General features: G+C 48.5%; 5 protein-coding genes and 1 long non-coding RNA gene across 6 annotated transcripts in view; 2 read left to right on the top strand and 4 right to left on the bottom strand.

Moving 5' to 3' along the window:
* Nucleotides 1-785: 785 nt before the first annotated feature.
* Nucleotides 786-7,871, bottom strand: PKMYT1 (protein kinase, membrane associated tyrosine/threonine 1). Its single transcript, XM_056864765.1, has 7 exons — nucleotides 7,503-7,871; nucleotides 5,041-5,531; nucleotides 4,780-4,886; nucleotides 4,390-4,562; nucleotides 3,235-3,494; nucleotides 1,389-1,487; nucleotides 786-1,053 (listed from the first exon to the last, which is right to left on the bottom strand). Exons 1-7 carry the CDS (start codon nucleotides 7,869-7,871, stop codon nucleotides 786-788), a joined length of 1,767 nt encoding a protein of 588 aa, XP_056720743.1.
* Nucleotides 7,872-22,687: 14,816 nt separating this feature from the next.
* LOC130490960 (uncharacterized) lies at nucleotides 22,688-27,072 on the bottom strand. Its single transcript, XR_008933842.1, has 3 exons — nucleotides 27,003-27,072; nucleotides 25,317-25,370; nucleotides 22,688-22,752 (listed from the first exon to the last, which is right to left on the bottom strand). It is a non-coding gene; the product is annotated as an uncharacterized LOC130490960 (long non-coding RNA).
* Nucleotides 27,073-27,274: 202 nt separating this feature from the next.
* On the bottom strand, nucleotides 27,275-76,299 carry GREP1 (glycine rich extracellular protein 1). The gene is made up of 14 exons (XM_056864285.1): nucleotides 76,176-76,299; nucleotides 41,918-41,971; nucleotides 41,184-41,231; nucleotides 40,232-40,279; nucleotides 39,284-39,313; nucleotides 38,305-38,343; nucleotides 36,782-36,826; nucleotides 35,929-35,961; nucleotides 34,295-34,342; nucleotides 33,891-33,956; nucleotides 30,812-30,874; nucleotides 29,344-29,412; nucleotides 28,636-28,719; nucleotides 27,275-27,465 (listed from the first exon to the last, which is right to left on the bottom strand). Exons 1-14 carry the CDS (start codon nucleotides 76,297-76,299, stop codon nucleotides 27,275-27,277), a joined length of 942 nt encoding a protein of 313 aa, XP_056720263.1.
* A 361-nt stretch (nucleotides 76,300-76,660) lies between these two features.
* On the top strand, nucleotides 76,661-77,341 carry LOC130490955 (claudin-9-like). Its single transcript, XM_056864770.1, has one exon. The coding sequence runs from the start codon at nucleotides 76,678-76,680 to the stop codon at nucleotides 77,335-77,337; it is 660 nt and encodes a 219-aa protein (XP_056720748.1). The 5' UTR covers nucleotides 76,661-76,677; the 3' UTR covers nucleotides 77,338-77,341.
* Nucleotides 77,342-88,778: 11,437 nt separating this feature from the next.
* LOC130490956 (claudin-4-like) lies at nucleotides 88,779-89,430 on the bottom strand. The gene has a single exon (XM_056864771.1). The coding sequence runs from the start codon at nucleotides 89,421-89,423 to the stop codon at nucleotides 88,779-88,781; it is 645 nt and encodes a 214-aa protein (XP_056720749.1). The 5' UTR covers nucleotides 89,424-89,430.
* Nucleotides 89,431-123,285: 33,855 nt separating this feature from the next.
* Nucleotides 123,286-141,400, top strand: part of SRRM2 (serine/arginine repetitive matrix 2) — a 25,013-nt gene continuing 6,898 nt past the window's right edge. The window contains exons 1-16 of the mRNA XM_056864286.1: nucleotides 123,286-123,317; nucleotides 125,168-125,443; nucleotides 126,467-126,571; nucleotides 126,731-126,910; nucleotides 131,135-131,212; nucleotides 131,427-131,489; nucleotides 131,891-131,917; nucleotides 132,261-132,311; nucleotides 132,418-132,507; nucleotides 132,610-132,805; nucleotides 132,940-135,939; nucleotides 136,275-136,444; nucleotides 136,743-137,894; nucleotides 138,769-139,029; nucleotides 140,574-140,699; nucleotides 140,840-140,956. Coding sequence (XP_056720264.1) covers nucleotides 125,205-125,443; nucleotides 126,467-126,571; nucleotides 126,731-126,910; nucleotides 131,135-131,212; nucleotides 131,427-131,489; nucleotides 131,891-131,917; nucleotides 132,261-132,311; nucleotides 132,418-132,507; nucleotides 132,610-132,805; nucleotides 132,940-135,939; nucleotides 136,275-136,444; nucleotides 136,743-137,894; nucleotides 138,769-139,029; nucleotides 140,574-140,699; nucleotides 140,840-140,956 — 5,855 coding nt within the window. The 5' untranslated portion in view covers nucleotides 123,286-123,317; nucleotides 125,168-125,204. The remainder of the gene's footprint in view (nucleotides 123,318-125,167; nucleotides 125,444-126,466; nucleotides 126,572-126,730; nucleotides 126,911-131,134; nucleotides 131,213-131,426; nucleotides 131,490-131,890; nucleotides 131,918-132,260; nucleotides 132,312-132,417; nucleotides 132,508-132,609; nucleotides 132,806-132,939; nucleotides 135,940-136,274; nucleotides 136,445-136,742; nucleotides 137,895-138,768; nucleotides 139,030-140,573; nucleotides 140,700-140,839; nucleotides 140,957-141,400) is intronic.

A 141,400-nucleotide genomic window follows, 5' to 3' on the forward strand; every position in this document is an offset into this window, starting at 1 on the left:
GCCTAGGATTGTACTGTAAACTGAAAAGACATTTGGGATGAATCTGATTGGGGACAGTCATAATTCGGTATCAAGATTAGGGACATTCTCTCCTTCCGAAGGCTGAAATAGATAATCCACTTTAATTGCAACATATTGCAGGTAATGGGGAGACCCAGAACACTGGTCTGTAGTGAGAGTAGGAAGCTGTAGCTGGATGAGATGTGGCCAGGTTTTCAGGCTATCAACTCAATCCAAACAAGTGAGGTTTCTCTTTGCTTTGAATAACCGTCTCTCAGTATTTTGGCCAAGGTTCAATGGGTTGCAATCAGAGAAGCAGCACACTGTTTTATGGTCATTTCAACATGCTTTTATTATCAAGTCTTAGAGCGGACACTTTCGTAAAACCCCAGCATGAAAGAGGTAGTTTACAGCCCCCATTTCCCACAGCAGGCAATACATTCCTGCCTCACAAGCCCCCAAGCAGAAGGGACAGACAGCTTAAAAATTACACAGATGTGTTATCCCTCATCCCTTCATAAAAGCAAACCCTTTTCCCTCAAATGACCTGACAGCACATCCTATTCTCCACTGCCTGGGGTAGGGTGCCTATGTGATCTCAACCCCCTGAAGGTAAGAAACTGCACAGTTGCAGCAACGTGCAGGTAAGCATCCCTGAAGGGCCTGCCTTTCCTTTTACTAGACTGAGCTCGATGCTGTGCGTATCCACCTGAGGGAAGGCCCTCCTTTGTTCAGCCCACAGGAGTGCGCTAAGCAAACCATTCAGGAATGAAACGAAGTTCCCATCAACTATGGCACTTCTGCTCAGCCGTCACAGAGTCCTCGAACATGCTGAGCAGGTTTTTTGGCTCAAAAGCGGAATACTGATTCGAGCACTGGGAAACCACGGCTTCCCACTGGTCTCTCTGCTCCTTGCCACCTTCTTCCTTGTCATCAAAAGCTAGGGTGCGGCGCAGGCCGCTCACAGGCAGCAAGTCTGATGAAGCGGGGCTGCCGCTGGGGGACTCCTGGCTGATGCGGCTGAGATTGGGACTCCCTTGGAGGGCCAGAGACCTAGGGCAGACGCAACAAAAGGCAAGCCATGAAACCTGGTGTTGATTAGCTCCTACCGCAATCGCCGAGTCTTTAGCATCAAGGGGGCCAACCTCCCCAGCCCAATTTCACAGCCAGAGGAAGCCTGGCACCACCTCAAAGATCAGGACATCAGGTCCTATGCAGTATTGGAGAGGAGGACACATTCCCGTGAGGATAAATGAGCCCAGTGCTACAGCGACAGCCTGAGTCATCAACAAGTCCGGGCACAGCTTTCCATCTTCCGTTTGCCTGCAGAGATGTGGGAAAGAATCCAGGAGGTCTTTTGCAATCTCCCCAGTACCCAAAAAGCTCACCTGTTTTTTCCATCACCGGTCTGCTGTGGTGAGGGGTGTCGCGGAGTAGAGGTGCTTCCCACACTGGGGCATATGTTCAGCGCTGGGGAGCTCGGCAGCCTGCAAGAGAAGCAGCCACTGTCAAATCCGATCTCTCGAGACAGAAGTAGGATGAAGAAGGTGGAGAATCTAGGCTAGCTTTCGATATTAGAACTATTTATGCACGCACAAACACACATCCTGCCCTCCCTCGACTATGGGAAGCAGGCCAGATGCTTGCTCCCCTCTTCTCACACACTTACACCTGCATAAACAGGAATGATCCTTAAGAATAACTATTGAGTCATTTTGATCACCCACATTAAGAACATAAGAAAGGCTCTGCTGGATCAGACCAAGGCCCATCAAGTCCAGCAGTCTGCTCACACAGTGGCCAACCAGGTGCCTCTAGGAAGCCACAAACAAGACGACTGCAGCAGCACCATCCTGCCCGTGTTCCACCGCACCCAAAATAATAGGCATGCTCCTCTGATACTAGAGAGAACAGGTATGCAGCATGACCAGCATCCATTCCAATTAATAGCCATGAATACCCCTTCCCTCCATGAACATGTCCACTCCCCTCTTAAAGCCCTCCAAGCTGGCAGCCATCACCACATCCTGGGGCAGGGAGTTCCACAATTTAACTATGCATTGTGTGAAAAAATACTTTTATCTGTTTTCATTCTAGGAGAAGGAATTCAGGCACAGAGAAGAGTGATTTGACCAAGCAGGGGACTTGATTCAAACCTTGGGGAGCAAAAAGAGTGGAGCTCTCATTCTGCTCGTTTTTAAACACCATTTCAACATAGGTACACACACACACAGCATTTTTTTAAAAAAACTTCTTCCAATATAATGACGCTATATCCTATAAGAACAGATTAAAACCAGAAGGAGCCTAATATAGGTTAAAGACAATTTCAGGTACAGGAATTTAGTTAACCCACTTCCAAATGGTTTAAAATGCAGAGTGGGTCTTCAGTGACACACACAAAAAGTTGTTTAGAATTCAGTGCTGTGTCCACACATCGTTGTACATGGCACTACAGTAGTCACTCGACACTGGACTTTCCTTTGTGGATAAACAATCTAGGAGGGAATGATTCCATGGTATGCAGCCAGGGACAGAAATTCTGGAACAAAATGGTCACATGAGCAAAACACACTGCTGCTATTATAGCAAAGTCGATGAGTGCCATAAACTGCGATCAGGAAGAATGGGTACCCAACTCTTCTCTTGGGCTTCAGAGATTGTCACGGCTAGATCTAGGGGAGGATATTAGATAACATGCTAAGGGATGAAGAATTTCCCCAAAGCAGAGTGGGCTGAAGGGTAATTTTGCTTCACATTATATCAGGCATCAGATCTGGAAATAATCCTCCCCAAGACAGACAAGACTGGCTAGTGGTCCTGGGGTGTGTTAAGAAGAGCAGCTGGTTTTTATAGGCTGACTTTCTCTACCACTTAAGGGAGACTCAAACCGGCTTACGATCACCTTCCCTTCCCCTCAACAGACACCCTGTGAGGTAGGTGGGGCTGAGAGAGCTCTAACAGAACTGTAACTTTTCCAAGGTCACCCAGCTGGCTCTGTGTGTAGGAGTGGGGAAACAAATCCAATTCACCAGATTAGCCTCCGCCACCCATGTGGAGAAGTGGGGAATCAAACCCCGTTCTCCAGATCAGAATCCACCGCTCCAAACCACCACTCCAAACCACTACACCACGCTGGCTCTCAGTAGGCATGTTAGATTTCCCAAGCAAAGTGACAGCTCACATCAGCTATCTGGATATCATCTGTCCCGCTTAAGAGTCTACCCCACTTACTTGTCAGCAGGCCGCAGCTCCACAGGACAAGTATGGTTGAGACGTCCAGATGCCTCCGTGAGCTCAAAGACATCCTCACCAAGGCTCTCATCATCCTCATCTCTCTCTTCGCCCCAGTCGCTGGAGAGGCTGCTGTCTTCCAGGGGGAAGGGGAAGGGCGAGTGGGGAGGTGTGACGGGAACATCCTGATGCCAAAACAGTAGCCAGTGAGCTGGGCTGCACACAGTCCCCCAGAGCCACTGCACAAACCTGACGAGGGCCTGGGAAGGGAGGAAACACAACACAGTCCTGAGGAAAGAAGCAACAGGTGGAGTAGAGCAAATGGCCCTGAGTTACAAGTGAAGGCTCACAATGAGGCCTCTAGTAGCTGGGGGGGGGGAGGGGGCAGGGGCGGCTCTAATACCACACAGCGAGCTGGTATGAATCATGGCATTTCTTGGCGGGAGAAACTACCCAAAAGAACGAACTCCAAGATGGCAAGAAGAATATGATAAATGGAGGCATTCATGCTCAGCAACACCAGGATTAGAGGAGCATGCCTAATATATTAAGTGCTGTGGAATACAGGCAGGATAAGGCTGCTGCCTTATCTTGTTTGTGGGCTTCCTAGAGGCATCTGGTTGGCCACTGTGTGAACAGGCAACTGGACTTGATGGGCCTTGGTCTGATCCAGCATGGCTTTTCTTATGTTCTTAACACAAAGTGGTTCAGTGTTCAGTTCACAAAACAAGGGTGTTTTAACTTTCAGGATGGAACCTTTAGCTGGGATAACTGAGGCGGCTGCAAGGCAATGGCCCAGTTCTAGGAAGAAGATGACTTAGAAGAACAAAGCCTGCTGAGGGAAAATCAGCATGGCTTCTGCACAGGGAAGTCCTGCCTCACCAACCTTCTTTGAGAAAGTGAACAAGCATGGAAACAATAGTGGCCCAGTAGACATGATATACTTGGACTTTCAAAAGCTTTTGTCAAGGTACCTCACCAAACCCTCCTGAATAAACTTACCGGTAGCAGTCATAGGATAAGCGCACAGGTTGCCTTATGGATTTAAAATTGGTTAAATGACAGCATGTTCTTATGGTAGTGCTATATGGACAATGCTCTTCTCAAGAGCTGTGAGTTCATATTGCAGCTGTCTCTGGAAAGGCCCATGCTCACCTGGCATATGGAAACCCCTTGCTGGATCCCGGATTGCACCAGCAGCGTCAGCTTCCGCCGCCTCTCGGCCTTCTGCATGAGGGGAGAACTGAGCAGCGCCTCCACCGAGGGCCGGAGCTGATGGCTGGGCTCCAACATGGCTGTGAGGAGAGTCTGCAGCTCACCAGAGAGACCTGGGAAGGGCAGGAACGGTCAGCTGCCTTACCCAGCTTTTTCTCAAAAAAAAAAAAAAAAAAAAAAACACAGCTGTGTCCTTCATTCATAACCACTTATCTCCCTAGACCATTCTGGCTTCCGAAGCCGCTTGTCAGTCGACCCCCCTTCGTGAGCAGACTGGCAGCAGGGTCTCTACAGAGGCACACATGACACACATCCCTTGCCCCCACTCACCTGCTGTGAACTCAGGGGGCAGGTAGCCCTGTCGCAGCTGCTGCCAAGCTTCCCCTCCGTTGGGGAGCTCCATGTTACAGGCAATCTCCAAAATGGTCATGCCGAGGCTGAGGGGACAGAAACACCCTGATCAAAAAACAACAGTGTTACAGATCTCCAAACGCAAGCTGAATTTGGAGGCAGGGGAGCAAAGGCAAACAAGCAAGAGGCTGATAGTTTTCATAGAGAATTTAGGGACCTCCCTCCCGTCTCAGCCAGTACCTGAAGACGTCAGCAGCCTTGGTGTACTCTCCTCGCAGCAGCTCAGGGGCCATGTAGCGAGGGTCCCCTTCTTGGGCATCGTTCAGATCCCCAGAGTCCAGCTCCAGCATCAGCCCAAAGTCGCCAAGCTTACAGACGTTGTTAGAGGAGAGGAAAATATTAGCTGGCTTGACGTCCATGTGTAAAAGGTTGCGACTGTGTAAGTGTCGCAGTCCCTGCAGCAGGTCCCAGAGGAAGGCCTGCACTTGCCATTCGGGGAGCGGACCGTGCTGTTCGCAGTGCTGCAGCAGGCTGCCTGGGCACAACTCCGTCTGGATGTAAAGCTGCCCACGCTCCTCCCAGGCCTGCACGAAGCTCACACAGTTGGGATGGTGGCCCACGCGCTCATGCTTGCGCACCTCAGCCAATTTGCGCTGCCGGTCACCTTCGCCCCGGAATGGCTCCACAGAACGCTTCACTGCGTACAACCGCCCATCCTCCTTACAGCGCACCTGTAAAAGATGGAATAGGAGAGAAAGAACTTATTTAGCTCCAGATGCTAAAAAGGCTCCAGGCCATTCTGGAAACCTCACCCTGGGATACTATCCAGGAATGCTGACACACCAGCTGGGGCTGGTAGCATGCTGGGCCAAGAAGATCCAGATTTCAAGCCAAAAAGTGATGTTTTTTAAATTTGCACAACATGTGATGAACAACTATGGAAAGCATATGCAATTTGTTCTAACTTGAAACTTGCAGAAGCCTCTATAATCAGCAAAAAGTTAAGACCATGCAACACAAACGATGGGGGGCTGAGGATGGAAGACTGTTCACTTTAGTACTCTTCTAGTTAGAGTATGCAATTTTACAGGAAGAGTGTGAAGGATGGATAACAGAAAAATAATCTTGAGTAAAAAATGAAGAGTCTTGCTGGGTACGACCAAAGGTCCATGTAAACTAAAATCATGTTAGAAGAAGAAGAGTTGGTTTTTATATGCCGACTTTCTCTGCCACTTAAGGGAGACTCAAACCGGCTTACTCACCTTCCCTTCTCCTCTCCACAGCAGACACCCTGTGAGGTAGGTGAAGCTGAGAGGCTGAGACTTGCCCAAGGTCACCCAGCTGGCTTCGCGTGTAGGAGTGGGGAAACAAATCCAGTTCACCAGATTAGCCTCCGCCACTCATGTGGAGGAGTGGGGAATCAAACCTGGTTCTCCAGATCAGACTCCACCGCTCCAAACCACCGCTCTTAACCACTACACCATGCTGGCTCCCCAGAGTGTAGTGCAATGGGAGACAATTAATGCAATGGGAGAATTAATTTTAATCCACTGTGAGACCCCTATGAGTTTCATACAGTTCATCGGGGGGGATCTGTTAAATATCATATTCTGAACACAACAGTGGGAATTCTCTCACAGCACCAACTGCCTCTTCTTGTTTGTTGCACTGTGCTTGGTGCAGCCATATTTTTCTTGCTCCAGTAATGGCCAAACAGATGTGCCCATGAAATCTACAAGTAAAGCATCAAGTCAACAGACCTCTTACATTGTTTTCTATCCAGCAACAGGCATTCAGAGGTACACTGCCTCTGAACATGGAGGTTCCCTTCAGGCATAACAGATAACAACTGTTCATAGATGCAACTAAGCATTAGCTCAGACTCAACAAGATGGCATATTGCTAAAGGGGAGAAGCCGAGAAATTGTATTTTATTCTCAGCAACATCCACCCAACCTGAGCAGTAGCTATCCAAAAGGGAGCTATTCCAGATGGGTTAAGGTACTGCCAATTAGATAATGTGTGTGTAAAGTGCTGTCAAGTCGCAGGCAACTTATGGGGTTTTCAAGGCAAGAGACAAACAGAGGTGGTTTGCCAGTGCCTTCCTCCACATAGCAACCCTGGTATTCCTTGTTGGTCTCCCATCCAAATATGAACAAGGGCTGAACCGGCTTAGCTTCTGAGATCTGGCTATAGCATGCTGCCTTCCCTCCTAATTAGATAATGCACAAAATAAATTATACAAATAGAAGGTGTGCATATTTTACGTACCGACTCACAGCTCTACCCATGGAAACCAACAGTTTTCTAAATACTACATGCATGCTTACAAACACCTCTTGGGGAGCGGCAAAAGGCTTCCAGATGCTTTCCATCCCGCAATCCCTCAAGGTAGGGGATAGTCCAGGGTTCAATCAGCCCTTACTCTCCACATCCCAATATCTACTTTTAGTGCTACATAAGAAAAGCCCTGCTGGATCAGACCAAGGCCCATCAAGTCCAGCAGTCTGTTCACACAGTGGCCAACCAGGGGCCTCTAGGAAACCCCCAAACAAGACCGCTGCAGCAGCACCATCCTGCCTGTGTTCCACAGCACCTAAGATAATAGGCATGATCATTCTCCTGCACTACTCCTCTTTAGTAGGCCCTGAAAGACATCCTTTCATGCCAAGAGACTGGTGGTGCCTCCACCACCATCTTACCTTGTACACTTCACCGAATGATCCCCGCCCCAGACGGCTCAGCTGTTGAAAGCACTGCCTGAAAAACAGCTCTTTCTTGGAAGCATCATAGGGGCGACTGTGCAGAGATGGCGGCTCCCTCTGTGCGCCATGAAAGGACACGCTGCGCGGATGGGGCTGGGTCCATGGCTGAAGCCGGTGCTCGGAAAAAACCCGGCTCACGGACAGCGTGCTCTTGTGGCGTGGCCGCGGAGGGAGGGTGAAGCTGAATGGCCGGTGGGCCTTCTTGACGGAAAAGCTGCATTCCGCTTCACGGAAGAAGGCAGGCACCGGCAGAGGAGTGTGACTCAGCTGGGACTCTGCCCCTGCACTGTCCAGAGGTACTGGCATACTGGGCTCCACCTCAGGGAAGTGCTGCAAGGAAAGAGCAGAATTTTGTTATTGGAGGTTTAGAATAATAAATCCTCAGAAATCAAAGCTAGTTGCCTCAAAACCAGCCAATGGCTTAGAATGATCATGGGCAGTGCCAATCACGCAAGGAATCGAACGTCCTGGCCCAAATAATCTCCAGGACACCCCCGCCCCTTTTGCACTGGAAGCTATGGTTGTCTCTGTCAGGCATACCTCACCTGAAACTAAAAGCCTCAAAACTGGCCGTGCCGAACAAGAAGGGAACCTCTCCAGAAGCCACCTGCAATGCTGTTTCCAGTGAGGGGCTCTGCCCCTGCTGCTCCACTCACCAACTCCATAGCTCACTGCACTCACAATATTTAACAGTAGCTTGAATGCTGAATGAGCCGTTCTGCCACTTGCCAAAAGAGCTGCAGCAATACCTCATGAAGCAACAGCAATCATCCTTTTTTTGGGGGGAGACTGTAGCAAATATTAGATTTATAACAAGCATCATACCCTACCTTGCTCCCCCCAATAGGGACTTATAGCAGCGTATTGTTCTAATCTCCTTCATTTAGCCCTCACAACAACCCTGTGAGGTAGTTCTGTCGGAGAACGTATGAGCGGCCCAAGAATACCCAGCTAGGTTCTGTGGCAGAGGTGGAATTCCAACCTGGATCTTCTAGATCCCAGTACACAAGGTTTTCTTTATTACCAAGCCTCCCCAGAAAACAATGGTCATGCTCTTAACAAGACCTCTTAGTGTTCAATTGCCATTGTGAATGGAAGGGTCAGGGCAGGGGAGAGAAAGATGGAAGGATCAAATGAGAAGTATTTTCAGGCTGGTGAATCTGTGAAAGTGCCATTTGTGAAATCACCAAGGGGCTCTTTATGTCTGGCTTCCAACTGTGACTGCATAAAAAGATTTTAACCCAGCACAAGTCCCTTATGCTCATTTGCAGCAGGAATCTTTTTCTATTTTTTGTAGATACACAATTTTAAGGCTCCTCCTACAGCCATCCTGATTCTACCCAGTACTAGAACTCCTATCTTAAGAACAGCAGTACTCTAGTGTCTCCAGTCGCCAGCCATTTGGGGAGCATCTGAGGTAAGACGCATTCCATCCATCCGCTGCAATTGTCGTAGAGCCATCAATAACAGCGATGGAGTTTCTAATGGCCTTTGTGATTCCCGATAAGACACATGACATTCAGAGGAAACTGACAAGACTGGAATCAGATCCGCTGGAGGCACTCCAAACAGAAAGCAAATAAAGCAGTCAGCAGAAAGAAGAAAAGTGGCAACAGAAAACTCCATGGGATTTTCAAAGGACATCAGAAATTCATGGCTTGCATTAGTAAGTTTCTTTGTGCACCACTGTAAAAAACAACCAGGATCTAAATATAGATAATGAATAAAACAAGACATGATCCAAAATTATTCTACCAAGAAACTCAGATAGCAATGCATAAGGAGTTGCCTCTACTTATCCTCACAAAAACTCCCTTACAACATTGGTATATGGATAAATTGGAAATTCTAACCCAAGTTAGTATTTAATTTGTACAGAACATGGACAAGGCAACTGTTCTAGATTCATTCACAAATACAACAGTACAATCACAAATACAACAGTACAATCAAGTGTGTTGCATCAGAGCCTTCAATGGATAACTTAACACAGGTTAATTATGCCTTAATGGATTTTAACTATTTATAAATGTATTTACTTCATTTGTACACAACTTTCCCCACCCCCCAATGGGGACCCAGAGTCTTATCCTTAGAACCCTATGAAGTGGGTTAGGCTGAGAGCATGGGTCTCCCAGATCCTAGTCTGGCACTCTAACCACTGTATCATGCTGTCCACACACAAACACACATGAAACTGCCTTCTACTGAATCAGACCCTTGGTCCATCAAAGTCATTAGTGTCTACTCAGGTAGGCAGCAGCTCTCCAGGATCTCAGGCAAAGGTCTTTCACATCACCTACTTGGTTCTCCTTTAACTGGAGATGCTGGGGATTGAACCTGGGACCTTCTGCATGACAAGCAGATGCTCTGCCATTGAGCCACAGCCCCTCCCCATGCTGTCTGATTGCCATCTGTTGTAAAGAATTGACAGTTCTCAGTTTTTTTAATGTTGATAGGATAATTAGAGGCTCTAATTTATATTAGATATTGTGAATAAAGACAGACAAAAGACATTAATAATAATGTTAGTATGCATGGTGGGGGGGGTGTCAGGGGATATCATTGTTGCACCTGCAACAACTCGGTGCAATCCCAGCCACAACCACAGAGCGAGAGAAATGTTATGCTTTCTGCATTTAATGTTCACCTACCGGACTTTTTTTTCTTTGCTGTAAAGTCACAGCTTGCTTATGGCAACCCCCTAGGGGTTTCAAGGCAAGAGGTGTTCAGAGGTGGTTTGCTACTGCCTGGGTAGCAATCCTGGACTTCCTTAGTGGTCTCCCATCCAGATACTAACCAGGGATGACCCTGCTTAGCTTCGGCAGTCAGGCTAGCTTGCGCTTATTGGTAGGCAAACTAAATTCTGATTCTGTCAGTAGTTCCATATACAGAACCAGAAGAGAGAACCCAGCCTTCAACATAAAGATGTAATCCTAAAACTCAGTAGCAGCCATACAAAAATTGTCCAATACAAATCAGTACTGTCTAACCAGATTTACAAGTCACTGGAATGTTGCATCTACTAGGATCAAAGGTAACCTATTTCTCTTATGATAAGGGGTGTTTTTTTTTAAGCTTGTGTAATGTATTCCCTTATAACCTTGAAACTTAACATTTTGTTTCAATGCTGTATCTTTAGTATTTCTTAACCTTATTCTGCAAGCTCAGGGTTTTTTTTTATTTAAAAAAATTACAATTAAGTAAAAAACAACAACCACAACCTGCGCTTTACATTCACATGGGAAACATACAGGAAACCTTGGGAGGCTTTGTTGTTTAATTTCAATTGTCATTCATGATTTGGACGGCTGAGAGGCAAGCTGAAAGCCAATTATTGGCTTAAAAGATTGCAAATAGAAGAAATAAACGATGGGGGAGAGCTATATTGTAAGAGACTAGCAGAACTGGGGGGTAAAGATAACGCTTCCCGGTCGCTGACGCCACCACCCCTCTTTCCCAGAAGGCACCGGGGTTGGCATGAGGCGAACAAAGCCAATAGCCCCCCCCCAAAAAAAAAAACCCCTCCATTCACCGCCACTTTTAAGGGGCAAGGCCAAGGGGCGCGTCTCACCTCTTTCCCTTTTGAGCGTCCTCTGAGCCCCCCCAAGGACGGAGCTTGGCATGAAAGAAACGCCTTGCTTCCCCCCCCCCTCTGGTAAGTCCCCGGATGTCTTCCCTCACCCGAGTCTCTCGGCAATTTCTCTTTCCTCCCTTGAAGCGCGCGCGCGCAAACCCAATGAGCTTCAACGGTCGCTCTCGCGCCAAAATTCCAAACGGCCTCGCCCACTTCCGTCTTTCACGTCACAGCAGGGCATGCGCGCGCACACACACAGAAGGAAAAAAGGGGACTGGCAGAAGGCGAACTAAAAGCGCGCGCGCCCGCCCTTTCCCCGCCCTTTCCCCGCCCTCTGTTTTTTTATTTTTTGTTGTTGTTGTAGCCAATCAGTAGCCGAGAAAGACCTGAGGAGAACTACACAGCGCCTCCCCCCCCCCCCGGTCTTGTGAGTGCTTTGTACCTTCAGGGTGATAACTGTACGGTTGTCTTCTGTGCTGTGGGTTCTGGTTCTAGCCCACAATGCAACGGGGCAACCAAAGTTAGGCCAACCGTTCACACTTCTGCCACTCTCAAACCAGTGTCTGTCTGTCTGTCTGTCTCTCTCTCTCTCTATATATATATATATATAACCCAGTTCCCAAACTTTTTGGGCCCCCTTTAGGGTTGCCAGCCTCCCAAACTTTTTGGGCCCCCTTTAGGGTTGCCAGCCTCCAGGTTAGGGTTGCCAACTGCCAGGTAGTAGCAGGAGATCTGCTAATTCAACTGATCTCCCGCTGAGATCAGTTCACCTGGAGATAAATGGCTGCTTTGGCAATTGAACTCTATGGCATTGAAATCCCTCCCCTCCCAAACCCCGCCCTCCTCAGGCTCCGCCCTAAAACTCCTGCCAGTGGCAAAGAGGGACCTGGCAACCCTATTCCAGGTACTAGCTGGAGATCTGCTATTATAACTGATGTCCAGCCGATAGAGATCAGTTCACCTGGAGAAAATGGCCCCTTTGGCAATTGGACTCTATGACACTGAAGTCCCTCCTCTGCCCAAGCCCCGCCCTCCTCAGGCTCCACCCCAAAAACCTCCCACCGGTGGTGAAGACGGACCTGGCAACCCTAGACCCCTTGGTTCCACAAACCACCCCAGCGCCTCCTACCCTATAAAAAGCATTACTCAAAATAGGGGTTTGGATGACTCACTAAAGAAGATAATAACAATAAAATTTCAAAACAGTAACAATTGATTGCACATCTATTCAAAATCAAATTAAAACTTTTTAGTTGAAATTTATTCAACAAAACTGATGAACTTGAAGCTCTTCAACGTCTGGGAAAAAATTCTGATCGTTTCCACCAAATTTGCCAGCATGGTGCCATAGCTTGATCTGTTGTAAATTAGTGAACAACATAGTTGAAGGGGCCCACCTCTAGCGCCCCCACTGCTGCCCCCTTGCCTCTCAGTGCCCCCCTAGGTAATACCACCCCCCCAGGGGGTGGTACTGCCCACTTTAGGAACCACTGCTTTAACCCAAGCATACAGAATGACTTTCCTACACTGACCACAAACACAATTTTACGTGGTTTAAAGCTTCGTGCCCCACCTTCCTCTGCTCAGGACTTCTGCGGATTATTCACCTATAAATAATATGAAAAAAGGGGGAACTGCCAGTCCTTATTGTGTGTGTGTATGTGTAAAGTGTGTAAAGTCACAGCTGACTTATGACGACCCCAGCAAGGGGCTTTCAAGGGAAGTGAGAAGCAAAGGTGGTTTGCCAGTGCCTTCCTCTGCAGAGTCTTCCTTGGTGGTCTTCTTTTCAAGTAGTGACCCTGCTTAACTTCCGAGATCTGTCGAGATCGAGCTATACCATGCCGCCTTCCCTCCCCCAGTCCTTGTTACAGATTATGAATACACAGGATGGCTAAGGGCCATTAAAGGATAAGTGTGTGCGTAAAGTGCCGTCAAGTTGCAGCTGACTTATGGTGACCCCTTATGGGGTTTTCATGGCAAGAGACTAACAGAGGTGGTTTGCCAGTGCCTTCCTCTGCACAGCAACCCTGGTATTCCTCGGTGGTCTCCCATCCAAATACTAACCAGGGCTGACTCTGCTTAGCTTCTGAGATTTGACAAGATCAGGCTAGCCTGGGCCATCCAGGTCAGGGCAAAGGATAAGTAATCGGAATTAAATGCACATGATCTTGGTCCCGAAAAGGTTTGGTTGAGGCTTTGATGTCACACACAAAATTGAACGATTGTACTCATAACTCAAATATAAATTACACTAGTCTAGTTTCATACCTACATAATACATAGTTCAGCAGTATTTACTGTAATACCCATATACAAACATTACCTTGGAAACTGGATAAAATCTGCCCAGTCAGTAACAAAATTCCAAATACAAATCAGGTCAAAGAGTACCATAGTCATTCATCACATTTGTTCCCACTTTGTTCAGAATACATCTTATTTTAAGGCGGAACGTTCCAGTATATTAAATACCTGTTTGAGCAGGGTGGAAAATCCTTTTCATGAATATAAAGTGAAGATGATGAATTGAAATGTGGATGATGAACTGAATGCTACACAACAACCGCTGATGAAGATGGGAGTTTTATTTTTATTAGACTCAGTTGACTTGTAAAACAGAATACATTTGGGGCTCTTTGATCTGTTAATTATTAAAGACTGGTTGCAGTGGAAATGGTCAGGTTTTATTAACACTTGCATGTGGGTATGATATTAAAGACATTATTAGATACTAAAGTGCATTATTAGACTGTATCAATGTATATAACTAGGAGCGCAATCCTGAGAGGGGGGCAAAAGCTATCCCTGGAGATACGCTGGCATGGCACCCTGCCATGAGCTGAGCACTGCAGCTGAGCACTAGCAGGAAAACACCAAAGACCCCCGCCAGTAAGCACTGCCAGCACAACCCTCGGTGCCAGCACAGGGAGGGGCAGGCCCAGGCAGATGGTAGGACTTAGTTGGCTACTTAAGCCACTCCAGCCTGGGAATGCCCCACAGAGCTGGTGTAAAGTGACAATGTCAACAGCAAGGGTTGACAGTTGTGGGTTGGGAAATACCTGGAGATTTTTGGGGCGGAGCCTGAGGGGGCAGGGTTTGGGGAGGGACTTCAACGTCATAGAGTCCACTTGCCAAAGTGGCCATTTTCTCCAGGGGAACTGATCTCTATCGGCTGGAGAGCAGTTGAAATAGCAGGAGACCGCCAGCTGGTACCTGGAGGATGGCAACCCTAGCTGGAGATCAGCTGTAATAGCAGGAGATCTCCAGCTAGTACCTGGAGGCTGGCAACCCTAACCATAGCACATTGGCGCCCCTGCATTGGGAAAGGCACCCCCTCCTAGTGGAGTCCTGCCCACAACCCCTGTGTAGCACAGGGAGCAAGCGAACAGCTAAAGGGTGTGTGTATGCTGCTGCTTCACGCTCACTTTAAAATACAATTGCCATGAAATACATTTAAAATAGGAGCCCCGTGGCGCAGAGTGTTAAGCTGCAGTACTGCAGTCAAAAGCTCTGCTCACGACCTGAGTTCGATCCCGACGGAAGTCGGTTTCAGGTAGCCGGCTCAAGGTTGACTCAGCCTTCCATCCTTCCGAGGTCGGTCAAATGAGTACCCAGCTTGCTGGGGGTAAAGGGAAGATGACTGGGGAAGGCAACGGCAAACCACCCCACAAACAAAGTCTGCCTAGAAAACGTCGGGATGTGACATCTCCCCATGGGTCAGGAATGACCCGGTGCTTGCACAGGGGACCTTTACCTTTACCTTTTTACATTTAAAATAATAAACTCTATGGTCAGTTTGCATATTACAAAGGTGTGTACTGGACCTCTGTGCCCCCACACACGGGAGCCCAATTAAGACTGGGGCCGTGGTACACAAGGAGAGGGGCTTCCATCCTCCGCCTCCCCAGCATAATTTCTCTGATCAGAAATAGGCCTGAATCTGCTGTTTGCCCCTTAGGGAATCTTACAGGTAATCATGGTAACACATAGGTTTACCCAACAGAGTGAATAACAACTCTCTAAAGACATTTCTAGTTAGGAAAACAGTGCAGGGATGTGGGGAGGCTCAAACACCCTCTCCGCATGCACTCCTGAGAGGCACAGAGCCCCAGTATGCGTCTTTGTAATGTCGTCTTTTGGAGTTGTACTGTCTCAAAGCACGTTAAAGTTAACGTGACTTATTTTGGCTGCAGCAGTTGAACTCAGCTACCTCTCTTGAATTTCTCAGCGGTATTTTAGTTCAGCCCTGACATGGATGGCCCAGGCTAGCCCGATCATCTCATGAGACCTCAGAACCAGGGTTAGCCCTGGTTAGCGCTTGCATGGGAGTCCACCAAGAAAGTCCAGGGTGGCTACGCAGAGGCAGGCAGTGGCAAACAACTCTTTGTTCATCTCTTACTTTGAAATCCCTAAGGGGTCACCATAAGTTAATGTGACTTGACAACACTTTAAATCCACCAGTTTGGTTCAAGGTGTAATTAATGCCCTGTTCTTCTTGACTTTCATTTAGCTGGGTAAACTAATTTGAAAGGCAATGTAGATCGGTAGTAGTGTGGCAGGATTTTGATGAAATCACAGGTTTTCTTGTTGATTTTGCATGTTTTCATGTACCGCTGAGCTCATATCAGGTTCAACAGTTGGTTAATCTGATATGTGTTATGTTTTTCGTTTATCTTTGACAGTTAATTAAAACAGTTACAGAAACCTTAGATGTATTGCTTTTTAATTGAGAGTTAAGTTTGGCTGTTTAATCTGGCCTGAAAAAGGTAATGAGCACATACCAGAAGTATTTTTAAATGCACCTGTTTGATTAGCTCATCAGTAGTGAAGAACCAAATATTTATCTAGATGATGATCACACGTTTAAGATCGAAAGATTGAGCATGAGATAAGTTTGCTGTTTTTCTGTATAAACATGATGATATCACAAGCAAATCAGATTTCTGTGGGTGCAACTCACAGACAATGCCGGTGATATTTCTCTGTGTCACCTGGGTTTTTATAAAATTCCTAAAAGCAGTTTAAGATGACAATCTGAAAACTAGTTTGCTTTAAATGTTACTTAATCAAACTTGGTTTAGAAATGCTAGGAGATTTGATATCATTGGCACTTGTTTTTTGCAGCTGCTGTAGGGTTAATTTTCCACTGGTGAAAAATGAAGCAGGCGTCCCCTAAGACAGCCCCAAAAAGGCTATGCCAGGGATCATGGGGACTTTTGGATAGTCAAAAGCCATGTGGGAGGGAGGCTGTGGTTAGTAGGGGGCCAGCTCCAGGTTGGGAAATACCTGGAGATTTTGGGGGTAGAGCCTGAGGAGGGTGGGGTTTAAAGAGGGGAGGGACTTCAATGCCATAGAGTCCAATCACCAAAGCGGCCATTTTATCCAGGGGAACTGATCTCTGTCGCCTGGAGATCAGTTGTAATAGCAGGAGATCTCCAGCCACCACCTAGAGGTTAGAATTCAAAATATGGCACTTAAACAAAAATATCCAAATCAGGACAGTCACAATGCAAAACTTGCAGTTAAAGCAATGTATTAGAACATTAGAAACAAAGCCACTTCTAACACAACAAATACAGTTAGAGCAGAGTTCCAAAACAATTACTAATATAATTTCTAAGGATATGCCGGCAACGCTCGGCGAGATTCAGTTCGTAATCTGTAGTGTGCTAAACAGTCACTTCATGCAGCACCAGGAACCAAGAGTAGAGTAGCAATGGATATCCGGTAAAATTCCATTTCGTATAGACTTTCTCAAGCCTTTTGAAAGTTCCGTGCAATATTCTGTGAAGAGATGCATAATTCCATAACAGCCCATCCGTTGTAGAGCACCAATAAATAAATAAATACATAGCAATAAATACATAGCAATAAATAGTTAAATAGTTAAAATAGGATACCATTCAGAATTTGAAGGAGTGTGCCATTTCTTCTTTCTTGGGACGACAAAAGTAAGACGCCTAATTCATTCAGTGAGCCACGTCATTAAATAGGGTCTCAGAGCAAGCGAACTCATTACCGTAATGCCCTTAAAAGTGTAGCCCAGTTATTTAAAGTGCCACGTGCAAAAAACAATTTGATAGTTATAAATAGCTGGATAAATCCATAAATGTATTTAATCCATTGGGGATGAGAGAGTTAAACATAGATAATGGGCGGTTAACATTAAGTTTACATTACGAAATTTTACCAACTGTAATAGTAAATATGTTATTTATATCGTTAGATGCCCGTGTGGTCTCCCCTATGTGGGCAAAACAAAGAGACCCATTAAAGTTCGAATCCAAGAGCACAGGTCCAGAATTCGGAACCGCAATTTAGAAGCTCCATTAACCGCCCATTATCTAGAAAAAAGGCACCTAGATTCGGAGATGCAATTCTTTGTTGTATGGCAATACAAGGGCAGGTCCTTTTCCACCGTTGATATTGATCGTCTGATGTCTCAACAAGAGTCCCGATTTATATTTATGTTTAACTCTCTCATCCCCAATGGATTAAATACATTTATGGATTTATCCAGCTATTTATAACTATCAAATTGTTTTTTGCACGTGGCACTTTAAATAACTGGGCTACACTTTTAAGGGCATTACGGTAATGAGTTCGCTTGCTCTGAGACCCTATTTAATGACGTGGCTCACTGAATGAATTAGGCGTCTTACTTTTGTCGTCCCAAGAAAGAAGAAATGGCACACTCCTTCAAATTCTGAATGGTATCCTATTTTAACTATTTAACTATTTATTGCGATGTATTTATTGCTATGTATTTATTTATTTATTGGTGCTCTACAACGGATGGGCTGTTATGGAATTATGCATCTCTTCACAGAATATTGCACGGAACTTTCAAAAGGCTTGAGAAAGTCTATACGAAATGGAATTTTACCGGATATCCATTGCTACTCTACTCTTGGTTCCTGGTGCTGCATGAAGTGACTGTTTAGCACACTACAGATTACGAACTGAATCTCGCCGAGCGTTGCCGGCATATCCTTAGAAATTATATTAGTAATTGTTTTGGAACTCTGCTCTAACTGTATTTGTTGTGTTAGAAGTGGCTTTGTTTCTAATGTTCTAATACATTGCTTTAACTGCAAGTTTTGCATTGTGACTGTCCTGATTTGGATATTTTTGTTTAAGTGCCATATTTTGAATTCTAACCTCCTGTAAGCACTTAATAGCTGTTTTTGAATACTACCACCTAGAGGTTGGCAACTTTGGTGGTAAGAGAAATTGAGCCTGAGTCAAAAAGCTGGCTGGATCTAATCCGTGCTGCTACAGCACCAAGTGGCCCTAAGACATAAATGGACATAGGATTACAGAAGCTCTTGCTAGTTATGAAGAAATCAGAAACCCTGCTGACCTAGGAAGGCTAACCCGTGCCCTGATTGGGATAGTTCACGGTCACCTCTAGACTGGATTACTGTAACTCGCTCTACGTAGGGCTGCCCTTGAGACTGACCCGAAGGCTCCAGCTGGTGCAAAACGCTGTGGCGAGGCTCCTCACGGGGTCTTCGCTGCGGCGTCATATAACACCAGTGTTAAAACAACTGCACTGGCTCCAGCTGGAGTATTGGATCAGGTTCAAGGTGCTGGTTTTGACCTTTAGAGCCTTACATGGTTTGGGACCATCGTACCTGCGGGACGCCTCTCCTGGTTTGTCCCCCAGAGAGCCTTACAATCTGTTAACAGTAATCTACTGGTGGTCCCTGGCCCAAAGAATGTGCAGCTGTCCTCAACAAGGGCCAGAGCTTTTTCGGCCCTGGCCCCAGCCTGGTGGAATAGTCTTCCTGGTAACATCAGGGCCCTGCGAGATCTTAAGGAATTCCTCAGGGCCTGTAAAACGGAGCTATTCCGCCAGGCCTATAACTGAGGTCATCTGCAAGAAGAAGATCCATTTTTACTGGCCTCCCCATCCTGCCCCACTCTTGAAATCTGTGGGGGGCTGATCTGCTGACACTTATCTGCTGTGGCACCTAGGTATAGTTATGGCCACCTGAATAGGATTTTAATGTTTACTGGGTTTTTTAAATGTTAATTTTAATGTTTACGGTTTTAAGGAAGTATTTTGGATATTTATGTTTTTAATTGTTGTTACCCACTCTGAGCCCGGTTTGCTGGGGATAAGAGCTGATTATAAATCAGAAATAAATAAATAAATAGTTTCCCCTTGTGTCTTTACCTTCACAGCTGGGTATTCTTTCAAACAGCTTCCCTGATTTTCCACATCATTAATATTTTTTGTAAACCCCACCCCGATGTCCATACTTTATTTTTGTAGCTTTCACACATATTACTGAAATCTTTCATTCTGTCATGTGCCTGGACAGGATGTTTCGGCAGCTGAAAAATAAGATTTTCGAAAAGATTTTCAGAAAATCTTAGGAATGCTGAAATAACCCCCAAAGTCTGTCTGCTTCTCTTGCTGAGAATAATAAAGGCAGAGGACAACCAGGCTCGTGGATTTTAATTTTTAATTGAAAAGACACTCCTGCCTGGGCATCCAGATACACACCAAGATATGACCCTTTGTAGATTTCCTCCAAAGAAGTGGAATCCCTTTTCTTACAAATTGGTGTGACGTACAGACACCCACCCCCATATCTATGTCTGTCTCTGACATGCTAGCAAATAAGGTCCAGACCAAGGCATGACTTTTTCCCCTCTCCTTTCAAAAATCAAAGATTTCTACAAATAAAAACACAGTAGGAAACAAGAAAGAGATGATAATTTATACTGGGAGCCATGGCTGTGTTGTCGTCATCAGAATTAGCACCAAAGGCGGCTGGGATGCCCGGATCATGTTGCAGAGAATCCTACGGAGCAAGCGACACCTTTCCCTTAGCATTTTCCAGAAGGGCAGCGTCCTGGGAAAAGAAATGGGGAAAGGATGGAGACCAGGAGAGAAGCATTGGTCAGCATCATTTCTTCTAGCCGGCTATTTACGGGAGCAGAGAGCAGAAAGGAAACATTTGCCCCGCCCACCAAACGACCAGACATGAAATAATTCAATTTTCCCTGGCAACAAACAGTGCAATCCTATGCCGAGTTACTCTAGTCTTTGACTTCAAAGGGCCGAGTCTCTGAACAAGAGCTGGGAAAAGAACACAGGGTCCGGGCAACAGGAACATTCTGTTATGTGCTCCAAAACAGCAGAAGGTATGGGTTTTGTCCTCCTCAACTGGAAAGGCCTTCGCCTGGCAGGATGGAGCCAAAGGCTTATGTATAATTCACACCAAACCCACACCAAATTTAAAGTGCTGTAACCAGCATAGCCTTCATAAGAACATAAGAGAAGCCATGCTGGATTAGACCAAGGCCCATCGAGTCCAGCAGTCTGTTCACACAGTGGCCAACCAGGTGCCTCTAGGAAGCCACAAACAAGACGACTGCAGCAGCATCCTGCCTGTGTTCCACAGCACCTGATATAATAGGCATGCTCCTCTGATGCTGGAGAGTATAGGTATGCGTCACGACTAGTATCCATTTTGACTAGTAGCTATGGGTAGCCCTCTCCTCCATGAACGTGTCCACTCCCCTCTTAAAGACTTCCAAGTTGGCAGCCATCACCACATCCTGGGGCAGGGAGTACCCCAATTTAACTATGTGTTGTGTGAAGAAATACTTCCTTTTATCTGTTTTGGATCTGTCACCCTCCAGGTTCAGCCGATGACCCCACATTCTAGTATGATGAGAGAGGGAGAAAAGCTGTCAAGGCTTCCCTCAAAGAATCCTGGGAACTACAGGCCTGTGAAGGTTCTCAGACTTCTGTCCGAGATCCTTAATCTCCTTACAGAATCCCAATTCCCAAGGTTCCCTGGGGACAGGCTACAGAGAGGCAATGAGCTGTAATGGTCAGAGGATCAGACCAGGACCAGACAAATCCAGGCCTAAATTATCCACTTGTCCATGAAGCTCATTGGAGAGACCCTGGGCCAGTCACTCTCTCAAGCTTAACCTATCCCACTGCAGGTCACTGTGAGAATAAAATAGGAAGTGTTAGATGCCCTTTTGGAGAAAGGACAGAGTAAAAAACAAACAAAAGTAATGAATCAATATATTTTGAAACTATTTAAGGAAGTGATGAAAATATAGTCACTGATTATACTGTAGAATAAGATAGTGGCTAGAAGAGGTTTTGGTTGATGTGGAAAACAGCCACAATGGTGGAGGACTGGGGAGTCCCTTTCACCCGCCTTACCTCTGTATCCATTCCCCAGAAATCCATTCATTCCATACTTTGATTCCTTCCCTCCTAAAGCAAAGGAGAAAACAAGCCTGGTGAAGCTAACTCCTAAGTAGTCAATCAATCAATCAATCAATCAACCAACCAACCTTTATTGGCATATACTCAGAAACATGACGTAAGCAGTACACAAAATTCACTGTCCGTACATTTTCGATTTAAATATGGTTTAGACTTTAGTCCTAATATTGACAACTTCCATCAAAACATCCGCCACCTTTAAAGTGACTTCAGGAATAGTATCATTCAACAAAAACCGGCATACAGAGAATTCTTGGCTAGATTTCATTTTATCAATCAAGGGTAGAATTGCTTTTTTACGAGGACCGTCATGCAGGTGACAATTTATGATTATATGCTGTAGCGTATCGTGTTGACTCAAGCCACGTACACATAATCTTTTCTCTCCTAAGTAGTCCCAGTCTGCTTCTATTATAATTTCTTTTGGTCTACAAGGTCCTTTCCTGTTGAATCCAAAGAAACAAATTCGCCCAATGCATTTGTGTCCTATTTCTTCGCCAATCCCGATACTCATAATCTGCTTTCCAACACAGAGATTTTCTATGGGTGCCATTTAAAAAAACCCCAGAGTGATACTGAAAAGCATATGACCATTTTGTGGGACTACTCACACCGTTGCTTCTAAACACTATTCTAAAGCAGTCCTAAAAATCAGAGGCAGACGGTGGCCTTTTATGCACGGGTTGTTTCCATCCTTATCACCCCACTCCAACTACTTCGGGGCTTTGTTTTCATTATGCGCGTCTTTTCCTACCCGCAGAAGTCACTTCACTCTCTCCCCTCGTTTCCCCGGAGTTTTCTGGATGTTGTTCCTGGCTGCATCCAGAAAACGCAGGGAAAATACGGGGAGAAAGCAAAGTGACTTCTAAAGGTCGGAAAAGACGTGCACAATGAAAACAAAGCCCCGAAGTAGTCGGGGGCGGGGGGGGGGAGATCGCCACGGAAACAACCCTTGCATCAAAGTCCTTTGCAAGATAGAGGGCACCCTGCTCCCACTTCACACTAGTGACCTCTTCCCCACTGCCCAAAACAAATCTGGGGTCGCCTACCGTATCCACCTAGTGCTTGCCCGGGGCCCAGCGATGTGCCGTACCCTCCTGGTGCTTGACCAGCCACGAGGGGACCGTATGCACCTGTCAGGCAGAGCGAGAGACCACGCTAAGCATAGCTCAGGCAGCCAGCCCCAGGTTGGAAAGCCCAGCCAGGCCCAGCCAGACAAAGAGACACCCAAAGGGCAGTCCAGTGCCTCCCCCGGCCATTTTTTGCACCCCAAATCTTACCTGCTCCCAAACCGTTAGTTTGGGGATCTCCACCATTCATATATCCCAGACCGTTTCCATTGCCTGCAGAGGGCAGAGAAACCAAGAAATGAAAAGGGAGGAACAAATATAACTAAAAGGAAGCCAGACCCCCCCCCCCCCACACACACACACCAAGCCCCACATTTACGGTCCTCTCCCCATTCCATCTCAGGTTTTAGGAGCGTCCAGAAGTCGTGCCACCTTTCTCCATTCGGGAGGAGGCTCTCTTGTCTGGCTTATTTGGAAAAACACCTCCACCCTAGAAGCTAAGAATGTTAATAAGAACCCTTTTTGAGAAGACCAAAGGTTCATTTAATCCACCACTCTGTTCCCTGCGGTGGCCAGCTAGGTGCTTCCAGGGAGGGGCCGTGGCTCAGTGGTAGAGCATCTGCTTGGCATTCAGAAGGTCCCAGGTTCAATCCCTGGCATCTCCAGTTAAAGGAACCAGGCAAGTAGGTGATGTGAAAGACTTCTGCTTGAGACCCTGGAGAGCCGCTGCCGGTCTCAGTAGACAATATTGACTTTGATGGACCAAGGGTCTGATTCAGTATAAGGCAGCTTCATGTGTTCATGAAGCCACAATCAAGGCTTGAAAGCTGCTGCCTTCCCCTGTTTGTTCTTGGCAACTGCCTCTGGACATGGAGGTTCCATGGCTTAATAGCAGTTGATCACTGTGAGCAGGCTTGAGCAGACAGATTTTCCTAAACAAATAAAACAAGTAGACCGCCATGAACTGGCCTGAAAGACGCTGTCCCTCACTGTATCTCGAGGGAGCAAATACAACCCATCAAGTAACGTGGTTTTTTAAAGAGGGAAATGAAACCTCCCTTGGCTCATCTGACCATGTGCTGAGAGGTTTCACTTCATCAGTGGGTGACCACCACACGAGTTGTGGTTTCAAAACTAGCTTGAGATTCGCCTCCTCCCCTTCTAAACACAAACCTTTTCTATCTCCTCCCGGTCACTGAATGTGTTTATTAGACCTTTATCTCCTGCTTTTCTCCCCAACGGGGACCCAAAGCGGCTTACAACATCCTTCTCCCCTCCTCTGCTTTATTTCCATAACAACACCCCTGTAAGACAGGTGAGGCCGAAGTTGGGCTGAGAGTGAGCAACAAGCCCAAAATCATTTGAAGCATATGAAAACACGTGAAGCTGCCTTCTACTGAATCAGACCCTTGGTCCATCAAAGGCAGTATTGTCTACTCAGACCGACAGCGGCTCTCCGGGGTCTCAGGCGGAGGTCTTTCACATTACCTACTTGCCTGGTCCCTTTTAACTGGAGATGCCGGGGATTGAACCTGGGACCTTATGCATGCCGAGCAGATGCTCTACCACTGAGCCACGGCCCCTCCATAGCAGTGTAGGGACTCCAACCTGGGTCTCCCAGATCCCCGTCTGACACTCTAACCACACTGTCTCTCTTCTCGCCATCTCGCCTTGCTGTCCTGGCAGGTTACAGGCCATAGATCAACTGCCCTGGCCCGCTTGGGTAAAACAGAAACAAAAAAACAAGGAGTCTGTTTCTACCAAGCGAGGTGCCCCAGGCTTCATATCTGCCCAACAGCTTTGACCTACGACTTGGAAGGTTTTTTTATCTATAATCATAGGTTTGTTGGGGAAGAAGAAGAGTTGTTTTTTATACCCTGCTTTTCTCTACCAGGGGTCTCAAAACCTCTCCCCACAACAGACACCTTGTGAGGCTGGTGGGGCTGAGAGAGTTTGGAGAAAGCTGTGACTAGCCCAAGGTCACCCAGCAGGCTACATGTAGAGGAGTGGGGAATCAAACCTGCTTTACCAGATTAGAGTTTGTCATTCATGTGGAAGAGTGAGGAACCAAACTCAGTTCGCCAGGTTAGAGTATGCCGCTCTTAACCACTACACCATGCTGGAAGAGGGGCTAGCTTTGTTTTTCAGGGGTTCCTTTCAATCCAGCTGTGGAGTCATGAGTTACGGTTAGGACTGCCAACTCCCTGAAGAAAAAAATGTCCTCTTCCATTAATAGAAGCTTAGTGGGATGTTATTTACCAAGTAATGCTGTTTACTTCCCTGTAATGAAAAGCTTCATCTGCCTATTTCCACATCTAGGCTCTATAAGGACTGGACATTTTTTCTTCAGCCTTGTTGGCAGCCCTACCTTCAGAAGGGAAGGGTTAAACCTCAGAGATCCTGTCAAACAGCAGCCTAGTCAATTTCATCACAGCTAGGGATGGGGAGGTAGGATAGTCTTTATTCTTAAGGAATGAAATTGACCGACTGCAGGATTGTTGCTGGCCAGCATCTATCTTGTGGCCTAGTCAATTCCACTCTTAAAAGGCTGCCCTTCCCACCTCTGCCAAGGTGAAATGGATTCGCCCAAAAGATGGTTGCTTGCCACCGGGTGGTGTAATCAATTTCATTCTTCAAAGGCTGCCCGGTGCCCGCCCCTTCTCTGCCAAGGTGAAATTGACTATGCCGGCAGCTTGTGGCTCGCTATGACCTGCTTGTCAGGAAGATGTGCAGGAAACTCTTCCAAAGATGATCTAGAGAGAAAATGCTAAGGTAGGACAAGAGAAAGGGTAAGAAGAAGGCACTAGAGCTACCCTTACCATACGGTCCTTGCTCACCCTCAGCACCCAGGCTGGTAGATTGAACACCATAGGGCAGCTGGCTGGGGTCTCCTGCGGGAAGGAAGTTTTTAGTTCCTGTTTGGCAGAGATGTGATGGTGTGCATGGAAGTGTGACCTTGTGGGTTTGTTCTCACCTGCTGCCTAGAAGCTCCATCTAGCTTTCCATTGGGACTGCTGGCTGCTGCCCCCTTATGGCTGTCCACCCCACCCTGTCCAGATTGCCGTTTTGTTTCTTTGACAGCGGCTTTATCTCAGCTGCATGACAGGCAAAAATTCAACAGGCACAGACTGGCCTTTTCTGTTGCTGTACACGATGACTGCTTAGAGGAGAAAGGGGCTGTTTTACTCACATGTACTCTCTATCACTGTCTGGTGGCCAGAACATAGGACTGCGGGCATTTAATTGCTTTGGCCGACCCCCAAAGTGTTTTTATACACCTGAGAATCAGGGACTATTGCCATTTTAGGAATTGCAGGTATCCTGAGATAACAGCCCTGATCTATACTAAAGAAGAATTCCAGTTTGGTTTCATCTCCTAGCCTTGAACTATTCTCTATATGTCTCTCTAGTTTAAAGGTCCCCTGTGCAAGCACCGGGTCATTCCTGACCCATGGGGTGATGTCACATCCCGACGTTTCCTAGGCAGACTTTGTTTGCGGTGTGGTTTGCCAGTTCCTTCCCCAGTCATCTTTACTCCCAGCAAGCTGGGTACTCATTTTACCGACCTTGGAAAGATGGAAGGCTGAGTCAACCTTGAGCCGGCTACCTGAAGCCAACTGCCGGGATCGAACTCAGGTCATGAGCAGAGCTTGGACTGCAGTTCTGCAGCTTATCACTCTGTGCCACGGGGCTCCTCATATGTCTCTCTATGGAACACCAAATCACCCAGGAAGATGTAAACACCTTTCTAATATTTATGATTGGATCAAAGAGGGGAGTAAATCAAGAGTTCCCTGCTATTGCCAAAGACTGCAATATCATTTTGCCCATTGCCCTGTTGATATATAAAATATATAGTAGAAATTAGCTCAAGGGTTATCATCTCAGGATTCACAGTTGTATATAAACATTTAGTTTAAGGGTCCTAATTCTTTGCTGTAACATCACCGTAGGGTTAACATCAGCAAATATAATAAACAGGCTGGCCCGCTCCTATGACTTTAGCAACAGCCCCTCTAAAGAAATCAGAATATGAAATTTGTTGCTAATTCCTGCAGATTAAAGGCGAAGGGGCAGGTTAAAAAGTTGGCAGCCCTGTATCAGAGGCACCAGTTAACATTTTTACATCTCTTTTTGACTGTTTTGTACCTTACCATTCTGCCGGGGGGTTAGTAAAATGAATGAGAACTTGGTGGCAGCTGGCCGTTCACCGGCCTTCACGGATCTCTTTGCTGGCTGTTTCGAAAAAACGCCAATGCAACCGTCAGTAAACAGATTTTTAACCCGGCATGCTTTGAATGAAAAGGTTTACTTCTTTTCCCTTGCTGGGTGACTTTGGGCCAGCCACTCTCCCTCAGCTCAACCTACCTCGCAAGGTTGCTGTTTACGAGGACAAAATGGCAGAAAGGAGAATGATGTAAATGCTTTTGGGTCCCCATTGGGCAGAAAGGAGAGGTATAAAACAAGTCAATAAATAAAGACCCTGCTTCCACAATGGGGGGGGGGGGCTCTCTCTCACCTACCATATTTGACTGCGGCTGGGTCTATACTGACTCCACCAGGCCCTCCAGCTTGGCCTGCATATGGGCTCTGAGGAGCGAAGGCATAATAGGAAGAGGGGAAGGGAAGGGGATATTATTAAAGCCCCCCCAATGGAGATCCCTCCATCTTCTCAGATCCAAAGCAAAAAAGACTTGGGAGATCCTGTCTTGGCTAAAAGCAGCTGGGAGCAGACGAACTGAGGTGGGGGGCACAGTTCTTAGTATGGAGGGTTAATGTTTCCACCCTGCACAATTTATCCAAGCCCACTCATTATTTCCGTGAGCTGCTGCATGCCCCCTTCGAGGGTGGGGTGGGAAAAGTACAGATACTTGTACGTGAACTGGGCAGGGGGCCGGGAGGGGGCACAGAGCAGCTGCAAGGTTCTCCTCCTCCCCCCAAGCGCTGCATCCCTTTCATCTGCTTTTCGCTCTCCCTCCCCTTCTCCTACCGGAGAACGGTTCATTCAAAATGTGAATTTACAACCCTGGGCTATGAAAACAAAATTCCCGCATGGAGGCAACCCAGATTCTGCAGCGTCCGTGTGCTATGCAAATCAAGTATATTTGCATAACCTCATTTGCATAACTGGTTCTGCTTCTTGGTAGCCACGCTGAAGAACTCAGGGTCTGGTTCTGTATAAGGCAGCTTAATGTGTTCATGATCACAGTACCTAGTTTGCCTACACATTTTCAAACCCTTCTTCACAGACTTTCCACAAGAGCTAGAGGCTTCAGCTTGTTTTCACACAGACCCTGATATTTTAATTATATTAACTATGGTTATTCATAGGAGTTTGAATCAGCTGTATTCTCTTTCCTCTTTTTTAAATTACCATTGGCATGTGTTACTTTCTCTTTTTTCCCTGTGCATTAACATAGCTCCATGACCCCTTTCAGAGTCGATTATTCATGTACTTATATGCCATGTTAATGATTAGGGGAGGGGCTGTGGCTCAGTGGTACAGCATTTGCTTTGCATGCAGAAGGTCCCAGTCACCGGTATCTCCAGTTAAAGGGACTAGGCAGGTAGGTGATGTGAAAGACCCCTGCCTGAGACCCTGGAGAGCCGCTGCCGGTCTGAGTAGACAATACTGACTTTGCTGGACCAACGGTCTGATTCAGTATAAGGCAGCTTCATGTGTCCATGTGAACCTTAGGAGAGGTGTATTAATAGTGCCCCTCTGAGCTTGTGCAGGGTGTCTTTGGGGAGGGGCTGTGGCTCAGTGGTAGAGCATCTGCTTGGCATGCGGAAGGTCCCAGGTTTAGTCCCCGGCATCTCCAGCTAAAGGGACTAGGGAGGTAGGTGATGTGAAAGACCCCTGCCTGAGACCCTGGAGAGCCACTGCGGGTCTGAGTAGACAATACTAACTTTGCTGGACCAAGGGTCTGATTCAGTATAAGGCAGCTTCGTGTGTTCATGTGATCTAAAATGACAATTTTCCTATGCGTTCATATTCGTCCTACACATTGTCATTTAGAAATATTTGATTTTTAAAGAAGAAATGAAATGCAGAATAAACAGGATGCTCGGTTCAGGTCCTGAAGTGGAATTCTTTTTCTGTTCTTGGACAGAAGGCAAACAGACTGGGCCAAACCCCTCTCCTCCCCGGCTTACCATATCTCCCGTTCCCGTAGTCTCCTGCCAGGCCGGTCGTCTCTGGCTGCTGTGGCTGTCCATTGTATGAGACCTGTCCTGCCCCTATGACAAAAACAAGAATCAGAACAAGGGCAACCAAGAGGGGCTAGCTAGGCAGGAGAGGATCCCCTATGGCAGGGGGCTTCAGCCCCTGGATTGGGACCCTTGGGAGGGCTGCAGTGCCCCACCTGTGGGGTTACAAGTCCTCTAGAACCACTTTTTTGGGGGTTGCTTTTCCTCACCGGAGCTGAATAAAACTTAAGCCCTTTGCACATGGGTTCCTTTGAAAGCTTCAGAAAAAAATTGTTTACCAGTCAAGTTATGCACAAACCCTAGGGCAAGTCGCTGTTTCCCTCAAGGAGCAGCGAGAAGAAGAGTTGGTTTTTATATGTTGATTTTCTCTTCCACTTAAGGAAGAATCAAACCGGCTCACAATCACCTTCCCTCCCCCTCCCCACAACAGACCCCTGTGAGGTAGGTGGGGCTGAGAGAGCACTAAGAGAGCTGTGACTAGCCTAAGGTCGCCCAGCTGCTTCATGTGTAGGACTGGGGAAACCAACCCAGTTCACCAGATTAGCATCCTCGGCTCACATGGAGGAGTGGGGAATCGAACCCCATTCTCCAGATCAGAGTCCACCGCTCCAAACCACCGCTCTTAACCACTACACCATGCTGGCTCTCAGTTACCTCCATATTTGGCAATGGAGGGGTCTCCAGCGGGTCCTCCTAATTGACCACCATATGGAGCTTGGGCACCTGTGGATGAGATACAACCAGAATCTCAAACACGCAGCCTTTACTTGAGAGACCTAAAGAGGCTTGAGGTATGGTTGAGAAATTGCGGTTACTCAGTGGGAATCCAGGGCACCGAAAGTATGCCCAGAGGTACTCTTTTTATCTTTATTTCGCATCTTCCAGGGGTGACTCTTAGAGGGATTGAAAATTAGTTTCGGAACTGAGCTCAGATGAGACGTGGTTTGAAACCAAGAAGGTCTCTGGTTGGATTCCTAACATATCCAGTTAAAAACTCTCAGGCAGCAGCTACTGAGAAAAGCCTTCCTGAAACCCCAGAGAGCTGCTGCCAACCAGAGCAGGCAATTCTGATGTAGATGGATCTACGATAAGACTTGGTTTAAGGAAGCAGAATATGATCTCATAGTCAAACTAAGCCTTCAGCTACTGGGAAAAGCCTTCCCTTGACCCTGGAGAGCTGCTGCCAATCAGAGCAGGCAATTCTGATGTAAAACAAACAAACACGCGAATCTGCCTTATACAGAATCAGACACTTGGTCCATCAAAGTCAGTATTTCTTCTCAGACTGGCAGTGGCTCTCCAGGGTCTTGGGCTGAGGTCTTTCACATCACCTACTTGCCTAGTGCCTTTAACTGGAGATGCCGGGGATTGAACCTGGGACCTTCTGCATGCCAAGCAGAGGCTCTTCCACTGAGCCACAGTCCCTCTCCTGATGTAGATGGATTTATGATAGGACTTGGTATAAGGAAGCAGAATATGATCACATGGTCAAGTTAAGCCTTGAAACCTATATTTCCACCCCCACACAGAGAAACTTCATTCTGAATTCAAGGCACAAAATCCCTTAAACCCTTTCACCTATTTCTAGTATAGCACAATGGACAGCGGCACACGACTTCCAACTGGGGTTGCCAACCTCCAGGTGGGGCCTGGGGTTTTCCTGGAACGGATCTCCTGGAACGGACCTCCAGATTAGAGAGCCATTCCCCTGGATGAAATGGCATCTTCAGAGAGCAGCCTGTATGGTATCACATTCCCACTGAGCTCCCTCCCCTCCCCAGATTCCACCCTCTGCAGGCACCACTCTGAAGCTCAGACGTTTCCCAAGCTAGAATTGGCAACCCACCAAGGAGTTCGTCTAGGTTCCTTGGGGATAGGGTTGCCAACCTCCAGGTACTAGCTGGAGATCTCCCGCTATTACAACTGATCTCCAGTCAATAGAGATCAGTTCACCTGGAGAAAAATGGCCACTTTGGCAATTGGACTCTATGGCATTGAGGCCCCTCCCCTCCCCTCCCAAACCCTCCCCTCCCCAGGCTCTGTCCCAAAAACCTCCCACCGTTGGTGAAGAGGGACCTGGCAGCCCTACTTGGATAAGCAATGAATAGAATCAATCTATTACCATTCCCATATCCTCCCGGCTGAAGCCCAGCACTCGGAAACCCGTTGCCTCCAGCTCCGAAGCCTGTGGGGAGAAATAAACAAAGTTCTTGGTGTTTTTCTTATGGACCAGCTGGACACCGAATCCGCCAGGGCCAAATCTGCTGCCTGCTTCCTCTGTGAAGCAGAGGTAATTCAGGTAAAGAAACGACCTCCCCATATCTCAATATGTTGGCCAACAGCTCCTCCGTGTGGATTTCTCTTTTTATTGCGGCAAATATGTGCAACTGTGGGGGTTACAGCACTTTGTATTCCCAGTGATGTATTAAGAGTTTGAAAATGTTCTAAAAAACATCGCTTTAAAAGGGTTTTTGGATACCACGGCTTATAAATGGTTGGAAGAGTCTTCATAGCTAAAGGGGCCAAACAAAGTGCGAACAGTATTTTTTATAACGTTTTCAAACTCTTAATACATTGGTGGGAATACATAGAAAGTGAGAACAGTATTTTTTATAACGTTTTCAAACTCTTAATACATCACTGGGAATACAAGTGCGGTAACCTGTGATTCCTAGCTGTATTATAACTACCCGTTGCTTTTAAAACTGCTTGCTGCTGAAGCATGCATCCACTACAATAACCTGTGTCAGTTTTGTGAAAATCATACCAGATGAGATACTGATTACATTTTCCACTTATGGAACGGGGAGGGGGGGGTGACTTTTCCCAGTTCTCCCCTACTCCTGCAGACCCCCAATTCAGAGGAGGAAGAAGAGTTGGTTTTTATATGCTGATTTTCTCTCCCCTTTTAAGGAGAATCAAACCGGCTTACAATCACCTTCCCTTTCCCTCCCCACAACAGGCACCCTGTGAGGTTGGTGGGGCTGAGAGAGATCGAAGAGAACTGTAACTAGCCCGAGGTCACCCAGCTGGCTTCATGTGGAGGAGTGAGGAAACCAACCTGGTTCACCAGATTAGCGTTCGCCGCTCATGAGGAGTGGGGAATCAAACCCGGTTCCCCAGACTAGAGTCCACCGCTTCAAGCCACCGCTCTTAACCACCGCACCACACTGTCCCTGAGGGTCTCCCGTCCCCCCAGGAACCATACTTCAGAAAGCTCAGTGGGCTGCAGTGGAAGAGTGGAGGCAGGAAAGTTCCCTTCCGCAGTCGGAAGTGCCTTTTGTTAGTGGGAAATTGAGCCGGGATGCCACCCGCAACCAAGTTTGCAGGTCAGTGGTCAGACTCTGGGAAGGTGGAGGCAGCGATACAAATCCCGTGCCACTGCAGACGAGAAGCTGCTCAATATCGAGTCAGACCGTCAGCCTGCCTAGCTCAGCATCATCAGCTTGAACAGTCTGTTGCCTGAGATGCACAGGCGATAGGGTTGCCAGGTCCCTCTTAGCCACTGGCGGGAGGCTTTTGGGGCAGAGCCTGAGGAGGGCGGGGTATAGGGAGGGGAGGGACCTCAACACCATAGAGTCCAATTGCCAAAGCGGCCATTTTCTCCAGGGGAACTGATCTCTATCGGCTGGAGATCAGTTGTAACAGTGGGAGATCTCCAGCTAGTACCTGGAGGTTAGAGCTAGAAATAACAACCAGCACGAGGCTCAATGTATAAACCAATAATAATTACAACGTAATTCAGTAACTAGGAACCCCGTGACAAAGAGTGGTAAGCTGCAGTACTGCAGTCCAAGCTCTGCTCACGACCTGAGTTTGATCCCGATGGAAGTTGGTTTCATGTAGCCGGCTTAAGGTTGACGCAGCCTTCCATCCTTCTGAGATCGGTAAAATGAGTACCCAGCTTGCTGGGGGTAAAGGGAAGATGCCTGGGGAAGGCACTGGCAAACCACACCGCAAACAAAGTCTGCCTAGGAAACGTCGGGATGTGACGTCACCCCATGGGTCAAGAATGACCTGGTGCTTGCACAGGGGACCTTTACCTTTACCTTACCTAATTCAGTAACTAGAAAACAATGTATTAAATCATTCAAACAAATACAGGCATTACCACATGCCTAACTAACTATCTAGAACTTACATACCATAAATGTAAATGCAAAATTACACAAGTCCAAAACCGCTTCCCACCATGAGTCCCGTTCCGGAAAACGGTTTCTCTCAAAGCCACTGAGTAGGACAGACCAGTAAATTTCCAACCGAGTGGAAACACAAATACTGAATTGCGGAGTGCTCTCAAAAGATGCTGAGTAAAACAGACTAATAATTATCCAGCCATATAGGAAATTTGCAAAATGGTCGGTTGAATGCAGAATCGCAGAATCTAAAGCAACCCTAACTGGCGAGTGCAATCTCATCTATGAACTGCATTTTATTTTTTTTACTTTTATCCTGCCCTCATCCCCGGCATGCGTACTACCGCTGTGCGAGGGATCCGGCTTGGAACGGCAGATGCCGGCAGCTGGCCAAAGCAGGCCATGACCTCTGTCATGAGTGACACCGGTGGCCATGTTCACATGTCACAACCAACCCCTTGCTTGCTGGTGAGAGGCCTGAGAGCGGCTCATCTGTTGCGCTCACACGATCCCTCATGTTTCCTTGCCCCCAGGCAGCATGACAAAAAACTTTGGAAAGCATTTGATCGGGCTTCCTTTGCAGAGATGCCTGAACGGGGCAGGATTTTGTTGTCCCTCCGCAAACCCTGGGATGAAACTAGGGTTGCCAGGTCCCTCTTTGCCACCGGCGGGAGGTTTTGGGGGTGGAGCCTGAGGAGGGCAGGGTTTGGGGAGAACTTTGATGCCATAGAGTCCAATTACTAAAGCGGCCATTTTCTCCAGGGGAACTGATCTCTATCGGCTGGAGATCAGTTGTAATGGCAGGAGAGCGCCAGCTACTTCCTGGAGGTTGGCAACTCTAGATGAAACCCTACCAGGTTTGTGGCAGGGCAACAGACTCCAGTCTGTCCCAGTGCCTGCCTTTTGGTGCCATGGCAAATTCAGCTTGGGCTGAAGGCCTCCCAAATTGGGTGAAGGGGGGAGCAAGAGAGGAGGGACCGTGGGACGCTGGCTGGGTCAATCCAGCCTGTGGATGGCGACTCCTGCTGGACCTGTTCAAAGGGAAATTCGGCTGGCTTCTCTCACCATTGCCATAGCCGTTCTGGAGTCCGTTGCCCAGGTAGCCGCCAGCTCCAACTCCACCTGGATAGGCTTTTGAACAAAGCAAGGGGGGACGGACAAAAAGAAAACAGAGAAAAGTCACTTCTTCTCTTCTTCGTTGCCTTTGCAAGGCCAGAAAGAAACTAAACTTGGCGGTTCCTGGAACATCTCAAGGAAGCCGGATGTAACACCAATAAAGAAGAGTGCTTTCCCTCATCAATAAGGAAACACCTCTTGCCTCGAGCCTCTGGGGTCAAGAGGTTCTAGGTCAGTAAACAGATAGATTAAACCTCCCCAGCACATCTCTTATGGCAGACTCCCTAAAGGAAAGAGACCTCCCACCCCCATCTGTTTTGTAGCCCCTGTGCTCTAACACCTTCAGCCCTTACCCTGCTGCACACCGGCTCCCGGGTAGGCGCCGGGCCCTGCCCCGTAACCTGCAGAGAAAGAAGGGGAAAAAATCATTCTCTAGGAACAAATCAGTTTGTCACTGATCTAAAGCTTAGGGGGAATAAAGATATTAGAAATATCAAATATGCAAAATCACGAAACAAACATAGAACATTAACTGAAGAAGTCATTTTCCCGAAACAAGTGTATACCCGGGAACTTGTCTATTGAACACTGTGTGTGTGTGTGTGTGTGTGTGTGTGTAAAGTGCCTTCAAGTCGCAGCCGACTTATGGCGACCCCGTTTTGGGGGTTTTCATGGCAAGAGACTAGCAGAGGTGGTTTGCCAGTGCCTTCCTCTGCATAGCAACCCTGGTATTTCTTGGTGGTCTCCCATCCAAATACTAACCAGGGCCTGTGGAATTTACAACCTGTATTTGTTGGTTAACTACATTTTATAGAACACTACCTGTGGAATTTGCAGCTTGTATTTGTTGGATAACTATATTCGGAATAATAATTTGTTACTTGAATTTGTCAAAGTTTCTCTAACTATTTTTGTATTTTGGAACTTAACCTGGTGAATTGACAACCTGTATTTTGTTTGTTTCATTTAAAGGGATGGATGATGTCAGAATTCTACAATTGTATTTAATGGTATTTTTTTATTAGAGGTACTACTGTATGCTTTTGCATATAGTGATCTAAAGCTGCCAAACGACATTGCCCAGAGCAAGGCTGGAAGGAAGAGCCTGTTAGGCTCAGGAGAGCACAAGCAACAAAGGTCTTTTATGCACGGCTGTTTCGCTCGCTGTCATCCCTCCGATGACTTCGGGTCTTTGGGCTGATTATGCATGCCCTTTCCGATTGTCAGAGGTCGCCTCGCTCCCCCCCCGTTTCCCCGCATTTTGCTCGCCTTTTCAGAGACCTGTTTTATCTTGAATTTGAAAACACGGGCAAAACGTGGGGAAAGGCAGGGGGAGAGCGAGGCGACCTCTGATGGGTGGAAATGACGTGCATAATCAACACAAAGACCTGAAGTCATCAGAGGGGTGATGGCGAGGGAAACAGCCAGGCCTAAAAGACCAAACACAGCCAATGAGGGATGATTTCAAAGTTTCCCATCCTTGCATTATTGAGTCCTAATTCTCCTGTTTTGATTTTGCTTCACCATTGTGCAAACTGGCCCTGCAGTTCGCCTGTCTTTAGGTACTGGTTGAACACAGGTCATTTTGAATGGTTTTTGACGAATGTGTGGGTACCAGTTTAATTGCTTGTCTGCCTTTGTCCCAGAGTGAAATCAGGTTCAGTCCAGATTTATGATTTACAGCTTCTGTTCCCTTCCCACCCCAGTTTTCTCTCTTGCTAGTTTATTTTATTACATGTGGATTTATAATGGTGTTGTGAAAGATGCTTGGAGCTTTAGGAAAAGTGGGATCAAATTATTTTAAAGTAATCAGCAGCACGTTATGGACTAGAAACTTGCTTTGCTTGTAAAAGAGATTCTCTGGATAATGAGTTCTGCATCAGCCTGGAACGGCATCACACACCCCTGATATAGTGCAAACAGATGGATTCCTCCAAGTGCTCATGAAAGAGCCTGCAGGAGGATTTGATGGCTGAGAAAGCTTTACCTGTTTTGGAAGGCTTGCCTCGGGCTCCAAGACCTGTGGAGGGGGAAAGAGATAGCAAGTCAGGCAGAAAGCTAGGCAGAAGGATTGTGTACTTTGCACTCAAATTAAAAGGTTCTTTTCAATCTCACCACCAGAGGCAAGCTTCGATGTTTTGATTTTCCACCCTAGAAGGAGACTCCATCTTCCAATACCTGGCATCTACACCAAAGGGCCATGCCAAAGGGCCTAAGACCCTTTGGCATCGTCCCAGCAGTGGGAACAGAGTAAAGGAAGAGCCCTACTTAGAAGCATCGAACACTCCCAGGCTAATCTGGGAGTAGAACGGATTAAAACATCTGGTTTGGAGGCAGGGTTGCTTCTGCCAGACTGTCCTTCCAAAAGGCAACGGCGTCAGTATAAGTTCTCTCACTGATGTCAGTGACGGTTCTACTTGTCTCAGCTTTGAGGTCTGAAAATGAGTAAAACCTCCTTGGAAGCACTCATTGATTAATCTGGGAGTGAAGCAAAGAACACGTCTGGACAGCATGTTACTTCTGCTAGATATTACTTCCCACAGATAGACGACTTGATAGCAATCAACAAAGATGCCTCTGAAGAAAGTAGCAATCTGTTCTTCTCATACATTTTTACCCACCCTTCCTCTAAGGAGCTCATAGAACCCGGTTCTCCCTTCTCCATTTTATTCTTTCAACAGAGGTTGGTTAGACTGAAAGTCGATGTCTGACCCCAGGACCTCCAGTAAACTTCACGGCAGTGTCAGGATTTGAACCCAGGCCTCCCAGATCCTAGTCCTAAACACTAAGAGTTATAGGGAAGAAGGAAAGGTCTGAAGGTAGTTGGGGGCTGCACTTACCTCCTAAGGGGAGGCCAACGCGGGGGTAGCCAGCTCCTCGGTAACCTGGAACACAGATTTGCCACGAATGACATCAGAATAGAAACATCACACCGATTTCTTTTAGAGAACATTGTTGGTTCAATGTGCTTTCCCCTCAAATTTCAGTTTTCAATTTGAATTGCATTTAATAAAACATCTTAAAGTTCATTTCTGATAGACTTATTTTACCAAGCTTTTGCTATTCTTAAGCATTCCAATTTTAATAATATACAGCTTTCGTTCTATTTGATATTAATTAGCTATGTGTGTGTGTGTAAAGTGGCGTCAAGTCGCAGCCGACTTATGGCGACCCCTTTTTTGGGGTTTTCATGGCAAGAGACTAACAGAGGTGGTTTTGCCAGTGCCTTCCTTTGCACAGCAACCCTGGTATTCCTTGGTGGTCTCCCATCCAAATACTAACCAGGGCTGACCCTGCTTAGCTTCTGAGATCTGACGAGATCAGGCTAGCCTGGGCCATCCAGGTCAGGGCAATTAGCTATGTACCTCTACATTTTTTTAACATTTTTAAGCATTTAAATTTTAATTGTATTTTGTACTTGTTTAACTCTATATTATTCAGTAATGTAAACTCAATTTGTTTGATGGTCTATGACTGCAAATAAAATGATGATGATCAATTTTAGATAGACAGACAGATCGATCGATCGATAGATTTTCTAAAATACAGTCATTCACCAGCATAACAATAAAAATTTTCATTTAAAAAAATTAAATTTAAAAAATACGACTATGTACTCGTACAATAGTACAATTAGCAAGCTGTTTCAGATAGCAACAATGATCTCCGTATTCTGGTAGCAATATAACAAAACGTTGCCACAGTATGGTGGGATTCTTATCTTCAAGTAGAAAATTCACCATGAAGACACTATCATGATTAGAATGGCTAGCGTATCTAGGGAACCTGGACAGCAGAGACAAGATTAGGCAATTTATGGGATCCCTATAAAAGTCACAGTTTAGGGATCAATTTTAAGATTTGAAAAAGAATTAAGTATAGCCAGAAGCCGTACAAAAGGAGGTCAATGAACCATGCAGAGAAACTGATTAGCGGGGGGACGGGAGGGACGGACGACAGACAATAAAGAGCTTTAATACTAAAGATAAACTTGGCAAATTGAATGGATTCTCTGGGATGGATCCTATGGAACCATTCCACAAACAGTGGCCCATTCCTCCGGCACAAGGAGTTCTCGGAAGAATCTCCTATCAGCGTAAGGCTCCTTCTGCTGGGGAAAAGGTCAACCAATAGCAGAATGGATCCACCGGCTCCAACTTTGTTTATTTCCAACTACGAAGTCCCACCAAATCCATAAGAATGAATGTTGGTGGGAAAGTTCTCTCAGTATTTTGGGGGAGGAGGTGAGAAATAAGGCATTATGGGGGTTTGTTGGAGACCCTTCTTGTCTACGTTTCATGCAGATCTATCAGAGACCCTGGGAAAACAGTCCTCGGTGTCCCTCCAGTGTGTTCATAGTTACCTGGCTTCTGCTTCCCAACCTGTGGATAAGCACCTAATCCTAAAAGATGATAGAAATGAGGATGCGTTATCTTTGCTTTGGCCACATCTCAGACAGCTTGGCTCCCTATTGCCAGAGCTTAACCCTTCAGAGGGGACGAAGCTCTGGTTGTAGACCATGATCTGCTCATCTGTGCCTTCACTGCCCCTGCTACTACTGGAGAAGAGGCAGGGGCTATCAAAACCAGCCTTCCGTTCATTATTGTTGCCTGTGCTACAGAAATCTGCCATCAATGACAAAAGGAGGGGCTAAGATAGTCACCCCTCCATTTTCCATCGCTGCCCCATCTGCCAATGGAAGGAATTGTGTAAGATAGCCAACCCTCCATTCTGTCACTGCCCCTGCTTCAGAAGACTTCCACCAATCAGAGAAGGAGGGACTAAAACAGCCAGTCAACCACAGGGTGGAGAGGAGGGAACAGCTGCCTGTCCCAGCACTGGATTTGTTGATATGCTGCAGCCATAAAGATCTCTGGGCACATTCACAGTCTCTTATTAATGTATCTGTCTTTCCCCTGAAAATATACTGTCTGCCTAAGTGCCATATAGGGTTGCCAGCTCCAGGTTAAGAAATACCTGGATATTTTTTTTGGGGGTGTGTGGAGCCGGAGGAGGGCGGGGTCTGGGTAAGGAAGGGACTACAATGGGTTATAATGCCATACAGTCTACCTTCCAAAGCAGCCATTTTCTCCAGGTGAACTGATCTGTCACCTGGAGATCAGTTGTAATAGCGGGAGATCTCCAACCACCACCTGGAGGTTGGCAACCCTAGTGCCGAACCCAAGGCCGAAATACCCGATCTAAAATGGGGATGCAGCGTCCGTTAAGGCAAAGGGAATCATGTCGGATGGCAGTGTATGTGTCCCTTTTAAGGATCACTTGCTCTGAATCAACTTGCAATGCTCGCACTGGGTACAAAGAAGAAAGAATGGTCATCATACCTGGTCCATAACCAGCTGGGACACCATAGCCTATGGGGAGGAAGAAAGTGTCAAAGAGAAAAGGCTCAGAATGGCAGGACAGGGGGGCTCATGGTTCAGAAAACACGGCCTGCCCCCCCCCCCCCATCTCACAAGTGCAAATAGAAACACTCTTGTACGGCCCCAGTTCTCAAAGACCTTTGCCTGTGTGTCCCCCTCATTACTTAAACTGCTGAAAGTTTTACTCTGCCTGCTGATTATTAAGCCACTGACTCAAAAGCAGGTGCTAATTGTTTTGCTTGAAGAGAGATCAGAAAGAACATAATTGTCTCGGATGCTTTATCAACCGTTCAAAAGACACTTCAAAAGTGACACGTGTGAAATGGCAGGTTGTGTGCTGCACAGTGCCTTGGGGTTCATACATGTACATGGGCCTTGGGTTGCCAGGTCCCTCTTTGCCACCAGCAGGAGGTTTTGGGGGCGGAGCCTGAGGAGGGCGGGGTTTGGGGAGGGACTTCAACGCCATAGAGTCCATTTGCCAAAGCGGCCTTTTTCTCCAGGGGAACTGATCTCTATCGGCAGGAGATCAGTCGTAATAGCAGGAGGTCTCCAGCCACTACCTGGAGGTTGGCGACCCTAACATGTGCCCCAGAGGCCAGGTGCATCCAATCCTCCCTCAGATTTAACTACTGGAGACCCTGGAGAATATCCAGGTGAGCAACACGCACTTACAAAATCATATCAAGTCATCCCTTGACAGAGCTGAGATTTGCCAAAAAGAGGTACGAGAAAGTAGGGACTGCTCCCATACAACATCTACACCTGAGAAGGTGCATCTCCATTTAAGACCCTTGGGAACTGGCCCTGAGATTGCAAGCTCTCTTGGCAGAGAACAGCCTCTCTTTGTCTTGGCTCTGGTACCACTTGAGGAAAGGAACATCCCATCCTGTTAGGACTGGCTGTGCTCACCTGGTCTGCCCATAAAGCTTGGTCCAGCCCCAAATCCATTCTGGGCTCCTGAAAGAGCAGAAAACAGGAAGGGTTAAAAGCTGGAGATGGTGTTGCACCTAAAAGACCTTTTATTCCAGCTATGTTCTTCCCACTGCCAAGGTTGGTTATGATTGGCAGGGGAAGTCCAATGTATCTAGGATGGTTTGCTTGAGAGATGCATGCGTCATCCCTATGCTGGTCTCCACCTTCTGGAATGTTCTCCTGAGGGAGGTTCACCTGGCCTATACAAGCAATCCAAAGGAGATGGTAGAATCCTCTGTACCACTCCAGAATGCAGGTGAGGGTAGGCCATTTGGGAATACTCCCCCATGTTAACAGCAAAAACAAAAAACCGCCTGCAAATTAAAAACAAGCACAAAAGCAACTAACAGGACAGAGCAACTAACAGCAACTCTGACTTGGTAGATTCCTGCACAGTGTCGTCCCTCTAGGACTTCTGTTTCTCCTAGACTCTATGGCATACCCCAGAGTCTGCCCTCTGAAATGGCCATTTCCTTTGTCGTCTGGAGATCAGCTGTAATTCCCGGAAAACTCCCTGCCCTATTTGAGATTGGTAACCTTGTATGTGCCTTAGCAGGGAGAAGGATCTTAGTCCAGCCATCTATGCCTGTGACACCTGTTTTCTGTTTATAGGGAGTTCTTTATGCAGAGAATCATTCAAAACAGTTGTTCCCACACCTGCACTATGAAGTGGTACAGTCATCCCCAGAACACCGCCTCCTGTAGTGGTACAGTCATCTCCAGAACGCCGCCTCATTCTGCTGCTAGACCTCTTTTGCAAGTCTTTAAGAGGCAGATGAAAGCCTCTGATTCGTTCAGCTTTCTGCATATATACAGGTATTTTTATGGTTCCCTCCCCCACACACACATACTTTGTGGCATTTTATTCCAGCATCTGTGATAGACTTACCCAGTCCTGTGGGGAGACCTCCTGGGCCTCCATAGCCAGGATATTTCCCTGCAAGGAGGAAGAAGACAGTGGTTTCAGAAGAGGGAAATGAAAACAAAAGGAATAATTATGGAACGAGTTTCACTGCAGATCACAACATACAGGATCTTATTTACCAGACACCGTATTTTAAAGGGATTACTAGGAAAGGGACTGAAAATAAAGACACCCCCCCCTTCTGCAGTTGCTGCACCAAGTATAAACCTCAGCAGAAGGACGATTTCCACTCCACATTAGGGCTGCCAGCTCTGGGTTGGGAAATACCTGGAGATTTTGGGGGCAGAGCCTGAGGAGGGCAGGGTTTGGGGTGGGGAAGGACTTCAATGCTCTAGAGTCCCATTGCCAAAGCGGCCATTTTCTCCAGGTGAACTGATCTCTATCGGCTGGAGACCAGCTGTAATAGCGGGAGATCTCCAGCTACTACCTGGAGGTTGGCAACCCCACTCCACCTCCATGGAACGCTCTTGTTGAGATGCTTCAAGAACCCTAGTTTAGCACTTTTCAGAAGCAGCATAACAGACTGAGACGGTCAATTATTGTACCTCTTAGTTGCAGTAATAAAGGGGCAAAAGTTATACCGGCGCTCTGATTTTAAGTACTTCATGATAATAGATAGCAAATGGCAGATGGCTATGTATTTACTATTGTTGGTCTCTGGAATGCAGAGACCACCCAAAGATCTTTGTATCATTTACCTGCTTTGGCTCCAGCTGGTCCCAGTCCGGCTCCTGGCTGCACACCTCCTACACCTGAGGAGTGGGACATATAACACAGAGAGGCTGAACTCCCCTTTCCTATCAAACAGGGGGTTTGATCAGTGTTCTGCCTGGGGGCATGACCCCACAGGGTAAGATTGATGGGAATTAATACCCTTATCAGAGGAAATGGATCGTTGAATATTAATGGTATGAGCGATAGAAGCTAATTAAGGTTGCACGCACACAATAAAGACTCGCAGTCTGTTCTCTTCGCAAAAATCAACTTTACTTACTAACATCAGGGAAGGGTAACTTGAGTTTAAAATAATAAATTCCTTACTACATTCTAAGTTTCCTATCACTTCCCAGATTCATATCTGGGAGTTTCTATAGCTTACTGAAATACAATGAAACTCGCTACCTAAGACCCAACAAAGATCCAACCAGCTTTTCTGCTGGTGACAAATGGAGGAGGATACCTCCTTTGATCACCTGAGAAAGCTATGCTGGGGATCGGGACCGGCATGAATAAAAGCCATGTGGAGGGGGCGGGAGTAAGAGAAAAAGGTGGCTGGAGCCCATACCTGGCCCCATTCTCTCTCAGCTACTGCTTTTAGAACATTACAAGGGAGGGGATCATGGGCCAGACATAGGGTTGCCAAGCTCCAGGTCCTAGCTGGTGTTGGGGATTCAATGCGAGTTCCATTTCTGTCAAGGGCAATTAAAGGGTTAACTTGTTTATGTCAGCAGTTGTATTCTATTGGCTAGCAAATCGCCATTGCAAACGTGCCAAAAGTCATGGAGTAAGAACTGTCTTTATTGCCCTGTTCCTTTGTTAAGGTTGTAAAAGTTTAGGGCAGTATAGTCAGTTGCTTTTTGAATCTCACAGATGCAAGATGCCTGTTTCAGCTCTCTTGAGCTGGGACACAGACAAAGGGATTTAAGCCATAGTACCTGCTAGAATCTCTAGCAAGTTTATAGGGAACTAGATGGCAAGGATTGTTATTTGTTTTCATCCCATGTAACCTACCCTGTTTAGGAAAGTAAAGGATTTTTGTTTGATTAAGAAAAAGTCTTTGACTCTTGTCTTATTGTGTGCTCTGAATTGACTCTTTCTAACCACAATCACGATCCATGGGCATTAAATATCCAACAGCTGGAGATCTCCTGCTATTACAACTGATCTCCAGCCGATAGAGATCAGTTCACCTGGAGAAAATGGCCACTTTGGCCATTGGATTCTATGGCATTGAAGTCCCTCCCCTCCCCAAACCCCGTCCTCCTCAGGCTCCACCCCAAAAACCTCCCGCTGGTAGTGAAGAAAGACCTGGCAACCCTAGCCAAACATGGATAGGGGGATGAGAGGCCATGGGGAAAGCCCAGCAGAGGCTGCCAGCCTGTTGATATGATACAGTCCACTGATATAGTTTTGTGTGTGCAGTGCCATCAAGTCACGGCTGACTTACGGCGACCCTGTAAGGTTTTCAGGACAAAAGACAATCAGAGGTGGTTTGCCATGGCCTGCTTCCGCATGGGATGAGAGAGTTCTGAGAGAACTGTGACTGGCCCAAGGCCCCCCAGCAGGCTTCATGGGAAGGAGTGGGGAATCAAACCTGGTTTTCAAGATTAGAGTCAGCCGCTCTTAACCACTACACCACGCTGGCTCCCAATTATATTGTTACAGAAATAAAACAGAAAATGTTCTTTCATGAGTCACAGGACTGCAGGTATGGGATGAATGTTTGTGTGTGTGTGTGAGAGAGACAGAGAATGTTACGGGTTGTACAGGATCCAGAAAATTGCTTAGCCTCTTGAAGGGCTTGCTTGGGCCATTTTTCATTAAGCCCACCTTAGGGTTGCCACTGGAAAAGACAGTCATGCCAGGAAAAGTTGAGGGCAGCAGGAAAAGAGGAAGACCCAACAAGAGATGGATTGACTCAATAAAGGAAGCCACAGCCTTCAGTTTTCAAGATCTGAGCGAGGCTGTCAAAGACAGGACATTTTGGAGGACTTTCATTCATAGGGTCGCCATGAGTCAGAAGTGACTTGACGGCACTTAACACACCCACACACAGGGTTGCCAACCTCTGGGTGGGGCCTGGAGATCTGTCAGAATTACAACTGATTTCCAGATGACAGAGATCAGTTTCCCTGGAGAAAATAGCTACTTTGGAGGGAGAACTCTGTGGCATTAGACCCCACTGAAGTCCCTCCTCTCCACAAAGCCGGCCCTCCCCATTCTCCACCTCAAATCTCCAGGAATTTCTCAACCAGGAGTTGGCAACCCTACATATGTGGCTCTCAAAATTTCTAAGACTGGGCCCAGTGGAGTTATATGCGGTCAAAATGAGGCAAACCCCTTAAAAAAGAGAAAGGAACAGACACGTGATCCGTGGCAGAGTGTTACCCCCTGGCTTAGAAGAAGAGTTGGTTTTTACAATCCGCTTTTTCTGCCTTTAAGGAGTCTCAAAGCAGATTACAATCGCCTTCCCTTCCCATCCTCACAACAGACCCTTTGTGAAGTTGGTTGGGCTGAGAGAGTTCAGCGAGAACTGTGACTAGTCCAAGGTCACTCAGCAGGCTTCATGTGTGTGTGTGTGTGTGTGTGTAGGGGTGGGGAAACAAACCCAGCTTTCCAGATTAGAGTCTGCAGCTCATGTGGAGGAGTGGGGAATCAAACCAGTTTTCCAGATTAGAGTTCACCGCTGTTAACCACTATGCAACCCTGCCTCTCTTCCCATCATCTGTTCCAGAGATACAAACCCACCATTGTGTATATGCGCAACAAATGAATTCCATGTAAATCTACACACATTTAAACCCACCCTTTCAGTGGTGTTAAGGTGGATCTTGAAAGGAAAGGAAAGGTTTCCCGTTGATCCCGTAGGAACCTCAATACGTGTGTCTGTGTTTCAGATGGGGAGGGGGGGATTGCACAACAGAGAATGTGTGTGTGTGTTAAGTGCTGTCAAGTCGCTTCCGACTCATGGCGACCCTATGAATGAAAGTCCTCCAAAATGTCCTATCTTTGACAACCTTGCTCAGATCTTGCAAATTGAAGGCTCTGGCTTCCTTTATCGAGTCAATCCATCTCTTGTTGGGTCTTCCTCTTTTCCTGCTGCCCTCAACTTCTCCTAGCATGACTGTCTTTTTCAGTGACTCTTGTCGTCTCATGACGTGACCAAAATACGACAGCCTCAGTTGAGTCATTTTAGCTTCTAGGGTCAGTTCAGGCTTGATTTGATCTATAACCCACTGATTTGTTTTTTTGGCAGTCCACAGAATCCGTAAAAGAGAATACTTACCCCTTATCAGTGATGGGAAGTAAGGGGAGCCCCGGCCATTTCCTTGCGGCTTTACTGCTGCAATGTATCCAACACAGAAAGGATAATGAGTCACAGACACTACCCTGGAAAATTTTGTCGGGCTCTAAGGATTCGAACCCTGACCTGGATAGCCCCGGGCTAGCCTGATCTTGCCCATCCTAAGCAGGGTTGGCCCTGGTTAGAATTTGGATGGGCAACCTCCAAGGAACACCAAGGCCGTGACACGGAGGCTGCCAAGGCAAACCACCTCCAAACGTCTCTTGCCTTGAAAACCCTACGGGGGCCCCATAAGTCAGCTGTGACTTGACGGCCCAAAAAACCTGAGTCTCCCAGATGTTAGGTCAAAAGCACTAACCATGCCCCCATATTGGCTGTTGAGGTACTGTGGACAGGAAATGGAAGAAAGTACCCCTTCGATGTTATTTTTCAAGAGCCTGCATGACAGATAATTGATTCCTTTGCTGCCCATCAGCTCTGCTTGTTCACTTGCAAGCGTGTATAGCCGACGGCTTCACAAATAAAGAACCAGAGCAAGTTTAAGGGTGCCACAAGAATCTTTTGTTGTTTCACTTGCCGAGAGCGTGGCTCTCTGGCATCTGGCGGAAAACTCCCATCACGCCAAGTCTGGGGCTTTCCACAAAGCTCCTTTCAACGCCTGCCCACCCCCTCTTCCAGAGGATTATTTAATCACAGTGGGGAGACATTCAGGCCTGGGGTTCACCTGGAACCCCACTCTGTCTTCTGGCTCGGGGACCCGGCCCTGCCAGCCTGCCTGCCTTTGTAGGGGGGGTGTCAACCCCCCTCTCCCTCCAACGAGACCACTGAGGAGGCTTTTGTGTACGGGGCTGGCAACTGCATAGAAGGAATGTGGTGTCTTTGTGCCAGAGACGTGACGCAAGACAGGGCATATGTGTTGGAAAATCTGCCCTTCCTAACGGTGTCACTTGCCTACACATTAAGAGGGGGGACCGACCACAGAGAGTCAGCTAGATAGACGGGACTCAGGAGGTATCTGTAGTTACACCTCACCCTCATTTCCTGCCCCTTTGATGTTTAGAGGATGTATTGTCAGGGAAACTTCCCCTCTCTCTCTCTCTTGCCTTTGCCCATCACCCAAGCAAGACCTAGGAGACGGGCGCGCCACGCGTCCAGGCCTTCCCACCCCAAGATGGAGTGGAAGGCAGATACCCTTTTATACCTAGAGAATTAGCAAGGTAGATCAGGATAGAGAACCCTTGTTTGTCCTTTCCTATCCAAGGTGTATTTCCACAATAAATGTACTTTAGTTTGATTAGAGCAAACGACTGATGATCCTTTTATTTTCACACACGCACGCATGTGTAGCTTCTGCTGCTGCTAAGCTTAAAGCACTCTGCTAAATACAGGAATATCTCCACGACAGATATTCCAACAGGTTATGGGCCCAGATTTTTGAAAGTCCAGATTTTGGATTTTGTTCAACAATATGAACCCCGAAGCTCCCTCTCCTCAAGTTGGGACATTCTGTCAGACAAGAAGCCAAGGACGGGTTGGGGGAATTACTAGTGACAGGCTGGGATGCAGGCGAAACCTCAAGACTCTTAAAAACAATTTCCCCTCAGCCATCCTTCCTGATGCTCAGTGTGGCTGAAGGGCTGTGGCTCGGTGGTGGAGCGCCTGTTTGGCATACAGAAAGTCCCAGGTTCAATCCCTAGCATCTCCAGTTAAAAGGGTCAGGCAGTAGGTGATGTGAAAGACCTCTGCCTGAGGCTCTGGAGAGCCGTGGAGAGGGGCCATGGCTTAGTGGTAGAGCATCTGCTTGGCATGCAGAAGGTCCCAGGTTCAATCCCTAGCATCTCCAGTTAAAAGGGTCAGGCAGCAGGTGATGTGAAAGACCTCTGCCTGAGACTCTGGAGAGCTGCTGCCAGTCTGAGTAGACAATACTGACAGTGGACCAAGGGTCTAATTCAGTAGATGAACACATGAAGCTGCCTTCTACTGAATCAGACCCTTGGTCCATCCAAGTCAGTATTGTCTACTCAGACTGGCAGCGGCTCTCCAGGGTCTCAGGCTGAGGTCTTTCACATCACCTTCTTGCCTAGTCCCTTTAACTGGAGATGCCGGGGATTGAACCTGGGACCTTCTGCATGCCAAGCAGATGCTCTACCGCTGGGCCACAGCCCCACCCCCCCAAGTATAAGGCATAATGCAACTTCGTGGTCAATAACAGCTTGGTATGGTTCCAGCTTGGGATACAGTTGGAAGCCACCTTGCTAAGGCTGAGCAGGTCTAGTTCTGGTCAGTGCTTGTATGGGAGACCTCCTAGGAATCCCATGTAGACCGCCTTGACTGTCCCAGAAGAAAGGGGAGGTACAAATGAGGAAAAAAATTAATCCCCTTGCCTCGCTGATGGAATGTAGCTCCGACTGACTTGAACCTTAGAAAGGGGAAGGGAAACACACTGAAAGTTAAGAGCAGCAGGGAATTCTGCTTCCCCAGATGCTCTAAAGCTGAGGACAGAACCAAGAATGTTAACCCTCAAAACCTATGACCAGTAGGTTTTGATGTCACTGATCTTGAGGCACATGAGATTCTGTCTGTGACAAAATATTTCTGCATGTTTCTCCCCAAGAATTTAGCAGGCCGTTTGTAAATTTGTGACAGCTAAAAGCCACTTGAGAACTCAGAATCCCACCCACCAGTATAGGTTTATGAGCTTAACTACCAAACTGTTAATTTAATCCCTTCATTTACATCCTTCCTGTCTCCAGGGAAGCTTGGCAGCCCTACGGAAGCGATGAAAATCTGACATCCAACTTTGCTAGTGAGGCATAGGCCTGGTGGCCAGTGAGCTCATTCGGGATCAGAGTCCCTGCACGCTCCGTCTGCATCCCGGTATCCAAATATTTAATGTGTGATTCTCTGTGCTGTTCGTTGAAGACCCCCACTTCTGCTAAGAACCAAAAAGCTGTTTTTGCTGGATAAGTAATCAAGCAAAAAAGAGAGGGGGGCGCACCAAAATAAAAACATAAAGCAACAAATGGTACAAGGGAATACAATTTAATAAAGTACCTCTAACCCTAATTATGAATTGTTTTATTGCTTGCATGGGATGCTCGAGCAGAGAAAGATCAAGATCAAGATGAAGAAGAAGAGTTGGTTTTTATATGCTGACTTTCTCTAGCACTTAAGGAAGACTCAAATTGGCTTACAATCACCTGCCCTTTCCCTCCCCACCACAGACACCCTGTGAGGTAGGTGAGGCTGAGAGAGTGTGACTAGCCCAAGGTCACCTAGCTGGCTTCGTGTGTAGGAGTGGGGAAACAAATCCAGTTCTCCAGATCCGAATCCACCGCTCCAAACCACCGCTCTTAAACGGTGGCTCTCTCGTGTGAAATGCTTAGGGTTTTTTTTTATTTATTAAATTTTATTCCCTTGCACCATTCATGGCTTTTTGTCTCCATTTTGCTGGATCAGACCAGATTTCCATTTGTCATCTAGCCAAGCAGATGCTGCCGGGATACTGCCAAGAGAAGCTTGATTAATCAATGTCTTTCTTTTAATGCCCTTCAGCTGAGGTATCCTGCCTCTGGCCATGAAGGTTCTATTTTTGGCTGTCACAGCCGATCGATGGACCTATCCTTTGCAAAAGGTCATTAAAGCTAGTGGCAGCTGACACTGCATCTTGCAGAACTGAAAGACAGGGTGGTTACAGTGTCATCCTAGGATCTGGCAGACCCGAGTTCAAAACCCGACTCTGCCATGAAAGCTCACTAGGTGATGCTGGACCAGTCTCTCTCTCACTCACAAACTCACACTCTCAGTCTAACCTACCTCACAGGGATGTTGTTGTGAGGATAAAATGAAAGAGGGGAGAATGATGTTGTAAGGTGCTTTGGGTCTCCATTGGGGAGACAAGGGAGGTATAAATCTCTTTTTTTGTGCGCTGTCAAGACACAGCTGACTTATGGTGACCCCGTAGGGTTTTCAAGGCAAGAGACTTTTGGAGGTGGTTTGCCTGCCTCCACGTCAAGAACGTGGTATTCCACCCAAATTCTAACCAGCGCCAACCCTGCTTAGCTTCTGAGATCTGACAAGATCAGGCTAGCCTGGGGCTATCCAGGTCAGGGCATAAATATCTAAATAAATAAAGTTAATTGTGGCACTGAATTCCATAGGATAATTAAGGGGTGTGCACCGAAATGCTTCCCCTTTGCTTGTATCGAACTCACAGCTAAGCAATTGCACTGGGTAACCCCCCCCCCACCAACTTGGCATTTATACACGGGAGGTTTTCGCCTTGGATTTGCAGCTCTCTAGATGCACATTTTTTCCCATCCGAATTCTCAGAACTCTGCATGGGGGCTTATCTTTGAGTTTTGAGGATCTGGATGGGGAAAATGTGCATCTAGAGAACGGCAAATCCAAGGCAAAACTTTCCATGCATGAATGGCCTTTGTGTTATGAAGGCGAGCCTCTCATTATTCTTTCTCTCCATGTTGTTGATAATTTCATAAGCATTTGACATGTTCTCTTTGGTAATCCTTTTCTTTAAAAAGTCCGAATTGCAAATGGTTTTCCTTTCTCGAGAGATGTGATTCCTCTGATACAAAGAAATTAACTAAATTCTCTTTCCTAGTGATCTTCTTTCTTCCTTGCTTAATCCTCCCCCCACCTTCCAACTCCATCTCCCAGACTTACCACCCTGCAGGCTTCCTCTGGCCAGGCACAAGAGAAGAAGCGACGTGCAGAGATTCATAGCAGTCATCGTGAAGCAGGAGGAACTGCTCAGAGTCTCAGGACCCCTCAAGGGGTTCAGGTGGGGGAGCTGCTCCTTTTATTCCCTGCTCATGCCCCGCCTCCTGCCCACCTCCTCCCATCATTGGCTGTGCAGGCCACACCCTTTTCATTCTACCCAATGGGCTCTCAGCGGACCCCCCAGGAGAGAGGTAGGCAATACAGACACAGCAACACCTTGCTGCTAACCCAGCCGTTCAACACACATTTATTCACACCTGCGTTAGTTGGCAATGCTATCAGACACATCTTTGCACCCCTGTGTGCATTGTGCGTACACAAACGCTCCAGACATACACCCACCCAAATATCAGGACTTCTGACTTCATTACATAGCACTTGTTAAAAAAATTTTTTTATAAAGCACTTGTTAAATTAAAGAAGAAGAAGAGTTGGTTTTTATACCCTGATTTTCTCTACGTTTTAAGGAGTCTCAAACCGGCTTACAATCGCCTTCCCTTCCTCTCCCCACAACAGACACCTTGTGAGGTAGGCAGGGCTGAGAGAATTCTGACAGAAACTGTGACTAGCCCAGGGTCACCCAGCAGGCTTCATGTGGAGGAGTGGGGAATCGAACCCTGTACATCCAGATTAGAGTCCACCGCTCATGCGGAGGAGTGGGGAATCGAACCCTGTACATCCAGATTAGAGTCCGCCGCTCATGTGGAGGAGTGGGGAATCAAACCGGGTTCTCCAGATTAGAGTCTACCACTCTTATCCACTGACCTGGGCAGCGCACAGGAGGGAGCAGCAGCAGCAGCAGATACTATAAAGAAAAAATATGCGTATAATAAATGGGGGGCATCAATTTATACTTTTGCCTCCCTTAAAAAAAAAAAAGCAGTAGATCCGGTCCTGGTTGGAGGAAGTTTCTGAAGGAACTAGGCTCCTTGGTGAATGGTTGGATCCATCCCAGCATGGGGTTTTTGAACCTGGGTCTCTCAGATCCTAGTCCAACACTCTAACCACTATGTTGTACTGGCTCTTTATGTATGGATGTGCTGTCATGTATAACTGACTTAGGTGACCCCAGCCAGGGGCTGTCAAAGGAAGTGGGAAGCAGGGATGGTTTACCATCGCCTTCCTCTGCAGAGTCTTCGAAGAAGAAGAAGAAGAAGAAGAGTTGGTTTTTATATGTCGACTTTCCCACTTAAGGGAGAATCAAACCGGTGTACAATCACCTTCCCCTCCCCACAACAGACATCCTGTGAGGTAGGTGAGGCTGAGAGAGTGTGACTAGCCCAAGGTCACCCAGCTGGCGTCTTGTGTAGGAGTGAGGAAACAAACCCAGTTCATCAGATGAGCATCTGCCACTCATGTGGAGGAGTGGAGAATCAAACCCGTTTCCCCAGATCAGACTCCACCGCTCCAAACCATGGCTCTTAACCACTAAATCATGCTTGGTGGTGTCCCATCCACTACTGACCCTGCTTAGCTTCTGATATCTGACGAGATCAGGCTACATCATACCATTAAGTTTTCTGAAGAGGTAGCACCTCTGTCTCCACCAGAACAGGCTCTCCTGGGGAACTGAACTGAGGACCTCTTGTACCCAAAGTGAGAATCAGATCTTCCTGGACCAATAAGCCACCTTCTTGTCTAGCATGGCTTCTGACCAACACAACAAATTCATGTATTATTTTAGGCTCTGGAAGTAAAAGTAATAAATTTAAAAATTCATGCCAAATCAGTAAAATCCAATAAAACCAGCAGCTACAACAATCAACTGGACAACAATAAAAGCTTTGAAAAGCACAACACAAGAAGATAAAATGAAGGGGGAAACATAAAGCTTTACTAGTAGGGAAAATCCAGCAGGGGCTGCTTGCTCTACCATCATTTTACAGCCCTGATGGAAAAGCTTCACCGGTTAAACTCCTGCCTGTTGCACAGCTCCAAAAAAACACGCAGCCTTTGGCCATTAAAAAAAAAAGGGTGAGTGAGCCCAGCCTACCTGCCCTGTGGACTTCAAAGCCGCTCTGTAGGGTCATTTGCAAAACCTGCCATCCTCGGCCAAGGTAAACAACTGCTTGGCTTCCACCCCTATGCTGTAAGGCACCCGCCTGCCTGTTTGGAAAACTCTCGTCCAGCCAGCTGTGTAATCCCCCCCCTCCCAGGTCCCAAGTATGTTTAAACTGTCTGGAAGCTGTGAGGGCTGTTAATCATGGGTTCCCTGCCAGCTCTTGTTCATGAAAGTGCCTCAAATGCCCGCTGCAAGTTTGGGAGAGGCAGGAACACTTGGCGCTTAGCGGCTCTGCTAGTTACCCACATTTAATGCCTCTTGAACACATGAAGCTGAATCAGACCCTGGGTCCATTGAAGTCAGTATTGTCTACTCAGACCGGCAGCGGCTCTCCAGGGTCTCAGGCAGGGGTCTTTCACATCACCTACTTGCCTGGTCCCTTTAACTGGAGATGCTGGGGGTTGAACCTGGGACCTTCTGCATGCCAAGCAGATGCTCTACCACTGAGCCACGGCCCCTCTGCATGGCTGCATTCTTGCCTCAGCCAGGAGTCTCTTGGGGCCTTATGGAAGCTGCTCTGAAACCCCCTTCCAGAAGACAGGGATAACCGACAGACATACACAGACAAAAGACATGTTCTTATGCTAACAATGGTCCTGTCACTATGCCTATCAGTAGTACAAATAATAATAATAAGAGTTAGTTTTTATATATCGACTTTCTTGGCCACTTGAGGAAGAATCAAACCGGCTTACAATCACCTTCCCTCCCCACAACAGACACCCTGTGAGGTAGATGGGGCTGAGAGAGCTGGGACTAGCCCAAGGTCACCCAACTGGCTTCATGTGGAGGAGTGGGGGAACCAACCTGGTTCACCAGATTAGCGTCCGCCGCTCACCTGGAGGAGTGGGGAACGAAACCCGCTTCTCCAGATCAGAGTCCACTGCTCCAAACCACCGCTCTTAACCACCACCTGGTTCACCACCACGCTGGTGTGGTGGTGGGGAGACAATCACAGATGACACAGAGGTTTCCACACACTTTGGGGACTCTTTATGTATGTACGTGCAGCCAAGTTGTGGTAGCCTCAGCAAGGGGCTTTCAAGGCAAGTGAGAAGCAGAGGGGGTTTGCCAGTGCCTTCCTCTGCAGAGTCTTCCTTGGTGGCCTCCTTTCCAAGGAGTGACCCTGCTTAGCTTCTGAGATCTGATGAGATCGGGCTATACTATGCCGCCTTCCCTCCTCCTGCTGTCTGTACGGGGGGGGGGGGGGGGAATCCCCATGCAGAAGCAGCCGTGGAGATCACACCAGCCTACTTTACAAGGCTGTTGTCTGGATCACAGCGATTACCTGCATCTGAAGCGCTTTGAACACTTGAGATGCATGGTGATCATTAGGATTCACGATTGTTTCATTGCTTGCTTGGGACGTTTGAGTTAAGAAAGATCTCCCTGAGGAAGCATATGTGAAATGCATAGGGGCATTTTAATTATTAAATACTTTCCATCATGGTGTAGGAGAGCCAGCGTGGTGTAGTGGTTAAGAGCGGTGGTTTGGAACGGTGGAGTCTGATCTGGAGAACCGGGTTTGATTCCCCACTCCTTCACGTGAGTGGTGGAGGCTAATCTGGTGAACTGGATTTGTTTCCCCACTCTTACACACGAAGCCAGCTGGGTGACCTTGGGCAAGTCACGCTCTCTCAGCCCCACCTACCTCACAGGGTGTCTGTTGTGGGGAGGGGAAGGGAAGGTGATTGTAAGCCGGTTTGATTCTGCCTTAAGTGGTAGAGAAAGTCGGCATACTGTTTAAAAACCAACTCTTCTTCTTCTTCTTTCCCCTTTCTCTTTTGTTGTCTCCGATCATTACTTTCCACCACAAACAGGTTGGGCTGGACACCCATTTTCTGCTGCTGTTGTCCCATTTCTCTGGTCTTTGCTGACCTTGGGCTGTGACCCATCTTGGTGCACAGTGTGCCCCCTTCCCCAATAAGCATGACCTCCCCATTGATTCCAAGGCCAACACACACACAGCCCTTTTCCTGCTTTCTTGGCTGTCGAAAGACACATCAACATTCTTGGTCTATGAACTATTCCTTAAGTCAGGGCGGGTATGCGGGGGCTTGATCCAGATGGTCTTGGTGGATGCGTGCAGTGGAGGGAGGAATGGTAGTGACCAGAGTGGATGGTTGGACAAAACGAGGACTAAAGGATATTCAGAGGCAACCACCATCCTCTTTCCCCTGCAACTAATTTCAAACAATAGTCTAAAACAAAAAAAAGTAATAATAAGAGTTGGTTTTTATACCCTGCTTTTCTCTACTGAAAGGAGTTTCAAAGCGGCTTACGATCACCTTCCCTTCTCTCCCACAACAGGCACCTTGTGAGGTAGGTGTGGCTGAGAGAGTTCTGAGAGAACTGTGACTAGCCCAAGGTCACCCAGTGGGCTGCATGTGGAGGAGTGGGGAATCAAACCAAGTTCTCCAGATTAGAGTCCGCCACTCTTAACCATGCTGGCTCTAAAAAAAATACAAGCTATATTTTATGCATTTATGAAATGCATCAGTATTACCTTGCCTTGTTTCTTTGGCGTTCAAGGCAGTGTTGGATCAGAGTTATTCAGGGTTGGATCAGAGTTATTCCACCAGGCCTACAGTTGAGGGCAGCCGCGGATATCATCTTGCTGGCCTCTCCACCCCACTCCACGGAGATCATCTTGCTGGCCTCCTCCCCCTCCTTTTTATGTTGTGGTGTGTTGTCTTGAGGGGCAACCCGTCGCTTTTTTCGGGCAAACATGAATTTGGGTGTAATTTAGGCGCCATCTTGAGTTTGTGAGTTAAGGATTATTTTAGTTGGGATTTTATTGTTTTAACTTAAAGTTATTGTTAATTTTATTGCTTATCACTATCGACGTATTTGAAATGATGCTACCCGCCCTGAGCCTGGCCTCAGGGCGGGTATAATTGCAGAATAAATAAATAAAAATAAACAAGTAAAAGGTTCCATCTCACTGATAGTAGAGTCTTCCTCTGATCCAAGGAGTCTTTCTCCATGGGAAGAGGTTTGTTCCAGTATTGGAAGTCTCCACCATTAGCAGAATTGAACCTTGGAATCAAACACAGGGGTCCTAGGGAGCTTTCCTTCCAGATGCCAACCAGACTTGTAGAATAGGGTTGCCAGGTCCCTCTTCGCCACCGGCAGGAGGATTTTGGGGCGGAGCTTGAGGAGGACAGGATTTTGGGAGGGGAGGGACTTCAATGCCATAGAGTCCAATTGCCAAAGCGGCATTTTCTCCAGGTGAACTGATCTCTATTGGCTGGAGATCAGTTGTAACAGCAGGAGATCTCCAGCTAGTACCTGGAGGTTGGCCACTCTATTGTGGAAGCAGCAGCAAGCAGCATAGAGGCATGCGTGAACAGTGTCTGAACCTCCCGTCCCCACGCCCCCTTATGCATAACTATTGCGTTAAAATGCAGAACCCAAATGTAGATATCACGCAAAAGGAAAGGTTTCAAGACAACTCGCACCTTCTAGTAAGTTTTCTTTCTTGAGTGAAACTGACTAGACCACTCCGCAAGTGGGTCCAGTCAATTTCATAACTCTGTGGACTACCTGGGACACTGAGAAGCACCTGCTTCTGATGCCATCAGAGCTGGCTTGGGAGAAAGATGAGTCTAACAATGGAACAAAGCAAAGGAAGAGAGGGGAAAGGACGGGGTTTAGTTCCCTCACCTGCATGCTTCATTTTCTGTAAAAGCAAATGAGACTCCCCTACTCTTTAGGCGTGAATATAATAATATAAAAGGTACACAGATGGCCCCTGGTTTGGCTCCTCTGATTTTGCACATTTCACAACAGCAAAGTCATGAACATGTGAAGCTGCCTTATACTGAATCAGACTTTTGGTCCATCAAAGTCTACTCAGACCAGCAGTGGCTCTCCAGGGTCTCAGGCAGAGGTCTTTCACATCACCTACTTGACCCCTAGTCCCTTTAACTGGAGATGCCAGGGATTGAACCTGGGACCTTCTGCATGCCAAGCAGATGCTCCACCACTGAGCCACGGCCCCTCCCCAAAGCTTATACTGGAATACATTTTGTTAGTCTTTAAGATGGTGTTGGCTTATCTTTAATTTGGGTTATGTTTGAACCAAGCAGCTCTCTTTCTTATAATACAATCAGACGTATACTCCAAAGATGTTTTGAACACATGAAGCTGCCTTATACTGAATCAGAGCCTTGGTCCATCCAAGTCAGTATTGTCTACTCAGACTGGCAGCGGCTCTCCAGGGTCTCAGGCAGGGGTCTTTCACATCACCTACCTGCCTAGTACCCTTTAACTGGAGATGCCGGGGATTGAACCTGGGACCTTCTGCATGCCAAGCAGATGCTCTGCCACTGAGCCATGGTCAGCTTCTGGAAGGAATGAAATCATCCTGTTGCTTCTTTCAGATCTAGTGCGCCTAATGGCTCTCGTTCTGTTACTGCTGCTGCAGTTTATGCTGCTTAAAAAATACCTCTGCTCCCTGAGTCGAAACCGGGGTGTCTCCAGGTCACATCTGAAAGAAAAAGCATTGTGGAAGGAAATTTCCCATGCTCGAAAAGTGCCAGGAACCACCAATAAATCCCATTTAGAGTCCATCCAGTTAAACTGGGCATGAAAACAACGGAAAGATACAGGAAGCCTGGAATGCAGCCAGAATGGTTTGTGGGGAAGCGGGGAGGAGAAAGGACTCTTGGTGTCCCTGTCCCATTGGACTCGCATGTACCTGGCTGCCAGCACCCTTGGGATCTCTGGGGAAGGATGGGGCAGAGACAGTCAGAACTAAGACTGGTAAGCCAGGACTCCTGGGTTCTCTGCATGTGGATGTGGAAACCCATTCTCTACTAGGTCCCTTGCCAGGCAGAATTCTCTGGTATCATGTCCACAAAACATGGCTTTCTCACCTATACTTGAGGTTCAAAGGAAGAAGACCCCCCCTTCACATACAAAATATTAGGAGAGAAATCCTTCCAAACATTAAACTGAGGTTCTAGATGGAGATCTCCTGCTATTACAACTGATCTCCAGCCGGTAGAGCTCAGTTCCCCTGGAGAAAATGGCAGCTTTGGCAATTGGACTCTATGGCATCGAAGTCCCTCCCATCCCCTCCTCAGGCTCTGCCCCAAAAGCCTCCCACCAGTAGCAAAGAGGCGACCCTACTTTGCCATATATGTCTGTGTTTTTTTAATCCTCTTGCTGCTGCTTGGAGAGCAACAGGTTCTGGGGTGGGGGAATTCCCCCCACCCTTACCAAGGGACTGGCAAACCTATTTAGGGCTCATCTAAAACTCCCCCCAGTTTCTTCGAGGGGGGGCATCACACTGTGGAGCAGCTTGCACAAAAGGCAGGCTTTGAACAGGGGAACAGCATAGGTCCCCTTGAGGGCCAGAGTCCCTCAAGCCTGGAGACGGAAGATTTGTAGTGGTCCAAATCTTATTTGGGTGTGTGGAGCTTCTAAAGAGTTATCAATGTTTTTGGTTGGCTTTGTGAATAAGGGCCTCGCATCTGCCAGTCAGGAACCGGGAACCCACTTCACCCATATCTGGAGAGAGGAGATTTCAAGCCATGGTTACTAGGGTTGCCAGGACCCTCTTCGCCACCGGCTGGAGGTTTTGGGGGTGGAGCCTGGGGAGGGTGGGGTTTGGGGAAGGGAAGGGCTTCAATGCCATAGAGTCCAATGGACAAAGCGGCCATTTTCTCCAGGTGAACTGATCTCTATCGGCTGGAGATCAGTTGTAATAGCAGGAGATCTCCAGCTAGTTCCTGGATGCTAGTTAGAAAAAAAGCAGCACACGAGCTCAATGTGTAACAACTATCTTATAATTCGTGAGATTCTAATACAGTGTAGCTTATCACAATGGTATTCGCTATACACATACACAATACAATATATATGGCTGTAATGATGCCAATAAAGAAAAAGAGACTGTGATATGAAGGTCCCAAAGCAAGTTGGTAAGTATAAGTTCAGTGCAGGACCCCTAGGCAAGTGTGGCCGCGTCAATGATGATCCAAAACAGCATCCTGTGAGCACAACACGCGCCCGAAGGCTGCTAGAACTCTTCGCCTCTCCGCGAGGCGGAGGCAGGAGACCGGGAGGACAAAGCGGCCATTTTCTCCAGGGAGCTGATCTCTATCGGCTGAAGATCAGTTGTAATAGCAGGAGATCTCCAGCTAGTACCTGGAGGCTGGCAACCCTAATGGCTACGTCTTAGCTTCTGTGCCGCCCCACCTTTCTCAAACTAGACCATAAGCTATCTCTTACAATGCATGCATCCCAGTCTTTGAAACGATCCCACCGCCCGGTCCTCTAATGCATATTTTGAAAAATACTGCACAAGGGTGTTCCAGCGAGTGTCTGGATTATGGGGGGGGGGGCAGGGGTTGCTCTGTTTGTCCCTGAAGGTATGGCCATCTTGTGGCTACCCTATCCGAAACCAGCTGCCCGTGGTGGGAAAGTCAAACAGCAGATCCCTGGAAAAGAATGTAGCAGGTGGGTACGATGTTTGAGAATTTGGGGGAAGAAGAGTCGGCTGGGACAACACGGGATGTCCAGACAGACACACGAGGTCAAGAAGCATAAGGGAAGAATGTGGCACGGCCGTTCTAGGGGGAGATGCCGGGACGGCTGATCTCCCGATGACAGAGATCAGTTCCCCTGGAGAGAATGGCTGAGTTGGAGGGTGGACTGTAGGGCGTCAGATCCCTCCTGAGGTCCCTCGCCTCCCCAAACCCCACCCTCTCCAGAGTGACACATGAAGTTGCCTTATACTGAATCAGACCCTCGGTCCATCCAAGTCAGTATTGTCTACTCAGTCTGGCAGCGGCTCTCCAGGGACTCAGGCTAGAGGTCTTTCACATCACCTACCTGCCAAGTCCCTTTAACTGGAGATGTCGGGGATTGAACCTGGGACCTTCTGCAGACCAAGCAGATGTTCTACCACTGAGCCATGGTCACCCTCCATGGCTCTCCAGGGTCTCAGGCAGAGGTCTTTCACATCACACACCTGCCTAGCGCCTTTAACTGGAGATGCCAGGGATTGAACACTGGGACGTTCTGCATGCCAAGCAGATGCTCTAACCATTGAGCCACACCCCCATCACCAAGTCTCCAGGAATTTTCCATCCCAGAGTCAGCAGCCCTATTTGAGGCCTGTTTTTGGCTCAAAGAACCAATTCTCTCACAGGAAGTCCCCGACATGCCTCTGAAGTCCTCCTGTGTTTATAGTTGCCAACTGACCAGGAAAAAAAAAAACCTGCCTGGATGCTCTTGTTATTTTTGCTTTCAGGTCTCTCACCAAAAACACAAGGGATAGAGCTGTTCTCCCTTTTCTCCTTGCCATTTTTATTTAAAGCTGTCTTATGGCCAAATTAGATGTGACACAATCGGCAAATATCAAGTGTGTCGGTTGGGCGGGGAGTCTATTTTTACACAAAAACGACGGGGTAGATGAGGACGGCCAAAGCCTCCAATATAAGGTTGCCAGGTCCCTCTTTGCCATCAGCGGGAGGTTTTTGGGGCGGAGCCTGAGGAGGGCGGGGTTTAGGGAGGGGAGGAACTTCGATGCCATATAGTCCAATTGCCAAAGCAGCCATTTTCTGCAGGGGAACTGATCTCTATCAGGTGGAGATCAGTTGTAATAGTGGGAGATCTCCAGCTAGTACATGGAGGTTGTTGTGGGAACTATAGTACTTAGCTCAAATCAAAAAATACACAAGCAAACTATGCAAACATCTATTGTGAAAAACATATAACATCTACAAAAATGTGAAGACAATGGTGACTCTATATACAAGCGAGTTCAGAATAAAGAGTCTCTTTCAAGGTAAGTGAAAGTCTTATCTTAGGTTGTTCTTCAAATCATAGCACAAGGAAAGTTGAAGATGATGAAATAAACAGTATAAAGAGCTTGTATATAGAGTCACCATTGTTATCACATTTTTGTAGATGTTATGTTTTTCACAATATATGTTTGCATAGTTTGCTTGTGTATTGTTTGATTTGAGCTAAGTACTATAGTTCCCACAACTATCCAGGTAGTACTTGTGCATATATTTTCTTCAGTACCCTGGAGGTTGGCAACCCTACTCCAATAGGAGGGCAGAGTTTAGTTGTCTTCACCAAAATGATCTTTCACAAGTTAAAAAATAAAGTAGACTTCGCACACTTTATGCACTGAATAAACGCTCCTGGCTGTGTTCATCATGTCTGCTTAGGCCTTGCAGAAACAGGAGGTGTTTGTAGTGGGATCTGTCCATTGACTGACGAGAAGAACGCTAGCTTCAGTACCTGGACTCATTTAAAACATTCTAGGCTCTAGTTCTGGAGCCACCCAACCCCGCAAAATTTGATCCAGCTAAGATTCTAGCCCTGGGGCCAGTTTTCGTAGACCACCCTAAGCTCGGGAACATACAAAGCAATCTCAGAACGCATCTAGTCTGTCGTTTCCCGCGCACAACCACAAGACCCCTCACAGATTAAAATCTAATTAGGCTCTAGTGCACCAAATCTTATGCGGGAATAAAACAGATGTGTTTGTTTTTAAGATGTCGCAAAAGTTGAATTTATGTTTGCTGCAACAGACCAGCATGGCAAACTCCAGCATGGTGTAGTGGTTAAGAGCAGTGGCTTGGAGCAGTGGAGTCTGATCTGGAGAACCGGGTTCGATTCCCCGCTCCTCCACATGAGCGGCAAAGGCTAATCTGGTGAACTGGATTTCTTTCCCCACTCCTCCACACGAAGCCAGTTGGGTGACCTTGGGCTAGTCACACTCTCTCAGCCCCACCTACCTCACAGGGTGTCTGTTGTGGGGAGGGGAGGGGAAGGTGATTATAAGCTGGTTTGAGTCTCTCTTAAGTGGTAGAGAAAGTCGGCATATAAAAACCAACTCTTCTTCTCCTTCTCCTCCTCCTCTTCTGGAGTTAGGGCTGAGGAGAGTCTAGGCTAGAGGGTGTGATGTCCAGGCAAGCTTGAGCTAAAAGGATCATTGTCCTGATGCAGTTTTATCAGCTTTGTTGTTTTCCAGGGAAGGGCTGTGGCTCAACGGTAGAGCATCTGCTTGGCATGCAGATGGTCCCCTGTTCAATCCCCAGCATCTCCAGTTAAAATGATCATCAGTAGGTGATGTGAAGGACCTCTGCCCGAGACCATGGAGAGCTGCTGCCAGTCTGAGTAGGCAATACTGACCTTGATGGACCAAGGGTATGATTCAGTATAAGGCAGCTTCATGTGTGTTCATCTGTATTCCTGAACAGCAGTGCACACCTGTGTTCAAGCAGGGCTTGCACCAGAAAGAAGCATTACTACAGTTGGCAACATCATGATCCTTCTCCCTCAAAAGCCCTTTCCAGATGTTCAGTTTTGGCACTCCAACTCCAATCATGCTTGGGAGAGCTTGATATGCATGATCCTACCAATGCACACCATCACCAGTTTGTGTGAATGGGGCAACACACATATTTTCCAGCTTTGGTACAGGCAAAAATGTTTCCGCAAAAATCTGGGGATCTGTTCTTAAATATCTAAGCTGCACATGCACATGGAAAATACTGCCCTGGTCATATACAATGGCGACTGCATATATCGGCAGGATCATGTGTCGCAAGTGCTCCAGTGTGCCAGCATGGTGTAGTGGCTAAGAGTGGTGGTTTGGAGCAGTGGAGTCTGATCTGCAGAACCATGTTTGATTCCCCACTCCTCCACATGAGCGGCGGAGGCTAATCTGGTGGACTGGATTCGTTTCCCCGCTCCAACACATGAGGCCAGCTGGGTGACCTTGGGCTAGTCACACTCTTTCAGCCTCACCTACCTCACAGGGTGTCTGTTGTGGGGAGGGGAAGGGAAGGTGACTGTAAGCCGGATTGATTCTTCCTTAAGTGGCAGAGAAAGTCAGAATATAAAAACCAACTCTTCCTCTTCTTCCTGTTATGCTCTGTTGGAAAGCCAAAATCTGAAAAGGATGGCTTTAAATTTGGTGCTGGACGTTCTGAGTGGTGCCTCTCAGTATTTCCTACTCAGGCTGGCAGCAGCTCTCCAGGGTCTCGGGCAGAGGTCCTTCGCATCGCCTACTGATGGTCATTCTGCTATGGCTGGAGAGCCCCAGTGCCTCTCATGAAATTAAATTTCTTTGAGAAATCTAGAATGGAGAAAAAGGAGAAGGCCTGCAAGTGACATTAGCTCAGTGGAATAATCCAGAGCCATTGTCCAAATAAACACTCTTGTGTTTGCATTGCTAAATGTGTTGTAATGTTCCATCCTGCGGTGGCAAAGGGATACACGGTAGTGCCTCTCCCCTTCCCCCACCATAATGAACACTATCACACATACACACACATAACCAACACAAACCTCCCAAGATTTTCTTATTTACCTCTGGCTGGAAGCTCAGCATAAGCATGGGGAGAAAGCTTAGAGAGAAACACACACAAACCAGATTATTGCAGTATTTATCCAGCTTTTTGGAATTCCCAAAGCATTGCACGTGTAATTCTCAGAAATCTTCACAACAACCTTGTGAAGCTGAGCAGTATTACTGCCCCCACATTCTAAATAGGGAAGCTGAAGAGGTGGGCTTGCCAACCTCCGGGTACTAGTTGGAGATCGCCTGCGATTACAACTGATCTCCAGCCGATAGAGAACAGTTCGCCTGGAGAAAACAGCCGCTTTGGCCATTGGACTCTATGGCATTGAAGTCCCTCCCCTCCCCAAACTCTGCCCTCCTCAGGCTCCGCCCCCAAAACCTCCTGTCGGTGGCGAAGAGGGACCTGGCAACCCTATGAAGAGGTCAGGGACTTGACTTAGGGCCAAAGTACAAGTTATATTGGACATCCGCTGTTGGCTCTCCCAATGTTTTTTACACTTTTATTTTATTTAGCTATTTATACCCCTTGCTTTCCAGGATCTGAGCTGTCTGGATTTTTAGGAATGTCAGCGGGGAGCCCACTTTGAAAAGGAAAGCAGCACGTTATAGCCTCTAGGGCAGCAAAGGCCTGGGTGGGGGCTTGTTTCCTGCCCCCCCTTCCATCTCCCTGGCTGTGCAGCTGCTTTCTTGGCTTGCCAAGAGGTGCCTTCGGAGCAGCCTTCCAGCTCTCCCAGGTCTCCCAGCTGGGGCAACAAGTCTACCTCATGCGGTCTCTGGCTGCATCCCTTCTTCAGCCTTTCCCGTCAGTACAGCCCAGCCCCTTTGATGGAGTTATGAGAGCCAGAGTGGTCCAGTAGTTAGTGTGCCAAGTGACAATCTGGGAGACCCGGGTTCAAATTCCCACTCTTTCATGAAGCTTACTGGGTGACCTTGGGCCAGTCACAATTCTCTCAGCCCCACTTACCTCACAAGGTGTTTGTTGCGAGGAGGGGAAGGCAATTGTAGGCCGCTTTGGGACTCCTTTAAGGTAGAGAAAGGCGGGGTATAAAAACTCTTCTTCTTCTTCTGACTAACCCACCTCACAGGGGTTATGAGGAAAAAATAAGGGGAAGAACTATATATGCTGTCCTGAGCAACTTATAGGAAAGGCGGGATAAAAATGTATATACAGGGATGATTCTCCCCCCGCCCCCATCAACTTGCAGCTGACGTATGGCGACACTGTAGGGTATTCAAGGCAAGAGACATTCAGAAGTGGATTGCCCTTGCCTGCCTCTGCATAGCTAGGGTTGCCAACCTCCAGGTAGTTTTTTGAGATCTCCTGCTGATAGAGCTCAGTTCACCTGGAGAAAATGGCCGCTTTGGCAGTTGGACTCTACGGCACTGAAGTCCCTCCCCTCCCCAAACCCCACCCTCATAAGGCCCCAAAATCTCCAGGTATTTCCCAACCAGGAGCTGGCAACCCTATGCATAGCAACCCTGAACTTCCTTAGTGGTCTCCCATCCAAGTATTAACCAGGGTTGACCCTACTTAGCTTCCAAGAACTGATATACACAACATTGTTAAGTGTTGTGTGTCCCTTTAAACTGCTCCTCACACACATACAACATCCCAGGGCGGTAGGTAGGGTTGCCAGGTCTCTCTTTGCCACCAGCAGGAGGTTTTTGGGGCGGAGCCTGAGGAGGTAGTTGTGAATTTCCTGCATTGTGCAGGGGGTTGGACTTGATGACCCTGGTGGTCCCTTCCAACTCTATGATTCTATGATCTATGATTCTATGAGGGCAGGGTTTGGGGAGTGGAGGGACTTCAGTGCCGTAGAGTCCAACTGCCAAAGCGACCATTTTCTCCAGGTGAACTGAGCTCTATCAGCTGGAGATCAGTTATAATAGCAGGAGATCTCCAGCTAGTACCTGGAGGTTGGCAACCCTAGTGGTGGGCCTCTGGTCTAACCATTCTACAAGTGAAGAAGAAGAAGTGGAAGTGGAAGTGGAAGTGGAAGTCGGACCATTGTTCCTTCAATACTGGAACTCTACACAGGTGTCTATACGTGCGCTATTTAACAGCATCCTCAGAACCTCCTTAAAAGACCAAGTACAGACTGTGGTTTACCAGGGACATGACCCAGAAACTAGGGTCTGTCCTTGCGAGATGGCTGGAGCAGAGGATTAACACCCGCTAGAAGGAGCCTCCAGTTGTCACGGACACACAGCAAAGAAGCAAGACCTTGGCCTCTCTCCCTCCTTCCGACTCCGCTGCTACCCTCCCAGGAAAACCCACTCCGCAGGCTCCCTTTTTTGACATTCTGGCCAAAAGAATGTCATCTGTCTGCAGATCTCGGCCTCCGTCCAGGTTAAACTCTGGAGCTCGATGTGATGTGCATTGCTAATATTTAGCTTGGGTAACGTCTGATCCCACGAACCTGGGAGCGGCCGTTCTGCACCACCGCCTGGAACCACGCGTTCTCTTTTCTGGGTGGGGGGCATGCTGTTTGCCTTCTCATGGCTGTTGCAATCTAGCTAACTGGGGGAGTGAGCTTTTTCGGGGAAGGATTACAGAAGACATAAGAGAAGGGTGTGAAAAGATATATTTTTCTTTCTTTGAGGTCCTGCCTGGATCTTTTGTTTTCTTTCTCAGAAAGAGAAAGGAAGAGAGCTGCATGTGAAAAGCAAAGAAACAAGGGAAAGAAAGGAAAGGGGGGAAATAACTTTTCAAAGTAACGTAAACATACATGAATAAAATCCATCCGCAAATGGAGTAAGGAGTAGGGTTGCCAACCTCCAGGAACTAGCCTGAGGAGCCTGAGGGCGGGGTTTGGGGAGGGGAGGGACTTCAATGCCGTAGAGTCCGATTGCCAAAGCAGCCATTTTCTCCAGGTAAACTTATCTCTATCAGCTGGGGATCAGCTGTAATAGCAGGAGATCTCCAGCTAGTACCTGGAGGTTGGCAACCCTACCTGGAGGTTGGCAACCTTATGAGTAGACCTCCTTAGGATTGCTCTGTTAGTCTCAAAGTAGCATCAGCATCCTGAAATTCCGAATTCCCCAGCCAAATGTGATCCCTCCCCACCCAAACCCTGCTGTTTCCAATTGTGCTGGCACAAATGGGCTGAGCAAATGGGCAAGTCCTGCCCTGTAAATGGGTGTGAAACAGGGTTGCCAGGTCCCTCTTCACAACCAGCGGGAGGTTTTGGGGAGGCGGAGCCTGAGGAGGGTGGGGTTTGGAGAGGGGAGGGACTTCAATGCCAGAGAGTCCAATTGCCAAAGCTGCCATTTTCTCCAGGTGAACTGATCTCTATTAGCAGGAGATCAGTAGTAATAGCAGGAGATCTCCATCTAGTATCTGGAGGTTGGCAACCTAGCGTGAAATCGCACGCCAAAATAGTTTTAAGCTAAGGAAAGCTACATTGCCCAAGAGTGCCCATTGCTCCCCATCAGTTAGCATCTCCCTGTAAGTATGGCTCAAAATATTCATTCCTGCAGGATGTTCAAAACGATAAAGGTAAAGGTCCCCTGTGCAAGCATCGGGTCATTCCTGACCCATGGGGGTGACATCACATCCCGACGTTTTCTAGGCAGACTCTGTTTATGGGGTGGTTTGCCAGTGCCTTCCCCAGTCATCTTCCCTTTACCCCCAGCAAGCTGGGTACTCATTTTACCGACCTCAGAAGGATGGAAGGCTGAGTCAACCTTGAGCCGGCTCCCTGAAACCGACTCCCATCGGGATCGAACTCAGGTCGTGAGCAGAGCTTGGACTGCAGTACTGCAGCTTACCGCTCTGCACCACGGGGCTCTCTGTTCAAAATGACAGGTCGCCCTTAATTCAATCAAGTAAAATCAGAGAAGGGTGACTTCTTGCAGAGGTTGGGGTTCTTCCAGCGAGAACTCACAGGGATCCAAAAGTTAGGAAAGTGAACAAGCCTCTTCCGTGGGGTCTGGTGACATACCCTCCCCAAGAATGTTTGAAATACTATCTGCCAAACACACAGATATTTCCCTGCTACCCAACAAGCACAATTTCACAGTATGATGGGTTTTTTTTTCAAGTATAGCTTTTACATTGCCAAGCGTATGCCATTTCTGTATTCTCAAACCTTCATCATTTCAAGGTTCAGTGCCCTAGCAAAGTTGTGAGATCCATTTCCTACACAGGTGGATGGACAGTGGCTGAAAGAAGAACCAGAAAGCTTCGCATTAGGTGTATGCAGCGCATGCTAGGGTTGCCAACCTCCAGGTGGTGGCTGGAGATCTCCTGAAATTGCAACTACTCTCCAGACTACAAAAATGGCTTATTTATTATATATTTGAAACATTTATTCCACTTCTCCTGGAGAAAATGGTTGCTTTGGAAGGTGGGCTGCAAGACTTTATACCCAACCAAGATCCCTCCCTGCCCTAAACCCCACTCTCCCTGGCTCCACCTTCAAATCTCCAGCTATTTTTGAACTCAAAGTTGGCAATAGCCAACCTCCAGGTACTAGCTGGAGATCTCGTGCTATTACAACTGATCTCCAGCCAATAGAGATCAGATTGCCTGGAAAAAATGGCCACTTTGGTAATTGGACTCTATGACATTGAAGTCCCTCCTCTCCCCAAACCCCGCCCCAAAAACCTCCCGCCGGTGGTGAAGAGGGACCTAGCAACCCTAAGCATAGGGCAGGGGTAAACTGCTATTACCCGACCAAGATTAAAACTGATCTCCAGTGTGGATAGGATAAGACTATAATGGATAGGATAAGACTATAATACTTAACATAATGTTGGGATTAGTTCCGTTAGCAAACGTTTATACAATTTATTTTTAGATGGAAGTGGGGGAAGTCGTCTTATTGTTAAATTAGCAATATTATTAGAATTTTTTATTATTATTGTTATTAATTTTTAGTACTGGATATTGTTTTATATGCTGATATGTTATATGAAGAAAAGAAAAAATATATAAAAAATAATAAAAAAAACTGATCTCCAGCCGATAGAGATCAGTTTGCCTGGAGAAAATGGCCGCTTTGGCAATTGGACTCTATGACATTGAAGTCCCTCCTCTCCCCAAACCCTGCCCTCCTCAGACTCCGCCCCAAAAACCTCCTGCCGGTGGTGAAGAGGGACTTGGCAACTCTAAGCATACGGCAGGGGTATGCTATTACCTGACCAAGATTCCTCCCCGCCCTAAACCCCACTCTCCCTGGCTCCACCTTCAAATCTCCAGCTATTTTTGAACCCAGAGTTGGCAATAGAGTTGCCAACGTCCAGGTAGTAGCTGGAGATCTCTTGCTATTACAACTGATCTCCAGCCAATAGAGATCAGTTCACCTGGACAAAACGGCTGCTTTGGCCATTGGACGGGCAATCATAGAACCCTCCACTAGAGGGCAGGCAGACATTGTTGTGAGCACAGACCTGCTTCCTCCATTTGGAACTGCAGGCTGTGTGTCATACCCCTGATCAAAAAGGACCCCTCTTCCCCACACTGTCATTTTTTTATAATTTTTTTTATAATGTACAACAAAATAAACAAATACAATAATAACAAAAATAAAAAGAAAATACAAAAGAGTATCAATTCTAATTATACAGAGTTATAAAATTCAACAAAGCAAAAATACCCTTTTGACCCTCCACCCACCTTAAAAGGTGACCCGTCACCTGACTTCCGCAGAAGTGTCTAAACAGTTTTAAAAATTATTTATAGTAATAATAAAAAAGTAAATAAACTTGTTTCTATAACTCACTAACTAAAATAGTAAAATCCATTTTTGCCAGTTTATCCCAATATGCGATGGCCTTTACCCAAGTTTTTTTAAATTCTTCCATATCATTTCCGTGTAGGAATTTTGTTAATTTGGCCATCCTCATATACATCCATAATTTCCCTCTCCAGTCACGGATTGAAGGTTTATTCACTTGCTTCCAAACTTTAGCTATTACAATTCTTGCAGCAGCAAAACTAACACTGTCATTAACCTGATAGGTAGGACTACCAACCTCCAGGTAGTAGCTGGAGATCCCCCGCTATTACGACAGATCTCCAGCCGTTACAGATCAGTTCACCGGGAGAAAGATGGCTGCTTTGGCAATTGGACTCTATGGCATCGAAATCTCTCCCCAAACCCTGCCCTCCTCAGGCTCCGCCCCAAAAATCTCCAGGTATTTCCCAACCTGGAGCTGGCAACCGTACCAATGGGGGGGGGAAGAGAGGCATTGCCTGTCTTTTTTTCCTTACTGGGGCTAATAGCAGCCCTGGCAGGTGGGGGTAGCAATATCAAGTGGAGAATAGTACATGGGAAAACAGACCCCAGTTACCGCCCCCCCCCCCCCAGTTATATCTAAGAGTTTACCCCCCTTCCCAGTTCTACAGCTCTGGTCTAAGCCCTTCTCACAACCAGAGTAACTACAGGACCACAGACAAAGAGTCCCTCTGCCTAGGGTTGCCAGCTCCAGGTTGGGAAATACCTGGAGATTTTTGGGGCAGGGGGCTCGAGGAGGGGAGGGACTTCGATGCCATAGAGTCCAATTGCCGAGGCAGCCATTTTCTCCAGGTGAACTCATCTCTTTTGGGTGGAGATCAGTTGTAACAGAAGGAGATCTCCAGCTAGTACCTGGAGGTTGCCAACGCTCCCTGCGTAAAAGACCTTCTATGCAAAGCGCTACCCCCTGCCTCTTACCAGGTATGGAGAAACAAGCGTTTCTTCAGCTGGTTTGGCAGCAATTGCTATGGTGCCAGTTAGTTTCTGCCCCCAGTTCAAAGCGCTAGTGTTGACCTTTAAAGCCCTTCGGGGCCTGAGGCCTGCCTATCTGTCAGAGCGCTTTACCTTGCATGATCTCCATCATGTCTTAAGATCGGTGGCAGATCCCACAACAAAGGAGCTGAGATCTCCTATGGCTGTGGGATAGAATGGGGAGGTTTTTGAAATTGCTTTGAAACTACAGATAGGCTTATCATGGTGGTAATGAGCCCCCATTGGAAGCACATGTAAAGTGTATTGATTGAAAGATACGGTTGCTTATAAATTGCTTAACAGGGTTACCGCACTTTGTATTCCCAGCGATGTATTAAGAGTTTGAAAATGTTGTAAAAAACTTCAGCTGTTACCGCACTAGGTATTCCCAGCGATGTATCAAGAGTTTGGAAATGTTATAAAAAATACTGTTCGCACTTTCTATGTATTCCCACTGATGTATTAAGAGTTTGAAACTGTTATAAAAAATACTGTTCGCACTTTGTTTGGCCCCTTTAGCTTTGAAGACGTCTTTCAACCATTTTTTAGCCATGGCATCCAAAAACCCTTTTAAAGCGATGTTTTTTATAACATTTTCAAACTCTTAATACATTGCTGGGAATACATAATGCGGTAACTCCCATCGCTTTAAAAGGGTTTTTGGATACCACGGCTTATAAATGGTTGGAAGACGTCTTCCCAGCTAAAGGGGCCAAGCAAAGTGCGAACAGTATTTTTTATAATGTTTTCAAGCTCTTAATACATCGGTGGGAATACATAGAAAGTGCGAACAGTATTTTTTATAACATTTTCAAACTCTTAATACATTTCTGGGAATACAAGTGCGGTAACAGCCTAAGTTTAAAGGTTTTTTTTAAGTGTGTTAAGTTGGTTTGGGCGTCCTGTGAGAAAGAAAGGCAATGGGAAGACAAGGCAAGAAAATAAATGAGCCATGATAATGAAATGTGTGTTTGTGTGTAAAGTGCCGTCAAGGGGAAGGGCTGTGGCTCAGTGGCAGAGCATCTGTCACTGAGTCTACCTGTACGTTTCCCCAGTGGGGCAAATGGGGCCATTTCAGATCAGGAAAACAGTGCAGGGGAAGGCCTTAAGCTCCCTTTGGTGCAAGGGGGAGGTGCTGGGGCTCAGTGACATGGGGCTCTGCTTGGCATGCAGAAGGTCCCAGGTTCAATCCCCGGCATCTCCAGTTAAACGGACTAGGCAGGCAGGTGATGTGAAAGACCCCTGCCTGAGAACCTGGAGAGCCGCTGCCGGTCTGAGTAGACAATACTGACTTTGATGCACAAAGGGTCTGATTCAGTAGAAGGCAGCATCATGTGTTCAAGGCACAGCCGACTTATGGCAACCCCTAACAACCATTAGGAAAAAAGATCTTGGAGCCAGGTGGGCCTTCAGTTCAGTCTGATCCAGAAAGGTTCTTCTTGAATATTGATAGGGAAAGGAGCGTGGCTGTTCATGTAAAATCTTTAAAATCCAGGATATTGGAAAGGTCAGTTAGGGCTGGTATCTTGTTGGGTCTCCAGCCTCTGCATTGCTCACCCTGAATCTGGTTGACCTTCCAGTCTTCCTCACTCCAACCTGAATTTTACAGCCTGAACAAGCTAAAACAACTAAACTGAGGCTGTCGTACTTTGGTCACATTATGAGAAGACAAGAGTCACTGGGAAAGACAATCATACTAGGAAAAGTTGAAGGCAGAAGGAAAAGAGGAAGACCCAACAGGAGATGGACGGACTCTATAAAGGAAGCCACGGCCCTCAGTTTGCAAGACCTGAGCAAGGCTGTTAAGGAGAGGACATTTTGGAGGACATCGATTCATAGGGTCGCCATGAGTCGGAAGCAACTTGACGGCGCTTGACGCACAACGCACAATTTCCTCCAGTGGCCACGAGATGGAGCATCGCTGTAAAAGAAAGTGTGTGTTGGGTGGGGGGGGGGAAGCAAGGTGGAAGGACACTTGATCTGTCCCAGGTGAGGCGGCCCGGGCCTCCTGGTCTCCCTTCACTGCCTGCCTTTGTTCTCGGGCCCAGTCCGTCTCCCTTGGCAACGTGATCCTATCTGCCTGCTAAAGTGGAATATGGGCACCGGTTGCACGCAGCAATGACCTAGAAAAGGAGCTCTTGGCGGTATCTCTTCCAGCCCCCCCCCCTCCTGCTTGGCCTGTTCCAGGAGCGGTTTCAGGTAACCCCTCCCTCCCAGGAACCGACCCAGGTTGTAACAACTTCGGGGAGATGCCAAGCCGAGCCCTGTAGAACCATTCGCTGGTCTAACAACTCAGAATAAAGGAAGGGATTCTTCAAAGCATGTGCAGAGTACTCCCCCCCACACACACTGAACGAGGCAGGCAGATTTTGGACGCATGCGAACTAACATCATAAAGAAGGGAATGTCTCGGAGCATGTGCTGAGTACCTTTCCCTTCACCATAATAATGTTTTTTAATGAATTATGATAGATTTAAAACAAGGAGATAGAATCTCAAAAGAAGTAATCTTCAAGCAACGTTAAAAGTGCAACAGGGATTTATTGCAACGCGGGACAATAACCTGCACAAGAAGAAAAAAGAACAGTATAATTAACATTGATATTACCTATGAGTTATGGGACAATATCTATACACCAACTGAAGAAATAGACTGCGAAACAGGATACTTACCGGACTCCTGTCTTGGTTGTATATGGTCCTGATTTATTTATCATTACTTTTTGGTTGTATATGGTTCTAATCATTTGTTGTTGCCACAGAGAAAGTGTAAAAAATATAAAATATATGGTTTTTGTGAAGTAACAAAACCAGGCTATATTTAAGAAATTTATTATACACTTGTGAGAAAAATTGTGTTGTTGGGTTTTTTTGCATTCTTAATAGTTAATTTTTTAGCCATAGTGACTACATATGTTTGACTAACCTCCAGGTACTAGCTGGAGATTTCCTGCTATTGCAGCTGATCTCCAGCCGATAGAGATCAGTTCACCTGAAGAAAACAGCCGCTTTGGCAATTGGACTCTATGGCATTGAAGTCCCTTCAGTCCCCGAACCCTGCTCTCCTCAGGCTGTGCCCCCAAAACCTGCCGCGGGTAGTGAAGAGGGACCTGGCAACCCTAATGCAATCCTGTTCATCTGGGGCGGGGGCAGAGTTCCTAGGGCAAAAAGGGTGACTTCCAGATTGTTCTTTCCCCCTGTTGTTAGATGGAGGTCTTGAACAATAAAACCCTAAAACGTAAGTAAGACCCATCTCTGAAAACAACTCCCTTCGCCTCTTCTCTGCAGCCTCCAAAAAACGAGCAGCAAAATAAGTACGCTGAGGGTCAGAGTCCTCTAAGAGGAACTGAGCCTTTTACTCCAAAGTTGCTCAAGAAGATGCGGACCATTTGTTAAAACATGGTATGATCCGTTTTAGCCTAAATTGGTATAAGTAAGGACAGTGCGAAAGGATATGTACCAAGGAGTCCACTGACTGAAGAGGGCAGGGACACAGCCGGTCTGAAAAAAGGGATCTTTAGCATATGGGCCAGCAAAACTATTGAAAAAAGGCAATAAGGGTGACTTCCAAGATAAATTTGAGCCGGGATTCAACAGGATTTAGCCCCAGAGCCTGTTTTCAGTGTCACAGTGCAGATCAGGAAGACGAGTCATAAATTACCGAATATCTTTAGCATGTGCGAAGTGCTGTTCCTTCACTTTCATATGTTTAGGACTTGGGATAAGGAAGATGAGCCATATATTACCGAATATCTTTAGCATGTGCGAAGTGCTGTTCCTTCACCTTCATATGTTTAGGACTTGGGATAAGGATCAATAATTAACCCGTGTCCTCAAGAAATGACAGGCTTACCCTCAAAGAACATCACGTCTTCTGAGCTCCTCATTCACTGTTAGCTAGGGAGGGGATTCGTCTGAGCCGGGTCTCAGAACTGCAGCTCAGCCCTCAATTCGTCTTAAAGAAGAGGGCACTTACAAAGTACCTTCCATTCCCACTTCATGGCTCAAAGAGCTCACATAACTGGGACTCAGAGTTGGGGCTTCCAGCTCAGATGACTATCTCCCAAACAGAAGGTCCCCAGCACTACTCTTTTGTTGTTGTTAAGAAATCTGCTAGTGGTAAGCGGGTCAGACTCCGAACTGGGAGATCTAAGAAGATAAGAAAGGCCCTTCTGGATCAGACCAAGGCCCATCAAGTCCAGCAGTCTGTTCACACAGTGGCCAACCAGGTTCCTCTAGGAAGTCCACTAGCAAGACGACTGCACCAGCATTATCCTGCCTGTGTTCCACAACACCTGATATAATAGACATGCTCCTCTGATCCTGGAGCGAATAGGTATGCATTATGACTAATATCAATTTTTACTAGTAGCTATGGATAGCCCTCTCCTCCATGCACATATCCACTCCCCTCCTAAAGCCTTCCAGGTTGGCAGCCATCACCACATCCTGGGGCAGGGAGTTCCACAACTTAACTATGCGTTGTGTGAAGAAATACTTCCTTTTATCTGTTTTGAAATCTAGGTTTGAATCCCTCGTCTGCCTTGGAAGCTTTCTGGGTGGCCTGGGGCTAGTCCTGCCCTCTCCACCTAACCTACCTCACAGGGATGTTGTGAGGATAAAATGGAGGCGAGGAGAATGATTTGGTTCCCTGTGGGGAAGAAAGAGGAATTAAATCAATGGAATTAAATCAGGAATTAAATCAATGAAACGACTGCGGCTGATCCTTGACCACAGCCCATGTCCCCAGAGAGAAAAGTCCCAGAACCCCATTCCTGAGGCTACTGTCCCTGGGATTCCCTATTTTCAACCTACGAACAGCACATTTCTTGCATCGCTTTGGGGCCTAGCAGCAATTCTCTGAGCCCCAGGACTTTAAAAGAATCAGCGGCTGCCTATGGTGGTTTAAGCTGCCTTGGAGAGAAGTGGATTTTGCTATTTCCCCACCTCAGCCCTGCATCTCGGATATGTCCTGGGGACTGGATTCCCTGTACAACGTTTTCCCCAACTGCTCAAGCAGGGGAACAGACTGCAATGTGATGAATGGGGGGGGGGCACTTGTTTCCTGCCCTAGACCCTGCTAATCTGAGTTCCTAGGAGTCGTGTGTGGGCAGGGAAGCTGTCCTCCTTGAGGATTTTCCAGAATAACCTACCCAAATCGAACACAGTTGCCTGGCTACGGGGTTGTACTGATGTTGGCTAACATTGGAAATGGGCAGCTCCAGAGATCCCTGATCTGTCGTTGGGCGAAACAAAGGGGGCATCTCTGGGTCAGAAGGTTGTTACCTCTGGGAGATCATAGCGGGAGGCTCTGGGTATCTCCCACCTTCCTGTTGAACAACTGCGGTTACTGTGTTATCGGCCCATTTCAGAGTTGTGTGTGCTCAGCTCCAGTTTTATCAGGCTTCAGATTATGACTCATTTTGACCTGGGGAATAAAGACTCCAGTTAGGTTGGTGGTGTCCTTTAACCTTTTTGCCCCATTCTGGCACTAGAAGATATATGTACTCTGCCGTGTGGCTGTTTACCTAGAGATAATGAGTATACGCTTGAATAATGAAGGAGGAAGTCTGTGGTTTGAATCTGACCTCTGTCGCAAAGTCGCTTGTCCTGCAGTTCTGAACACACTTGCTAAAGAGCAGGATTTACTCCTTCCGTATTTAAATCTGGGTGGGCATATTGGATAGAGCAGCAGATGAGGACCTGGGCGACCCAGGTTCGAATCCCTGCTCTGCCATGTCAGCTCGCTGGGTGACCTTTGGAGAGCCACTGTCTTTCAGCCCAGCCTTCCTCACAGGGTTATTGTTAGGATAAAGCACAGGAGGGCTGAATGATGCCGTTAAGCCTCTTTGGGTCTCCATTGGAGAAAAAAGCAGGGTGTTGCAAAATGAAAATGTTAACATTTCCTCTGTCTCGATCCCAGCTGGCCCCTCACCCTGCATAATATTAACCCACCTCACCCACGGTTTTTTTTGCGACTGAAAAAACTTGTGTGTGAAGTAACATGACTTCTTGCCATTTTGTGTTCCATTGAACACATGAACACATGAACGCATGAAGGTGACTTATACTGAATCAGACCCTTGGTCCATCAAAGTCAGTATTGCCTATTCAGACCGGCAGCGGCTCTCCAGGGACTCAGGCAGAGGTCTTTCACATCACCTCCTTGCCTAGTCCCTTTAACTGGAGATGCCGGGGATTGAACCTTGGGACCTTCTGCATGCCAAGCAGAGGCTCTACCGCTGAGCCACAGCCTCTCCCCTGTGTTGCTGTGTTTACTGAGGATGCCAAATATCGGCAGGGATGTGTAATGGGCAAAAGCCAGAAATGCAACCAAAGTGAAAGTAGTTTTTACAAAATGCTTCCTAGGCTTATTTTCATGTCTGTGTGGTGCACCGCAGAATTACGTTACTGAAGTTTGCTGCGCCGACTGGATTGATGGGTTAGATTAGCTACAAAAAAAATATAATCTCACTCTGATTCACCCTGGCTCACAAATGCTAAGCGGGGCTGTTCTTCTTCACCTGCCCCGCCCCAGAGAGGGCTGCATCTCCCCCCCGCAAGAATCGGCGCCTGTGTTTGTGCATGCATGCTTTCCGCTCTTATTTTCATTGTATTGCATTGAATATGTGTCTCACGAAACGGTTCTTGCTGTACTCCAGAACACAATTGCTTGAGGCAAGGCGCTTTCTCCTCAAGGAACTCTGTCACCCTCTCTCTCCCCCCCTCCCTCTCTCCACCCCCTTGTTGTTTTTCTCCACATCCCCCTCCCACCCCCCTTCTCCTGGAGAACAGGCAGCTTCCCAACTTGCTAACCGAAAATAAAGAAATATTCAAACGCCCTCCTCGGCACCCCCACCCCGGGCCGTTGTTACCATAGCGCCCCCAATGCCTGTCTCAGCTCCGGGCTGCCCGCCCCTCCCATTCACCTGTTGGGGGCACATATAACCCGCCCCTCCTCACCGCTAAGCACTGGCTCCCACGGGATCCATCCAGAGAGCAGCAGGTACCTGGGAGGGTGAACGACTGAACAACAAACAGCCTGGCTTTGGACACGGCGGAGACGGTGTCTCCGACTCACGTCCCCAGCGTGTTCCTGCCCAGTTCTCTTTTGCTGCTTCCGGACCTGCCCGTTCTTTCTGATCCCGCATGTCTTCTTCAGCTGAGTTGATAAACTGACACCTTGCGGACCGGTAAGAGGCCATCTTTCAGAAGCCACCGGCTGGACGCTGTAAACAGTTGGCCGCCTTCTGAGCATAACGCCCAAAGGCCTCTCCGTACTTTTACCAGCTGCCTTCCCGTAAAGAGACTTGATCCTGCGGAGGAGCCCCGAAAGAACCTGCTCTCCTGGTCCCACACATTGGTGGAATATTCTCCGAGGTCTTATCATTCGAACTTGATCTTGTGGGGGAAGAAACCTGAATGTTCGCCCCTCGCTTTGAAGACCGAGCCTTGAATTTTCATCCTCTTCGCTGAAAGACTTGAGGTCTTCGGGTTGTTAATCACCCCTTAATCTGGGTGTCCCAGAAGGCGGGAGAGGAACCACGTCCTGTGAGGGGGGGGTTAGGTGAAGACCACCCACAATGTCCTCTGCAGGGCTAGAAATCTTGGCCCTGGCCCTGTGCATTTTGGGCTGGCTGGGGAGCATTATCTCCTGCGCCATGCCCATGTGGAAGGTCACCGCTTTCATCGGGAACAACATTGTCGTGGCGCAAATCGTCTGGGAGGGACTCTGGATGAACTGTATCGTGCAGAGCACTGGGCAGATGCAGTGCAAGATCTACGACTCCATGCTGGCCCTGCCTCAGGACCTCCAAGCCGCCCGGGCCCTCATGGTCATTGCCGTGCTTCTGGCCATCTGGGCCCTGTTGGTGGGCATCGTGGGGGCCAAGTGCACCAACTGCGTGGACGACGAAGGCGCCAAGGCCCGCATCGTCATCACCTCCGGCGCACTCTTCATCACCTCGGGGCTCCTCACCCTCATCCCAGTTTGCTGGTCTGCCAACACCATCATCCGCGACTTCTACAACCCGCTGGTGGTCGAAGCCCTCAAGAGGGAGCTGGGAGCTGCTCTTTATGTCGGCTGGGCGGCGTCCGCACTGCTCCTCCTCGGCGGATCGCTGCTGTGCTGCACCTGCCCTCCGCGAGAGGACCGCTACCCACCGCCACGTATCGGGTATTCTGCCCCGGCCAGATCCACTGCGCCCCCAGGCAGCGGGATTGACAAACGGGACTATGTATGAGCAGGGGTGGTGTTGGAGGTAGGCTTGCCAGATGTTGCCAGGCCCGAACCCCGACAGAATTCGCTGGCGCAAGGACTTTCATGGTGGAAAACTGGGCCGAGGCGGATCGGTCTGGGTTGAGCTGTGATATCTGGCAAATCTGGAATGTTTGTGTGTGCGTGTGTGCGACCGTGAGTGCATGTGTGAGTGGGAAGACCTGAACAAACCGATACACAAAAGAATGAACAAACTAATGAAAGTGAGCCAACAAACAGGAGGGGAAGGCTGAAGCGAAAGGTGCCGAGGCCAGACAAATGAGAACAGGAAGACAGTCCGATAAGTTAATGGCTGAGCGAGACCACACAGTTATGGGAATGGGAAGTGTGAGGGCAGGTGAGCGAGAACGGAACTGCACCGGTGGACAACCGGGTAAGAGCCAAAACAGACCCAGGAGCGGCAGGTGAAAATACGAGAGGAATCGGAACTTGGAAAACAGACCGCTTGATTCACAGCCGTGCCCCGAGAATGTCTCGTGGAGTCCCGTTTTCTTTCTTTGCCTTCAAGAGAATGCGCGGGCGTGAGAGAAACAAATGGGAGGCGCAGAGAATGGGGGAATAAATAGCAAGCAGAAGGAACGGGATGAAACGAATGGAAGGAAAGGCAAAACGAGCTGAACCTTGACGCAAAAACCCCTGAGGGCGTGGAAATTGTAGGGGAAGGGGAGTGTCCAACGCAAGGCCTGGTGTGGGACCTGTTTTCGGGAGAGGAGGAGGGACGGCTTGGGGAATAGTCAGGGGAGTGGGGCAGGAGACCCTGACCCTGTCTTGTTTTTGGACTGGCGCTGTTTGCTCGCTGGTTAATAATTTGTTAAGGATTTGGTTGTTCCCAGGGGCCCAACAAGCAAAGGAGGCTGCTGGCCCCCTACCTCTCCCTATCCATCTATTCTCCCTCTCTCATGGTACTAGAATGCGGGGTCATTGGCTGAAGCTGGAGGGTGAGGGATTCAAAACTGATAAAAGGGAGCTAGTTCTTCACACAGTGCATAGTTAAAGTGTGGAACTCCCTGCACCAGGATGTGATGGCTGCCAACTTGGAGGGCTTTAAGAGGGGAGGGGACATTTTCATGGAGGAGAGGGCTATTCGTGGCTACTAGTAAAAATGGATACTAGCCATGATCATACCCGTTCTCAACTTTTTCTGGTAGTGGATGGATTTTGGGGAGTGAAGGAGAAGCATACTGTCCTCACGCCAGTTCCTTTTCTTCAGAGGTTTCCCAATAACAGACGGGGAAGGGGGGGCAACTCTCTGAGCTAATTTCTTGACTGGAATAAGACTGGGGTCACCTGCGGGGCTCTTTTTGTGGTCCTCTCCCCAGCCTCGCTTTGTGTTGTCTTTCTCAAAACGGCGTTATTCAGATAAAACCAAATGTTTGTAATCTGGATGTCTCGGTCTTCTTTTTTGAGGGCTGGGGAGGGAAAAGGGAGCGAAACCTAAATGTGAAAGGATGGGAATGGGAGGGAGAACAAAAGTGCATGTTCTGTGTTGCGGGGAGGGGCTGTGGCTCCGTGGTAGAGCCTCTGCTTGGCATGTAGAAGGTCCCAGGTTCAATCCCCGGCGTCTCCAGTTAAAGGGACTAGGCGAGTAGGTGATGTGAAAGACCCTCTGCCTGAGACCCTGGAGAGCCACTGCCAGTCTGAGTAGACAGTACCGGCTTGGATGGACCAAGGGTCTGGTTCAGTAGAAGGCAGCTTCATGTGTTCATGAGTGTGTACGTCAAGAGGTTGTTCAGTGTACAACACGAAGACTAATTTCTAACAGGACAGTGCCATGGCTCACCCCCGGAAGCCGTTACCCCTTTGTGCTTTGTTTTATGGGACTGGTGCTAGTTATGGAAAAAAGGCACCTGCTCTGGGGCACTGTCCTTTACCACTTCACACACACCCTGGCATGTTGCATAAAAGTTCAGTAGCAGAAATAAATAGCCCCTCTGGGCCCAGGAACGCTGCAATATTGCTGCGCTTGCAGTGGTGCGCTAGGGAGCGGCAACGGTTCACAGTCAACGGCAGAGAGGTGCCGGAGATCGTGCCTGAAAGTGTAACCTTCCCTTTGAATCAGAAGCTCTGATCTCACCCTTGGTGTGCTGGAACTGGCTACAGTTATGGAAAGGAGCGGGAGTAGGGTTGCCAGGTGGTGGCTGGAGGTCTCCTGCTATTACAACTGATCTCCAGGCAACAGAGATCAGTTCCCCTGGAGAAAATGGCTGCTTTGGCAATTGGGCCCTATGTAGGGTTGCCAACCTCCAGGAACTAGTTGGAGATCTCCTGCTATTACAACTGATCTCCAGCCAATAGAGATCAGTTCACCAGGAGAAAAATAGCCACTTTGGCCATTGGACGCTATGGCATTGAAGTCCCTCCCCAATCCGCACCCTCCTCAGGCTCCGCCCCAAAAACCTCCCGGCGGTGGCGAAGAGGAACTTGGCAACGCTAGGTATAATGCCATTGAGCCCACCTTCCAAAGCAGCCATTTTCTCCGGGGGGAACCGATCTCCGTCATCTGGAGATCCGATGTAATTCTAGGAGATTTCCAATCCTCCCTTAAAGGTTGGCAACCCTAAATCTGAGATGTGTGTGGGGAGATAACACATTTGTGGAAGAAACGCTCTTTGCACCTGCTCAGAGGTACTCTTGACTTTTCATAAGCCAGCGCCGAAGCCTTCCCTTCAAATGAGGTTCCTGTTCTGAGCTCTGGGTCAAACGAGGGCCTGCCTCAGGAGAACTTAATATCTTCGGAGAACAAGATTCTCTTTGAAGAAGAATGAGGGATAAAATTACCCCCCCAGCGCTATCCACTCGCCTGCTATCATCCTTTCCTTATCAACAGAGGGCAAGTTTCATTTGAGCCAAACGCACCACAATGAAAGTGAAGTTGTGGGAAGAATGGAGGCGTTTTTTTCCCCTTGAATCGAGGTTTTTAGAGAAGTGTATAGAAGAAGGGACGCGGCGACCCCTCCACCTTTCTCCCAAAGACTTGTGCGCCGTGCCAACGCTTCAGGTCAAGGACATTTTTTTTGTTGAGGGGCACCCAGATGCTTTCTATCCAGGCAGCCAGAGGGGAAGGGCCTGGCAGCTTCCCCCTCTTCCGACAAGCACACAGACGTGCTGACCTGTACTTCTTCCCCCGCCCCCCCCGCCCCTCCAGTTTTCTTGGATGCAGGCCCAGCAGTCAGCTCCTCTGTAATGCGAGACCCCTGCCCGGCTTGGAGGGGTACCAGGACATTCCAGTGCCAGGCAGAGCCTTCCGCAGGCAGACACGTCAGCAGGAGGAGGCCCGGGCTCCTTGGCATGAGAGAGGCTCTCCTTCGTCCGGATGGGCACGAGGTGGGAGGAAAGGAGAGGGGGGGGACTGGGATGGGGGCTGTTACGATGGACAAGCTGCCGCGAGGAGGAGCCCTCTGTGAAGAAATGGCAAGCGGACGCCCTCATCTCCAGCCCAAGTACATGAACACATGAAGCTGCCTTATACTGAATCAGACCCTTGGTCCATCAAAGGCAGTATTGTCTACTCTGACCGGCAGCGGCTCTCCAGGGTCTCAGGCAGAGGTCTTTCACATCATCTACTTGCCTAGTCCCATTAACTGGAGATGTCGGGGATTGAACCTGGGATCTTCTGCATGTCTAGCAGATGCTCTACCATGGAGCCACAGCCGCTCCCCAGGTGGAACCTGGGGATCCCCTACTCTGTTGCCCCCAGGATACCAGCTGTTTCCTTGCCTGTAATTCCAGCTTCTCTTACTAGTCTAAGGACCCCAGAACAGTAGCTGGTTAAGAAGACCCTTGCTCAGATTGGTCTCTATGGCATTGAAGTCTCTCCCCTCCCCAAACCCCGCCCTCCTCAGCCTCCCCCCCCCCCACAAATATCCAGGTGTTTCCCAACCCAGAGCTGGCAACCCTAAGAATGGGGCACGATTGAGTGGAAAACTTGGCTGGATCCAATCCCATGTTTTAAAAGTAGGGTTGCCAGATCCCTCTTTGCAACCGGTGGGAGGTTTTTGGGGCGGAGCCTGAGGAGGGGAGGGTTTGGGGAGGGAAGGGGAGGGACTTCAATGCCATAGAGTCCAGTTGCCAAAGCGGGCATTTCCTCCAGGGGAACCGATCTCTTTCAGTAATAGCAGGAGATCGAGCTGGTACCTGGAAGTTGGCAACCCTATTTAAAAGGATGTGTCCAGATGGCCACGTTTCTCATGCTGCTCCTCAAATCTGAACATCTTACTCCCTGCTTTCCTCCTTTTGGCCCATTTTGCACAGGGACACAATTCTCCAGCTGTCTAAACCTGCGCTTACTTATCCGACTGTTCAGTCTCTCACACACACACACACACACCGCTATTGAACATGTCCGCAGTGTTGCCACATCACCCACAGAGCGGGTTTGGGTGGGAAAGAACTTGTTCTGTTACATGTTAATTCATTAAAATGTCAGGGAAGTCAACAATGCCCATTGTTTGGGTTGACGGAAAAGATCACGAGGTAAATAAAAAGGCATATAGTAGAACAAAAAAACATTAACCGAATAGCAAGGGAGGGGGATAAAACACCTTTCCTACCTGGTCACAATCTTCAAAAGGCAAGTTTGGACAGAAAAGTAATAAAAATAATGTGTGTGTGTGTGTAAGAAGTGCCGTCAAGTCGCAGCCGACTTATTGCGACCCCTTTTGGGGTTTTCATGGCAAGAGACTAACAGAGGTGGTTTGCCAGTGCCTTCCTCTGCATATCAGCCTTGGTATTCCTTGGTGGTCTCCCATCCCAATACTAACCAGGGCTGACCCTGCTTAGCTTCTGAGATTTTACAAGATCAGGCTAGCCTGGGCCATCCAGGTCAGGACAATAAAAAAAATAGTTGCCCTAAAATAATAAAAGTAATTTAAAAAGGAAAAAACAACTACACACTGAACCATACAATTCTAGCTTCCCAATATGTTAATTAGCGTTCCCTTCTGGGCCTTTCATTCAAATTGCCCATTGACCAGAATATGCATATGGCTCATAGCCGAGGGGCAAAGTCTTGAAGGAATTTACATCCCTCCATAAACTAAAGATTTACATAAGACTGCAGCTGGTTTTGGGTTCTCAGTTCCTTTATTCGGCACCCAGCTGCATGCACAACCTAGCATTGTAACCATGTGCCCAGTTACTCCGGTCTAAAGCCACTGATATTTAAAACAATGGGTTCCAACTGGAGTAAGTCCGCACAGTTTGCATTGTAAGGAATGAAAGCTTAGGTACTGTAGTTATTAATTTATTTGCTAGCTAGGGTTGCCAGGTCCCTCTTTGCCACCGGTGGGAGGTTTTTGGGGTGGAACCTGAGGAGGGCAGGGTTTGGGGAGGGCGTCAATGCCATAGAGTCCAATTGCCAAAGCAGACATTTTCTTCAGGTGAACTGATCTCTATTGGTTGGAGATCAGTTGTAATAGCAGGCGATCTCCAGCTAGTACCTGGAGGTTGGCAACCCTAGAGGGAGGGGAGCTCAAAACTTGTTTTGGAGTTAGGGTTGAAAATAAGAACCGGGAAGCAGAAATATGCTCAGCCCAGTTATTTATCTATTAAAGTCATTTCTATCTTGTATCAATTCCATCCATAAAATGGGTGGGTTGCGAGTCAAAACAACTATAATAAAATTGCTATTAAAAGCAAAGCCACCCGCCAGCTAATAGCTCCTAATTATCCTCTTAACCATCTCTTGATCAGATTGTGAAACCCAACAATATTAAACCCATCAGCAGTTAAAATCAGCATCCATTAAAAAGCATTACACAGAGTAACTAGTAAAAACCCTTGTAAAAAGGATCTTCTGGCATTTGCTGGAGAACGCCCAAAAGGATAGACAGCCACCCAGTCTGTACTTCTGACATGGGGACACACAGAGAAGGAATTCCGCTGACAGGCCTGTACAAGCCGAAGTGATCTTTGAGATATTGTAGTCACAGATATTTTAAACTTTAGAGTTACAGCCTGAAAATACTGGGCGGGCAGGCTCCTAGACTGCTGTGAGGTTTGGTTACCCTACAGACATCTCTGATTTTTGGGGTGCTGATTTTTGGGGTACTGAAATTCCCAGTCTTGAAAACTGCACCCTCAAACATTACAAAAACAGTAATGAACCTCCCAAAATTGTGGAGTACTGAAAATCATGACCTTTAAAAATACATGACCCACAATTTAAATGAGTATTTTGAAGTGCACGCCCCTACTAGGAATGTCCCATTTTCTAGGACAGACAGGGTTTGTGTGAGACGGAAGAGTCTTTCATGGTTTCCTTCTAAGTCATAGAATCATAGAGTTGGAAGAGACCACCAGGGTCATTTAGTCCAACCCCCTGCAAAATGCAGGAAATTCACAACTACCTCCCCCCCACACCCCCAGTGACCCCCACTCCATGCCCAGAAGACGGCCAAGATGCCCTCCCTCCTTTGAACTGCCCAAGGTCATAGAATCAGCATTGCTGACCGATGGCCATCTAACCTCTAGGTAAGGAGAGCTCACCACCTCCCAAGGAAGCCTGTTCCACTGAGGAACCGCTCGATTAGAAAAGTCTTCTTAATGTCTAGACAGAAATTCTTTTGATTTAATTTCAACCCGTTGGTTCTGTTCCGACCTTCTGGAGCAACAGAAAACAACTCGGTACCATCTTGGGATTCTGTATTTCCTTTCTTAAGAAGCTGTCATGAAGTGGTTAAGGAGTCTTCCCTCCCCCAATAGACACCTTGTGAGGTAGGTGAGGCTGAGACAGCTCTAAGAAAACTGTGACTAGCCCAAGGTCACCCAGCGGGCTTCGTGCATAGGAGTGGGGAAACCAACCCGGTTCACCAGATTAGAGTCTGCTGCTCTTAACCACTACACCACGCTGGCTCTCTCAAGCTTTCCTGAGTCAAAGCTCCCTGATGAATGGTATCTGTCAAAGCGAGCTTTGACTTTGACTCTCAGAATCTTGTGTGTGTGTGTGTGTAAAGTGCCGTCAAGTTGCAGCCGACTTATGGCGACCCCTTCTTTGGGGTTTTCATGGCAAGAGACTAACAGAGGTGGTTTGCCAGTGCCTTCCTCTGCACAGCAACCCTGGTCTTCCTTGGTGGTCTCCCATCCAAATACTAACCAGGGCTGACCCTGCTTAGCTTCTGAGATCTGACGAGATCAGGCTAGCCTGGGCCATCCAGGCCAGGTCCTCAAAATCTTATACTCCCCAAATCTCATTGTTCTCTAAAGTGCTACTGATCTCGAATCTAGCTATTAAGTATTAACCTTATTGCCTTTAGTGATCTCAGCAAAATTCAGAACAGCCCCCTATATGCGCTTATGAAGTTATTGTGCTAGGTCATAATATGTTCCATTCTCATGACACATTGTTATATATAGTGGAAGTGTGAAAGTGGGCCGATTCAGTGAAGCTTTATTCCTGAAGACTAGAAATGCTATTTAGTCTGGTAATGGCTTTGGTGTCCTCCATTGGTGGTTAATTCTTTTGTATGTTTTGCATTGATCCGAAGCATGAAAGGTGCGTGCCAAAAAGAGCCACTTAGCAAATGCAAATAACCACAAACGGAACAAACAACTCAGCAATGCGCCTTCTTTCCGAGGTGTCCTTGTAGAAGCTTCCAGGGGAGAAATATCAGAGAGCATCTACCAATGCCCACTGCATCCCAAGCCGAGTTGTTTAAAAATATTAAGTTTGTTTTGAAAGAATCCATTTGGAGAATACAGCCAGGAAAAAAAGGGGTTACAGCTTGGGATAAGTGAATGTTCCTTATTTTTGTTTCTTTTAATATGTTTCATTTATATTTTCATAGTTTAGGGTGCCGACTCTGGAAATTTGGGGGGGGGGTAGAGCTTGGGGAGGGTTTGGGGAAGGGAAGGAGCTCAGCAGGGTATAATGCCATAGAGTTTACCCTCAAAAAGAGCCCTTTTCTCCAGGGGAATCAGGTCTCTGTAGTCTGTAGAGCAGTTGTAACTCCAGATCATCTATGGGGCCTCACCTGGAGGCTGGCAACCCTACTTTTCAAGGTTCCTGACCCATGGGGTGATGTCAAATCCCGACATTTACTAGGCAGACTTTTTGTTTTACGGGGTGGTTTGCAAGTGCCTTCCCCAGTCATCTTCTCTTTACCCCCAGCAGGCTGGGTACTCATTTTACCGACCTTGGATGGAAGGCTTATTCAACCCTGAGCCGGAGAATCAAACTGGAGCTTTCATGGAGAGATGAGGAATTCAAAATCAGTCCTAGTTACAGCCATTTGGGGGGGGGGATTAGGCCCAGAAATTATTTATAGTACAAAATGAAAGCAGGGGATTAAACACACTTCTCAAGTTCAAGGGGTGGCTGAGCACAAGCGGGGTGGGGGTGGGTTGAGCCAAGAACCCTTTACAGTTTTATGGGCATTCAGGAGAGCCTGTGACCTGGTCATCCCTTTTCAGGAACAAAGTTTGCTTGAAAAGACTACCCTGAATGTAGTTAAACTGTGGAACTCCCTGCCCCAGCATGTGATGGATGCCAACTTGGAAGGCTTTAAGAGGAGAGTGGACGTATTCAAGGAGGATAGGGCTACCTGTGGCTACTGGTCAAAATGAATACTAGTCATGACGCATACCTATTCTCTCCAGGATCTGAGGAGCATGCCTATTATATGAGGTGCTGGGGAACACAGGCAGGAAAATTCTGCTGCAGTCGTCTTGTTTGTGGGCTTCCTAGAGGCACCTGGTTGGCCACTGTGTGAACAGACTGCTGGACTTGATGGACCTTGGTCTGTTCCAGCAGGGCTTTTCTTATGTTCTTATGATGTCCAAGCTATCAAGATCATTTCCCCTAGAGGAAATGGTGGAGGGAGGAATCTAGGGCATCACATCCCCACTGAGCTCCCTTCCCAAACTTTGCTCTTCCCAGGTACAGTCCTCAAATCTGCAGGAATTTTCCAAGATGGAATTAGCAACCCTAAACTCTTATGAGGTGCTGTGGGACACAGGCAGGACAATGCTGCTACAGTTGTCTTGTTTGTGGGCTTCCTAAAGGCACCTGGTTGGCCACTGTGTGAACAGACTGCTGGACATGATGGGCCTTATGTAAGATGACACCTCCATTTAAAATGTTATACACTAAAAGTTTCTTAATATACAACACGGCTGTGACTTATATGTAACTTTAAGATGAGCATCTCCTTTTTGATGGCATTCCTAGAAAAAAATCCTTGTAAATACTGTACCTTCCATAACTCCTGAATCTGTATACACAGGATGGGGTGGGGCAGAGAGAAAACATATTACATAGTGTGTACTGTGTGTGTGTACTGTCAAGTCACAGGTGATTTATGGTGACCACATAGGGTTTTCAAGGCAAGAGATGTCTGGAGGTGATTTGCTATTGTCTGCCTCCTCGTGGCCAGGACTGTGACCGGCCCAACGTCACCCAGCAGGCCTGATGTGGCGAAATGGACCCTATCAGTTTTAGCATTGCCAAATGAGGAAGGGACCCTTTTGAAAACCGAAAAGGCTACGCTGGAGATTGTGGGATCTGCATGGACCAAAGCCAAGTATAACGGAAGGGGGGGTCAGGAGGTAAAGCAGAGAAGAAGAAGAGTTGGTTTTTATATGCCAACTTTCTCTACCACTTAAGGGAGACTCAAATTGACTTACAATCACCTCCCTTTCCCCTCCCCACAACAGACACCCTTTGAGGTAGGTGAGGCTGAGAGAATTGTGACTAGCCCAGGGTCACCCAGCTGGCTTCGGGTGTAGGAGTGGGGAAACAAATCCAGCTCACCAGATTAGCCTCCGCTGCTCATGTGGAGGAGTGGGGAATCAAACCCGGTTATCCTGATCAGAGTCCACCATTCCAAACCACCGCTTTTAACCACTACACCATGCTGGCAATTCAAATTCAACCCAATGCCTAGCTGCTGCTTGTTGGTCTCTGGGATTTAATAATGCGCCTTCTTCGATTTACAGTCAAATTCAATTCTTGGTTTAAAAAAAACCCACAATTAAAAGCTTACAGCAGCTCAAGATATCTTGCTTTGGACCGGGGAAGTATCCAAATGCAGCCTGCCTTTCCTGCAGCTGGAAATCAGTGTTGATTTATAGGAGGAGCAGAACACTCTCAGCCTGTCCCCAATTTCACCTCTCCCAATTGATGGCCTGATAAGCGACCTTGCAATTGAACCCCACTAAAACCAGGGGGGATTAAAGAAGGGGAATTGTGGGGATTTGCTGTCTGTTCCTTTCCGCAGAAGCCTCTCCTCCAAGGTTGCTGCTCCCAGTTTGAGATGTGAGCTGTGTTTGTAAACTGATAAATCAAGATGCCAGGCCAACAGCTCACAACACACACACACCCAAATACACAGACACTGACACAAATCAGTTGAAATAGCAGGAGATCTCCAGCTAGTACCTGGAAATCGGTTTCAAGTAGCTGGCTCAAGGTGGTCTCAGCCTTCCATCCTTGGTCTGATCCAGCATGGCCTTTCTTATGTTCTTGGGGTGGTGGCAGTTTAGGGTTGCCAACCTCTTTACAACTGATCTCCAGCTGATAGAGATCAGATCACCTGGAGAAAATGGCAGCTTTGGCTATTGGACTCTAGGGCATTAAAGTCCCTCCCCTCCCCAAACCCCGCCCTCCTCAGGTTCCACCCCAAAAACCTCCCACCGGTGGCGAAGGGGGACCTGGCAACCCTTTGACAGTTACATAATGAAGGCAGCTATTTTACTTGCTTCGAGAATATGCTTCAGCCTTGGAGGAATGTTCTGGGGCTCAGCAGTGCTTCCCAATCACCCTTGCAGATCCCATCAATAATGAAGACAAGTTGCTATTTACAAAAAAAATCTGCAATTTTATTCAGACATACTAAAAACACACACACCTGCAATGTTATTCAGACATACTAAAAAAAACTGGCTTCCGATATGAAATGCATGCAAGGTTAATTGGCAGATTAGCAACAAGAGGCTACGCAGCCTTGACTTAAAAGCAACATCTTAAAAACACATCACAGCTTTATTGACTGGGCTCGGTGCGCTTCTCTCGCTCCAAACGGAGATCCTGTGGAAGAGGAGCTGCTCTACAGGGCATGGCTGGAAGCCAAGTCTCTTGTTGAGCACCCCAAGCCGAGCTTCCAAAGAAACACAGACACTTCTCAGGAACTATCTGGAGAGACGATTTTTGAGACGCGGCACGCCAGCGACCTAAAAAGAGGATGCTAACCATCAGTCCACAATGTTCTCCAATAGAGTTCTGCACTTCAAGAGGAAGTTGGTACAAGGATGCGGTAACCGTGGCGAGAGAAAAAAATACTGATGGGCCAAACAGGATGGAAATCTTGGGAGCGAGATACTCTGCTTTCAATTCGGGGGCATTCATTGTGCGGTGTCCTACCCAACAGCACTGAGCTTTCAGAAAGATGGCGGCTTCCGGAGGTGGAGCTCCTAGACGTAGTTCTTGCTGGGGTAATCGCTGCGGGGCTGGGAGGCGGCTGCCGTGTAGCGGGCGCTGTAGTTGTTGGCATCCTTCTTGGGGCAGTTGCAGCACAGCAGGGCCCCTCCAAAGGTCATCAAGGCGGCGGCCGCCCAGCCGAGGTAGAGGGAAGCCCCCAGCTCTCTCTTCAGAGACTCCATCACCACCGGGTTGTAGAAGTCACGGATGATGGTGTTGGCAGACCAGCAGACAGGGATCAGGCACAGGACTCCCGCCACCACAAAGATGGCACCCGAGACGACGATGATCCGGGCCTTGGCGCTCTCATCCTCCACGCAGTTGGTGCACTTGGCTCCCACGATGCCTATCAGGAGGCCCAGGACGGCCAGAAGCACCGAGATGACCATGAGGGCCCGGGCAGCTTGTAGGTCTTGAGGCAGGGCCAGCATGGAGTCGTAGACCTTACACTGCATCTGGCCTGTGCTCTGCACCACGCAGGTCATCCACAGCCCCTCCCAGGTGATCTGAGCGGTCACAATGTTGTTGCCGATGAAAGCTGTGACCTTCCACATGGGCAGGGCACATGTGACAATCGCACCGATCCATCCCACCACGGATAGGGCCATGCCCAAGATCTGGAAGGCAGCAGAGGCCATCACTCAACACAAGGTAGTCCTAGAGAGACAAAGATGAAAATTTTAGGTGGATACCTAGAAACTCCCCCAAGCCAGAGCTGTTAAATGAAACTATTAAAACACCACTGAGGAGAACCTCAAATATAGTCATTCATGTGAATGTCCGTCAGGCTCAAGTTCTTGTTTCTTTACTCAATATCTTAGTTGAGGATCGCCAACTCTGAGTCTGTGGGGCACTTCTGAAACTTTGAGAACTGTTAGTGGGCACCCCTACAAAATGGCTGCTGGGGGGAGATACAGCCAACCACAAAATGGCTGCCATGAGACCTGGAGCCAGTCACAAAATGGTGGGAAGTTTCAAGCTCAGGGGCATTCTATGAGGGAGGCAGCTACTTCTGAATGAATGCTTCTGAGGACGCATTGGCAGATGCCTCCTGAGCTTGCTTGCTTTCTCTTTCTTTCTTTCTTTCTTTCCTTCTTTCCTTCTTTCCTTCCTTCCTCCCTTCCCTTCCCTTTCTTGTTATTTATTAAACCCAAAAAGGGAATACAAATGGTTAATTGGGAAACTGTTTAGGGTAAGTAAATGCATAATCTAAGTAAAGGGGACTATATACTAACAAATACAACAAGGAATAAACTACCTAATTACACTCAACTGTCTAAAAAGAACTAATGGCAATATCTAACTACAAAGCAAAACCCTCCTGAGCTCTTCTGAAGCACCTCTTGCTTAAATGAGGTGGAGGAGAGTTAGGACTGGCTTTTTGCTTTGGGGAAGAGATGCTTCAGAAAAGGGAAAAAAAAGTGGTCTAAGGAATGCGCTGGTTGGCAATGTGGTGGCCATAGCCCTCATGTTGGGGATTACTGTCTTACATGGAGGCCTCCAACCCAAGATGTGGTGATGGGCACTATTCAGTTGGCTTTTTCAAAGGGAGCAGAAAAATTCTTAGCTCAACTGCTAACCTCTTAGAATAGCTACATCAAGGATGTGTCCGGAGGCAGAATACCTCCTAAAACACCCCAAAAAGTCTGAGGACTTATTAACCTTAAGAAAGCTGCCCAGAATCAACTTGTTGGCCGTTCTTGGCCACGTGATGCTGGCCTAGAGAGGCCTTTGACCTGATCCAAACAGGGTCCTTTTGTATAAATCTGAGTCACTTGCAGATGTGCAGTTGCTGTAACCTTAGGAGGCCAGTCTTGAAAAAGAAAAACAGTCTAAGCTTGTGAACAAACAGATCTTGGGAGAACACAGGCTGGCCATTTCACAGGCTACGAAGGCTATTGTGCTGAAGACTTCCCTTGCGGAGCCGGTTTCTTCTAGTGGATTAGTTACACCTAGTTGAGAGACCTTTTTTTCCTAGTTGACCTGGAGTCAAACGCTTGTTCCATTGCCCACCTAACAGTTAGGGTTAAATATTAGAGGAAAGTCCCTTCTGGCGACATTTATCTTGCAACAAGATCTGATTTTCCAAACTGCAATTGTTTTCGATAGCAGGGCACACTCTAGCTGTATCCAAAGAAGTGAGCTGTGACTCATGAAAGCTCAGACCCTGCCAGAAATTGTTATGTCTTTAAGGTGTTACTGGACTCTTGCTCTTTTCTGCTGCTATAGTGGAGGGGTAGGAGTGAACAACAGGGATTGGAAAGACCCCTTCCCCCCCCCCCAAGACCATGCCAGCAACATAGATGGTGGGAGATTGCCAGGGACATACGGCACACCTGACTGGGCATTTTTCTATGGCAGCTTGAGGAAGTGACATCCAACCTTTGCAGCACTGGTCACTACACCCCTGCACCCCTCATGAATCTCTTGGGTCAGATTTCAGAGCATTGCCATCCTAAACAGGATTATACCCTTCTAATCCCGCTGACTCCAAGGGAACAGTTACTCTCAAGATGGGACAGCAAGTGTGCCTACATGGCCAGCTCTATTGAGAATGGGACAGGTGGCAGACAGTGTGATCTACAGGAAGAGTTATGAGGCAGGGGAAGGGTTGAAATCCAAGTTCAGTCCTCCCCCAGCTCTGAAGTTCATTTTATGGCCATTCTTGGGCAAATCACTCTCAGCCTAGCCTCTCACAATCCTGTAATGAAAGGAAGAGCGGGCAGTTGACAAACCCTAACGTTCTCAGAAATAGGACATCAAATTAAACACAGAATGATTTCGTACTAGGGTTTTACTGGCCCCTATGGGCAACTCTACATCTTGAATGTTCACTTTGAAGCCACATAAAACTCTGCTTTGGATTGCAGATCTCTAGGATCTCTGGCAAATAAAGCTTTCTCCCCAACTGCTTCCAGAGATTCTCTAACGGTCTGCCAGGGATAGAACCTGGGAATGCCCTATTACTAAGCCACAGTCACGGGAACCTAGTGGCCAAATTCAATATATGTCCTGCTTTTCTGGAACCACTCACCCCCCAACCCAAGAACATCCCAGTGGCTAGAAATGGTCATTAGAATCCCTTCCCAACAAAGTAAGCCCCACCCAATGGTTTTTGCTCACCTAGAGGGACTTGGGCTGGGTGAAATGTCAGACGCCTTGAGGTTAGGGTTGCCAACCTCCAGGTAGTAGCTGGAGATCTCTCGCTATTACAGCTGATCTCCAGGTGACAGAGATCAAATGGAGAAAATGGCTGCTTTGGCAATTGGACTCTATGGCATTGAATTCTCCCGCCCTCCCCAGGCTCCACCCCAGAAATCTCCAGGTATTTCCCAACCCGGAGCTAGCAACCCTACTTGGGGTAGATCTGCTAACAGGATTACTGCTCGGGGAAGTTGGAAGGGAGAGGAATAACAGGCAGCCGATGCTGGGCTAGTGGGTGTGGCGGAAGAGTCATTCACCTTTGCGTTCGGCCCATGTTCCACCTGCAGGATTCTCAGCAAAGGCAGGGAGGCAATACTCTCCTGTCTGATTAAGACACAAGACCGAGCCGCCTGACACATCAGGTCAGGCAGCTTCTCCCAGCCCAAACAAAAGCCGGCTCAGTTCCTGGTCTTCCTCATGCCGAGGAGGACAGACAGTCCTCCCCCACCCCTGCCAGCTATCTAGAAAAACACACTGTTGTGCAATTGTGTGTTCTCCCAAGATCCGCTCTCGGCAGGTAAGAGACACCTGTACCTTGAGCAATCGGAGGATTTCTAAAAAGTTCATCACCCCCCTCTCCAGCCCACGACTTTGCAAAGTTACCCAAAATCTGTAGCCGCTGGTAACGGGTATCAGGGAAGCAGCGAGTATATTTGGTTCGGTAGTCTTACCGGCATGCCGATTGCCTCACTTAATTTTCACTCGGGAAGTTTCCATTTTAGGCATTACGTTACAATTTTAGTCAATTTGACTCCTTGAACTGAGGATGGGTTATGCTGCAACTGACAAGAGCTACTAGCTGCCAGTCAGATCAGAGGAAAGGGGTGCCAGAGATGTTGCTTCCCAGTTCAGAGAACAGGAAGCGTTGCGCAGTGGTTAGCATAGGATCTGGCAACCTGACCGTGACAAGTTTGAATCCCCACTCCGCTATGGGACTTGCTGGGTGACCTTGGGCCATTCACACACTCTTGGCCTAACTTACCTCACAGGGTTGTTGTGAGGATAAAATGAAGGGGAGAATAAGCACTTTCACACAGCCCAAATAATGCCCTTTCAATCCACTTTCAGTGCACCTTAATGATCGTTTGCAAGTGGATTTTGCCAGTTCACACAGTAAAATCCACCTTCAAAGTGCATTGAAAGGGGACTGAAAGTGCATTATTTGGGCTGTGTGAAAGGATTGGGGAGAAAAGCAGGGTGTAAAGACCCAAATAAAAGCCCGTCCTCAGTGAAACGGCCACAGGAGGATTAGATCAAAATATCCCTCCATAAGGAAAGTCTAAAACTTAACTGGCAGTACAGCCATTTGGACCCCAATCAAAGTCGCGCTGCACCAACGGCACTGCTATGTCCTGAAAGTAGGCAGAGAACGCGATCTTTGTCAGAAGTCGGCCGAGAATGCGACCTTTGTGGTGGTTAGAAATACTTTCCCCTCTCAACAAAAAGAGAAAGGCAACGGAGACAAGTACTGCATTTTAGTTCAAGCCAGCTCCAGCACTTTTCATGTTAAGCAGACGTCACATTTTTTACTGTGCCTCAGCCGAGCTAAGTCACTGGACTGTTCTTATTAGGAAGTCATGTGTGAGAGACCATCTTCCGTGGTCAAACCTTTGGGGAAATTCCTGAATGGTAGCTCAAGTTTATTGTGCTGCAGCGTAACTCTTAATGGCACCATAAAGGCTAAGCAGTTTTTATTCTAGCATGAACTTTCATGGAAAAGCTCCCTCTGCCTCAGGTTGGAAAAACGAATGGCTTCCTAGAGTTCAGGGGGGGAAATTCGAAGACGCTGTTTTCTGAAGGCGTAACATGGGAGGTAGCATCTCAGACACGGCTTGCTGCAAGCCCTTCCCATCTCCCCACACATAAGTGACAAAGGTACGGATCACACCTGGGATAAACTAAGCCTGTACAATGTTTACCTGCCACTCCTGGAAAAAAGGGGCCGCCGAAGAGGCACTCCTGTTACAGTTCAACTACTCATAACCACTGATCCCATTTCTATCCCCATACTTCTTCCAAGGAGCCTAGGGAAGCACATGAGGCTCTCCCCTCCATAAAATGTTTCGACCTCACAACAACCCTGTGAGGTAGGTTAGTTTGAAAGCACAACTGTCCCGAGGAGCTCTAGGGGCAGGTAGGAATTGAAACCTACCTGCCCATAAGAGTTTTAAAGGTAAAGGTCCCCTGTGCAAGCACCGGGTCATTCCTGACCCATGGGGTGACATCACATCCCGACATTTACTAGGCAGACTTTGTTTACGGGGTGGTTTGCCAGTGCCTTCCCCAGTCATCTTCCCTTTACCCCCTGGGTACTCATTTTACTGACTTCGGAAGGATGGAAGGCTGAGTCCACCTTGAGCCGGCTACCTGAAACCAACTTCCATCGGGATTGAACTCAGGTCGTGAGCAGAGCTTGGACTGCAGTACTGCAGCTTACCACTCTGCGCCCGGTATTCCTACCACACTAACTCCGCCATTCCCTTTACAATGAAGACTGCCATGTCTTGCCACTGTGAACCACTGGCCCCAGTTCCGTTTCAAAAGCCACACCCCTGGCCCTGCAGATACCACACTTAGGTGTGGCAGGAGGAAAAAGGCAGCGTGGTATTGTGGCTAGTGTCAAACTGGGATCTGGAAGAATCCAGGTTCAAACACCCCCACTCTCCCTGGTGACTTCAGGGCAGTGGCACTAAACTACCTTGTAGGGTTATTATTCCGAAGAGGGGAGAACAATACTGTAAGCCACTTTGGGTCCTCTATTGGAGAGGAAAGCAGGGTTCAAATATCTAAATATTAAATAAGACCCCTGAATGAACGAACCCAACTGCATCCAAAGCCTGCCTAAGATTTTATTTATTTATTTATTATTTCCACTTACTACCTCGTTCTCCCCGGCCAAAACCGGGCTCAGAGCGGCTTACAAGAATATAAATATCCTATTAAACCAGTAAAAGCATTAAAACATTTTTTAAATAGCCCTATAAAATCATATAAACATTATCTTAGTTTGCCTAAGGCGCCTCTAGAGTGTAAAACACAAAACACAAACTTCCAACTGGGCAAGCAGATGGAATAAATACCAAATTAAATAGGGAAAGATATTACCATGGGGGTAGGGAGGTAGGGAGGACAGCATTTATATATAGGGAACTGTAGCGGGCCTCAGCCATAAGCAAATAAATAGATAATTAAATAAATGAAATGCAATTCAGAGGGAAAAAAGGTTGTTAGGTATGTTGATAGACTACTTTGGATCCCCATGGGGAGAAAAGCCAGGTAACTGCCTAAATAAACAGCACCTATTTCCCTGCAAGGTAGATCTGGCCTGGTTTTGGCTAACAAGGGAGAAGAGTCAGCATGACTGCTTCCTTGCATTGTTGAACCAGAGCCCTGGCATTGGGCAACAGGTTTGGGGGAGTGAAGTGGAGCGCTGGTACCAGCCACAGTTTAGCACACTCACAAGTGAATGTTCTTGGACTGCCCCCAACACTGGTCTTAAAATGATCTTACTCCTTGCTTCCTAGGATTGCCAACTAGCTGCCAAAATTCCCGGAGGTGTGGGGAGCAGCAGCTCAGGAGGAGGCTGAGTGGGGAGGTTCTGTCCTAGAATCGGCACCCCCCATGCTGTTTCCTCCAGGGGAACTCAACTCTGTCATCGGGAGATGTTTTGTAACTCTGGGAGAACTCCAGGCTGCAACTGGAGGTTGGCATTTGGCAACCCTACGTTAACATAAATGTTAGCAGGATCTGAGGACAACCCATTCAATACCTAATGCCTAGCCGTTCAGTTTATTTACAATCATTTGACCAGCAAATACCAGTACAAAATTACAATTTTAAAACCCCAACTGAGGATCTCCATATCTTACTTGGCTACAAAACAAAACTTTGCCACTGAATAAGAGATAAAAGCATCTTTATCTTCTAGTAAAAATTTAACAATAACATAATCTGAATGGCTAACATTCCTAAAATTTCTGGTCAACACAGGTACAATCCACTTATTTCTAACCTCCCAATAAAATTCACAGTGTAATAAAATATGTATAATTGTCTCAACTGAATTAAAATTACAGGGACACAATCTGGCCTCTACAGGTATATGCTGAAATCTCCCGCTGAGCATAGGCAACAGAAAGGCATTAAATCGGGCTCTTGAAAAGGCCCAACGAAAACTAGAAAATGTAAAGGTTGTTAAATAAGGAGCCAACCCTTCCCAGCTCTTTAATGATTTATAATGTCTTGGGAGAAGCAATGCCTAGCTCTTTACAGCCTCTGGCCAGATTGCTGTTGCCTATTTGCACATCCTATTAATCCAAATTATTCAGCATCCCATATTTTACCGTCAACATGCAAGCCTGCTAATAGACAGAAGGGGTGGAAAAACAGGAGATATTCAGAAAACAGGGCAGGGCAGAGGTAACTAGTCCTCATTGTGGGCTAAGAGCAAAGCCTATAAATTGTGCACTCTGCTACATTTGGGTTCTGTATGCAAAATCTAACCCTCGTTAGGCAATTTTATAGTTCCTAGGGAAACTTCAACCAGCACAAAGGCTTCGCTTTCCTCGTCTACAGCATGGGTTCTCAACAAGGGGGGAATTCCCCCCAGGGGGGGAATTTTAGGGTTGGGGGGGGGAATTGGGACCAGTATTCAGCAAAGTGTAATGTCCTGTAGATCAGTGGTTCTCAACCTTTTTCTGACCGTGGCCCCCTTCCGACCTTGTTTCCTTCCTGTGCCCCCCCCCGTCCTACCAAAGGTAGCTATTTAAATGTTTTGTTTGTAAATAGCCAAGGAGCAAAGAAGCATAAACAGCCACACAAAGTGCACACAGCAATTTTCACCTGTGGCCCCCTTTGGAATATCCTGGGGTCCCTGGGGGGGGGGGGGCATATGGTCCCAGGTTGAGAACCACTGCTGTAGATTATATAATCTGTACACTTGTAGTTTTTAATTTAATCTGCGACATTCAATAAAGTTTATAACTATCTTGAGAAGGGGGGAGTTCTGTTCTGAACAATGGTAAAAGGGGGGAATGGAGCAAAAAAGGTTGAGAACCACTGGTCTACCCCCACAAACCATTCCTAGGGGGTTACCGCATTATGTATTCCCAGCGATATATTAAGAGTTTGAAAATGTTATAAAAAACATCACTTTAAAAGGGTTTTTAGATGCAACGGCTAATAAATGGTTGGAAGACGTCTTCACAGCTAAAGGGGCCAAACAAAGTGCGAACAGCATTTTTAATAACATTTTCAAACTCTTCTTAATACATCGGTGGGAATGCATAGAAAGTGCGAACAGTATTTTTTATAACATTTTCAAACTCTTAATACATCGCTGGAATACATAATGCGGTAACCCCCCCTAGCTCCAGGAGGGAAACGGACTGGGGAAGCAAGAGAAGCCATTGTCTTTAGGATGTTTAGACAGAAAACGAAGTTTCATCTCTGCTTAAGGGTGCGCCTCCAACGCTCGCCATGGAGCGATCACATCTGCGCATGAGGTGGCGCATTGTGTGCGGTTCACCTGTTGTGACGGAGCCTACCTGGCCTGAATGCACACCCTCGCTCAGCCCACCGCTTCCAGAAGATCATGGCTTTCCCAGCCAGATTCTCCACCTGATTTATGGGGGGAGGGGGGCAAGGGGCACAAACAAGATGTGCTTAAGAACATCCCCCCCCCCAGCTATTCTACGACGATCACCTTTCCACTAGGGCTGCATTGGGGGGGGGCATGGCTCCACTCCATCCTTAATAAAAAATAATGTCCATTATCCCAGATCTCCGAGGTAAAACACGTGGTCAGGGACGGTACGCTCCGGGGAACAAAGGTTCCCCCCCCCTAGGCTCGATGGGGCGGGGCAGGGGGGAGAGGAGGAGGGGGAAACGTGGAGGGCTCCCCCCTCCCCTCTCGACCGAAACTCCCTCCTCCCTCCCCCTCAAGTGGGAGCTGGTTTCTGCGAGTCTGGTTCAGTATCAGGCTGGACGGCCCCACCCGGGGGGCAAAGGGTGGGTGGGAGAAATATTGGACAGCCAGATCACCTCCCCACCCCCCTTAAAATGCCCAGGAAGGGCAATAAAAGCCGGGAGAGGGAAGGGAGACGTTTTGCCTCCCAAGTTGGACAGATCGAGGGTTTTTCTTCTTCTTCAATAGGGTAGGGGCTTGGATGTCAGCCGCCCCTTTGAAAAAAGTTAGCAGTACCGTCAAAACTTAACAGCCCCCTCCCCATAAGGTTTCCTGAGCCAAAGCGCACGTATGTGGGGCCGATCGGAAACGATCCCTCGCACGTGGCCAGAGCCCCCTTCGGACGGCGCAGTCGTCCAGGGACAGACGTTTCAGCCCGAGAGACCCCCAGATCGAGGGACGGCAAGCCCACTCCACACCCAAAACGAAGCTCTTTCCAACAAAAGCCAGCCAAAAGCGAACGTAACCGTCGAGGCGGGACAGAGGGATCGACTCCCCGATCGCTTCCTGGAGTCCCACCAAGCGCTCGGGATCCGGGATCCTTTTCTACACCCTCCCCGGGGCTAGCCAGAAGACTGAGAGCCGTCGTGGGGGAGGCTGAATGCCAACTGAACTGCCAGATGGCCAAAAAAAGAGAGATCTGTCCTTTTATCTTATTCCCCCCTTTCTGTACCCCTTTTATACAAAATAAAATAATAAAAAAGTTTATTCCAACAGAACCTGTCGTTCTCTATCTATCTATCTATCTATCTATCTATCTATCTATCTATCTATCTATCTATCTATCTATCATCTATCTATCTATCTATCTATCATCTATCTATCTATCTATCATACTTCTAATCCGCCGCCCTCGGTCACGCCGGGCTCAGGGCGGGTGACAAGGTTCAAATTTTTACACTATAATGCATCCCCAGCCTAGTTCCCGCCTCGACGTGAAGCCCCTTCTTCCCTACAGTCCGGTCCCGTCGCGTCCTAAAGACCACAAGAGCTTTTTGGAGAGGGGGGGGGTTTACGAGCTTTCGAGAGTCCAAGCTCCCCTTCGGAGGAGACGTACCCCTCCCAAAAATCGCCACCTGCCCCCCCCCCCCCCAATCTTGTTGGTCTGGAAGCCGCGACGGGACCGGACCGGACCTCAAGTCCGACGGCAGAGCGGCGCGTCCTTACCTGTAAAGGAGAGCCGAAGAAGACGGAGGCGGGCGCGATCCCCCAGGCGGGCAGGTGCGTCTCCGGAGAAAGCGAAGAGGGATTAAGGCGACCGCGCCGTCGGGGCTGCCTATATACTTCCCTCTTCCCCCCCCTCCCCAAACCACACCTCTCTCATCCCCAAATGATGTCACCGACAGGTGAAACTGCCGACCTAGGGCAGGATGCGGGAAAAAGCCTCCCCCCCGGGGGGGAAGGGCGCGGGAGACAGAAAGCCACGCCGAAAGAGGACAAAGGCTCGCCCCACCTGTCACCTGGCGGCCCCTCCCTGGCCCCAGCCCGAAGGCCTCGGGTGCCAAGCCCTATGGAGCGCCGTCGAGGGTTACTTCTGAGTAAGCGAGCGGGGGATCGGGCCGCAAGGGACGGGGGGCACCCAGAGGGGTTGTAGCCGTGTCCCCTTCTTCTGTTGGCGGATCCAGGTTCGTGGGGATTGTCGTTTTGTTTTTTTTCCGGCCGGCATCCGAGTCTTCCAGCTGGCGGTTCTGAAAGTGTGTTCCCCGATGCACAGCTCTCTGCACACGCTCAGAGACGCCGTTGTCGTTTATTTACTTATAATTTTTTTGGGGGGGGGAATGTCGCTCTGTCTCCAAAGGGCGCGGTACCTTCGACGCTCGCTCCCCCTTCCCATTTTATCCTCACAACCGCCCCGTAAGGTAGGTTAAACCGGGAGAAAGTGATTGGTCGCAGTTCACCGGATTATGGCGGAATTAAGAACTAGAATTTCCTCCTTCATAAACCCTGGCTCTGACCACTGTACCACACCCGCCAGAATCCACTAAAGACTCCTGCCTTCTGCCAACCGACAGTCATGCCTGCCCCTGATCCTTAGGAAGTGGGTTTCCTTCTGCTCCATGAGATGGTTTCGGAAGCCCCTGGTTCAAATCTCCTCCCCATCAGGAATGCCTGATGGGCGGGAAAAGGTGGCTACTTTTTTGGAGCGTTGCTGTAAAAAGTAGCCACCTTTTCCGGTCCATCAGGCATTTCTGGTCACTGAGCGGTAGAGCATCTGCTTGGCATTCAGAAGGTCCCAGGTTCAATCCCCAGCATCTCCAATTAAAGGGACTAGGCAAGCAGGTGATGTGAAAGACCCCTGCCTGAGACCCTGGAGAGCCACTGCCGGTCTGAGTAGACAGTACTGGCCTCGATGGACGTAGGATCTGATTCAGTGTAAGGCAGCTTCATGTGTTTATGTGAAGTGGACGAAAAGGACTTTCTCTTCCTGTCCCATAACACTAGAACGGGTCTCCAGCCTCCTTCGCTGTTTGTCATTGGAGGTCTGAGAGGTACCCTAGGGAAGGTGATGAAGGGCCAAGGGGGTTTGAATTCCTTCTTGTATGCAACTGTTCAAAAAGCATGGAACAGATATTAACTTCAGTGCATCTGATGAAGTTAGCTCTGACTCATGAAAAGCTGAGGTTGGAAGCAAGTTGCTCCCCCCCTTTCATTTGAGAATGGCAGCTTCTGTCCCACCCACACTCCCCCCCCCCATCTTTCCTCCTGCTCCTCCTCCTCTTCTGGTATGAAGCAGCAGAACTTCCCTGTTCCTGAACATTTCAATAGCTCATTGTCATGCTAAGGGATGAAGATAGTTTACACCTAGCAGGGGGGAGGGGTTATACATCCACCTTTGTTCTTCAAATGCACAAACCTTCATCCCAAGGAAAGGATGGAATTCTTCTGACCCATTGAAGACCTCCCCCCATTTCTCTTCTAGGGCTTAACTGTTTAAAATGAGGAGTGCTGAATTTAAACCTGCCCTAGACACCCCTTCTTGAACCCATGAAGCTGCCTTCTACTGAATCAGACACTTGGTCCATCCAAGTCAGTATTGTCTGCTCAGACCAGCTGCTCTCCAGGGTCTCAGGCAGAGGTCTTTCACATCACCTGCTTGCCTAGTCCCTTTAACTGGAGATGCCGGGGATTGAACCTGGGACCTTCTACATGCCAAGCAGATGCTCTACCACTGAGCCAGGGCTACTCTCTCTTGTTTCAGAAACCCTTCTCTCCAGTCTTAAATCTAACTTTTTTTTTAGCTTGATTAAAAGTGTTATTAATGGACTCAGCATTGCAGCCCTAAATATTTAAGAGCATCTGTGAGTCACTGTGATGTGGTAGTTAAGACTGTTGGAGTGGGATCTGCAAGAATCCTCTCTCCTCCATGGAAACTCACTGGGTGATTTTGGGCCAGTCACTCTCTTAACTTAACCTATTTCACAGGGTTGCTGTGAGGATAACATGGCGGAGAAGGGAATGCTGTTGTAAGTAATCTTGTTCTTGTTGAGGAGAAAAGTAGGGTATAAAATATCTAAATGAATGAAATGCCCTGACCTGGATGGCCCAGGCTAGCTTGATCTCATCAGATCTCAGAAGCTAAGCACGGTTGGCCTAGGTTAGGACTTGGAGGCAAACCACCTCTGAATGTCTCTTGCCTCGAAAACCCTGTGTGGGGTCACCATAAATCGGCTGCGGCTTAAGGGCACTTTACACACACAGATGCACAAAGAAATGAAGTAGACCTGTGTATGTGGCACTTTGCATAAGCAAAAGGCACAACTCTGCCCCAAGGGATTTGCAATTTAAATAGGCAGGAGGGTGAGAGAGAATGTGTCAGGAGAGACAACAGAGGAAAGAATGAATTAAGGTCAAGATTAAAAGGGGTGGATTTACTGTCTGATACAATCAAGCTTGCATAGAACTAAATTCTATTGAATGGAACGTACTCCCAGTGAGTGTAGCCTAAGGCTGTGGCACTATGCACTCTTATCAGGAATGGAATTCCACTCTGTAAGATTTATTTCTGCATTGGAATGTGCGGCAGGTTCCAGCCGTGAGACTGTATTTAGGGCTAGACCCCCATGGTGCCAAATATTGCACTATGACTATTATAATGGCTCTCCTGAATTTTCTGCTAGGAAATGTGTGTAAACGGCCATCAAGTCGCAGCCAACTTATGGCGATCCCGTAGGGTTTTCAAGGCAAGAGGCAAACAGAGGTGATTTGCCCTTGCCTGCCTCTGCCTAGAGACCCTGAACTTCCTTGGTGGTCTCCCGTCCAATACTAACCAGCTTCTGAGGTCTAAGGAGATTGGGCTAACCTGGGCCATCCAGGTAGGGTTGCCAGGTCTCTCTTCGCCACCGGCGGGAGGTTTTTGGGATGGAGCCTTAGGAGGGCAGGGTTTGGGGATGGGAGGGACTTCAATGCCATAGAGTCCAATTGCCAAAGCAGCCATTTTCTCCAGGGGAACTCATCTCTATCGGCTGGAGATCAGCTGTAATAGCAGGAGATCCCCAGCTACTACCTGGAGGATGGCAACCCTACATCCAGGTCAGGGCAGGAAACGTGGCTACTGTGTGATGTTAGGTACTGTACATGACCCTCATTTTCAACATGCGCCTAGTTAAATTGTGGAACTGCCTGCCCCAGGATGTGGTGATGGCCGCCAACTTGGACGGTTTGAAGAGGGGAGTGGACATATTCATGGAGGATAGGGCTATCCATAGTCAAAATGACTACTAGTCATGATGCATACCTATTCTCTCCAGTATCAGAGGAGCATGTCTATTATATCAGGTGCTGTGGGACACAGGCTGGATAATGCTGCTGCAGTTGTCTTGTTTGTGGGCTTCCTAAAGGCACCTGGTTGGCCACTGTGTGAACAGACTGCTGGACTTGATGGGCCGTGGTCTGATCTAGTATGACTTTTCTTATGTTCTTATGACTGTGTAAATTGGCCCTTGTTAGGAGTGCCTGAGGGTTGTTGTTGGTGGTGGGGCACTGCCTGGCTTGCTCTTGAGGAGTTGGAGGGGCAGAAATCAGTGGGAGAAGCTGTTCATTACCCAGTGGTTTGCTAATTGCTGCTACTAAAAGAGTAACTTCAAAAGCAGACAACTTTGTTCTCGTCCCGGGGATCCAGGGCCTTCCTTTGTGGCCAGGGACACCCGATCTCAAAAATAAACAGTGTCTTGTAGCACTTTAAATGTTAACAATTTTATGCCTCTGCGAAGTGTAAACAAAATAACCACACATAAATATAATATGTACATACTCATGCGACAAACACCAAAATCCGAAAGTGTGTATCAAAGCTCACAACAATATGTCCCATCAATGCTTCAAAAATGTAATCAATGGCTAAATAATAAGAGCGCCAAGGTTTATGTGGCAATACAGGAACTACTTATTTTGTCTCTAATGGGAAGGTTTAAAACAAACTGAAGAAGGCCACTTTTCAAAACGAGTAATACCTGGGAGCTTGTCTTATGCAATTTATGAAACCTTCTGATTTAGGTATCCTAAACTCCAACAGTGGCAGGGGTTTCATACTTGATGACTGTCACTGAATCTGCGGGTCTAAGAGAATTCAAAACTGATGAATGACATTGTGTACTATTGGCTGATGAAGCCCTCAAGCGAAACGTGAACACAATCCGGAGTCCATGTACCCATGAACCTCCCCTCTGCACCATGGTTGTTTGATATTTATGTATGACTGAGGATTCCTCATTGTACACATTGGTTCCATTAATAAGATCACTGCTATGGGCAACTGAGTTCCTTCAGCAGCTCCTATTGCGCACGATCTAACTACCAGTTACTGCACATGAGCAGCATTGCTGGTATTGGAATTGCTTCTATCACCTCTACTGCACATGAAACCCCTGCCACTGTTGGAGTTTCATCCTAGAAAGGCCTTCTCCTCTGTGCTTGCCATCTTTGGGAATAGACCTTTGGGGTTTCTATGAGCCACTGACCCTGACCTGGATGGCCCAGGCTAGCAGGATCTCGTCAGATCTCAGAAGCTAAGCAGGGTCAGCCCTGGTTAGTATTTGGATGGGAGACCACCAAGGAATACCAGGGTTGCTGTGCAGAGGAAGGCACTGGCAAACCACCTCTGTTAGTCTCTTGCCATGAAAACCCCAAAAAAGGGGTCGCCATAAGTCGGCTGCGACTTGACTGCACTTTACACACACACACACACATGAGCCGCTGACTGTTTGAATTTTTTGTAACCATTAAGACTATTTGGATATGTTTCCACTTACCTTGTGGTTTTGAACTCTTTATACGTCCATGGTACAGTTGTATTTTGTGTATATGATGTGCAAGTCCTTTGACTATTGAACATTGGTTGTGAATATATATTTTGTATTTTGAAATTGGAACTTGTGCTGTTCTTCTTGTTTGTACCACCTGGAAGCTGGCAACCCCAGTTAGAGGGCTGGAATAAAACCAGGGTGATTTGAGGGTTGTTCGCTCTTGCCCAGCCTGACCCACCTCACAGGGCTGTTGTGAGGACAAAATGGGGGAGGAGAGGGAACCCTGCACGTTGTCCTGAGCTTCCTAGAAAGAATGACTGGTTAAAAATTAAACAACTACATTTTAACGTGGATTCTTTCCCTCGCTTCCCCCCCCTCCTCTGGACTAAAATCCCACAGAGGTAGCTGCGTTAGTCTATAGCAGCAAAAACAAACAGAAATGTAATGATAATTTAAAGACTGAAAGATTTTTATAACCTTTTGTGTATAAAAACTTCTGATTAGTCTTGAAGGTGGCACTAGAGTCTTATGTATGTTTCCTGGTCTACATATATTTTATAGCTTTTTTGTATGTGTAAAGTCTATTTTGGTCATGTCATGAGACGACAAGAGTCACTGGAAAAGACAGGCATGCTAGGAAAAGTTGAGGACAGCAGGAAAAGAGGAAGAGGAAGACCCAACAAGAGATGGATGGACTCAATAAAGGAAGCCACAGCCTTCAATTTGCAAGATCTGAACAAGACTGTCAAAGATAGGACATTTTGGAGGACTTTCATTCATAGGGTCGCCATGAGTCGGAAGCGACTTGACGGCACTTAACACACACAAAGTCTAGGAGTGGCTTTTACGACCTCAGGTTCTATGAAAGATTTTATTGCTTGCTGTGTTGTCTTAGGTAACCGTGTTGGCGAACCTATGGCACGCGTGCCAGACATGGCACGCGGAGCTTTCTCTGTGGGCACGCGCCCGCCGCCCAGGTGGGCGGGGGGCTTTGAACTGTGCCGCGCTGCCTGCAGGCAGTGCAGCACGGTTTAAAGCCCGCCCTTTCCCTGGACTGCCCGCCGCCCAGCTGGGTGGTGGGGTATTTCTAATGGGGGGGAGGTTGGGGGGCAGCAGGGCCAGGTGCCCGGTGGGGGGACGGGGGGCCCGTCCCGCATTTGTGCTCCGTCATTGGCGCCAGGCGCCCAGCGCTCGCGCCCTTGGGCCCCTCTGGGGAAAGCGGGACCACCGCCCGTAAAGCCGGCGCAGCCTTCTGGCCCTCGGGGATCCCAAGCTCCGCCACCCACCACCCCCCGGCCTTAGCTGGGCGGGACGGCGCCTGCCCCCGCACCCCCCGGCCAGACGGCCCTTCCGCGGGGCCGCAGCAGCTGTGTGCCGGGGGGCGGCGGCCGCCGGACCCCGGCCAGCAAACCGGGAGGAAAAGGAACGGCTCGGCCGCCCCCCCTCTCTTCCGTGCAACATCTCACCCCCCCCCCGCGCTCGCTTCTCCTGGCCTTGCCGGGCTTCCGCACTCGAGCGCTCAGCTGACCAGGAGCCAGGGGCAGACCCAACTTCGCCCAGCCGCAGCTGCGGAAAGAGCCGCCCCGGAACGTGTGGGTGGAGCGCGGGAGGCGGCGGCGGCTCCTACCCCCGTCCCGCCTGGCTCTCTGCGTGGTGCGCGTGGAGGACACCGCCGGGGGAAGAAGAGGAGCCGTCGAAGGCGGGCGGGCAGGGCGCGCGCGGAAGGGCCGTCGGGGGGCATTGCGTCTCCTGGGCGAGTCAGCTGTGACTTGACAGCAGGGGGGGCTTTGAACCGTGCCGAGCTGCCAGGCAGTGTGGCACGGTTCAAAGCCCCCCCTTCCCTGGACTGCCCGCCGCCCAGCTCAAAGCCCCCCTTCCCTGGACTGCCCGCCGCCCAGCTGGACTGCCCCCCTGCCCCCCTGGACTGCCCCCCCTTCCCTGGACTGCCCGAGGGCCAGTTCAAAGCCCCCCCTTCCCTGGACTGCCCGAGGGCCAGTTCAAAGCCCCCCCTTCCCTGGACTGCCCGCCGCCCAGCTGGACTGCCCCCCCCCGCCCCCCTGGACTGCCCCCCCTTCCCTGGACTGCCCGAGGGCCAGTTCAAAGCCCCCCCTTCCCTGGACTGCCCGCCGCCCAGCTCAAAGCTCCCCCTTCCCTGGACTGCCTGCCGCCCAGCTGGACTGCCCCCTGCCCCCCTGCCCCCCTGGACTGCCCCCCCTTCCCTGGACTGCCCGCGGGCCAGTTCAAAGCCCCCTTCCCTGGACTGCCCGCCGCCCAGCTCAAAGCCCCCCCTTCCCTGGACTGCCCGTGGCCCAGTTCAAAGCCCCCCCTTCCCTGGACTGCCCGCTCCTTCCCTGGACTGCCCACGGCCCAGTTCATAGCCCCCCCTTCCCTGGACTGCCCGCCGCCCAGCTGGACTGCCCCCCCTTCCCTGGACTGCCCGCGGCCCAGTTCAAAGCCCCCCCTTCCCTGGACTACCCGCCACCCAGCTGGACTGCCCCCCTGGACTGCCCGGACTGCCCCCCCTGGACTGCCCCCCCTTCCCTGGACTGCCCACGGCCCAGTTCAACCCCCCTTCCCTGGACTGCCCACTGCCCAGCTGGGCGTGTTGGCACTTTGCGATAAATAAGTGGATTTTGGGTTGCAGTTTGGGCACTCGGTCTCTAAAAGGTTCGCCATCACTGTCTTAGGATGTTTTATTTATGTAGGAAATATGTTGATTGCCGTGACTGAGAGGTAAATAAAGTGACATTGATTGAGGGTTGGGACTGACTTCCCTTCTCGTGGCTTGTGGTTTTCACTATAGTGTGGTTTGGACAGGTGGGTTCTCCTTTTGGGGATTTTTTTTCATGAATTACCTCAGCAAGTTCCCATCACCAAAGTGGATGAGACTGAGAAAAGCAGAAAGGAAGAAGAGGAGTTAATTTTTATATGCCAACTTTCTTTACCACTTAAGGGAGACTCCAACTGGCTTACAATCACCTTCCCTTCCCCTGCCCACAACAGACACCTGTGAGGTAGGTGGGACAGAGAGCTCTAAGAGAACTGTGACTAGCCCAAGGTCACTCAGCTGGCTTCATGTGTAGGAGTGGGGAAACAAATCCAGTTCACCAGATTAGCCTCCACCGCTCATGAGGAGGAGAGGGGAATCGCACCCGGTTCTCCAGATCAGATTCCAAAGGAGTGGGGAAGGGACGCAGAAGCAACCCATATTGTTTCCAGAAGCTTTCTTTAGTGATGACCGTTGGACTAATAGGGTTGCCAGCTCCAGGTTGAGAAATACCCGGAGATTTGGGAGGGGGTGGAGTCTGAGGAGGGTGGGGTTTGGAGGGGAGGGGCTTCAATGCCATCGAGTCCAATTGCCAAAGCGGCCGTTTTCTCCAGGGGAACTGATCTCTATCGGCGGGAGATCTGTTGTAATCCCTGGAGCTTGGCAAGCCTAGAGACTAAAGATGCATCAGTGTTTATTGCTATTCCCAATTCCGCAGTAGATTAATATATATCAATACCAGCTGCTGAAGGCAGAAAGAGCAGGGCAGGCAAGTTCTGAATCTGACCAGTTAGCAACTCAAGTTTCTCATGTGTACATGGGTCTTTCTCTCTTTCTTTCTTTTAACCCACTCATCCGCAGCCATTGTAATGTTGTCCAGGAAACAGAGAGCTGGGCTAGACAGAACTTGTCTTGATCTTGTTAAGCCAAATGTTGTTATGTTTTAAGGTCCATTGGAGTGATTGTTTCAGAAAAAAACCAGGAGCGGCAGCCTACACCGGCCTGTTCTCTTTATGAATAGAGGAGCTTTTTTGTATGTGTAAACTCTAGGAGTTGTTTTTATGACCTCAGGGTTTTATTGCTTGCTGGCGTAGTGGTTAGGAGCGGTGGACGCTGATCTGGAGAACCGCGTTCGATTCCCCACTCCTCCACATGAGTGGGGGACTCTAATCTGGTGAACCGGACTTGTTCCTCCGCTCCTCCACATGAGCAGCGGGCTCTAATCTCAAACCGGGTTTGATTCCCCGCTCCTCCACATGAAGCCTGCTGGGTGACCTCGGGCCAGTCACTAGGGTTGCCAGCCCAGGTCCCTCTTTGCCAAGGGTGGGAGATGTTTTGGGCGGAGCCCGAGGAGGGCGGGCTTTGGGTAGGGGAGGGTCTTCAATGCCATAGAGTCCAGTTGCCAAAGCAGACATTTTCTCCAGGTGAACTGATCTCTGTCGGCTGGAGATCAGGCATAATAGCAGGAGATCTCCAGCTAGTACCTGGCTGTTGCTGGAAAAATAGACACCACTGTGCATATATCACAGAAACTTGGAAATCAGCACAGGAACGAATATAGTAACAAAGTGCAAAAAGTATATTGGAAAGCTACACAATTATACAATGAACTATACTATAACAACCTAATACTAATGCTATATCTATCCTAAACTAAAGTGCAATCAAATTTTCCACAATGACGTTGAAGTCTATACAATATAAAGTTAAAGTATCCCTACAGGTAAGGAAGTTAATAGTATCCACACTGGTAAGTATCCATACTGGTAAGGTATAATGCTGATGTAACTATTTGTTCTTCTTATTTTTCATTCACAAGGATCCTTCCAAGAGGTATCACAGCAGAAGAGACATCCATGATTTCACTTTAGTTTAGGATAGATATAGCGTTAGTATTAGGTTGTTATAGTATAGTTCATTGTATAATTGTGTAGCTTTCCAATACACTTTTTGCACTTTGTTACTATATTTGTTCCTGTGCTGAGTACCCGGAGATTGGCAACCGTACCAGTCACAGTTCTTTCCGAACTCTCTCAGCTCCACCTTCCTCACAAGGTGTCTGTTGTGGGGAGGGGAAGGGAAGGTGATTGCGAGCTCTTTTGAGTCTCCTTAAAGGTAGAGGAAAAATGGGGTATAAAAACCAACGCCTCTTTTTCTTCTCCTCTCAGTTTTGTCCTCACTTAACTTTGCTCCGAAGTGTAAGGACCTGATCCTTCTCCTGTGTCTGATGAATGGAGCTTTTTGACTCTCAGAAGCTTACATTATGAAACTCTTGTTGGTGTCTAAGGTGCTACCGGCCTCAAGTTCAACTGTTCACTGATATCTGCTCTTCCCTCTGCTAGAAATCCCTTTTCTCTTTGTTCCCTTCCCCCCCCCCTTTGCAAGTTTCTGAGCAAATCTCAGCAAACTGTCCTTGAAGTTGAGAAGAGAGGGAATTGCCCCAGGCTGTTTTGAAAAAAGAAAAAGTGGATCTGAAGCTGAGTCATCTGCCACTGAGTCAGATCCGAGTATCGAGGAACTAAGAGAAACCCATGTCATGTTTCCATGACAGTCATGCCACATAAATGCTTGGGATCAGTATGACAGTAGATGTCCGGAGTGTGCGTATCCCATCTAAACCTTGAGGATATATTTGTGTCAGGAAGACTGAGAATTAGGGCTTTGAGGTGCGTGTAGGGTGCTTAGATGAGGAGCCCCGTGGCGCAGAGTGGTAAGCTGCAGGACTGCAGACCAAGCTCTGCTCACGACCTGAGTTCGATCCTGACTGGAGTCAGTTTCAGGTAGCCGGCTCAAGGTTGACTCAGCCTTCCGTTGGTAAAATGAGTACCCAGCTTGCTGGGGGTAAAGGGAAGATGATTGGGGAAGGCACTGGCAAACCACCCTGCAAACAAAGTCTGCCTAGGAAATGTCGGGATGTGACGTCACCTCATGGGTCAGGAATGACCCGGTGCTTGCACAGGGGACCTTAACCTTTTTAGGGTGCTTAGAATTAGAAACAGCCCTGCCCCAAGGCAACAAACGTTCAGGCAGCAGATTTGGAAAGCTGTTAAGGATAATGATGAAGAAGAAGAGTACGCTTTTACATGCTGACTTTCTCTACCACTTAAGGAAGACTCAAACTGGCTTACAATCACCTTCCCCTCCCCTCCCCGCAATAGACACCCTGTGAGGTAGGTGAGGCCGAGAGCTCTAAGATAACTGTGATTATCCCAAGGTCACCCAGCTGGCTTCATGTGGAGGAGTGGGGACTTGAACCCAGCTCTCCAGATTAGAGTCCTCCACTCCTAACCACTGCTCTTAACCACTATACCATGCTGGTAGGGATGGTAGGGAGGGACAGACACATCTTGACCCACAAGCACAAATACATTGTGAAATTCTCCAGCGCATTCCCCATTGAAACGGAAAGGGTGCTGTGTGACAGAGTTGACAACGCTGGCTTGGGAAATTCCTGGGGATTTGGGAATGGTGCCTAGGAAGTAGGGTTGCCAACCTCCAGGTACTAGCTGGAGATCTCCTGCAATTACAAGTGATCTCTAGCCGATAGAGATCCGTTCACCTGGAGAAAAATGGCCACTTTGGCAATTGGACTCAACAGCATTGAAGTCCCTATCCTCCACAAACCCCACCTTCTCCTCCTCAGGCTCCATCCCAAAAACATCCTGCCCGTGGCAAAGAGGGACTTGGCAACCCTACTAGGAAGGGAGCTTAGCGGGGATGTGATGCTGTAGCGTCTGTCCTTTGAAGCTGCCTCTTCCTCCAGGGGAACTGATCTCTGTAGTCTTAAGATTAGGTGTAGTCCCGCCCACTGCATGATGATGCTTGCGCAGGAAAATTTCCTAGGGGATTGTGCTTTGTGGTCGAAGAGTGGGAAGGTGAGGCATCATTTGGGTTTTCTGGCTCAGGTTAGAGTGGCCAGGTGACCACAAAGAAAGCCTAGCTGCTCCTCTGCTCTTAACAGCAGCCTGATATGTAGAAATTACCGGTAGAAGCATTCACTTTGGGCAGCTAAATAGGATGTCTCCAAGCTGCTGTTAAAGCAGAGGGATAGGAGGAAGCAACAAAAGTTGACAACCCCTTCCTCTAGCAATGAAATGTCTCGCAGCAGCCCTGGACAGAATCTATATCACATCACCCCTACGATAAAGAATAGATCAGAGGTTCCCAAACTGTGCTCCATGGAGCACTTGGTGCTACGCAAAACATCTCCTAGTGCTCCAGGAAGAGATTGGAAAGAAAAACACTACTGTCATTCGGGTTAGTATATAGGTGCTAGGTGAAAATTAGAGCTCTGTGATGAATTGCTCTCCTGAAAAGTGCTCCATGACTCAAAAAGTTTGGGAACCTCTGGAATAGACAGTGATGGCATTGGCAGGAACATGTTCTCCTTTCCTGGAGACAGTTTCAGGGAGTGGCGGTGTTGGACTGCCGTATAACAGCTAAATTCGAGTCCAGTACTATCTTACAGACCAACAAGATTTTGGGGGGGGGGGGTATAAGCATTTGAGAGTCTGAAGAAGGCAGCTTTGGGTCTTGAAAGCTTATACCCTGAAAATCTCATGAACACATGAAGCTGCCTTATACTGAATCAGACCCTTGGTCCATCAAAGTCAGTATTGTCTACTTAGACTGGCAACGGCTCTCCAGGGTCTCAGGCAGAGGTCTTTCACCTCACCTATGGTACTTGCCTAGTCCTTTTAACTGGAGATGCCGGGGATTGAACCTGGGACCTTCTGCATGCCAAGCAGAGGCTCTACTACTGAATCACAGGCCCTCCCCTAAATCGTGTTGGGCTCTAAAGTGCTACTGGAGTCGAATCTAGCTGGTGGCGTCACCATCAGGTTACAAGAAAGAGGACCGCACCGAAACAAATGGAGACAAAAAGCAGTGATTGGTTTCTTGATTATTTTATTGCTTGTTCAGGGCACTTGAGTAGAGAAAGATCCCCCTGAAGACGTACAAAACGTGTAGAGAAAGGGGCACATTAACTATTAGGGGCACATTAACTATTAAATAAGGTATTTTTCCCCTTTGCACCGATTTCTGCTTTTCGTCTCCGTCACCATCAGGTTGTCAACTGAAAGTCAGAACAACAGTCTTGAGGCTCCTCAAAGACAAATTAATTTATTGTCTCTTATTGTGCCTTACACTGTCAAGAGTGAGATATCGCTTCGTTGGATGCACCATACACAAACACACACACACACAAACATGCATACGTATTAGCAGCCAGCTATAAATAGTAGAAGGGTGGAGGAGTTACTGGAAGGAGAGGTCAAAAGATTCATTCCCCCATAAAATTGGTGCGTTAAGTTATATTGCAGGGCACGGCTGAAAGCAAGTATTAGTCAAACGAGTCATTGAGCTACTTGGAATGGGTGTGGCCGCTATCAACTGTCGAAGAATTAATGATGTCAGATTTATATAAACCCAAAAGAGGAACCACTGTGAATTAACCATCCCAAGTCTTAATTGCGTCACAGCTTGATAGTATCCAATCTGCATATGAATTCTGACAGATTATGGGACACAACAACCTGGGGAAGTTTGCCTCATAGAATAAATCAAGTACACATGCTATGAAAACGGGGTGTGTGTGTGTGAGATCATGGCTAATGTTAGGATTGCCAACTGCCAGGTAGCAGCAGGAGATCTCCTGCTAATTCAACTGATCGCCAGCCAATAGAGATCAGATCACCTGGAGAAAAATGGCCGCTTTGGCAGTTGAACCCTATGGCATTGAAGTCCCTCCCCAAACCCTGCGCTCCTCGGGCTCTGCCCCAAAAATCTCCCGCTGGAAACACTAGTCTGCATCCAGGTCAAAATGTAATAGATTCAATTGTGTCAGTTTCTCTACATTAGCTAGGGTTGCCAGGCCCCTCTTCACCACTGGGGGAGGTTTTTGGGGCCAAGCCTGAGGAGGGCATGGTATGAGGAGGACATGGGGAGGGGAGGGACTTCAGTGCCATAGAGTCCAATTGCCCAAAGCAGCCATTTTCTCCAGGGGAACTGATCTCTGTCGGCTGGAGATAGGGTTGCCAGGTCCCTCTTTGCCACTGGCAGGAGGTTTTTGGGGCGGAGCCTGAGGAGGGCAGGGTTTGGAGAGGGACTTCAATGCCGTAGAGTCCAATTGCCAAAACGGCTGTTTTCTCCAGGTGAACTGATCTCTATCGGCTGGAGATCAGTTGTAACAGCAGGAGATCTGTAGCTAGTATCTGGAGGTTGGCAACCCTAAGGCACAAACATGATGGCCCCGGAGCTCTTCAGAAGTACCTCCTGCTCCAGTGGAGAAAAGCTGGGATTGGCTCATTGCCTTGGAGAAGAAGCCCGTGGGCTCCTGGAAAAACATACCCGGTGGCCACTGTGCCCATGGGCATTGGGGGTCGCTGATACATGCCATTCTGAGCTCTTCATAGGAAGGGCAGGACAAGAACAAGATAGACTCATAGACACAGAGAGAAGCCACTCAGAGCTTTGCTAGGCTGCTAATGTGGATGTAATCCCCTTTTTATTTTTTTGGTCGCAGGTTCATGTGGGGAGTCTGACTCATTTCAAAAATATGTCCTGCAGAGAGAGAAAGCAAGGATGTCTGGTAACAGTGAGACCCAACTGATTGCAAGTGAAACGCACAGTACCGGTGACCAAGGACTTGTTACAGAGTGTGGCAAGAGTCTCTCCTAACCACCTGTTTTGCAGGTCCTTCTTCTCATTCCACAGATCGCAGCCCCGAACGGGCCCCCGGTCTTCTGTCAAATGACAAATGACACATTACGCTCAATCGCTTTTAACTAAACCCATCCCCCCTTAATATAAAGCAATATCTGGAAAGCTACAGTTTGGATAGGGTTGCCAGCTCCGGGTTGAGAAATACCTGGAGATTTTTGAGGCGGAGCCTGAGGAGGGCGGGGTTTAGGGAGACATGCAAGTCCATAGAGTCCAATTGCCAAAGCGGCCATTTTTTTCCAGGTGAACCGATCTCTATCTGCTGGAGATCAGTTGTAATAGTAGGAGATCTCCAGCTAGTACAGGGTGGTTGGCAACCCTATGCTTGGACTGGAAGAGTGGCAATGGATGGCAATGGAATCATCTAATGATCCAGTGGTTCCCAACCTTTTTTTGGCCATGTCCCACCTAAGCATCTCTAAAATCCTGATGCCCCCCCCCGTGACATTGTCACCAGCTGACCGCCGTGTACATTCTGATTTTAATTTTAAAATGTGTATGTCACAATATATATTTATATACTGTATGAGGCCCCTAGAACCATAAGAAATGCAAAAAATTCATTGTTAATAACTTACTCTCAAATTGCCCCCCATAAAAATCAAATTGCCCCCCTGTGGGGTGTGTGCCCCACGTTGGGAACCACTGATCTAATCCTTTACCAGCTTGCCAGTTTTCTACTCCGGCTTTTCTGCTTCTTTGCCTTCGTACAGGCTCCACACATGGTACAGGACTGCCATCTCTGGGTTGGGAAGTTTCAGGAAGTTTGTGGGGGGATCCTGGGGAGGGTTCAGGATGGGGGGGGGACCTCAGGGTACAGCCCATAGGGTACACCCTCCAAAGTAGCCCTTTTCTCCAGGGGAACTGTTGCCTGCAGATCAGTTGTCATTCCGGGAGAACTCCAAGGCCCCCCTGGAGGACAGCAACCATAGGTTTCGACAAGGTTGTTTTTACATGTCTTGAACTGGAAAATGGCCAGAGGGGAAAAGGTTCACACACCCTCTGCCACTTCATTCACAATTGCTTCCGTCACCTGAGGCTAGGATTGCCAGCTCCGGGTTGGGAAATACCTGGAGATTTTGCGGGTGGAGCCTGAGGAGGGCGGGGTTTGGGGAGGGGAGGGACTTCAATGCCATAGAATCCAATTGCCGAAGCAGCCATTTTTTCCAGGTGAACTGATCTCTATCAGCTGGAGATCAGTTGTAATAGCGGGACATCTCCAGCCACCACCTGGAGGTTGTGTTTGTCTTACTGTCAAATGTATTGAAAATAGACCCCAAAACAAATGAAAAGTGTGTAAAAAAACACACACAATAGCCTCGCAGGGCTAGCCTCGCAGGGCTTATAAGGCAGTGCCAATAGGCTGAAAATATAGGAAAGCCGAACAGCTAAACAAAAATAAAGCCTCCCAGGCTGAATATAAACCAAAAAAGATATGGTTATAAGCAATACACAACAATAGTGGTGGTTGTAAGCAATACACAACAATGGTGGTATTACAATCACAATAGTAACAAAACAACAATGCGGTCCAAGGTGGGTCCGTCGCAAAGACGCGTTTCAAATCTTCTTCAGTTTGCTGACCCTGAGGATTTAAAGGGACCATACCTTTCTTAGGAAACAGACATGCAATGTTATGAAACAACACTATTAACAACAATGTTTATCTAAGCAATTTTAAGAAATTAGAGGTTTTAAAGGCTTACCAACCATTGTTGTGTGGTCTATTTTCAATACATTTGACAGTAAGACAAACACAATTGTTGTTTTTTGATAATGATGTTTATTATTTTGAGCCACGTGCTGCCTCTTTGTACAGTTACCACTATTTTCAGCATAGGTTCCTTCTTTCTCCAGTCCACCACCTGGAGGTTGGCAGCCCTACCCAAAGCTCCTTTTTATGGGGCCTGGGTGCTTTATTGCATGCACTTGTTTAGATTGGGTAGCTTCTCCACAAGTCTCTCTCTCTGTGTGTGTTCTATATAATATTAGCTTAAGGATTCACCTTTCGGGAAGATCCAAGCCGGGCTTGTGTGCATGTCCATTTCTTTGTTTTTACACTGGAGCTTGTTATCAGGAAATCTTGTTCCAGGTAATTGTTTGTACTCTGGCTGTGTTCCTGCAAACAGAACAGAACTCAGTGTATTTGGCTAGAGGCGCTGGCGGGGCGGAGAGTTTGCTTCCCCTGGCAAGGATCGGGGTGAATGGTACATTGAAATGGCTCAGAAGCCAGTTACGCTGGGCCAAGATGCCCCAGTGCCCCCAGCAGCCCCACATCGGCCGCTTGGGTTGGACCCAGCCATTGGCAACAACTCAGGTCGGCCACCTCTGGGTGGGGCCTGGAGATCACCTGAAATTACAACAGACAAGAGAGATCAGTTCCCCTGAAGCAAATGACTGCTGCGGAGAGTGTACTTCGTTGTGTAGTGGTTAAGAGCGGTGGTTTGGAGCGATGGACTCTGATCTGGAGAACCGGGTTTGATTCCCCACTCCTCCGCATGAGGAGGGCAGGGTTTGGGGAGGGGAGGGACTTCAATGTCATAGAGCCCAATTCCCAAAGCGGCCATTTCTCCTGGGGAACTCATCTCTATTGGCTGGAGGTCAGTTGTAATAGAGATCTCCAGCTACTACCTGGGGGTTCCAGAGGTATTTGCGACTGCTACTGGGATGGAGCTGCAGCCCCAACACATTCCAGAGGGGTAGCTGCATTCCTCGGCTATAGCAAATACAAAAAGGTCTTGCGACACCTTTCAAAAAAACTAACATTTATTGGGGTCTACAGTCCATAAAAGCTATTACCCCAATAGATCGGTGAGTCTTGACACGTCAGCAGTAGGCGTGAAGGAGAACTCCCGGCTAACACCCGCAGGTTGGCAACCCTAGGTTTTGACAAAGTTGTTTTTACGTAGATCGCCGCCCGTCACCAGGAGGCACGTGGCACCGTTTTCACTCCACGGCTGTGGTCTGCTTTTAAAACTGGCTCTGCTTTGAGTACACAGAATAGCCTGGCGTTCCTAATTAAGCAGCGACACTTTTCCCAGCATGGAAGTGAAATGAAAAGTTTCACACCGACTTTGGTATTTCTGGATGCCAAAGGCACCGAATCCAGTGGTTTAAGGGGGCACCCTTGTCCCCAGATTGAGAAGAGTGACGCGTGCTTATTCAGAGTTCCTGTTTTCAGTGCCTGGCGTTGAACCGATTCAGAGAGGTGCTGAACATAGGGTGGCGGGCAGGAATCCTGCTGTGCTGGCCACACGCCATTCTTGCCCTGTCCTGCCCCCTTCTGGGGGTGTGGCACAGCTGCATGGCAATTTAACATTTTTATTTATCTTATTAGATTTTTATTCCGCCCTTTCCTATCCAAGGTCGGCCTCAGGGCTGCTCACATCAGAAATAACGACACCACGGAGAGCCAGCGCGGTGTAGTGGTTAAGAGCGGTGGTTTGAAGCGTTGGAGTCTGATCTGGAGAACCGGGTTTGATTCCCCACTCCTCCACATGAGTGGCAAAGGCTAATCTGGTGAGCTGGATTTGTTTCTCCACTCCTATGCACGAAGCCAGCTGGGTGACCTTGGGCTGGTCACTCTGTCTCAGCCCCACCTTCCTCACAGGGTGTCTATTGTGGGGAGGGGAAGGGAAGGTGATTATAAACTGGTTTCATTCTCCCTTAAGTGGCAGAGAAAGTTGGCATGCAAAAACTAACTCTTCTTCTTCAAAATACAGTCTAGATCAGGAATACATAATTGAATTGATTAAATTAAAACTTGTATATGATCTCAATCCAATGTAGCATGGTGTCTTTCCTGATAGACAGGCAGAATGTTTTGTTTCTAAATACTGCTTATAGTGAGGCTTTTTGACAGAGTGCACTCTGGTTTGTGAAATCAGTCTTTCTCAAGTGTGGAAATCTGTTAGTCTTTCTCAAGTGTGCATCTGTATAAATTATCGTGCTGTGAACTGCCAGGTACTAGCTGGAGATCTCCTGCTATTACAACTGATCTCTAGCCGATAGAGATCAGTTCACCTGGAGAAAATGGCCACTTTGGCAATTGGACTCTATGGCATTGAAGTCCCTCCCCTCCCCAAACCACACCCTCCTCAGAACCTTATGTGGTTCCGTACTGAGCTGCATTTGGGTCTAGAGCCGTAAGTTTAAGCCTCTTCTTCTAGGCTTTTAAATCAGAGGACAGGCTATTGCAGCATAAAACAGGTGTACGGAAGACAGAATACAGCATTTCGTCATTTCCGCATTGGTTACCTTCCCCAATGTTTTTTGGGAGCAGGTTTTTTCCCCTGCTTCCCCACAGCATTGTGGTGCATTTGTGCAACTCTGGGGTTTTTCCTCCAGTCTTTCTCAAACCTGCTTTTTTTGTGAAGTTTTGGGAGAGATCACAGTAAAGCTTGGATGGCCGCAGTGTGGGTGGGAAAATTAGGGGTTTCTGGCCCACATGGCAGCCATTTCCCCTGATCCTGTCGCCGTATCAGCCATTTCCTTCCCCTGGAACTGTGAGGCTTTTAATTGTTTTAAAATCTGCAGTAGAATATTGTTATATCAACATACTACAGGTACTCTAAACTCTCAGCTTCCATTTTTAAAAAATGCTATCGACTTACACTATGTTAATCCACTTTGGTTCTCAATGAGAAAGGTGGGCTACAAATTCAGGAAATAAATAAAAGCCCTCCAATGGGGAAGGAAATGGAGGCCAAGGGGGCTGAGGTAAGGAAAATGGTGCCGAGGTATGTACAAGTTGCAAAACTGAACATCTTTTTGTCCACATCTGGCATCCAAAGGCGGGTTTGACTGTGATCTTTCAAAAAAGATCATACCAGACCAGGTTTGGGGAAGCTGGGAAAACACAGGATGAAGAGACGCCGTCATGTGGCTGCTTCTGAAAACAGCGCTGCTGTGAAGAAGCCAAGGCATAACAAAACAGCTGCACTGAAACAGCCTTAGATTTGCACGCCAACCTTCCTGTGCTTTCCCATCGACGTGTCATTTTCGTCTAGAATCCCCCGTGATGTAGTTCAGCCTAAGGTAAATGTACGCACGTACACGACTAAGCATTTATGCAATATTAAGTCTACAATCCCCACAAAGCAACGGCAAATGGAACTTGCTGAGCTCTGAACGAGCCCTGTTGCTAGACTGGGGAAGCAGAAATAAAAACGGAATTCCCTATCAGGTCTCACACATTGCGGTTCCTCCCAGAGCTTTCCTTTAAAGAATGTGAAAGCTGCTATCACAGTCTCAGTCACCTCTTCTCTGTCCAGATATGGCCAAAGCCCCCAGCTTTTCCTGTTACATCTCATGCATTCCAAACCCCTGATTATCTTGTTCCTCTTGGTTGCTCAGACGTAGCTGGCATGAGAAGAGCAAAGGTGAAGTGCTTACTGGGAATGACACACATTAAGAACACTGCAGTGGTGAATTGAGTCTAAGTAATTAGCCCAGGCAATTTTCATAATGGGCTCGTGGAGATTTCTCACGGGTTTGCTGTAGGATGGTGGTAGGGTTGCCAACCTCCAGGCGGTGGCTGGAGATCTCCTGGAATTACAACTGAGTTCAGTTACCCTGGCGAAAATGGTGGCTTTGGAAGGTGGACTCTATGGCATTATACCACAAACCCTGCCCTCCTCAGGCTCCACCTCCAAAGGTAAAAGGTCCCCTGTGCAAGCACCGGGTCATTACTGACCCATGGGGTGACGTCACATCCCGACATTTACTAGGCAGACTATGTTTACGGGGTGGTTTGCTAGTGCCTTCCCCAGTCATTTTCCCTTTACCCCCAGCAAGCTGAGTACTCATTTGACCGACCTCGGAAGGATGGAAGGCTGAGTCAACCTTGAGCCGGCTACCTAAACCAACTTCCGTCGGGATCGAACTCAGGTTGTGAGCAGAGCTTGGACTGTAGTACTGCAGCTTACCACTCTGCGCCACGGGGCTCCTCCAAAATCTCCAGGTATTTCCCAACCTGGAACTGGCAACCCTAGATGGAGGTGGCATGGCAACCTTAGATCTGAAATATGTCAATGAAAATAGGCAAGAAACAATCTGCCTTGGTCAACAGGCAAGCCACTGAATTCTGAACGGAGTGAAGGTGCTGAGCTGTGTTTAAGGGCAGTCCCCTGTAAAAGGTATCAAATGAAGGCCCTCTCTCTGGTAGCCCCCCCCACCAGAGCCTCTTCAGTATTTCACAGGTGAAAACAGGGTCATGTCTGTAACATCTCCAGTCATATAAAAAAAATCACTGCCAGAATCTCCTCACCCTGGTGGACATTGCGACAGGCAGCACTCTTCCTCCTGTATACTTAGTTCATATACTCTGCAGTAGCTCTGTTTTAAAAGCCAAGATGGCATTTCTTGGGTGAAAACGTGCTGGAAGAAATCAAATAATTAGGTTGCTTTGCATGCTCAGATGACAGACTTTCAATAGCCACTTAGATGAAATGTCAAATTTTAGAGGCAGTATACCTCTGTAAGCCCTGATCTGGCTGGTCCAATCCTATCAAATCTTGGAAGCTAAGCAGGATCGGCCCTGGTTAGCATTTGGATGGAAGAAGGCAGGGCTACACCAGCAGTAGCAAGCAGAAGAAAAGAATCGAGGTGCTGAACAAATCCTTTATTGTTACTTCCTGATCCCAAATCAAGAAGTAACAGTATTTATTCAACACCTTGATTCTTTTCTTCCGCTGAGTATTTGGATGGCAGACCAAGGAAGTCCAGGGTTGCTACATAGAGGCAGGCAATGGCAAACTACCTCTGAACGTCTCTTGCCTTGAAAACCTTATGGGGTTGCCATAAGTCGGCCGCAACTTGACAGCACAGATGTTAGGGACAGACAGCAGTGGATGAGTTCTACTAGATCCATAGGCATCTGACTGACCACTTTTGGATAAAGAATACTTTAGTGAAGAATTAGCATATGTGCATGCAATAGGCAGGGTTGCCAAATGCCCGGGCAGCCCACCAATCCTCAGCTGGTCGGTGGGTGGAAGTAGGAAGAGGGGGAGCGATTTGTGCCCGCCACAATGCCAGCACTTCCGGGTTTACCCCGGATGTAGGCTTGCCAATCTCCAGATACTAGCTGGAGATCTTGTATCCCATTGGGAACCTGTTGACATCACTGCTGCAGAATGTTGAATTGAAATAGACTATTTTTCTATGTAATTGATTTACTACAAAATGGATGATATACTATGGGGCTGAAGAAACTTATGTGAAACAGCCATCCCCCATTTTATTATACACCTGCTATTTTGCAACTTGTTTATGTGCATTTTTGTACCAAATTCCCGTGCTAATTTCCAAACCTTTTCGGTACAGGCACGGAGGTGCCCTTTGTTTTTGATTTGCTTAACCTCCAGATACTAGCTGGAGATCTCCTGCTATTACAATTGATCTCCAGGCGATAGAGATCAGTCCCTCTGGACAAAAGGGCCACCTTGGCAATTGGACTCCATGGCATTGAAGTCCCTCCTCAAACTCCACCCTCCTCAGGCTCCGCCCCCAAAACCTCCCACCAGTAGCAAAGAGGGACCTGGGATGCTCTAGTAATTTCCTCCAAAATTGCTAGAGGGTCCCGCATGATGCCTGGAAGTGCTGGCATCACACCACGTGTGTGGATGATAAAAGCAAAGAAGAAGGACCTGGCAGCCCCAGCAATAGTGCTGCCAGCTCCGGGCTGGAAATTCCTGGAGATTTTGGTGGTTGTGTCTGGCGACCTCAGCAGGATATAGTGCCATTAAGTCCATGCTCCAAAGCAGCCATGTTCTCCAGGGGAACTGACCTCCGCACTCCAGAGATCAGTCGTAATTGTTAGGGTTCTGAGGGATTATTAATTAATACAGCTACCATTCAGAGGGATAGGATCGTGGTTATGGCTTATTAAAAGGTAAGGTTGAATCACACACACGCACAAAAGAAACAAAGTCATTTGTTTCAGCAAAAACCAATCTACTAAATTAACTCAAGGGTAGGGTTCACTGGGAATAAAACAACTAATCCTTTCTACATTGCTAAGTTTCCTAACCTTGCCAGAAGCCTCTGGCAGGTGCTAAGCTTACTCTTGAGTAGGCATTCTTAAAGGACAAGATTGCCTCTCCATCCTTCTAGGCTGGTATTGAAAGAAACTCAAACTGGATACTGCTTTCGCTTCTACACAAAGGAAAATACAAAAGCAGTAAAATGCAGATTGTTTGTGTACATGACAAGCAAACACGTTTGCAATGGATACTCTGCTGACCACTTGGTTAATTAACACATTACATCATTTCCTTGAACTGGTCAGTATCTAGACATTCAACATTAACCCTTGACTGTCTGACATGTAACAAAAGCTCGCCACTAAATACCCAAGAGGAATTCCAGATCTCCAGGTCCCACCTGGAGGTTGGCAACTCTACGGCCAGATCCAACCAAGGTGGCCTCTGCTAGCTTCTGCCTTCCATATGGAATAGGAGGCATCAACCTCACAAGGTTGGCCTGAGCCACAGTAAAAAAGGAGAGCTGATGCTATTATTTGATCCCCCCAAAACCCTCATTGGTAAAAACTACATTTCCCAGGGGGCACCTGTAAAGGATATTATTTTTTTGAGGAATACTTGCAGGGTAACGCAGTTCTTTAACGATTTTTAAAGCCACGCCCCAAACGAATTAAAAAACAAACTGTGCAGGGTTCCCAAATGGTATCGTGCCTGCACGATGGGAAAATAAGTGCCATAAATTCCCCACCCATGTCCCCCTCCATTTGCAACGCTATGGAGGATTTTTTTTTTTATCAACATTTCCCATTGGGCTCTGCGGCGAAATCTCTCTAGGAATATCTTCCATTGACGGAGCTGCCATTTCTCCTCCGTCTCAAATCCTCCAAAAGCGCAATCCCTCCTGGAAGTTGTAGTGCTCCTGGCGAGAAGCCTCCGTTACCACTATGGCGCCAAGAAAGCAGCTGAACCACATTTCCCAGAATCCCTCGGAACCAGGGGCAACAACGTGAATAACGTCGGCTTCTCTTTTTTTTCCCTATAGGAAATCTCGCGAGGCTTGTTCCTCCCCTCGGTATTCCGCCCTCTCTGACTCTAATTTGGGAGCGCGCGGGGGCTGACGGGAGCGACGTTAACTCTTCGCTTCCCTTCTCCTCCTGGCGTTGCATTGTGCGTTTGTACGGCCGCTGCGCGCGCGCGTGTGAGAGACAGAGAGAAAGAAGGGGAGAAATGGAGGGGGGAAAAATAATAAATAAAAGAAGAAGCTCGCCTCAGACCCCCATCTCTATGACTCTCTCCCTTCTGCGCTTTAGAAAATGGCGGCCGACCTTCGCGCTGCTTCTGGGGCGTGCCGGGAGTTGTAGTCTTTTTCCCCCCGCCGGGCCCTTATCACCGAAGGCCGGCCCGCCCTCGGGGGGACTACATTTCCCACCCTCCCCCCGCGCGAGGCGAGGGCCGGACGGGAGCGAATGGGACGGGAGGGGGGGCGTTTCTGAGCCGTCCCTCCTCCCTTCCCTCACCCCTCCGCCTGCGCCGCGGCTGCTGCTGCTGCGTTGCGTGAGGGAGCGCGAGCGAGTGGCGCAGCCAGCGACCGCGGCCTCCCCCGGGCGGCGCGAGGGGGGAGAGGCCTACAGGGTGGCGGCTGGAAGGTGGGGGCGGCTAGGCTCTGGCGGGGAGGGGAGCCGCGGCGGTCCGAGGCCGGGGGGGGGGGACGGCACCACCACCACCTAGGCCTTGTGTGGTTAGCGGCGGCGAGGAAGGCCTGGAAAACAGGGCGCGATCCAGCGAGGGTCTAATTGGGGGGGGGAGGGGCTTGACTTGGGGGTGGGGGGCGTCGAAGGCCCTGGGGGGGGGGCTCGTGGCCCTCTAAGCCAGCCCAGAAACGTCTACCGCCCTGCCTTTTCAAAGAATGGGAAGGTTAGCACCCTCCTCCGCCCCCATAACCCTTCCTGTTCGGCGCCTTAGCCCGTCGCTAAGTAGGTGGGGGAGGCTCTACCCGCAGTGGGAGCACAGGCCCCACAGGGGGGCAGTTGGAAAGCTGGTGCAGGCCAGGTTAATGGCCTTTTAAGACTTCCTCCACGTGAATAGGAGTTCACTTTTTGAATAATAAGAATTATACGTCCGGGGGGGGGGGCATCAGGATTTTAGAGATGCTTAGGTGGGGCATGGCTAGAAAAAAAAAGGTTGGGAGCCACTGCTCTACCGGGAAAGGGTATTATGGGAAGGCCGTCATCGTAGGAGGGCCCAAATGGGAGGTTTATAGCCAGAGGTGGTGTGTGCGTGTGGCTAATAGGAGATCTGCAGCTAGGTAGGAGAGGCCTATGGGTGGGGGAAGTTATAGCTGTATAGGGCAGAATAGTTGGATGGCACGGAGTTGTTGTTATTATTGAATCTTTGGGAGGGGCTGTGGCTCAGTGGTAGAGTCTTCTTGGCCTGCAGAAGGCCCCAGGTTCAATCCCCCCTGCCATCTCCAGCGAAAGGGACTAGGCAAGTAGGTGGTGTGGAAGCCTGAGACCCTGGAGAGCCATGGGAGAGGGGCTGTGGCTCAGTGGTAGAGCCTCTGCTTGGCCTGCAGAAGGCCCCAGGTTCAATCCCCCCTGGCATCTTCAGCGAAAGGGACTAGGCAAGTAGGCGATGTGAAGGGCCTCTGCCTGAGACCCCGGAGAGCCGCTGCCGGTCTGGGTAGACAATACTGACTTGGATGGACCGAGGGTCCGATTCAGTATGAGGCAGCTTCATGTGTTCGTGTGAAGCTAAATTGGATTTGGCAGGAGGCAGGGCTTTAGCAGAGGTGATGCTGAATGCTGTTGTCATTTGGCAATATAGTTGGGGTTGACAAATGTTGGGACCCACGTATGACTTTGTGTGTGGGGGTGATTGAGGCAAGGGCTGTAGGCTGAAAACCAGCTTTCTGGAAGACATCTAAGCGGTTGGGGTGGGAAAAGGGTGGCGGTATGGTGGGGGGTGGCACAATAGGAAATAAGGATTTGTGCAGTGGCAGGGCTGCTGAAGGGAGCGTGTATTTTGGGCCTGTTGGGTTGACTTAAAAGGAGGCAAAGGTTAAATTTCAGCATGAGTGGTGAAGGGAACATTTGTTGGGACAGAAAGTGACAGGTGAAACATGGGGGTACAGGTACAGGTTTAGGGGCATGGAGGCCATAGCGGAAATGGAATTGGAAAGAGATGCAGTGAGAAGGCTTTGGGGGAAAATATGATTGAAGAGGTACCTTCCTAAGGAAGATCAGTAGTTGGGGCTGAGATGAGCAGGAGAATGGGAGGGGTGTTAAGTGTAGGCTGGGCTCACAAGTAGTTATTTGTGGGAAAAGGACTACTGCTTATGATGTCTAAAACATGTTCTGACCATACGCACCTGTGTTTTCATCCTTGATTGTGGTGAGGGAGATGTCAACTTTCAGGTTATGTGGAAAATGCTGGCAAAAGCCATTGTTTGCTCTTTTTGCTTTGGTCTTTATTTACCCTCCTGGGTATTTTCTTCTAGGTATTGGAGGCACCAGTGGTGCTAGTCTGTGAGCGCCATGTACAATGGGATAGGACTCCCCACTCCCCGCGGCAGTGGCACCAACGGTTACGTGCAGCGCAACCTGTCAGCCGTGCGCCACAAGAAGGATCGCACAGACTACAAGTCGGAAGAGGAATTAAGGAAGCTGGAGTCGTCCTTGGTCAAAAAACCTAACCAGGATATCCTGGATCACGAGCGCAAGCGGAAGGTCGAGCTGAAATGCTTAGAGCTGGCTGAGCTCATGGAAGAGCAAGGGTAGGTTGTCACAAGGTGGGAAGGCGAAGCATAGTTGGAGAGATCATAGCTGTGTTCTCCTTTAAAAATGGGAATGAAGATTGGTTTGGGCCAGAAATGGATAAAACTAATGTGAGAATGTGATGTACCCGATTTGGGAATTTCCCTTGGACCCATAAACGCTGTGTGTCTATTATTTAGTGAGCTATAATAACAGCGTCGAATTTCAGTTTAGTAGAACTTTGATTGGACAGATTTATGGGGTTTGCATAGTTGCATTTGGAAAGCTAATTCTGCTGGATTCCAGGAATGAAAGCCACATTTTTTTAATGCGATGAAAAATAATATCTAGTGACAGTAAAAGAATTAGCCTGGTCAAGTGGACCATTATTATTATTATTACTATTATTATTTGATGCTCCTCCAAATGCCTAAATTCAAATCCAGCTGAGAGCTCTGTTCCTCCCATCTGGTTTTCCTGAGGCCAGAAGGAGAAGCAGCCAGGAACCCTTCCACCATGCCAGGACCCAGAGTGCAGTAGAAACTTTGATAATTTTTGTATATGTCTGCATTTTGAATTCCTGTAAGCTGTTTTAGAAAGCAATCTTTGGCTTAAAATATGTAATTATATGGTGGAGGCAGAGATAGTGCCTGGCCAGAGGTCACATGGTCAGTCCATGACAGATACAAACTACAGAGCCAGTGTGCTGTAGTGGTTAGTATCAGGCTATCTGAAAGACCCAGGTTTGAATCCCCACCCTGCCATGGATGCTTGCTGGGTACACTTGCAGCAGTCACACACACTCGACCTTCATCACAGGGCCGTTGGGAGGATAACATTATAAGCCATTTTGCGTCCTCATTGGGGAGCAAAATGGGCTATAAATGTCTAAATAAATAAGAGGTAAGGTTTGAATCATAGATTTGGAAGGGACTACCAGGGTCATCTAGTCCAACCCCCTGCACAATGCAGGAAATACATCTACCACCCCCTCTGGTACCTGATAAGCTTCCTGAATTTGTCCTCTGATGTTTACAAACCAGGTATGGAGAAGGGGAAATCCAAGAGAAAGTAGCCACTTTTCGGATGATGCTTCTGGAGAAAGATGTAGCAGTGGTCAAGGAGGGGGAACAGCAGCAGAAGCCAACGTAAGTCAGGTGTCTCTGTGGATCTTGGCTCTGATGGCTTGACATCCCATCTCTCTTCCATCCCTGTTGGGGCCTGTTGCTTCTCAGCTTTTTCTGTGCTTCAGACTCCCCTCGGCCTCATTTATCCCCTTCTAACTCATTGCTTTCATTCTTCACCAGTGTCACAGAAACTCATCAGCTGGCTGAGGCCAATGAGAAGAAGAATGAGAGGCTCCGAGCTGCATTTGGAATTAGTGACAACTATGTGGATGGAAGCTCCTTTGACCCAAATCGTCGGGCCAAGGAAGCTGCAACTGCTGCAGCAGCTAAACAGCAGCAGGAGCAGCAAAAGCAGTACAGGTATGTGGGGATCCCCACTCAGTGGGGTCAAGAAAGGCAGGAAAAGGTCTGCCAGCAAAAATAAACTACAGGTAGAATCATGGAATCGTACTATAGGCCATCTAGTCCAACCCCCTGTTCAATGCAGCATCAGCCTAAAGCAGTGATGGCGAACCTTTTAGAGACCGTGCCCCCAAACTGCAACCCAAAATCCACTTATTTATCGCAAAGTGCCAACACGCCCAGCTGGGCAGTGGGCAGTCCAGGGAAGGGGGGTTGAACTGGGCCGTGGGCAGTCCAGGGAAGGGGGGGCAGTCCAGGGGGGGCAGTCCGGGCAGTCCAGGGGGGCAGTCCAGCTGGGTGGCGGGTAGTCCAGGGAAGGGGGGGCTTTGAACTGGGCCGCGGGCAGTCCAGGGAAGGGGGGGCAGTCCAGCTGGGCGGCGGGCAGTCCAGGGAAGGGGGGGCTATGAACTGGGCCGTGGGCAGTCCAGGGAAGGAGCGGGCAGTCCAGGGAAGGGGGGGCTTTGAACTGGGCCACGGGCAGTCCAGGGAAGGGGGGGCTTTGAGCTGGGCGGCGGGCAGTCCAGGGAAGGGGGCTTTGAACTGGCCCGCGGGCAGTCCAGGGAAGGGGGGGCAGTCCAGGGGGGCAGGGGGGCAGGGGGCAGTCCAGCTGGGCGGCAGGCAGTCCAGGGAAGGGGGGGCTTTGAGCTGGGCGGCGGGCAGTCCAGGGAAGGGGGGGCTTTGAACTGGCCCTCGGGCAGTCCAGGGAAGGGGGGGCAGTCCAGGGGGGCAGGGGGGCGGGGGGGCAGTCCAGCTGGGCGGCGGGCAGTCCAGGGAAAGGGGGGCTTTGAACTGGCCCTCGGGCAGTCCAGGGAAGGGGGGGCAGTCCAGGGGGGCAGGGGGGCAGTCCAGCTGGGCGGCGGGCAGTCCAGGGAAGGGGGGCTTTGAGCTGGGCGGCAGGCAGTCCAGGGAAGGGGGGGCTTTGAACCGTGCCACGCTGCCTGGCAGCTCGGCACGGTTCAAAGCCCCCCCTGCTGTCAAGTCACAGCTGACTCGCCCAGGAGACGCAATGCCCCCCGACGGCCCTTCCGCGCGCGCCCTGCCCGCCCGCCTTCGACGGCTCCTCTTCTTCCCCCGGCGGTGTCCTCCACGCGCACCACGCAGAGAGCCAGGCGGGACGGGGGTAGGAGCCGCCGCCGCCTCCCGCGCTCCACCCACACGTTCCGGGGCGGCTCTTTCCGCAGCTGCGGCTGGGCGAAGTTGGGTCTGCCCCTGGCTCCTGGTCAGCTGAGCGCTCGAGTGCGGAAGCCCGGCAAGGCCAGGAGAAGCGAGCGCGGGGGGGGGGGTGAGATGTTGCACGGAAGAGAGGGGGGGCGGCCGAGCCGTTCCTTTTCCTCCCGGTTTGCTGGCCGGGGTCCGGCGGCCGCCGCCCCCCGGCACACAGCTGCTGCGGCCCCGCGGAAGGGCCGTCTGGCCGGGTGGTGCGGGGGCAGGCGCCGTCCCGCCCAGCTAAGGCCGGGGGGTGGTGGGTGGCGGAGCTTGGGATCCCCGAGGGCCAGAAGGCTGCGCCGGCTTTACGGGCGGTGGTCCCGCTTTCCCCAGAGGGGCCCAAGGGCGCGACCGCTGGGCGCCTGGCGCCAATGACGGAGCACAAATGCGGGACGGGCCCCCCGTCCCCCCACCGGGCACCTGGCCCTGCTGCCCCCCAACCTCCCCCCCATTAGAAATACCCCACCACCCAGCTGGGCGGCGGGCAGTCCAGGGAAAGGGCGGGCTTTAAACCGTGCTGCGCTGCCTGCAGGCAGCGCGGCACAGTTCAAAGCCCCCCGCCCACCTGGGCGGCGGGCACGTGCCCACAGAGAAAGCTCCGCGTGCCATGTCTGGCACGCGTGCCATAGGTTCGCCAACACGGGCCTAAAGCATTCCTGATATGTGTTTGTCCAGCTGCTGGTTGAAGACTGCCAGAGAGGAGGAGCTCACCATTTCCCTAGGCAGCTGATTACACTGCTGAACTACTCCCACTGTAAACATTTTTTTCTTAATGTCCAGCCAGTACTTTTCTACCCATGATTTATAACCATTGTTGCGAGTTCTATCCTCTGCTGCCAACAGGATCAGCTCCCTGCCTTCCTTTAAGTGACAGCCTTTCAAATACGTAAAGAAAGCAATCATGACTCCCCTCAACCTCCTCTTTTCCAGAATAAACATTCCCAAGTCCCTTAGTCTTTCATCGTAGGGCATTGTCTCCAGGCCCCTGATCATCCTCGTCGCTCTCCTCTGCACTCGCTCCGTCCTCATCCTTTTTGACCCGAGGCCTCCAGAATTGCCCACAGTACTCCAGGTGTGGCCTGACCAATGCAGTGTACAGTAGGACTGTGACATCTTGTGATTTGGATGTTATGTCCTTGTTGATACACCCCAAAACTGCATTAGCCTTTTTTGCCTCTGCATGACACTGACTGTTCAAATTCAGCTTACAGTCCACCTGTACCCATAAGAACATAAGAAAGGCCCTGCTGGATCAGACCAAGGTCCATCAAGTCCAGCAGTCTGTTCACATAGTGGCCAACCAGGTGCCTTTAGGAAGCCACTAACAAGACAAGTGCAGCAGCATCATCCTGCCTGTGTTCCACTGCACCCAAAATAATAGGCATGCTCCTCTGATACTAGAGAGAATAGGTATGCAGCATGACTAGTATCCACTGTAACTAACAGCCATGAATACCCCTCTCCTCCATGAATATGTCCATTCCCCTCTTAAAGCCCTCCAAGCTGGCAGCCAGGGAGTTCCACAATTTAGCTATGCGTTGTGTGAAAAAATACTTCCTTTTATCTGTTTTGAATCTCTCACTCTCCAGCTTTAGCAGATGACCCTGTGTTCTAGTATTATGGGAGAGGGAGAAAAACATCTCCCTGTCTACTCGCTCCAAACCATGCATAATTTTATAGACCTCTATCGTGTCTCCCCTCAGCCGCCTTCTTTTCAAGCTAAACAGCCCTAAGCGTCTTAACCGCTCCCCATTGGACAGTTGCTCTAGTCCCCTAATCATTTTGGTTGCTCTTTTCTGCACCTTCTCAAGCTCTGTAATATCCTTTTTTAGGTGTGGTGACCAGAACTGTACACAGTATTCCAACAAGTGTGGTCTCACCATAGATTTGTACAAGGGCAGTATGATATCAGCAGTTTTATTCTCTATTCCTCATTTAATTATGGCCCTAGATGTCTAATTATACCCCTAGATGTTGTTCATACAAAGTTTTACCCAGAAGTGTATCCCCCATCCAGTATGTATGCTTCTCATTTTTGTTTAATACCTTTTATTAAGAACAGACAAAATGACAGAAAACTGCAATATTTAGAGTTCACCAGAACTCTTCCTATGGCTTCATGTTACAAAATAAAAGTAGTGGTGGGGGGAGGCCTTTTTTTGCCAACATCCCTGTGCTGAGTGCTGGTAATCAGTAGGTAAACATTGGTACCACTTCATTTCTACCTGCTACTATAACTTCTTGCCCTGACCTGGATAGCCCAGCCTAGCCCCATCTTATCAGATCTCGGAAGCTAAGCAGGGTCAGCCTTGGTTAGTATTTGATTGAGAGACCAAGGAAGTCCAGGATCGCTACATGGAGGCAATCAATGGCAAACCACCTCTGGATGTCTCTTGCCTTGCAAAAATACCCCCCCCCAAAAAAAAAACCCTATAATTTCTTAGAGCAAGATGACTGGAATGAAGGAAAAATGTACGAAGCATCGAGTTGGATCTAATCTACTTTTTCTTTTGGTGAAAAAGGCAGGAGGGGATACTTTTTGGCCACCCAAAAAGACCATTCTGGGAATCATGGGCCCTTCAAGGACAAAAACTCTTAAGGTCTATAGTAAGGAAGGGAGCTAGGCAAGATAAAGTGAAAAAGTTGGCTGTATTCAGCCTTTCAGAGTCAGCGTGGTATAGTGGTTAAGATGTTGGGTTAGGACCTGGGAAACCCAGGTTCAAATCCCTATTCGTGCCATGGAAGCCTGCTGGGTGACCTTGGGCCAGTCACATGCTCTCAGCCTTGCCCCTGGCTATTATTTGGATAGGAGTCTTCCAAGGAATACTAGAGGCATGATGTGGAGGCAGACCTCCGAAAGTCTCTTGCCTATGGGGTCGCGATAAGTCAGCAGTGACTTGATGGCCGAAAAACAACCTTTAATCTAGGCTCATGTTTTGGCAGTTAATCCTTCACTCGTTGTCTTTGTTTTCTTAGTCTTGTCCGAGAGTCCAGCAGCTCCCGCTCACCTTCTCCAAAACAGAAAAAGAAGAAAAAGAAGAAAGACAGAGGCAGGTGGGTGGGTGGGCCAAGACTTTTGGCCTTACCTCTGAAAGACAAATGTGGGAGTTGAAGGGGTGTGTGTGTGCGAAAGAAGAACTAACTTGTAGCCTTGTCAAAGGCAGCGAGGTTTGGATTAGTGAGGCAAGATTTAATGGAGCATTGTCTTCTGGGCCCTTCCTAGCCCCCTTCAAACCTGTAACATTCCCGTTTGGCTTGCATTTTCAAGGTCTGAGAGCAGATCACCTTCTCGAAGAGAGAGGAAAAAAAGCTCAAAGAAAAAGAAACACAGGTAAGGGGTTATTCTGGGAAACATGAACTGGATTCCAAGATCATCTTTCTCAGTTGGGTTCATGGTTACTTCAATTACTCCTTAGTAGTAGTTGGTTTCTTCTGTCTTGGTCAAGTATAACTTACGGAAAGCTAACAGAACATTGTCTTTCTTCTGATTTCCATGCGAAACTTGTGCTAGGGTAGCATTAGTTTTAAAGCTTGTTCTTTCTCACTTTTATGTACTGTTGATTGTGTTACAGATTTTCTGTAACATCTAAGCTGTAAAGGTATGTGCTTGGGGATGGAGACTTCACACTTTGAGCAATCATCATATTTTGGGCCCCCAACATATGTATGTCTTGGTATCTGGCAACCAGTTGCAGCATATAACATCTTATTTCTCCCCCCACCCCACCCCAGGTCAGAGTCAAAGAAAAGGAAGCACAGGTAGGTGTTGTTTATTGATCATAGTTTTTAGCTCTTGCTTCCATTAATTCTTGCAGCCACATTTTGTGGTTAGAACAGATGGAGAAATTGTGAATTCCCCGAGGGTATCAAATTACCTTGTTTGTGGAGTGCTGAATCTGGTTCGTTCTCATCTAAACCCTGTGCTATTAGCTATGCTGCACTGGCTTTGGCTCTGAATGGGGAGGGAACATTTTAGGGAGTAAGGGTCTTTTTTCTACAAGGCACGGGGGTGTCCTGTGATAGATGATGGCGGTGGGATGGGATGCATATGCATAGATCATGTCATTTTTTGAATGCTGCAAAACAAAACTTCTTTCCTCAGATCTCCAAGTCCCAAGAGCAAACACAAATCCAAGGAGAAAAAACGAAAGAGGTAAAGTAGTGTCTTTTTTTGCCACCGAAATCCCTCATTGTTTAAACTGACCTTTTTTTTTTTTTGCACTCTACTTCACTTGGGTTTTTAACGATGTCTGCTTCAGGTCCACCAGTGAGTCTGCATCTCAGAAAGACCGCCGGGATCGCTCTTCCTCCCCAGATGACTCTTCTTCGTCAGATGGCTCCCGCAGCAGGTAGGACTTGGAACAGGGAGCCGAGAGCTGGGGGTTTTGTAATAGCGTTGTTAACCTGCACAGAGTCTTGTGGGTAACTTGGATTTCTGGTTTACTTGTCAGCAGGTCGGGCAGCGTCAGTACCCAGAAACGGGCTACAGTGAGACGGCAGAGTAAGTCCCCTTTGACAGCTTCACAGAAGCGAGGAGAAACTGAAGAGGTTTCCAAGAACCTACCAGAAAGAGAACGTTCCTCTTCTACTGAACCTGCCCGGCATGGCCGTAGCACAAGTCCAAGACACAGCAGAGAAAAGCAGGAGGTAAAATATAGTGCAGTAGGGCAGAATTGCCTTAGTAACTCCATGTTGAGAGTTGTATTCTGGTACAGTAGTAGGAAAGAAACCATAGAGGTTGGGTTACTGGTTTGATGGTTATTTTCCCTTTCATTGTTTAGAAAACCATGTCCAAACATTCTCCGATACACGAGAGTCGCCAGCGTTCTGCCACCCCTCTGTCTCCTACCAGAGAAAAGGAAAGAGACAAGGAGAAGAAGGCTACTCGGCATGGGGGTCGGAAATCTACCCCATCATTTGAGCAGGAGTCAAAGTTCAAAAGTCGTTCCCCAATGCCAAATGATCCTTCTCGGGAAAGAGTCTTGGGACACAAGCATCCTTCCTCCAAGGAGAGCAGGTCTCCGGCTCCTGCCTCCCCACCTCCTAAGAAGATCTCAGAGGATCGTAACGGGACTCTCCCATCATCCAAGTCCAAGACATCCCCTGAACAGAGGCAGCAGCTGGCAGCTTCTTCGTCTTCCCCTGCTCCTAAAGCTATTGAGACCAAGTTGAGAAAGACTTCTCGTGATGGCTCTCCGCCCCAGCACTCCCGTTCCCCTTCAGAAAGTGGTAGCTGCTCCTCTTCCTCCTCCTCCTCCTCCTCCTCTTCCTCCTCTCCTTCCTTAGCAAAGAAGCCAGCTCCAGCTTCCCGTAGTTCTTCCCCTGAGGAGCCTCCGAAAAAACAAGACAAAGAGAAGGCTTCCCCGCAGAGAGAGAGGTCTAGTTCATCTCCCGAGATCTCCCGTTCTGGGCAGAAGCAGTCTGCCAAGACCACATCAAGACGTGAGCGTTCAGGCACACCTCCAGCCAAGGGCACTAAGTCAAGAGCTAGGAGGAGGGACAAATCTCTCTCCCAAACACCCATTACTCGCAGAGGTAGATCTCGGTCTCGCACCCCACCCAAGAGGGCCAGATCTCGCACCCCTCCAAGGAGGGGAAGGTCTCGCTCTGCTCAGCGGCGTGCCCGATCTCGTTCACGTACCCCTCAAAGAAGGGCACGATCTCGTAGCCCACAATGGCGGGGACGCTCAAGAACACCCCAGCGCTGGGGCAGGTCACGCTCACGCACTCCTCCCCGATGGGGCCGGTCCCGTACTCCACAGAGGCGTGGTTGGTCCCGTTCTAGAACCCCCCAAAGGCATGGATGGTCTAGAAGCAGAAATAGTGGGAGATGGGGAAGGTCAAGAACTCCACCAAGAAGGGGCAGGTCACGTTCGAGAACTCCACCAAGAAGGGGCAGGTCTAGATCTAGAACTCCGCCTCGACGAGGGAGGTCTCGGTCCAGAACCCAGCCTAGAAGAGGGCGGTCTAGAACCAGAAGTCCTCCTAGGAGGGGGAGGTCAGCCTCTTCACCAAGGAGGGAGAAATCTTTGATTTCTGCTAGGCGAAGCAGGTCTGTGTCATCTCCAGATTGGAAGGCCTCCCGAATTTCTTCAAGAAGGAGCCGATCTAATTCTTCCCCCCAAATAAGAGAGAGGGCCAGAAAACCATTGAGACGTAGCCAATCTATGTCATCTCCTGAATCAAGAAGCAGACTGCGAGCATCTCCCAGACGTAGTCGGTCTCGATCACTTCCAAAAGCAAAAAAGAAGACCCACTTATCTCCCAGAAGGAGTCGTTCAGGGTCCTCAACAAGATCAAGGAAGAAAAAGTCAAGAACACCCCCACGGCATAGTCGCTCTTGTTCTCCAAGACCGAAAAAGAAATCCAGATTATCGCCAAGACGAAGCAGGTCTGGTTCTTCACCTAATAAAAAATCAATTTCTCCTGCCAGGCGTAGCCAGTCCAGGACACCTCCAGCACTCAAAAATAAATCTAGAAAGTCCCCAGGAAGAAGCAGATCTGGCTCATTGCCAAGGCTCTCAAAGAAATCTGAGGTTTCTTCAGCTGTTGAAGAAAAATCCAAACTGCCTTTCAGAAGGAGTCGATCTGGGTCATCGCCAGCATTAAGAAAATCTAAATCTCCTGTAAGACTTAGCAGGTCAGGTTCTTCACCAGATCTAGAGAAAAGATCGCCAAGGAGACGAAACAGGTCTGAATCGTCTCCAGAAGTCAAAACAAAGTCAAAGTTGTCTTCAAAATCCGGGTCATCACCAGGAATGAAGAAAAAGCTGAAGTCTCCTCCAAGACAAAGCAGGTCTGGCTCCTCTCAGTCATCAGGGAAAGAAAACTCCTTATCGCCTCCAAGACGAGCCACCTCTCCAGAGCTCAAGTCCACACCTCCATTGCAGCGAAGCAGATCGGGGAGATCCCTTGCAGCTAAAGAAAAATCCAGGTCACCAGTTCTAAGGCAGAGCAGGTCTGGATCACCTCCAGCTTTGAGAGAGCAGTCTGCCTCTCCAAGGCGAACTTCAGCTGGATCTTCCTCAGAACCAAAGAAGAAATCCGCGTCACCGCTTGGAAAACATAGAACTGACTCTTCTCCGAAGCTGAAAAAATCCAGATCATCACCAAGGAGGAGCAGGTCTGGCTCTTCTCCACTGATTGAAGAGCAATCAAGATCACCTCCCCGGAGCAAGTCCAGATACTCTCCTGATGTGAAAAAATCCACCTCACCTTTGAAACAAGTCAGGTCTGGGCCCTCTCCTTCAGCAGTGAAAGAGAAGTCTAGGTCCCCTGTCAAGAGAAGTGGGTCCAGATCTTCTCCTGAACTAAATGGCAAACCTAAATCTCCCCCAAAACAAAACAAATCCCAAGAAATTAAGGTAAAATCTGGATCACCTTCAAGGCATAACAAAGCTGGATCCTTAGTAGTAATGGAGAAAGCTATGTCACCAGGCCAGAAAAGCAAGGCAGGTTTATCTCTATCTGGAAAAGAAAAGTTATATTCACCCCCAAGTCAGGGCCAACCTGGGTTGTCGCCCGTTCTTAAAAAGTCGGAGATTCCATTGAGGCGAAGCAGATCTGGATCCTCCTCATCTTCTTCCTCTTCCTCCTCCTCCTCTTCCTCCTCTTCCTCCTCCTCCTCTTCATCTTCTGCAGAGGAAGATAAATCTCAATCACCCCCAAGACTGAACCGTTCTGCAACGCTGTCAACTAACAAAGGCAAATCTGTGTCCTCTCCAGTGCGCCGCAGGTTAGATTCCTCTCCAGAGCCAGAGAGCAGCACATCTGCAGCTGTTGTAAAGCACAACAGACCTGGAGTTTCCCCAGAAATAAGAGAGATGTCAAGAGCTGCAGTACTGGGGACGAGATCACCAGCGGAGAAGAAAGAAACATCCAGAGATGCTTCTTGGAGGAGTAGGTCAAGGTCATATTCTGGCAGTAAAGAGAAATCAAAAACGCTCTGCAGTGGGAGCAGTTCAGAGTCTTCCCCAGAGCAAAAGGAGAAATCTGTAAGCAGGTCTGTGTCACCTGTGAGACCTGCCGTAAAATCCAGAACACCTCCAAGGCACAGGACATCACGCTCACCCCCTAGGCCTAGAGCAAAATCTAGAACTCCCCCAAAGCGTGGCAGGTCTGGTTCACCACCACGGCCAAGAGTAAAGTCCAGAACACCTCCCAGGAGACGTCGATCTGGATCATCTCCAAGACCCAGAATGAAATCCAGAACCCCTCCCAGGCGTCGCAGGTCTGGATCATCCCCAAGACCCAGAGTGAAATCAAGAACCCCGCCACGCCGGCGCCGTCGGTCTGGGTCATCTCCACGGCCGAGAGCAAAATCTAGAACGCCTCCAAGACGGCGCAGATCTGGGTCATCTCCACGGCCCAGAGAGAAATCTAGAACACCAGTTACAAGACAACGAAAATCTGTGTCGCCACTGAGCCCTAGACGGAAATCCAGAACACCTCTGGGAAGTGGTAGGTCCAGATCTCCCTCTAGGCAGAAAAATGCCAGTGTTCACCCGGGTAGGTCTGAGTCATCATCCTACCGTGAGAGACCAAGAACTTCTTTACGACGAGGAAGGTCTGGTTCCCCTTCAAGGAGGAGCCACTCCCGCTCACTGTCCAGACGACGAGATAAATCAAAGGGTTCGTTGCAGAGAGAAAGATCTGTCTCTTCCCCGGGCCGGAGCCGCTCACGGTCCGCTTCTCGTCAGGACAAATCTCGCTTCCTGTGGAAGGGCGAGCACTCACCTTGCAGAGGTCGTTCCCGATCACCAGCACAAAGAGAAATGTCGAGACTGTCTCCGCAAAGGTCTGCCCCAAATCGGAATGCATCCCGTTCACCTCCCAGATTAGATGCTTCCCGTGTAACAGCAGCCTACAAAAGTAGCGGGTCCAAAGCGTCTCCCGATTTCCCGTCATCCCCTGTACGGAAGCGTTCCAGGTCAGGCTCCCGGGAAATCTGTGCTTCTCCGGGAAGGAAATCCCGTTCTCCTCCAGTGCTGGAGAAATACCCCAAGTCCGATGTCCAGGAGAAGTCGGCAGCTTCGTCAGTTCGGCACGGCAAAAGCAGCACAGCCGTTCCTTGCACCCCTACTCCACCCCGCAGCGATTCTCCCAAGCCGCGGAAGCCCTTGTCTCCTGCTCCATCCATTCTACAGGAATTGCCTTCTGTCTTGAAAAACGGTGGTTCCGCTACCCTCCATGACATCCCAGGGGATAGGAATCAGGTTGTACATCCTGCTATGGTTAAGGATGATGCAGCTGTCGGTGTTTCTCTGTTGTCAGGGAGAAGTAGTTCTTGTGCAGGATCCCCTCTTCCTCTTAGCAAAGCTAGGTCCCCCTCTTCCTCCCCCTCCTCCGCTTCCTCCAGTCCCTTGCCAGCACTGGTTTCTGTGCTCGTCCCACCTCCCAAGGAAGAGGAGTTAGCATCTGAAGGAAAGGCAGCAGACCGGCCTGAGGCTCGTCTTCCGACTCTTGAGGCTGAGCCAGAGTTGGCTTCTGAAGTCACGGAGGAGAATGGCAGGAATAGCTTCCCCACCGCTCCACAGCTAGCTCTTCCCTCCCCGCCGCCTTCGGCCCCTTCCAAGGTGAAGAGAAGTTCCTCTGCTTCGTCCACCACCTCTTCATCATCCTCGTCATCTTCGTCGTCCTCGTCGTCTTCGTCTTCTGACTCCGAGTCCAGCTCGTCTGAGTCCAGCCCCCAAAATCAGCCAGAGAAGGAAGTTGAGGCTGAGGTTGTATTGAAACAGTAAGAGCCTGCCTTGTTTGGGTTTTTTTCTGTCCCTCCCTGGCCTAGAGACACCCCACTCCCCCCAAAAACTGTTGGCAGTCAACCTTTCTCATGTAGGTGGAGACTTGTGCTCACTCACCACTTGTAGGTCATCCAAACAATGTTCGCTTGTGTTGTTGCTCTCCTGGCCAATGTCCCTTGTTATCCCATTCTCATTAATCTGTTGGGGTAATGGTTAGGAATAGTGGACTCTAATCTGGAGATCCAGGTCATTTACGCATGGCTGCTGTATCCTCCTTTATTCCCTGTTTCAGCCAGGATCAAAGTAACCTGGGTTGGGGAAAATTGTTTGCATTGGCTGGAGTGATCAGGGACGAAACTGGGTGCTAATGGAGGCATGAATACAGAAAAGCAGTCTCCCAAGTTCAAATCAAGTCCCACCTCTTTAAATGCTGCTCTGTAATTGGCTGACATCGCAACTCACCCTGAGAGAAGACTTCCTTTCCCTCCCAGACTCAACTGCTGCATAAAAAAGCATTTTAAGAACAAAAAACAGAGCAATCTAAAGGGTGGCGGGGGGTGGGGGGAAGAAATCCAAGCCTCGTTTTAAAAAAGCCTTTCTTTTACTCAGAAAGAGCTCCAAGATAGCAGGAAGCACTTGAATCCCTGCCTCTTTACACACTGCTTCGTTATTGGCTGTGAGAGAAGCCTGTCTTCTGTTCTTTCTTTTGTTTCCATGAGCAACATGAACCTTTTGTCTATTTTCATAAACAGAAGTTTTTAGGCCACCCTAACTGTGAGACCCTTTACCTGCTTCCTTGTAGTACCGCTGTCATGCATGTCACTGAGCTTACTAATCTCTTTGCTTCACACACACACACACCCCTTGCAGGCTGCCAAGCCCAGTGCAGAGGGAAGGTAACCACGAAGAGCAGCCTATGGAACTGGGCAAGCATAAGCGACGATCTCGGAGTTCCAGCAGTTCCAGCAGCGGCTCTTCCTCCTCTTCCTCCTCCTCTTCCTCTTCGTCCTCCTCGTCTTCCTCAGCTTCATCCTCCTCCTCTTCCTCCTCCTCATCATCATCACCCAAGACTGGACCCCAGGCACAGGCCAAGGCGGCCACTAAAAAGAAACCATCGCCAGAGCAGAGGAAGTGAGTAGTGGCTATTGGCGAAGAGCTGGGATCCCCTGATGTTGGGGTTCCTCAAGAGTGGGGTGGGGTAGATGCCCCCCCCCGCCTGACACGCTGCCTCTCTTGGGCGCTTGATGGCGTGGGTTGCTGTTGACACCACCAGTGTGCAGTGTCGTAAAGGGAACCGTGGGGCTGGAGTTTCAGCTGCCTTGAGAGGGCAGAGAAAAGAATAAAGGTGAGAGAAGGCAGAAGCTTTGTGGTTCAGGTGGAGGCTGGTTATTGAGCAAGAAGATCCTGTGCTGAAGGCCATGTACAAAAGGGCTAAGAGACATATTCTGCACAGAAGTCGTCTGAAGCATGGCCTAATGGTTAAGAGCAGCAGACTGTAATCTGGAGAATCGGGTTCGATTTCCCACTCCACCACATGAAGCCTGCTGGGTGACCTTGGGCCAGTCACAGTTCTCTCAGAACTCTGAGCCCACGCAGAGGCAGGTAATGGCAGAGGCAAGCAATGGCAACCCACCTCTGAATGTCTCTTGCCTTGAAAACCCTACAGGGTCGCCAGTGTGAGCGGCGGACTCTAATCTGGAGAACTGGGTTTGATTCCCCACTCCTCCAAAAGGGGTGGACGCTAATCTGATGAACCTGGTTGGTTTCCTCATTCCTCCACATGAAGCCTTTTGGGTGACCTTGGGCTAGTCACAGTTACCTTCGAGCTCTCTCAGCCTCATCTACCTGTGGGGGTGGGTGGGAAGGAATGCAATTGTAAGCTGCTTTGAGACTCCTGCCGGTAAAAAGTGGTGTGTAAAAAACAACTCTTCTGAATTGTGGATTCCACAGTTAAGGAACCTCTGGGTGCTTGCTTTGCATAATACTCTATCTGGTTGCCATGGGGAGGGTAGCAAGGACTTCTGCCAAACACTGATGTCTGAACCATGAGAACTTGCTTAGCCGCTACCCATTTTGGGCTTCTGAGGTTTTGCAAGCCTTGAAATCTGAGTGGGCAATTCCTGTCTTTGCAGGTTTAATATTTTGAAACTTTTAAAGAGTAAAAAAAGAAATTAAGTTCTTATTGTGATGAATGTAGTTTCAGCATCTCTGCTTGTGAAGTATACAAAATCCGCTTGTTCCCCGAGCTTTCCATGTTTGACACAACTGAACTCTCCTCCAAAAATTTTTTTTTTGGTGTCTGGGCTAAGTGTTGAGTACTGGGCCCTGTGGCGCATAGTGGTAAGCTGCAGTAGTGCAGTCAAAAGCTTGCTCATGGCCTGAATTCGATCCCGATGGGAGTCGGTTTCAGGTAGCTGGCTCAAGATTGACTCAGCCTTCTATCCTTTCGAGGTTGGTCAAATGAGTACCCAGCTTGCTGGGTGTAAATTGTAGATGACTAGGGAAGGCAATGGCAAACCACCCCGTAAACATAGTCTGCCTAGTAAACGTCGGGATGTGATGTCACCCCATGGGTCAGTAATGACCCGGTGCTTGCATAGGGGCCTACCTTTACCCTAAGTGTCGAATGCCATTCTAATCAGTCTGCCCTTCCTCCCACCGCCTGCTGCCTACAGGTCCCGCAGCCCCCGGAAACCTATCGACTCCCTACGGGACTCTCGCTCTCTCAGCTATTCCCCAGCAGAACGGCGCCGTGTTTCTCCTCCGCCCCAGCCGCCTTCAGCTCCAAGGGACAGGCGCAGGTGGGTATCATAACCCGGTCTCGCTTCCAGTCATGTGATTCCTTTGTGGTGAGATGGGGGTCTATTTGGAGCAGAGGGGGGCAAACGCGAGAAACCTGAGGCAGGGTGCTCAAGGCAAAAACCTTCCTGCTCTTCTCCAGGGAGAGGTCTCGGGACAGGTCCTCGCAGAGAAACAGACGAAGCGTCAGCAGGTCTCCGGGACGGAAAAGGCGACGCAATTCCCCCACCCCCCGAGCAGCCCGCCGCAGAACTTCAAGGTAGTGCATGACTTGCTGATTTTAAAAACTCGCCTGACAACTGCTCGGCATGGTTTACATCCTGAAACTTTGGCCATTTATGCATGGTAATTAGCAGCACGTTCCAGGCTGAATTGCCCCTCATATTTTTTTAAAAATTTCATGCGGTACCGTCATTTTGGAAGTGACTGCAAAGCCGGCACATACCTGCTTCACATTACTTAAGAGCCCATTTAATGCGACCTTTGGTGTTTGCCCCAAAGAATTCCCTCAAGGAACCATGCAAAATAACAGTGGCATGTTAGATATGCACATGCTAATGGCTATGCAAACAAGAATGAAGGAGCAGGCGAGTGGGGGGGGCGCGGAATTTCTCCTTTTGCGTTAGGACCGTGAATCAGCATTTTTAAAGACGCATTTAAAAAAAGCTTTGAGCAAGCATCAAAATTGACCATGCATAAATGG

The sequence above is a fragment of the Euleptes europaea genome, chromosome 18 (genome assembly GCF_029931775.1).
Source record: "Euleptes europaea isolate rEulEur1 chromosome 18, rEulEur1.hap1, whole genome shotgun sequence".
NCBI classification, from domain to species: Eukaryota; Metazoa; Chordata; class Lepidosauria; order Squamata; family Sphaerodactylidae; genus Euleptes; species Euleptes europaea.

Bases quoted from the DNA above. Each gene is read 5' to 3' on its own strand.
- PKMYT1 (XM_056864765.1), bottom strand. From the start codon at position 7,871: ATGCCAGTACCTCTGGACAGTGCAGGGGCAGAGTCCCAGCTGAGTCAC. The intron at 4,887-5,040 runs GTACTGGCTGAG...CTGTCCCCTCAG, and splicing joins AAGGCTGCTGACGTCTTCAG to CCTCGGCATGACCATTTTGG. The intron at 4,563-4,779 runs GTGAGTGGGGGC...TGCCCTTCCCAG, and splicing joins GCCCCCTGAGTTCACAGCAG to GTCTCTCTGGTGAGCTGCAG.
- GREP1 (XM_056864285.1), bottom strand. From the start codon at position 76,299: ATGGCCTCTTACCGGTCCGCAAGGTGTCAGTTTATCAACTCAGCTGAA. The intron at 39,314-40,231 runs GTGAGCACAGCC...TCCTCCCCATAG, and splicing joins AAGCTTTATGGGCAGACCAG to GCTATGGTGTCCCAGCTGGT. The intron at 33,957-34,294 runs GTAAGGGCTGAA...TTTGTTCAAAAG, and splicing joins GGGAGCCGGTGTGCAGCAGG to CCTATCCAGGTGGAGTTGGA.
- LOC130490955 (XM_056864770.1), top strand. From the start codon at position 76,678: ATGTCCTCTGCAGGGCTAGAAATCTTGGCCCTGGCCCTGTGCATTTTG.
- LOC130490956 (XM_056864771.1), bottom strand. From the start codon at position 89,423: ATGGCCTCTGCTGCCTTCCAGATCTTGGGCATGGCCCTATCCGTGGTG.